At 41.9% G+C, this 109207-nt stretch overlaps 3 protein-coding genes across 4 annotated transcripts; all 3 read right to left on the reverse strand.

The window, feature by feature from the left end:
- Positions 1-12243: 12243 nt before the first annotated feature.
- LOC139953806 (transketolase-like) lies at positions 12244-35479 on the reverse strand. Of its 2 annotated transcripts, none has more exons than XM_071953375.1 (11): positions 35250-35479; positions 27185-27302; positions 23871-23984; positions 22821-22918; positions 21604-21795; positions 20891-21021; positions 20158-20354; positions 19026-19347; positions 15835-16049; positions 15269-15485; positions 12244-14109 (listed from the first exon to the last, which is right to left on the reverse strand). In XM_071953375.1, exons 1-11 carry the CDS (start codon positions 35366-35368, stop codon positions 13940-13942), a joined length of 1893 nt encoding a protein of 630 aa, XP_071809476.1. In that variant the 5' UTR covers positions 35369-35479; the 3' UTR covers positions 12244-13939. The 2 variants fall into 2 exon arrangements, with proteins under 2 accessions (XP_071809476.1, XP_071809483.1); XM_071953382.1 differs by lacking the exon at positions 35250-35479 and adding an exon at positions 29873-30086.
- A 1108-nt stretch (positions 35480-36587) lies between these two features.
- LOC139953821 (uncharacterized) lies at positions 36588-41960 on the reverse strand. The gene is made up of 4 exons (XM_071953394.1): positions 41852-41960; positions 41110-41167; positions 39577-39777; positions 36588-39047 (listed from the first exon to the last, which is right to left on the reverse strand). The coding sequence occupies exons 2-4, from the start codon at positions 41165-41167 to the stop codon at positions 37906-37908; spliced, it is 1401 nt and encodes a 466-aa protein (XP_071809495.1). The 5' UTR covers positions 41852-41960; the 3' UTR covers positions 36588-37905.
- A 4127-nt stretch (positions 41961-46087) lies between these two features.
- Positions 46088-101704, reverse strand: LOC139950038 (uncharacterized). Its single transcript, XM_071948672.1, has 5 exons — positions 101623-101704; positions 98997-99643; positions 83246-83513; positions 48614-50158; positions 46088-47385 (listed from the first exon to the last, which is right to left on the reverse strand). The coding sequence occupies exons 1-5, from the start codon at positions 101702-101704 to the stop codon at positions 47201-47203; spliced, it is 2727 nt and encodes a 908-aa protein (XP_071804773.1). The 3' UTR covers positions 46088-47200.
- Positions 101705-109207: the final 7503 nt, after the last annotated feature.

Below are 109207 nucleotides of genomic sequence, written 5' to 3' on the forward strand. Positions count from 1 at the left end.
TTGTGCACAAATGCAGAGCTGTTTCGTCAAAAAAAAATTCAAATTTCTCAACTGAGTTTTAAATTTGTTGGGTATTCAAAGCAATTTTGCCCAATGTGGCATAAATAAAAAATAATTTGGATTATACCATATTCAGATAGCAATTTATGTGTTAAAGGTGCAAAAATTGAAAAAATTATAAAAAATCATGTGATGATGTCATCATGACGTCCTTTAATATTTCATAAGAACTTGTCAATATCCAACAACCTACCAAGTTTCAACATGATCGCATAATTACTTAGGGAGTTATATTAGTTCAAAAAGTGCACCTTTAAGGCCGCGTCACGTGACCCCCGATGACGTCATTGATCTGAAACTTCACACATATGATGGCTGCCTGACAGTTAACGTGTGTGTAAAATTTGAAGTGATTACAAAAAACTTCATCACACACATCTTCAAAAAGTCCATTTTGACGAGTTTTCAACCTGCCGCTAGAGGGCGCTGTTGCATTTTGAGACGTCATTTGTATTTTTTTTGAACTGCCCACCCTTGCCACGCACTAACATCGTTAAAAGCAACTTCATATCTTTTTCCAATTTTGAATTAGAGGGCCACTTCCGGTTTCGACCGGAAGTAGAGGTCATGTGAGGTCACGCACACGAAACAAAATGAAGACCTTATTTATCCCTCCCCAATCCCGCAAACAGAAACCTACGGTCTCTTGTGGCTGATTTGTTATAAATTTTCAAACATTTAAAATACAACACCTTTAAGATGACGTCACGTGACTTCTGATTATGTCATAATGACATCCTTGTTTCGCAATGATCATTGCACCAATACCTTTCATCCCTGAAAATTTCATTGCAATTGCTCTTTGGGAACATTGCAAATCAGCACTTATATGAAATTTTTCTGAAGATGACAAATAAAAAAAAAAATAATAATAATAATAACTAGAGCTAAATTGCATTTGTGCACAAATGCAGAGCTGTTTCGTCAACAAAAATTTCAAATTTCTCAACTGAGTTTTAAATTTGTTGGGTATTCAAAGCAATTTTACCCAATGTGGCATAAATAAAAAATAATTTGGATTATACCATATTCAGATAGCAATTTATGTGTTAAAGGTGCAAAAATTGAAAAAATCATAAAAAATCATGTGATGACGTCATCATGACGTCCTTTAATATTTCATAAGAACTTGTCAATATCCAACAACCTACCAAGTTTCAACATGATCGCATAATTACTTAGGGAGTTATATTAGTTCAAAAAGTGCACCTTTAAGGCCGCGTCACGTGACCCCCGATGACGTCATTGATCTGAAACTTCACACATATGATGGCTGCCTGACAGTCAACTTGTGTGTAAAATTTAAAGTGATTACAAAAAACTTCACCACAGACATCTTCAAAAAGTCCATTTTGAAGAGTTTTCATCCTGCCGCTAGAGGGCGCCGTTGCAATTTGTGACGTCATTGGTATTTTTTTTGAACTGCCCACCCTTGCCACGCACTAACATCGTTAAAAGCAACTTCATATCTTTTTCCAATTTTGAATTAGAGGGCCACTTCCGGTTTCGACCGGAAGTAGAGGTCATGTGAGGTCACGCACACGAAACAAAATGAAGACCTTATTTATTCCTCCCCAATCCCGCAAACAGAAACCTACGGTCTCTTGTGGCTGATTTGTTATAAATTTTCAAACATTTAAAATACAACACCTTTAAGATGACGTCACGTGACTTCTGATTATGTCATAATGACATACTTGTTTCGCAATGATCATTGCACCAATACCTTTCATCCCTGAAAATTTCATTGCAATTGCTCTTTGGGAACATTGCAAATCAGCACTTATATGAAATTTTTCTGAAGATGACAAATAAAAAAAAAAATAATAATAATAAAAAAAACTTTAACAAAAACAAGAGCTGTTTCGCTGCGCTTCGCTACGAAACAGCTAATAATAATAATAATAATAAAAAAAACTTTAACAAAAACAAGAGCTGTTTCGCTGCGCTTCGCTACGAAACAGCTAATAATAATAATAATAACTAGACATGATTGCATTTGTGCACAAATGCAGAGCTGTTTCGTTAATAACAATTTAAATTTTGTCAACTGAATTTGAAATGTATTCTTTTTTTAAAGCAGTTATGACTAATCCAGGCTATTAAAAAAAAAAAAATTTGGATTATACCATGTTCGGATAGCAATTTATTCGTTAAAGGTGCAAAAATTGAAAAAATCATAAAATATCGTGTGATGACGTCACTATGACGTCATTTCACAATTCACGAGAGCTTGCCAATATCTAACAACCTACCAAGTTTCAACATAATCGCATAATTACTTAGAGAGTTATATTAGTTCAAAAAGTGCACCTTTAAGGCCGCGTCACGTGACCCCCAATGACGTCATTGATCTGAAACTTCACACATATGATGGCTGCCTGACAGTTAACATGTGTGTAAAATTTGAAGTGATTACAAAAAACTTCACCACACACATCTTCAAAAAGTCCATTTTGACGATAAAAAATCATGTGATGACGTCATCATGACGTCCTTTAATATTTCATAAGAACTTGTCAATATCCAACAACCTACCAAGTTTCAACATGATCGCATAATTACTTAGGGAGTTATATTAGTTCAAAAAGTGCACCTTTAAGGCCGCGTCACGTGACCCCCGATGACGTCATTGATCTGAAACTTCACACATATGATGGCTGCCTGACAGTTAACGTGTGTGTAAAATTTGAAGTGATTACAAAAAACTTCACCACACACATCTTCAAAAAGTCCATTTTGACGAGTTTTCAACCTGCCGCTAGAGGGCGCTGTTGCATTTTGAGACGTCATTGGTATTTTTTTTGAACTGCCCACCCTTGCCACGCACTAACATCGTTAAAAGCAACTTCATATCTTTTTCCAATTTTGAATTAGAGGGCCACTTCCGGTTTCGACCGGAAGTAGAGGTCATGTGAGGTCACGCACACGAAACAAAATGAAGACCTTATTTATCCCTCCCCAATCCCGCAAACAGAAACCTACGGTCTCTTGTGGCTGATTTGTTATAAATTTTCAAACATTTAAAATACAACACCTTTAAGATGACGTCACGTGACTTCTGATTATGTCATAATGACATCCTTGTTTCGCAATGATCATTGCACCAATACCTTTCATCCCTGAAAATTTCATTGCAATTGCTCTTTGGGAACATTGCAAATCAGCACTTATATGAAATTTTTCTGAAGATGACAAATAAAAAAAAAAATAATAACTAGAGCTAAATTGCATTTGTGCACAAATGCAGAGCTGTTTCGTCAACAAAAATTTCAAATTTCTCAACTGAGTTTTAAATTTGTTGGGTATTCAAAGCAATTTTACCCAATGTGGCATAAATAAAAAATAATTTGGATTATACCATATTCAGATAGCAATTTATGTGTTAAAGGTGCAAAAATTGAAAAAATCATAAAAAATCATGTGATGACGTCATCATGACGTCCTTTAATATTTGATAAGAACTTGTCAATATCCAACAACCTACCAAGTTTCAACATGATCGCATAATTACTTAGGGAGTTATATTAGTTCAAAAAGTGCACCTTTAAGGCCGCGTCACGTGACCCCCGATGACGTCATTGATCTGAAACTTCACACATATGATGGCTGCCTGACAGTTAACTTGTGTGTAAAATTTAAAGTGATTACAAAAAACTTCACCACAGACATCTTCAAAAAGTCCATTTTGAAGAGTTTTCATCCTGCCGCTAGAGGGCGCCGTTGCAATTTGTGACGTCATTGGTATTTTTTTTGAACTGCCCACCCTTGCCACGCACTAACATCGTTAAAAGCAACTTCATATCTTTTTCCAATTTTGAATTAGAGGGCCACTTCCGGTTTCGACCGGAAGTAGAGGTCATGTGAGGTCACGCACACGAAACAAAATGAAGACCTTATTTATTCCTCCCCAATCCCGCAAACAGAAACCTACGGTCTCTTGTGGCTGATTTGTTATAAATTTTCAAACATTTAAAATACAACACCTTTAAGATGACGTCACGTGACTTCTGATTATGTCATAATGACATCCTTGTTTCGCAATGATCATTGCACCAATACCTTTCATCCCTGAAAATTTCATTGCAATTGCTCTTTGGGAACATTGCAAATCAGCACTTATATGAAATTTTTCTGAAGATGACAAATAAAAAAAAAAAAAATAATAATAACTAGAGCTAAATTGCATTTGTGCACAAATGCAGAGCTGTTTCGTCAACAAAAATTTCAAATTTCTCAACTGAGTTTTAAATTTGTTGGGTATTCAAAGCAATTTTACCCAATGTGGCATAAATAAAAAATAATTTGGATTATACCATATTCAGATAGCAATTTATGTGTTAAAGGTGCAAAAATTGAAAAAATCATAAAAAATCATGTGATGACGTCATCATGACGTCCTTTAATATTTCATAAGAACTTGTCAATATCCAACAACCTACCAAGTTTCAACATGATCGCATAATTACTTAGGGAGTTATATTACTTCAAAAAGTGCACCTTTAAGGCCGCGTCACGTGACCCCCGATGACGTCATTGATCTGAAACTTCACACATATGATGGCTGCCTGACAGTTAACTTGTGTGTCAAATTTAAAGTGATTACAAAAAACTTCACCACAGACATCTTCAAAAAGTCCATTTTGAAGAGTTTTCATCCTGCCGCTAGAGGGCGCCGTTGCAATTTGTGACGTCATTGGTATTTTTTTTTAACTGCCCACCCTTGCCACGCACTAACATCGTTAAAAGCAACTTCATATCTTTTTCCAATTTTGAATTAGAGGGCCACTTCCGGTTTCGACCGGAAGTAGAGGTCATGTGAGGTCACGCACACGAAACAAAATGAAGACCTTATTTATTCCTCCCCAATCCCGCAAACAGAAACCTACGGTCTCTTGTGGCTGATTTGTTATAAATTTTCAAACATTTAAAATACAACACCTTTAAGATGACGTCACGTGACTTCTGATTATGTCATAATGACATCCTTGTTTCGCAATGATCATTGCACCAATACCTTTCATCCCTGAAAATTTCATTGCAATTGCTCTTTGGGAACATTGCAAATCAGCACTTATATGAAATTTTTCTGAAGATGACAAATAAAAAAAAAAATAATAATAATAAAAAAAACTTTAACAAAAACAAGAGCTGTTTCGCTGCGCTTCGCTACGAAACAGCTAATAATAACTAGAGCTAAATTGCATTTGTGCACAAATGCAGAGCTGTTTCGTCAACAAAAATTTCAAATTTCTCAACTGAGTTTTAAATTTGTTGGGTATTCAAAGCAATTTTACCCAATGTGGCATAAATAAAAAATAATTTGGATTATACCATATTCAGATAGCAATTTATGTGTTAAAGGTGCAAAAATTGAAAAAATCATAAAAAATCATGTGATGACGTCATCATGACGTCCTTTAATATTTCATAAGAACTTGTCAATATCCAACAACCTACCAAGTTTCAACATGATCGCATAATTACTTAGGGAGTTATATTAGTTCAAAAAGTGCACCTTTAAGGCCGCGTCACGTGACCCCCGATGACGTCATTGTTCTGAAACTTCACACATATGATGGCTGCCTGACAGTTAACTTGTGTGTAAAATTTAAAGTGATTACAAAAAACTTCACCACAGACATCTTCAAAAAGTCCATTTTGAAGAGTTTTCATCCTGCCGCTAGAGGGCGCCGTTGCAATTTGTGACGTCATTGGTATTTTTTTTGAACTGCCCACCCTTGCCACGCACTAACATCGTTAAAAGCAACTTCATATCTTTTTCCAATTTTGAATTAGAGGGCCACTTCCGGTTTCGACCGGAAGTAGAGGTCATGTGAGGTCACGCACACGAAACAAAATGAAGACCTTATTTATTCCTCCCCAATCCCGCAAACAGAAACCTACGGTCTCTTGTGGCTGATTTGTTATAAATTTTCAAACATTTAAAATACAACACCTTTAAGATGACGTCACGTGACTTCTGATTATGTCGTAATGACATCCTTGTTTCGCAATGATCATTGCACCAATACCTTTAATCCCTGAAAATTTCATTGCAATCGCTCTTTGGGAACATTGCAAATCAGCACTTATATGAAATTTTTCTGAAGATGACAAATAAAAAAAAAAAAAATAATAATAATAATAAAAAAAACTTTAACAAAAACAAGAGCTGTTTCGCTGCGCTTCGCTACGAAACAGCTAATAACTAGAGCTAAATTGCATTTGTGCACAAATGCAGAGCTGTTTCGTCAAAAAAAAATTCAAATTTCTCAACTGAGTTTTAAATTTGTTGGGTATTCAAAGCAATTTTGCCCAATGTGGCATAAATAAAAAATAATTTGGATTATACCATATTCAGATAGCAATTTATGTGTTAAAGGTGCAAAAATTGAAAAAATTATAAAAAATCATGTGATGACGTCATCATGACGTCCTTTAATATTTCATAAGAACTTGTCAATATCCAACAACCTACCAAGTTTCAACATGATCGCATAATTACTTAGGGAGTTATATTAGTTCAAAAAGTGCACCTTTAAGGCCGCGTCACGTGACCCCCGATGACGTCATTGATCTGAAACTTCACACATATGATGGCTGCCTGACAGTTAACGTGTGTGTAAAATTTGAAGTGATTACAAAAAACTTCACCACACACATCTTCAAAAAGTCCATTTTTACGAGTTTTCAACCTGCCGCTAGAGGGCGCTGTTGCATTTTGAGACGTCATTGGTATTTTTTTTGAACTGCCCACCCTTGCCACGCACTAACATCGTTAAAAGCAACTTCATATCTTTTTCCAATTTTGAATTAGAGGGCCACTTCCGGTTTCGACCGGAAGTAGAGGTCATGTGAGGTCACGCACACGAAACAAAATGAAGACCTTATTTATCCCTCCCCAATCCCGCAAACAGAAACCTACGGTCTCTTGTGGCTGATTTGTTATAAATTTTCAAACATTTAAAATACAACACCTTTAAGATGACGTCACGTGACTTCTGATTATGTCATAATGACATCCTTGTTTCGCAATGATCATTGCACCAATACCTTTCATCCCTGAAAATTTCATTGCAATTGCTCTTTGGGAACATTGCAAATCAGCACTTATATGAAATTTTTCTGAAGATGACAAATAAAAAAAAAAATAATAACTAGAGCTAAATTGCATTTGTGCACAAATGCAGAGCTGTTTCGTCAACAAAAATTTCAAATTTCTCAACTGAGTTTTAAATTTGTTGGGTATTCAAAGCAATTTTACCCAATGTGGCATAAATAAAAAATAATTTGGATTATACCATATTCAGATAGCAATTTATGTGTTAAAGGTGCAAAAATTGAAAAAATCATAAAAAATCATGTGATGACGTCATCATGACGTCCTTTAATATTTCATAAGAACTTGTCAATATCCAACAACCTACCAAGTTTCAACATGATCGCATAATTACTTAGGGAGTTATATTAGTTCAAAAAGTGCACCTTTAAGGCCGCGTCACGTGACCCCCGATGACGTCATTGATCTGAAACTTCACACATATGATGGCTGCCTGACATTCAACTTGTGTGTAAAATTTAAAGTGATTACAAAAAACTTCACCACAGACATCTTCAAAAAGTCCATTTTGAAGAGTTTTCATCCTGCCGCTAGAGGGCGCCGTTGCAATTTGTGACGTCATTGGTATTTTTTTTGAACTGCCCACCCTTGCCACGCACTAACATCGTTAAAAGCAACTTCATATCTTTTTCCAATTTTGAATTAGAGGGCCACTTCCGGTTTCGACCGGAAGTAGAGGTCATGTGAGGTCACGCACACGAAACAAAATGAAGACCTTATTTATTCCTCCCCAATCCCGCAAACAGAAACCTACGGTCTCTTGTGGCTGATTTGTTATAAATTTTCAAACATTTAAAATACAACACCTTTAAGATGACGTCACGTGACTTCTGATTATGTCATAATGACATACTTGTTTCGCAATGATCATTGCACCAATACCTTTCATCCCTGAAAATTTCATTGCAATTGCTCTTTGGGAACATTGCAAATCAGCACTTATATGAAATTTTTCTGAAGATGACAAATAAAAAAAAAAATAATAATAATAAAAAAAACTTTAACAAAAACAAGAGCTGTTTCGCTGCGCTTCGCTACGAAACAGCTAATAATAATAATAAAAAAAACTTTAACAAAAACAAGAGCTGTTTCGCTGCGCTTCGCTACGAAACAGCTAATAAAAAAAACTTTAACAAAAACAAGAGCTGTTTCGCTGCGCTGCGCTACGAAACAGCTAATAATAAAAAAAACTTTAACAAAAACAAGAGCTGTTTCGCTGCGCTGCGCTACGAAACAGCTAATTAACTTTTTAAAAATCTAAAACAGGAAAAAATTGCAAAACTAAGCTCAACAACAGAACACAAGGAAAATGAAGATTGAATGGGGTTGAGACACAGTTCAGAGACAGTCCTTTTATCTGGCATTGTAAATCACAGTGGCAAAGCTTAAGGTTCTTGGCACACCAAATTTGACGATGGACAGTAAAACCTTGACGAGCAATCACTTTGAAATAAACCCCTTTTTTCTGAACAGTTGATGTTATTATTATTATTATTATTTATTTGACCTCAACAGTACAAGTACAGAAAATACAAACAAGGCAACAATGAAAGGGAAAAAACCCATACAGAAACGACAACGCTAAAAAACATTAAGAGTAAACAAAAAAAGACAAACAAGTGAAAAATAAATAAATAAGTTAATTAATTAATCAAACAAGCAGTCAATCAATAAATAATTAAAAAAATAATTAAGTGAATAAATAAACAATAAAACAAGTAAGTAAACAAACAAGCAAAAAATAAAAAGTGTAATAAGATGTGTTAAAATTAAGTTGTGTGAGGCTCTCATCTTGCAATGGAGTCATCATGAAAACCTAATCATATTTTTTTTTATAACGCTGCATTTCATCTGAGTTTACTCACTGGATAGGTGAGGCAGCACAGTGCAGTAATAGGCCTATAGTTCAATTGGATAAAACTATTGCCACAAAAATGTGGACATTTTTTCAAAAACATGTTTTTGTTTATTCAGAAAAGTACAAAGAAAAAAGAAAAGAAAAAATTGAATCACTGGCAAGTCCCGCACTTTTTTAGACTTGTGGACAAGTCGTTAAATCGGCCCCACGCGCTGAGATAGTGCTCTCGCGAGATCACTGCTCGCGCGTGTACTGGTGGCTCCCCGATTTTGTCACGCGAACTGGTGGCTCCCCGATTTCGACGAAATCGAGGAGCCACCAGTTCGCGGGAGAGCAATGATCTCGCGTTAGCACTATATCAGCGCGTGGGGCCGATTTAACGACTTGACCACAAGTCTAGCACTTTTTAGGCTTTTACACAGCACCTTCACAACATTGGTATTGAATGGAATGCTTGTAACATCAGCAGTTCAATAAAAATTGTTGATGTCGATGTCGTAGCTTAATTTTTCGAAGTGACTTTTTAAGGGGAAGGGGGTTGTCTGACATTTTTTTTTCTCCAAAATGTATGTTTGCAAAAACATGCAACTTGCTGGGACAAGAAACTTTACCACATTTCAATTACTGAACAAAACAAGTATGGATTTCATTAGTGGAGTTCTATTTAGCTTCATATCACTATTTTAGAAAACTAATAATTTTATGTCAAAACATAAACAAAACGTGATTTTACCTTTGATCCCTCAACAATCTCCAGATCTCCACTCAGCATCATCTTTCAGGAGCTGATAAGAGTAGACATTGTCACCTTCGTCAATAAACCTGTCTGGGTACCGGCTGTCAGGAACCCAATAATTTTGGAAGAAAAGTACACACGCTATTAGTTAACTATTCAATTCAGTTAAAAAACATTTTGTCCATAATGCAAATAAACAACTATTTGGTAAGAAACTGCTCCATAATTTCGAGGTCTTGGGTTTGAATCCCAGGATGCCTACGATTTTTTTCACAGAGCTTGGGAAAGTACTGAGTATACAATACTAACACACATTGGCGTGTATAGTGGGTTAAACCAAAATTAATATTCTTTATCCCATTTCCAAATTTCTTTCTAGCAAATAAACAAATGCAATAATACAAGAGTATGAAGCTGAATTTACAACAGAAAGGGCATATTATGTAGATAGTGTCCTAGCGGTCAAGTGCGCTATGGTGTTTCTGATCAGCAGAGTGTGTGTGTTCTTATAATAATAATGATAAAGCAGCAATAATTATAAGCAATAATTATAAGCAAGACACTTGACCATTATTGCTTTATCCTTTGGACGGAACATAAAGTCGGAACATAAGCAATAATTATAAGCAATAATTATAAGCAAGACACTTGACCATTATTGCTTTATCCTTTGGACGGAACATAAAGTCGTAGGTCTTAAGTCTTGTGTTGTGTAATGAGTAAATATTAAAGATCCCAGTTACACTTACCACTGGGAGATAGGGGTTTGCCCATCAATTCTGGCACTGGCTGCTGAGAGTAAAAGCGCAGTTGTAAACCATATAGAAGGTGCTTTAATAAAATGGGTTTCATAAATCAAAAACAAAGCTCTGCTTATCCTATTGTCAGTGTCGAAAAAGAAATAAATGACAGCTTTATTGATACAACCTCAGAGGTGTGTTAATAAAGCACTAAGAACCCATTGTTAAATTAAGTCTACACAAATCCCCTTTCTTTTAATAGTCTGTTCACACTAAAGAGCACTTACTATGAAAAATTTTGTTTGACCTTCCCAAAACCAAAAGCTATATATGCATCGTGGCAACTCCAATTACGGTGTGCAGACTGCAGTAGTACAAACTAGGGCTCGATTCAAAATTAACGCTTTTTACCACTATTTCAGCCTTGACTTGACAGGACAAAATAATGCAGAGAAAAAAGGAGGTTTGTATGTGGACTCCCAAGTTTTTAGGCACATGAACTCTAATAAAAACAAACTGTGCGACACACACGTACTCACCCCATAATGTTGGCTGCCTTTCATTTGACATGTGTTTGATTGAGTGTATACTCTTTGCAGTTTGTAAACAAAATCAATGGAAAAGCTCGCAAAAGACGTTGTTGTGCGCATTCTGGGTGCTTGAGCAGTATGATATGATCAATGTCAGAATCAGATTATAATAAATCCGATTTTGATACTTTCTAAAAGGCATTTTAAAAACACTATGTCGCAATGTCAACTACATACATTATAAAAGAGTACCTACCTTTTACAAAGGTGTACTTGTCGGAACAAATTGGGTTCACATTAAGTGATTTTAAGGCCCTTTTTTCAACCAGATGGGCTATGCTAGCTGCTGAAGAGTTAACCTGGAGCTTGCATGACACTGAGGGCGCTTTTTGCTGCTGCGGCATTTAAATTACAAGGGAGGTGTGGCTTTCGAAATAATTATTCTGATTGCCATTGATATACTATTTATTGCATAAGTCCTTTCCTCAATTAATATAATCAAATGTTTTTATCACAAGTATTTATTTTATAAGAAAGTTCCCATGGGCGCAGTAAAACAAATTACGGAAAATTAAATTATAAGTGTTTGATGATGGGGGGGGGGGGGGGGGGGGGGATGCCTCAGAGGTCATTACAATGTGGCAAGGATCTCCTCCAGAGTCGGTGTTTTAGCCATAGCACTCAAAGCAGTCAGTATTCCATCGCCTCGTTTTGAGTTGAGCATTGTGACGTACCTCATGCATAAATATTAAGAGAGGCGTATTGCCAACTCATTGACATTTGCCTATGCCGACCCTAGTAAGAGTGCTTTGTGACCCCAGTGAGGGCGCTTTTTTAGCCTGTGACGCAGAGGTCATGCTGCCTCCATCTTGGTCATATTCCTCGCATCAAATAAAAATAATGATGCATATCAGTTAAATATTTCGTTACTCTGTTGACATTTAAAAAAAAAAGTTTCACGAACATCATATTATTGGGGGAAAACTCTTTTCATATTGGTTTTTTAGTCAGTTTTGTTCAGGGTTAGATTTCTGTTTTTTTTTTTTAATCTGCGATGAATGTATTTGTATGACAAAACATCAAACTTGGGGTTTAAATGTGTAAGTCTTTTGGAACTCTGCGGTGCGGTAAAGGTTTAGAGAGAGGGTCACCTTAACCTCCTAGTTGATAAGAAAATATACAATAAATATTTCAAGTTTTCTTCCAAAAAGTATTTTAATCAACATATGCAAGTCAAGTACATAATGTGGAGAGGAAGTACATAGCATTCAGGTGGATACAATGTTAAACCATGTCTTTATCTGCTAAGGAGATCAATCAAATGTTCTAAACATCCAAAACAAAGTGACTTTGCTAATCATTGCAAGTGATTCCATTAAAGCCAAGGGAAAAAGTCGAACTAGCTCAATAGCCCATGTCCCAATTCGCATGATCTGGGCGCAAAGGATTCTGGGTTATATCAGTCCGAGCAACACCAGCAACCATCAATCATGGCGCACTGATTTGGAGGCAATGCGGTACACACATCAAAACCTGGCCCCCATGCACATGCCCCATTTGTACACAGCACAGCCTGCTGCCTATACGAATGGCATATTGAATGTAAAAACAATTGTTATTAAAAAAAAATTAAAAACAAAAAGAAATTGCCACAAAAAAGAAAAGAAAGTTATACAAATTTATGTGTAAAACAAGTAATTGTTATTTCTGTATCTCATCAGTAAGGTCTTCCAGATAGTACAAAATAATTTTGTAATACATAGCGATTGTCTTAAATGTGAACTTTCCAATTGAATTTTTTTTTTATTGTATGAGTTAAACCAACTAAATCTATAGGAAGAGTACATGTTTAAAGACAAAACTTCCATTACCAAAAAAATATCTCATCTGACATTATTCACCACTCCAACTCAATTCACGTTAACAAAATATATCTAAACTATGTTTAGTGCACCAACTGATTGGTAAATTCTCTCAAAATATTCAAAATATTCCTTCGTTTATAACTGTCAGTACTTTTTACTTTGTCTTCTTTCTAATCTATAAGCTGCAAGGTCAAGTACAAAAATAATAATTATTTTTCCACAAATCCAACAGAAGTGAAATAAGATCCTAAAATAGAGTAACTGTTTTGGTGATACTCTTTTTTCAGAACTACCCAATGAAAAGTTCATATTCAAAGCATCAGAAAGAACACTGAAATCAACACAGATTCTCACTTTAACACTTTTCCTACTGGTGTACAACGTTCATAGCTATATAAAATAACCAATAGTACTTTAAAACGGGTAATTTGATTTGGGACAAGCACATTGCCTAGAGCTCTAAATCTTGATTTTTCATACCTATATATTTTATGCCTCCTGGGTGGCGACATGTGTGATTTTTGTGATGCGGTTTCCATTACATTCACAACAGTACGCACATATCCAGATTGAGCACGTTCAACCTATAGATGTTTAAACACAGAAAAGAATGACAGCCGTGACATGCAAATGATTGCTCCAAATGTCATGCTTTTAAGTAGGTTTGTACACAAAACATAGGGTAGGTTAGTTTTCTAGTCACTGGGCACGTAAGTACTGTAGTTGCATGTAAATGTATAAAGCTCTACCGAGCTGCCAAAAAATGCATCTTGCAATTTTTTACAACAATGAAGATATTTAGAATTACATTCAACATAATAGTGAAACATTTCCACAGCCAGGAAGAATTTTTAATTTGTTCATAGAACATGGAAAGCCTGGTTTATTTTCAGGGAACATTCTGCACAATCAGGGAAAGTTTGAAGCTCTGTCTCTAAGAAAGAGAACATCTTTGGGAAGATGGGAATTAACTTTTGACTGATTTCAATCTTCGGGAAATCTGTGTACTGCGATTGACCAACACAACCTAAGCAAGCACTTCCTTGACTGCCTCCTTGATCTGTTTAGCGCTGATGCCAAAGTGGTCCAGGAGGAAGTCTTTAGTTCCACTGCGAGGAACCTCTCGTACAGCAAGTTGCTTGATGGTGATGCCTGCATTGCCAGCAAGGGCCCCAGCAACTGCCTCACCAATACCACCTGAAGAGGGTAGATACATTTGTTTTTAATTAGTTGGGTCAAGTTTTAATAATAATGAACACTTGTAAAGTGCTGGTATCCATCAAGCACTACTCCCATGGCGCTTTAAACAAACAACAATTTGAACAGAAAAACAAACATGGAACAAATGAGTTTTGAGTGAAGATTTTTACTCATCACTTCAGAGTGGAAGCAAATAAAATTTTGGGCCATTTTAGACACAATTCTTTACCAAAAACCTGAAAAATTTGAAACTTAATACCAACACTTTTAAACTTAAAGACACTAGACACTATTGGTAAAAGACCAGTCTTTTAACTTAGTGTATCTCAACATTTGCAAAAAATAAAAAACCTGTGAAAATTTGACTTAATTGGTTGTTGAAGTTGCGAGATAACTATGAAAGAAAAAAACATCCTTGCCACAGAAAAGTGTGTGCTTTCAGTTGCTTGATTTCGAGACCTCAAATTCTAAATCTGAGGTCTTGAAATCAAATTCGTGGAAAAATACTTCTTTCTCAAAAACGACGTCATTTCAGAGGGAGCCCTTTCTCACAGTGTTTTATACTATCAACAGCTCCCCATTACTCACTACCAAGTAAGGTTTTATGCTAATACTTACTTTGAGTAATTACCAACTACCTTTAATACAAATAACTGTTAGTTTGACAATCCAATGTCAACTCCATTATGGACCCTTCTCCAACGATGTCATTGTTTGTCCTTTTGGAGTACTGACATGCGCATGACATGCGCATGACATGCACACAGGTTACTAGAACTACATGAAAACTTGCAAAAAAGCTATGCTGGATAGCCCTACAACAAAGTTTAAGTCAGGGTTTCGGAAAAAGTTATTCAAAATTGGCCGAAAATCTAAAAACTAAGTGTCCAAATTGTTTCCCTTGACCATGTGCATGCATTGTGAACAACTTTCAGCAAATGATAGGTGACCTTATCGCAAGTACTCAGATGCGCGCGTTTGGGGTGGAATTGAGTCCATTCTGGGATAGCTAGGCATCAAATTTGATCGTAGCTATCCCATAATGCAACTCAATCAACAGCTGCGCTTGCGCAATGGGTATTTGCGAAAAGGTCTATTGACCTCACTGTTTGTGTCCCATGACATCATATGTTAAGGGTCTATAAGCAATAAATACCTTGTGGGTAGTGATCTTCCACAGTTACTATCTTGCCCCCTGTAGCCTTAGCCGCAGCCAGAATAGTCTCCTTATCCAAAGGCTTGATGGTGAAGGGATCAATCACACGGACATTAATGCCTTCCTTTGCTAGCTCGTCGTATGCCTTGACTGCCTCTTCCATAGTGATACCAGCACCAATGAGGGTTACCTTATCAGTGGCACTCTGGCGGACCACCTGTAAATTATACAAATTTTTAATATACCAATGAAAGTGTACTCAACAAATACTAATGAAAAAGGTACAAGCACCTTGTCAGTCGTGTGCGATAAGTTGTTCTATCAACAGTTTGCACAAAAACTTACTTGCTTCATTTTTTTTCGTTTACCTATAAGTTGGTTCGTGGGGGGACTGATGACTTATATCATCAGGAGATGAAATACTGAACATGTAATTATGTCACAGAGGTATACAGACCCTCTGACCCATTTCTGCTTGACAAAATCTGTATTTTTTTTTTTTTTTTTTTTAAAAGCTTATGGTGTCGTGTTTCACCAACACCTTAAAGAAAGAATATGAAATATACCTTGGCTTTTCCAACAGCGAATTCCTCGGTTCCGCTGTACAGCACAGGAGTGGCGGGGCGGCTGGTACGAATGAAACAGACTCCCTTAGTGTTGGCCGCTAACTCTACTGCCCTCTCACAGGAGACAGCATCACTGGGGTAGAAGACTGTAGACCCTGGGATGGCGCGGAACATAGCGATGTCCTCTAGGGCCATCTGGGATGCACCATCCTCACCTACAGGGAACAAAATCGGCAGTTACATTAAAGGCGTGTAGTGGTCGAGCAAATAAGACCAGCGAACTCGAGCTCTGGTGTTTCCGATCAGCAGAGTGTTGGTTCGAGTCCCGGTTCTGACACTTGTGTCCTTAAGGAAGACACTTTATTGCTTTGCCCTTTGCAGGCCTGTGAGCGGGTCATGAAAAAAAAAAACGGAAAATTGTTGTCCAGATTTTGGGCCAAAATTACGAACGTACTCAAGGCTTTAATTAAAAACTGAAGCGTAGACAACACATTTACAGAAACAGTAGGGCACAATTCTTACATGTAACAATGTGTTGTGCATCCTCATTTTCAATATATTTTTGTAGCATTCCTTTAGAAATAAATCCACAAGCGCGATGAGTCCTCGTCGTCGACTGCCATTATGCATTACTTGTCACAAAAAAAATACACTGTACACACAACGTACGGACGTCGCATGGGTAAAACCATGTGTGCCTAATCTTGTCTCAAGGTGTTGGCTTTTTAGTAAAGCGCCCTCTGTTGGTGCAATTGAATAATGACATTGAAGTACATGTAAAATAGACATCGCGCTGAACGAAAAAACTAACAACAACGGCTCCAATGAAAGACCAAGACGGAGCATTTTACTGGGTCTAGCCCCCGACTCATGTCAAAATCAAATCAAATCGCAATTAAAGTGCTTCCTGATTCCAGGTACGTGCTGTTTGACGATCTATTTCGGATGTAAAAAAGAAGATAAAAACGGAACGGGAAAAAGCGGAGCTCACAAGAAAAACAAGGAACGGAAAAAAAGCGGAAAACACGAAAACAAGGTTGTAGCTAGGGCAAATTGGATGCCGGCTAATTTTGTCGAGAGCATGGTCGAGAGGGTGGGTGTACATGTAGGGGCAGCGTAGCGCCTCACAACCCGGTGGGACCAACAGGGGCAGCGTCTTTGGAAGCTGAAGATTTTAAGGTTTTGTTTAAGCTTTGATGGGTTCCCCAGGCTCTTTCTTGCCTATTTGTGCCTTGACATAGCCATTGTCAAAGGAAAAAACATGTCCAGGGAGCCATAGAAAATAAATACTTATTAAGTTTTAAAGCAAAATGTTAGGGTAAAATAAATAAAATTAATATTCTGTTTACGATTTAAATCCCATCTCAAAATAGGGTAGGTAGACTACTAGGCAGAATTTTTGAGTGTTGAATTTATCAATTGAAAAGCTTGCAGTTGCATATATTCATCAGAAGGCAATGCAGAGTGGAGAGACAAGTTCAGAAACACAGGATGACGGGACACATGTCCGATCACTGCCGCAAAATCTAGACTATTCCATTTCAAAAAGGAGCACATTAGTAAAATAGAAAAGCCATGTTTCACTGAGTTGTATTCATTGACAGTGTCTCAACGAAGTGCATTCAATAAACTCAAAAATTGATTCTTGTCATTTCATTTTTTTTCCCAACAAGTATTAACAGACAGGAAAATCATCTAAATTAAATTCTAAATAAAAATTTAATGCAACTTCGACGACTCCACCAACATTGTCCGCCCATCAGAATAACTTTGTTTTCAACCGCCCTCCGGGCGAGTCAACCAAAATTCTTGATCACAGTCAACCAAAATTCTTGATCGTCCGCAGGTTTTTTCACTAGCCTGCTGCATGTATGGTACAAACAAAAAATTGAAACTAAAAAAGAATATTTACAAAAACACGGAAGTGAAGTCCCTAAAATTGGACGACTTTATCTCTTAATTTATGCCCTAAATTATCAACAACCATTTGAATGAACTTGTTGTTTGAGAATTGTTTGTTTTGAACATGTTCTGACCTCCGTTTGCAACAAAATCTTCTTGAATCAACGATCGGTTAACAACACACATTGAGAAATAATTCAATGAACTTTGGCCCGCATTGCCCGCTGTTGGCAGAAGTTGTCCATGTTACTAGAATTCCTCCAAGTATGTGCATTGTGCATACAGTCTGCAGGCTTGATGCACAACGTTCGCCAATTCTTTACTCCGTTGGTGAGCGTGTGTTGTGAAGAAGGCTAGCCAAGAAGATCAGGAATATGGATTTATTAACAGCCATCAATGGCCAATCACAGCGTGCGGAATCTTGGTTAAGATGGACTTCGGACTGTGAGTGTTATGCGCTGTGCATGCTGCATGAACCAGTGGGTGACTGTGTGAGTATTACCATGTGGTTTTGTGCATCATGGATACTACACGCACGCCAGAGATTGTGCATGCTTTTTTTAGTACTCCATGAACTCGCAGCATTCAAGCGGTTTATTTTTAAGCAACAACCATGGAGAAGATCGCGGTTTTGGAGAGAAAATTGTTTTGATTGTTTTTACAGAAATAAAATACACATCTAGTTAGGAGTTTTACAAGATTGTTTTCTTTATTTTTCACTTATTTCAGTGGCATTTAAAACAGTTTTACATAAATTTATGCCGGTCGGAGTTTGATATTTTTTGTTGGATCCCAGTCGGCAAAAGCTGGGGCCGGTGATAGCCGACCGGCTCCGACCGTGGTAGCTACAACTTTTTTGTGACGAAAAATGCGGACTGGGAAAATTAAAGAGAGCGGAAATCCGCTTTAAAGCGGAGATTTCACAGGCCTGCCTTTGAATGGGATGCAAAGCTGTGCTGGGAATGCTATAAAAAGAGCCCTGCCCACTTATCGATAAGAGAAGGAGTTCGCCCCGGTATTCCTGGGTTGATTGGCTGCATATTGCACCACAGCACCTTGTTAACCATAGTACAACTGAACATGAGCGAGAACTCTGCCTCCGTTAGTCCCGATTCTTGCTTACAGTTGAGCTAAGTCATGAAACTGAACACAAATCAGCTGCAGAAACGAAAAAGCGATGAATACACAAGTTCAAGTTTGCACCTCCCCCACCCCTTCCCCCATCCCCTCTTAACACTTCTCCCCATGATTATAACCTAAAGGCAATTCAAACAAGTATACTAACTCACCGATAGAGATACCAGCATGAGATCCACAGAAGTTGACATTGGTCTCAGAAATGGCTCCCATCCTGATTTGATCATATGCACGACTCAAGAAGCAAGCGAAGGCACTGGCAAAGGCCACATTCCTGTTTCGAGTGGCACAGCCGATGGCAACACCCACCATGTTCTGCTCGGCAATGAAGCACTCTATGAAGCGGTCAGGGAAGGCCTTGCGGAAAGTATCTGCATAGGTGGAGTTCTTGGTGTCACCGTCTAGGGCAATCACGTGCTGACTGTTCTCGCCGATCTTCTTCAGACCAGTTCCATAAGCCACACGAGTAGCCATCTACAATTACAAGAAGCAACATCCAGTAAAAAAAAATATTCTTCAAAACGCACTATGATTAATAAGTAAAGTTTGAAATGAGCAACACTTAACAGATACCCATCCAGAAGCTTAACACAACTAGATATTAAGTGCTTATTAAAAGGACGACAGAGAGGTTTTCGGCTGGTGAAACAAAAGATATATATTTAGATAGATAATTGTAAACCCTAAAAGAATTATTTGAATTTGCTGTTGGGACTGAAAGAAAAGGTCGAAGTAGGTTATGTGTTTTAATAAAACGCTGACTGTGTCACCGCCATTTGCTAAGATTTAAATTTTAAACTATAACTTACTATGTCTGCCATGGTTTAATTTCAGCTGATAATACTGATCCTAAGATACTTTTGAATAACTTACATTTGGCAAGCGACCATGGTTCAGGAAGCATAAAGCCTGGTTCACACTTCCTACGAAAGTGCATGCGATACAAATTTTAAAGTCACAAATTCCTTAAGAATAAATTCACATCCTTCGAACACTGCTCAACTCCTGCGAAATATTTGCTGCAACACAGGGCTGTGATGTTCAAATTCACTTCGCATTTGCATCTGCAGGAAGTATGAACCAGGCTCTTGGCAGTAGACCTTCATCATAATGCAGCAATCTTGAATTTCTCTTTTGATATAAATGTTACCAAACCGAGGCTGCAAGAACAAACTAGTCTGGTTCCTAATGGCAAGATGATTATTAGCATGTATAATTGTTATTCGTTGGAGGCTGCATGTTTAAGGTCTGGTCCCTACACAAACATCTGGTGTTGAAACTGACCTTAGAGCCGATGGGATAGTCTGGGTTTGATGACAGCTTGATGTTGGAGATGTCATGGACAGGTAGCTTCGTGGATGGGGGCGATGGCTTCAATGAGTGGGGGCCAGGGTTCTTGAGCTGAGCGGTGATGGCAGCAATTGCATCATCTGCTTTTACTCCTAGGGGTTTCCCGTGCCAGTTCAGCTCATTCTCAATACCTGTATAAACATTTCAAAATCAACAAACCTTGTCATAAGGGAGACTTTCTGGATTCTGTATTCAACAAAATAAATGGAACAATGCTACCTTTTTTTAATGTACTGATATTACACACGGTAAACTGACTGCAACATCAATGGAAAAAGGGTCTAGTAAAAGTCTTGCTGCAATCAGGAAAGAAATTTCGGTAAAAAAAAATGCCAAACTAGCACCCAAAAAACTTTACATGACTGAGGCTCAAACATGTTTCCAGTTCGGTAAAGACAATAAGCCCCACAATAAATGCGTGGAACAAGAAAAGTGAACGATCACGGAAATCCCGGAGCCAAATCATTAAAAGAAACCAGCAAAATTACCACAAGCAGGGGATAGCATTGATGTGTCTACAATATTTTATAAAAGAAGGTGTGTGGATGGGGGGGGGGAGGGGGGAGGGTGGGGGTGTTAAACATAACAATAATGCTATTTTTGTTCAAAAGAACCATCTCTGCCCTCACAGGTACCCTTTTACCCCTTGATGGAGTGGGGCACATACCTGGAATGCCCTTTCCTTTCAGTGTCTTGGCCACAATGGCTGTGGGTTTGCCCTTGACCTGAGTAGCTTCATGGAATGCTTTGCACAAATCCTCAACGCTGTGACCGTCTTCAAGAACACACACATGCCATCTACACACACAAAAATTAGAAAATTTGAATTAGCTATATATATATAGTGTTACTAAGTTGTTGATAATCTAAACTAATTGGAAAACCTTCTCAGGGTTCTCACACTTTCTACCTAAAAAAGCTATTACCAGACATGGTTGAACAAAGAAAACCCAAACTGAATAAAAATGTATTCAGTCAGTTTCCCTTGCGGTTCATCTCTTGATACTTTAATTTTAATGGCTTCTGACTGGCACCCCCCCCCCCAAAAAAAAAGGAAGAAGAGGGAAACCGCCAAAATAGGGCTAAAATAAATTAACTCAGTTGGTAGAGTGACGGCATGTGAATGCGGAGGTCGCAGGTTCAAATGCTGTTCTAGTCATTGTGTTTTTATTTGACCCAAAATTTATTAGATATTCACCCAGTCAGTTTCCCTTGTGGCTTATTACTTTACTTAAAAAAATGTATTTAGTACAAGGAGGGCTTACCTACATATTGTAGAGGTTTTACAGATTATATCAGTACAATTTGAACAAATCAGATGTTTTTTAGGGTATTAACAAATACTTCATCAGATTAATACAGTAACTTAATAATACTTACCCAAATCCATCCAATCTACGCCTGTAGACCTCCAGCTCGTGTTGAAGTGGAGCCTCTTGACTCTGACCAAGTCGATTGACATCAAAAATGGCAACTAGATTGTCTAGTTTGTAGTAGCTTGCGAAGGCACATGCCTCCCACACACTACCCTCTGAGCTTTCACCGTCTCCGATCAGGCAGAAGGTTCGGTAGCTGGTAAAAGGTAATTCATGATAGTCACAATTACATTCAAACAAACAATAGATGAAAGGATCGTTACAGAATTGGTAAGAAGCAAAAAGAAGATCACAGATTTACATCAAACTTTCACGGTCTCATGATGATGATAGTAGAAATTTCTGTCTGAAACTTCATATATGATGAGAAATAAATAATCTAATTTCGCGTTTGGGTTTATTGCTCAGTGAGCGTTTTATTCTTTTTTGTTTTGGCATTGATGCAATGCAAAATTTGTAATTGTTTTTTCAATATTCTCTCGTGACCCAGATGGCTGATCGATCTCGGTTTATGTATATGGTGAATTACATAAAGTGCTTGCACTGCCAGCAACTTTTTTGATAGCAAAACCAATGTTCCTTTAACATCTAAAGGTTTTATAAAACAAATAAATTTAGGGGCCATTCTGAGTAGTCATTGTTAATTGTGGGTAAGTCAAGGGTTTTCTTCAGAATACATTGAAAAGTGGGTGTGGCGGAGAGGGGGCGTATAGACTAGTTTTAAAGTTTTTGTTTATAATGGCAATAAACAACCATGTGACCCTCCCCAAACAAAGTTGAAGGATTGCAGAGTAAGGACTGTAGCCATAAAATACAGGCTTCCAATTTCCTTTGAGAGGGTGAGGCCAAGGGAACATCAAGTGGAAACTCTTTAAGACAATGGAAAACTTCTGAAAGGGCAGTCATATCAACCACACCCAAGTCCAAACAGGACCGTCCAAACATGCTGATGTGAAGTAACATAACAGTAGCTGATAGTGAAGGATTAAGGTTACCCATCTGTGGGCAAGTGGGGAGTATTGTTTTCAAATGGATCTTAAAACTTTGAAAGAAAACGATTCTGTGCTAGCTATTTTTGTTCCAAAATCTCACGAAATGTCTTCCATTCTTCTTGTGAATGCGCTAACTTGTGTTTTCAGAGAACCCTGATGGATCATCAAAAGGTCACATGGAACAACTGGGGAGGATTTAACCTTCATCTCCCCCAGGGAGTATACTCACTCAGCCTTCTCGAAGTACATGGCATTGTAGGCCATACCACAGGAAATGCTCAGGCCTTGGCCAAGGGATCCAGTACCCACATCTATGAAATTCAGTCTCTGTTTTAAGAAATCAGGTTAACACAGATTAGTCACTAAGTAAGGAGGGGCTCGAGGTCAAATTCAGGTTGTGATGCGCCCATTTTCTGATACATGGAGCCCTTTTGAAAGTGGGAAAGATATTACAAGTCTGTTACCTCATGTAAAAACAGTGTGAAATGCATGTAATTGTGTTTGGTACCCATCTAGTCTTGACATCCAAAACATCTGTTTTTACTTCATTCCTAAGGTTTCCATTGCACACAAAGTTGAATTTGACCATTTGACTAATGAAACATTCTTGTGAGTAATTCAAGGACCCATTTATTGTTTCAAATTTCACTCTTTCAAAACTTTCAATAAAGAAACTCATCCAATAAACGATTAGTGCATCTCCAAACTAAAATCTGCCTTTGACCTCTTTCATGAACACGTTGGACTTGAGTTTCAAAACAATCTCCTTTTGAGCGCTGTAAGGTTGGACGACATCGAATACCCATTGTGAATACTACAAGTACTTATTACACATCAGCGTCTTGAAATGAAGTAATTTCTAGTTCTTGTTATCATGCAATACCTGTTTTTCATCACTTTTCTAAAGCTTCTGCCATCGATTTCACAAAGAGGTAGGACTCGTCTTATCTCGAGTTAGGATGAGTAACTCGTCCTAACTTAGGATTAATCTTAAGGTCTGCATGCTACAGAGCAGGGTTGGGACTCGTCTTTAGTCCTAAGATTAGTCTCAAGTTAGGAAGGTTTTGTGAAATCGACGGCTGGTAAAATATACAAACTATGAATGAAACTACTTTTAACTATCTGTAAAATGGTAGCTATGAGTTATTATAATAATTATGTATAAAATAAAGCTCTACCAGGTAGAAGTTGACAAACAAGCATAGAATATTTCATGCAAACAACATATTCCACCCGCATGTAGTAAATATTATCTGGACAAGACCGTTAAGGCACTTACTGGGGTGGGGTGGCCCTCCAAGATGGATGTATTCTTACGGAGGGTAAGGAGATCGGTCACTGGGAAGAGACCTGCCTCTGCCCAGGCAGCGTAAAGGATTGGTGCTGCATGACCCTAAACCAGGGAAGAAAAAAACAGTAAATGAACATCAATTGTAAACAAATTTTGTGGTAAAGGTGTACATGAGGTTTTAGTCAACACACTGACAAGGGATTTCCTTTTTGACCTGATACACAGGATATTGTGGCAGGTAAGCATGTTTTTAGTTGTGCTTAGCTACTTTTGTGCTTCACCAGCTATATGAAAGTGGAGTCAATGGACCCAGGTATGAAAGGAAACAAAGCACAGAATATTGGGCCCTTTATTAGTCAGCCAGAGTATCAGGCATGTACATGTTAAAAATATGATTATTCTCACTGTCCCACTGCTCCCAAATTTTCAAGGCCAGCTTAGAGCACTTTTGACACACTTTTACTTTTGCTAGATTCAGACAAAGGGAAGATCTGCAAAACCTTGCTTCGTGCATCAGTATTAGGCCTGGGCAAATTATTCGAATATCCGGTTAATGGCGAATAGGTTTTCCTATCCGTAACCGCAAATGCCTTTTTTTTCTTAACCGGGTATCCGCATAGGGCGCGAATACCTATTTATAAACCGGATAGTTCTGTAATTACAACCAAGTAACCGGATATTCTTTTAATATCCGAATATCCGCGGACGCCGGCCACAACTAATAGGAATGTTTTGTCTGAATCCTCATGAAACTTCTATTAAGACAGCATAAATTAAGTATTTAACTATGCTCACCTCCATGAAGACTTAAAACAATGACATTTCTGACGTAATTTCTGAAAAACCACACTTGGACCATTTGAACTAATGTGTGAAACTCTCCTATTATTTGAGATACTAGTTTGTGGATTGATATCTGCCAAAGCATACCTACGCATCAACCACATTGTAGCTACATCTTTGCAATTCAGCTTCTGAGCTGTGATTAATGATGATTAGCATTTCAATTAATAAACACAAAAACAAGCAAAACATAGAAAATGTTTGGTTTTATATTCTGAGGGGATGGACTTGGCAACTTCTCAGGGATGTACCTGGTACACACATATAACTGCATCTTTGACACAGTTTGAAGATTATGATAGTAGAAAGCTTCCCTTGAAATTTTACTTATTGAAGTGCTGTAGTTTTTAAGAAATGAGTATATTCAAATAATTTTCGTCTGAGTTTTAGCATGTAAAAGCGTATCAACCAGTTATGCTATGGTTTTGGTATAATATCGTTACTGGTTGATGGGATTTTACATGCTAAAATAATTTCCGTCGAAAATTATTTTGTGACATGTTTTACTCATTTCTCAAAAACTACATTTATAACCTCAGTTAGTAACATTTGAAGGGAAGCTTTCCACTATCATTATCTTCAAACCCTGTAAGTTAAATGTAAATCTGTAGACATTTTGAAAAAGTGCCTGAATCCTTTAAGCAAACTTTGACATTAAAAGCAAGCACAAAAGACATTTTACGGCTGAGTGAATTTTAAGTAAGTTTACAATTAGTCAAGTCATGGTGCACAGTACAGTATTACTGTGTACAACAAGTATCTGTACAGTGTAGTCATCCACTGAACACTTCAACCGAATCCTGCTCTCATCCTAAACCTACTCATACACTACACTTGTGTGCACAGGGATACATGTAGCTTAAAGTAAATACTGCACTCTAAACATGTATTGAACAACAGGAAATGGTACAGAGTGTTACAGCGAATGAAACATTGTACACAAGTAGTGGCCTGGGGCAAGTTTTTTTAAATTCATTTGGCAGTGTGGCAGATCAAAGTGATGGGTAGGGCAGTCTGTGCAGACCCTTACCTATCCCTGACCAACCATCCCTGAGTGTGAATTATTATTCCCATGCCTATGTGCATTTACACAGCACCAAACGCTAACCCCCCTCACCCCCGGAAAATTACTCACTCCCTTTTGAATTCTTGTCAAATCTTTTCTGATCATGAACTGACCATTTTTTAAGAGAGAAGAAAAAATAGTATCAATTTTTTTGTTTACTGTGAGAGACACAACACCACGCTCATGCAGTCATACGATGCAACTACTTATCAATTAAGCTCACATCTAATATTTGCTCAGTTTTAGAAAACCAAATGGTGGTTGATAAAGCTTGATTAAGATGTCTGTAACGTGTTCTGGTTTGCGAACATTGGGACCTGTTAGTGTGTTACATGTACCTGCCTTTCCTTCACGCATTAAAGCAATGTATGTCCTAGGACCAAAGTGGTCCCAAAAATCTTTGAATATGTGTACACGGGAGACCTACCCGGTCTGCTTATTAAATTTCAAACTAACCTTTAATAAGAACTGGGTAGGATGAGCTGGGAATAGCACAGTTTGAATAGCTTGACTAACATCAACATGCGTTTAAATAATTCATCATTGATCCTAGGCAATTAAATCAAGCCTCTTTCTAGATTTCTTTACATTAAATTGAACCCAAATGAAATGGAGAAAGACGTCAAATTTAATTGAATAATCATTGATAGCCTCATTGTTAGCTTTACTAAAACCAATTTAATTGTCATTGCTTTTATTTTCTTGCAAAAACACTTTGTTGATAAATGTGAAATCAATACGACCGGCTAACAAAAAAACTGAAGTTGAACCATCTGGGCATGCATATAAACCACAGGTCTTGCAGCTCAATCTAGTTTATAACTTCCTGATCCCAGGGAAGTCAGATTATAGTTGAAGGGACCTGGGATTAAATAAGAGGTTGCTGTAGGCAAAGTCATTCAGATCATTATTTGTTTTCCTATTTCACACCCGACGGGCACACAACAACTTAACACATGCAGAAAGATTGGAAGATAGTGCTCGGTCGCCAATAAATGTACGTGGTTGGGTTTTTTTCTTAAATGAAATTATACAGTTAGAACAATAAGTACTGTACACATCATACATAAAACCATGGTCGTCTTTTAATAGACCGATCCAGTAGGCTCCACCCACGACGCTCATGTGAGCAAGGACACGTGGAGCTCTCCAATGCCTCTCTGCACAACTCTGCCGCACGCGCCAAGATACGTGCACCTATGTCGGACCTTATTTGTCGGACCTTCGTTGCATTGTGATTGGTCAATATGCAATGGGGCGGAGCTTAATGGATCGGTCTATTTTCATGTGAACTTTAGCAGTTCCCCCCCCCCCCCTATAAAAATGGAATTTTTTTACTACAAACTCTGTTGATCCCAGTGGCTTGACTGCAGGGATCTGCTCATCTGTTTACCTTAGACATGATGAAACGATCGCTGGCGGGATCCTTTGGTTCGTCTACTCTGTACTTCATTATGTTGAAGAATAACACCGACATGATCTCTGCAGCGCTGCAGCATGATGTTGGATGTCTGCAATTACACAAGAAATCACAGTGCCATTTATTTATTTATTGCTTTAAAACAGTGGCTACAGGAAGTTCTCAATATTTTAACTACCTTTTTATGGTCAAATAGACATCGTAGATACAGGTTAAAAAACATCTACGCTTAATATTTGCTTAAGTAATAAATAATTCAAGTAAAAAATGCAACTCTCTGCTTTTTCAGCAGAGAGCCAAAACCTGCTTAAAATCTATGATAATGGTTAATGATACAATGACGTCATCAGCAGCTAAAAACTACCGAGGGTCAAACACACTGAAAGTACACACACACTCAAGCGAATCAGTCTGCAACTATTGTTGCAAAAAGTTTAACTCATTTTAATCCAGAGTGTTCTTTGGCTATGACAGGGTCGTCCTTGAATATGTTGAATAAAAACCTATATTGACAGCATTTGTTTGGTCTTAAAAGCACTTCAAACACTTCTAAACCATCCGTGTGAGTGTGTTGTGTGTGCGCTTGTGTGTGAGGTTTTTTTTTTTAACTGAAGACCAATTTTAAACTGTTTTGCATAAAAAATATTTGCTCCACATTCTTTCATTATAATATTGTGCCTGCTATTCTAAATGACACTTTGAAAAGTGCATGCGAAATTCTGTATTATTATTATTATTATTATTTTTAATCTGTCAGATGAAATGTGTGCCCTAAACTAAAAACCCGTTCATAAATTTATTAGTAACACAGCATTAGACTACAAATTACAAGGTACCAAGGTGATAATTACTGGATAGATAGATAGATAAAAATACATCTCTGATACAAAATACTTCCTGCTTCCTGGTTAAGATGAACTCTTTATCTATTTAGTTAACAATAATTCAACCCTGTCAACAGTTTTACTTCCCATCCCACCCACCACCTTCAGTACCAAATTGTATGCAGGATGTTAGGTTAATCAAAAATACACACTTGTCATTTTCAGGGCTGATGGGCTGTGGAAAATTTGAACAGCTCACATAAATAAAAATACAGTTCATATTAGTAGCTTGTACTATCCTTGTACACTCCCAAGCCTACAAATTAAACTGTGACAGGGCAAGAACATCATTTTACAAAGGGAACTTCCATTGGAAAATCTTAATGTCTGAAAACTGTTAAAGCACCACAGCCAAGACCAGGGGCAACAGAGTCCATGACCTTGGTGTAATTCCTGGCTTGTTGTAGTTAAGTATGAGATTTTACACTGACATGACTGAGTAAATTAAAACCTGACACACCAATACAGGTGAAGTTTTGTGTTCATACACATCTCCTTAGGCGGATTTCACAAAGTGCTACGAAGATTGATCTTAAATGTGTATGAGTCTGAATTGAAAAGCAAAGTGTGACGCTACAATATAAATCAATATTGCAATAATAACAACTCATCGAGGGGTGTGGTTCTCTTTTCACAAACTGTCTGCAATTTCAACACTCACGACAGCTTAGGACACAGAGGATGGCTCCCCTCCCCCTAATGTATGTAACAGTCATCGGGCTTAAACTTCACTGTTTGTCAAAAAAAGAGATTCGCCTGGCAAAGCAAGACTTCAAAATGATTATGAAGAAATTTTCAATGGCACATCTAAGAAATTAAGAAAATGAGGGCATAAGCCGACAAGTGCATGCATGATGTACACACGTGGTAAACCACCCAACTGAGCTTAAAAGCTTATAAAATGTACCTGCACTATTACACAGCGCTTTATAGCTCAAAATACGGGTACCAGTAAAAATGTTAAACTGAATTGATAACAAAAAATTCATGGTTCACTTCTCTTAAATGACTCGGCAGTCTACATGTAGTTGAATACAAAAATAAACCATTGAAACTCTAACAGATTCAGAACAAACTTCCTTCCTGATCCGGTGTGGTGAGCAAACAAATGCTTGGTCATTGTAAACTTTTTTTGGAGCGAGAAAACAATTTTGACTTGAGGCAAAGGTAACTAACGTGAAAACTGCAAAATTCATACATTTTATTATTGAAAAGAAAATTCCTTAGTTGTTCAGTGTATAGTAAATGAGCATTTAAAACATAAAATTTTATCTTGCTTTCCCTAAGAATTTGTTCAACTGTCATGTCAGTTTCTGATGTAATTTCTGTTTATCCTTGTCACAAAGGCATCAAGGCAAGTGTTTGGAAATAGGTGTGAATAAATAATTTCCTCGTAAAAAATTAAAAAAAGTGTTTGGAAATAAGCAAAGTTCCATAATATCTTGCTCCAACCCATTCTTTGAAAATCCACAATTATTGTAGTCAATAGCACAGAGTGTCATAAAGTAAGTCATTAATAATTAATTACATACAAGCTTCACTTCCTTATTTCTTGGTGTAGACATGATCCAAAAATTACAAAACACTTACATAAAAACCTTGCTTCCTTAATAAGTTGCACAATGCATTGGAAGAGATAGTATACTCTAGTAAGTGAAAAGAATGCAGATAAACCCCAGTTCCTTTTCCCTCATCTCAAAATCTTTTATTTTTAAGTAGTATGTTGCTTGCCTTTTGAAGGAATAACAGTGTACATTTTGGCAGTGTCTTATCTTACCCTGATCCACCAGCGTTTGTAGCATTGATGCTATCAATCCTAAGCTTATTAGCAATATCTTTCAGTTCCTGAATTTGAGCAGCATCAGCCATCTTGAAGAAACACGATCCACAATCACCCAAGAGAGAAAAAAAGAACACACCTCTACCAGGAAACGCCTACCCTCACAATGCAGCAGGTTCTCACCTGACAAGTTTCAATCACTGAATAAACCCATAGTGTGTGCATAGTGTACATATGGCCAAGGGCTCATCAATGCACTGCAGGTATTTCCTGCATCCCCGATTGGCTTCCTATAGAAAGCGCTGATGCATATAACCAGTGCTCATTTGAATGAGGAAATGGATTCCTTAACCTTTAGCTATCAACAACACTTATTGGATGCCCAGGGATTGGAAGGGCATTCAAGTGTGGCTCAAACCATAGAGCATGGTCCTTTACTCTATGCTCAAACCATGGTCAAACTACAGAGCCAGAGCAGACAACACTTCAGAAATTAGTACACATTAATACCAATTAAATTTACTATCATCCCATTACTTGGCAGGCTTGCATACAAAATTGTTGCTTTTTCACCCAGCTCCATTAATTTCATATAGATTATCCTACTGACAAACTGTCCATAAATTTTAAAATCATTGCAGTTGTAAAAAAACATACGGCAGGAAGTTTGGGGGGGGGGGGGTTGAGTTCAAACTTTTAAAGGGTATTCAGAGTTGGCCGAAACTGATCAGATGATTGTCCAACTCATTCATAGGCCAGTTTAAACTATGAAAATCTCTGTTTCTGGAAATAGGTCTATTATACAATTGACTGCCCTTCTCGCACTTCAACGATAGAGTTTTTGTTTTCGCAAATGTAGCTATAAAATGGAAGTTTTTAAAACGAGATTACGAATTTGATATCGTAAAGTCCAATGATGATAGTCAATTTTGTTATTTAAGATTCAAGGAAAATCAGAGAGACTTTCAAACAGGTAGACTCGTCGAGAAAACGTTTTACCTACAATAGAAAACTTTGATCCTCAAAATCTGGAAGTTCTCTTCCTCAAAATACTTTCATTTTATAGAGCAATATATATATAACACTGCTTTAGAATTAGAAGTAGATGTATGACTCAATTTGCATACAAATCCTAACAGTTTTAATTTCTGTTATTTTCACTTTCAAGTAAGTTTGGGCAATATCGATTTATTTTATTCACGATATATCGCCGACAATATATCACGATATTCGATATAATCGCGACTAATTAAATTTGACATCATCAGTCTTCAAACTCCAAGTGAAAGTTGTAGAAGAAACATTCATGGCATAAGAGGTGATCTAATGACCTATTCTTCTGGTTTTACTCCAAACCTATGGGGTGCAAGATGTCTCAGCTAGCAAATACATCGTGATATTGCGATACTTAATCGATATCGCGATATGCGATATATCGCGATATATCGATATTTCGATTAAAACCAAATCAAACCAATATCGAAATTGTTTCCAAATTAATATCGCGATATTCGATAATATCGTGATATCACACAAGCTTACTTTCAAGGATAAAATTTGAAAGTAAAAAGGTGCAGATCTAACACAATTTTTTTTAATGACCATACCTAAACAAAATTTAAATAGTCATATCTTTAGAATAGTTTTTTTAACATTCCCAGCTGTTTTACTTTGCATCTAAAGCACTACATAACACTCATAGTGGGAAAACCCAAGGCGAAGGCTCGGGCCAAGTTTTTATATAATTTTTCAGAAAACTAGAAAAACTTCGATAAAACTATCTCTTTTTTTTTAACAGTTTTTTTAGGCATTGAAAGGATGTGCCACCAAAACGAATTAGCAACCTCCCCATGCTCTGCCCTTAATGCACTTGTGATTTCTTTTTGCCAAAATTAGACTACTACATTTTCTTTGAACTCTCATTGACCTCGGAGTTGGTCCAGAAAATCCACTCCGCAAGCTTAAAAATTGTTAAAAATTAAATTCTCACCGTAATTCAGTCCCCATCTAGGAGTACCCCCATCTATTCCGTTTGACCACTACACTACTAATGCCGATTGACCCCGAACTGCCGAACACATCACAAAGTCACACCCTGGACAACCGTTCGCATATTATTTTTTTCCCAGGCCGAACGTTGAAAATTGTCTGCACACAGTAGTCCTGGACAGAAAAAATACCTGATCCTTGCTTTGTGTACAAAACATATGTCCACGCGTCTGGGAACCACGAAGCAGCTCGCACAGGGTACCAGTATGTGTACACTCTAGATCTAAATGGTTACCGACCCCGTGGACATGTTTTGTACACAAACACAGATCGGGTATTTTTTCTTTCCAGTACGAACATGTGCAGATGATTTTCCACATTCGTCCAGGGCCCAATTTCATAGAGCTGCTAAGCACAAAAATTTGCTTAGCATGACATTTCTTCCTTGATAAAAACAGAATTACCAACCAAATTTTCATTGGTTGCATAATCTGGTATTCAGCTGTTGTTTGCTTATTCTGAAAATCACATGGAAGTTTGGTTGGTAATCCTGTTTTTATCACGGAAGAAATTTCATGCTTGGAAGCAAATTTTTTTTGCTTAGCAGCTCTATGAAATTGGATCTTGGAAAAAAAACAATATGCACATGATCGTCACGTGTCGTGACTTCGTGATGCGTTCGGCAGTTCGGGGACAATCAGCATTTGTAGTGTAGTGGTAAAACCGAATAGATGGGGACTGAATTACGGTAAGAAATTAATTTTTAACAATCTTTGAGATTGCGGAGTGGATTTTCTGGACAAACTTCGAGGTCAATGAGAGTTCAAAGAACGCTTAGAGTCTAATTTTGGCGAAATTTGATTTTAAAAAAGAGAGATTTGACCTGATATCGAAATGCCCCAACCCCCCCCCCCCTTCGTTTGTGTTGTGAGACATGTCAACCTATGAGGTTCACGGACACGATAGCGGAACAAAACCGCACAGTTCTAGGAGTAGCAAACAGCCTGGTAGATTTTACACAATGGTCCAAATGAGTTGGAAACAAGGTTGTAGCTACCACGGTCGGAGCCGGTCGGCTATCACCGGCCCCAGCTTTTGCCGACCGGGATCCAACAAAAAATATCAAACTCCGACCGGCATAAATTTATGTCAAACTGTTTTAAATGCCATTGAAATAAGTGAAAAATAAAGAAAACAATCATGTAAATTTCCTAATTAGATGTGTATTTTATTTCTGTAAAAACAATCAAAACAATTTTCTCTCCAAAACCGCGATCTTCTCCGTGATTGTTGCTTAAAAATAAGCCGCTTGAATGCTGCGAGTTCATGGAGTACTAAAAAGGCATGCACAATCTCCGGCGTGTGTGTAGTATCCATGATGCACAAAACCACATGGTAATACTCACACGGTCACCCACTGGTTCATGCAGCATGCACAGCACATAACACACACAGTCCGAAGTCCATCTTAACCAAGATTCCGCACGCTGTGATTGGCCATTGATGGCTGTTAATAAATCCATATTCATGATCTTCTTGGCTAGCCTTCTTCACAACACACGCTCACGAACGGAGTAAAGAATTGGCGAACGTTGTGCATCACGCCTGCAGACTGTATGCACAATGCACAGCCTTGGAGGAATTCTAGTAACATGGACAACTTCTGCCAACAGAGGGCGTTGCGGGCCAAAGTTCATTGAATTATTTCTCAATGTGTGTTGTTGACCGACGTTGATTCACGAAGATTTTGTTGCAAACGGAGATCAGAACATGTTCAAAACAAACAATTCTCAAACAACAAGTTCATTCAAATGGTTGTTGATAATTTAGGGCATAAATTAAGAGATAAAGTCGTCCAATTTTAGGGACTTCACTTCCATGTTTTTATATATTTGTTTTTAGTTTCAATTTTTTTTTGTACCATACATGCAGCAGGCTAGTGAAAAAACCTGCGGGCGATCAAGAATTTTGGTTGACTCGCCCAGCGGGCGGTTGAAAACGAAGTTATTCTGATGGGCGGACAATGTTGGTGGAGTCGTCGAAGTTGCATTAAATTTTTATTTAGAAGTTTTTTTAGATGATTTTCCTGTCTATTAATACTTGTTGAAAAAAAAATGAAATGACAAGAATCAATTTTTGAGTTTATTGAATGCACTTCGTTGAGAAATTGTCAATGAATACAACTCAGTGAAACATGGCTTTTCTATTTTACGAATGTGCTCCTTTTTGAAATGGAATAGTCTAGATTTTGCGGCAGTGAATGGACATGTGTCCCGTCATCCTGTGTTTCTGAACTTGTCTCTCCACTCTGCATTGCCTTCTGATGAATATATGCAACTGCAAGCTTTTCAATTGATAAATTCAACACTCAAAAATTCTGCCTAGTAGTCTACCTACCCTATTTTGAGATGGGATTTAAATCGTAAACAGAATATTAATTTTATTTATTTTACCCTAACATTTTACTTTAAAACTTAATAAGTATTTATTTTCTATGGCTCCCTGGACATGTTTTTTCCTTTGACAATGGCTATGTCAAGGCACAAATAGGCAAGAGAGAGCCTGGGGAACCCATCAAAGCTTAAAAAAAACCTGAAAATCTTCAGCTTCCAAAGACGCTGCCCCTGTTGATCCCACCGGGTTGTGCGACGCTACGCTGCCCCTACCCCACCCTCTCGACCATGCTCTTGACAAAATTAGCCGGCATCCAATTTGCCCTAGCTACAACCTTGGTTGGAAAGGAAAAAAGGTATTATTAACGGCTAAACAGTGATCCTTTTTTTGTTTTTTTCTTTTTTTTTACTTTCGACTTTCTTTCAAGTTCTGACTTTTGTGCAAAAATCGAGGTGGAATTGAGAGAACTTGTGTGGCTTATTATATTTAAACTTAAAACAGAAGAGAATGGGTTGAACTTTGGCCACACTATTCATATTCATGATCACAGAATATAGTAAATAATATTAATAATTGGCCTAGGCTACCTAAATATAGTTCAGGACAGTGTCTATTTAGTCTATATAATAAATAAAAATAGGTTAAGCGAATGTGGATTTGCAAGGTAGATTGAAAGAAGACCCAACCAAGGGAAGGCCAGGGCCCTACAGACGACAGTCGACCACTGGAGAGTGGACAGTCAGTCAGTCATGTCACTTTGTGGTTCTCAACCAAGTCTAATCTGTTTACCCTTGTTTGTTAAATTTGGTCCAGCCCTGCACATAACGGTTAACAGTTATTTTATGTACTGTTTACTGCAAGATGTAAATTCACACGTGCTTTGTGAGACCAGACTATGTCTGCCTTGGCATTACATGCACACAATATAATACAGCGACAAAACCATGCTGTGCTGCGCATGAGACGGATTAAACAACGAAACTTTACTAACCCAGAATTCGCCGAGCTGGTTGAATGAATACTATGAATACGGAGCTTGTTGGCAATGTCACACAATTCCTGGACTGTCTTGCTGTCCGGCCGATGGTATCCTTCTCCCATTCCGTCCATTATTGTCCTATTCTGTTAAATTCTTTGGGGGATTTCAGAAGTTTTGTACCGGTCCGTGAATCGGGCTATGCAGCTTACAGCTTGTTCATGTGCACACAAAAACCACGCTGATGTTGTGCGCGCACGTTGTATAGAGGGCTAGGGGTCACCAGGGTCAGACAAATGCCACTATCCAACCTTGTACCCAAGCGCTGTGCCTGATACAACACTATTCCCTCGCTCTCCTGTTACAATGAATGGAGTTTGAAACCCGTTTGCGTTACCTACGGGACCTTAAACGTTTAAAGGGAAATTGAGATAGATAGAAAGAAAACGAAATTCATAATTACTTAATATACTGGACGCTGTTGGTAAATTACACATAATAATCACTAGCATAAAACCTTACTTGGTAACGAGTAGGCCTAACGGGGAGAGGTTGACTGATTATATAAAACATGTGAGAAACGGCTCCCTCTGAAGTGACCAGTAATTTTCAACGAATTTGATTTCGAAACCTCAAAATTAGATTTGAGGTCTCGAAATCCGCCGACATCTGAAAGCACACAACTTCGTGTGACACGGGTAGTTTTTTTTTCATTATAATGATCATCGCAATATCGACGACCAATTGAGCTCAAATTTTCACAGGTTTGCTATTTTATGCATAAAATTATATTAAGATACACCAAGTGAGAAGACTGGTCTTTGACAATTACCAATAATGTCTAGTGTCTTAAACAAAATCTATAATGACTTAGTACAAGTCCTGATTATGAATTATGCTTATTCATGATCACATAAGTGTAAGTTGTCACAATAATGTTAATTGTTAGCATAAAAACTCACGTACAAAGTTTACTTGCTTAGTATAATAACATTGTGCGGTTCCAAGGAACAGAGTTTTTGAGAAAGTGGTACTTCTCACTCAAATAATTAAAGACTCCACAACTTTTAGGATGCATCTGCTGAAAGCACACTAGGTGTAAAGTGCGACATGCGTCCGATCTCAGTAGTTTTCTTTCATTGACTCTCTTGCAGATTCGATGACAAATTGAGCCAAAATGTCACAGGTGTATTTTACACAAAGTGAGAACACTGGGTTTTGACAATGATCAACAAAATGTTCGCAGAGCCTTTAAGGCCTAACTAATATTACTATTTCCCACAATGTCCCTTTGAAACTTCCGTAGTAAACTCTTTGGTACATTACCAGCCCCCCCCCCCCCCCCCACAGCATTTGCGGAAATCGTCCTACATATTAAAAAAATATCTTCTTTTTCTTCTTCTTATTTCGTCAATTTGTTGTCTAAATTTCGTTTGTTTCAGGCTGAAACTGTACCCGTGGTATGGACGTATCAAGTCGGCCTGTAGTTCAAGTTCTATCCCTGAATAAAAACGTAAAATAATGTAGCAAAAACTTTATCCATTTTGAAAACGTTGAAGGGCATTTTACTGTTGGTATTGACTGTAAAAATTAATTACAACTGCTGTTGTGGAAAAAGATCACTTTTTATCCCCATAAATTTGAATAATGAGTTATATTCCATAAATGCAGATAGTTTACGTCTGCGGAGACAAACTGCTCCAGACTTTCGACACATTAAAAAATTCTACCACCTTCTGAAGTCAACAGTAGGATTGAAACAAAACAGTGCGTACCAATTACTAAACGTATAATTATACAATCGCTTTCATAATGGTGGTTGTTTGAATATATACAAAGATCGACACTGTTCGTAACTGTTAATTTTGCTGTTTTAATTTTTTTTTAATATTCAAAGAAAGTGTTACATGTGTATTCCCAATATCAATGGCTGCAAAATGTATAGATTAGCCCTACATGACTATAATGTTGACACTGTGGGGGTTCGAACATGGAACATGGGAGGACTTGTTTGTTGTTAAGATTTTTTTTTCTCTCTTTTTTTTAACGATTTGTACAACCAAATCCAAAGGCAATGGTCGCTTTATTAACAGTGTCATAAAAAACAAACAAAAATACACCGAAACAATTTTAGCTCGAGTCAAACTTGGACATCTGATGTAAGCACATTTTGCTTTAGACATTACGATCGGCTCATCTATCGTTTAGAGTAAACTTCAGTCTATAAATCTTTAGGGGAGTATATGGGTTTATATTTAAAGAGAGAATATTGTTAATTCAATTGTGTTTGTGTAGGAAACACATGTTTCCATGTACCTGTTTCCATCTCACGAAAAATAATAAGTCTATACATGAATTGAAGCGAACTAAAGGATGGATTGAACAGAACATTATGTAGGTAATTTAAGCCCGGTTGCAGTGTGCATCTATGAATTCGCTTCGAACTCCATTCTTCTGAATAATTAATGACATTCAAGCTTAATATGGTTTTTAATTATATAGTTTGCCAGGAAGGGGGTTATATTAAACGGCACCAAAATTCAGTGAAAGGAATAGTGAGGGTAAACCCATACAGGATGTAACACTCCTCAGTTCTAGCGTTCAGAAATAATTGTTGGAAATAGTTTTACTTGATATATTCGAATGTCCCTCTACAATATCCTTATAATGTTCAGTCATCATCCTCTTCGGATTCTGGTTCCTCGTACTCGGAATAATCAGATCCACCTTGAGAGCCTTGGTTCTGATTCCCAGGTCCATTCCAACTACCGGGTGCGTGTTGGGATCCGTTCTCGGATTCGTTCTCAGATTCGTTCTCGGATTCGTTATCGGATTCAGCATCAGAAGATTGGACTTGGCTAGCAACACCCCCGTTCTCAGATTCGTTCTCAGATTCGTTTTCTGATTCGTTCTCGGATTCGACCTCGGATTCGTTCTCAGATTCGGCCGGTTCAGCGTCAGAAGATTGAACTTGGCTAGCAGCACCCTCACCTCCTTCTGCCCCGGCCTCAGATTCAGCGGCCTCGGATTCAGGGGCCTCGGATGCCTCTGATTCGGCTACTTCCGACGATTCATCTGACTCTGTCTCTCCACCAGCAGGTCCTCCAGGTCCTCCAGGTCCTCCAGGTCCTCCAGGTCCTCCAGGTCCTCCAGGTCCGCCGCCGGTACCAGCACTCGACCCAGGGATGTCAGGGAAAAACTGCTCAGCAGGTGCAAGGAAGGAATTGGCATAAAAACCATCCCCTTTCTTTTCCTGCCTGAAGTTCCTGGCGTCTTGGTCTCGACCCTCATTTTGATCGCCACCTTCATTTTGCTCGCCAGCTTCAGATTGCTCGCCACCTTCATTTTGCTCGCCACCTTCATTTTGCTCGCCACCTTCGGATTGCTCGCTACCTTCGTTTTGCTCGCCACCATCAGACTGTTCGCGACCTTCATTTTGCTCGCCACCCTCTGACTGCTCGCGACCTTCATTTTGTTCACCAGCTTCAGATTGGTCACCACGTTCATTTTGCTCGCCACCTTCATTTTGCTCGCCACCTTCATTTTGTTCGCCACCTTCATTTTGCTCGCCACCTTCATTTTGTCCATTGCCCGCGAAGAAGTCTGTATTACCTACGCCTTGGTTTTGAGCCCCTTGGACGCAAGGCCAACGTGACACGACGTGTAGGTTTCGGTGCCGTCTGCTCTTGCAGCTCTTCTGCAAGACCATACACTCTGAGGCGTATTTCTTTCCATCGGAACCACACACTTGCACATGACGGGCATTTCTGCAGGTTCTTGGGCATGTTTGTTTGACGGTTTCAGGGTTTTGACCTGTATACAAATGAAATGATGAACAATGTGAGTCAATATGCAATGATGACACATTTAGGTTCGGGGTTGCCACAATACTAATAACGTTGAAACTATCCTTAAAGTTTTACTGGAAAATCCTGGTGTTGTAGAGCAAAATAAATCCCACAAACAAACAAACAAACAAACAAACAAACAAACAAACAGACAGACAGACAGACAGACAGACAGACAGACAGACAGACAGACAGACAGACAGACAGACAGACAGACAGACAGACAGACAGACAGACAGACAGACAGACAGACAGACAGACAGACAGACAGACAGACAGACAGACAGACAGACAGACAGACAGACAGACAGACAGACAGACAGACAGACAGACAGACAGACAGACAGACAGACAGACAGACAAACAAACAAACAAACAAACAAACAAACAAACAAACAAACAAACAAACAAACAATCAAACAAAGTCTAGAAATAAATACACATAAAGTTTTGTATATTTAAGCATAACGGTACGATGGATTGGCTTAACGAACCTTTTAGATTTAGGTTAGCGGGGCATCGTCCGGTGTGTTTTACGGTGGCCGAAGTCTGACCCTCACAGTTTTTGAGGGCCAGCTTGCATGCATTGATGTATGTGGTTCCGTCTGTACCACAGACCTTGCCTGTGTGTATTTCGCCCTCCTCCAACCTGTTCAAACACCTGCGAAAACTACTCTTGCAGCTGCGTCTTGGTGCTGTAAGGATTGATGAGAAGAAGTTGTATTTTGTTAGGTGGATAATAAACACTTATTTTGCTCAACTGGTTGTCTTGATGCGAAAACTGTTTATGACGCATCCGTCTAATTTGCATCCACTTTGATCTTTAATAAACCGAAGCTGGATGGGTAGTTGAACACTTTTGAAAATACACAAGCAAACTACTCATGTAGGATTCGAACCAACGTCTGTTGAATATAAGGCGGGGCCGTGGCTTCGAATCCCACCTGTGTAACACCGTATGCAAGTCAAGGAAAAGGGGTAAGCCTGTTTTAGCCCTAGGAGTAGGTGGCAACGGCCTCTGGAAAAATAATAATTGTAGCCCACACCTCGAAGTGGCCTCCAGGCCTTGTATGTCTGGCGACTTGCATTAAATAAAAATACAAAACACTACGCTATCTTTTTTGTTGTAGGAAACTATTTTTTCAGAACAGAGAGTTTTTACGTCCCATCAGTAACTCTGGAAGGACACTTGAAAGAGCATTTCTCAAGAAATAAGTAAATTTAATAATCACGCGTGTGTAAATGCTGACACTCACTGGGCCCAATTTCGTAGAGCTGCTTAAAGACACTGGACACCTTGGGTAATTGTCAAATACCAGTCTTCTTACTTGGTGTATCTCAACTGATGCACAGAATAACAAACCTTTGAAAATTTGAACGCAATTGGTCGTCGAAATTGTGAGATAATATAAATGAAAGAAAAAAAACCCTTATCACAAGAAGTTGTGTGCTTTCAGATTTTCGAGACCTCCAAATCTGATTCTGAGGTCTCGAAATCAAATTCAAATATTTAAGTGGAAAACTACTTCTTTCTACGTTTCTTCAGAGGGAGCCGTCTCCCACAACTTTGTATACTATCGACGGCTCTCCATTGCTTGTTACCAAGTAAGTTTTTATGCCTACAGTTATTTTGAGTAAATACCAACAGTGTCCAGTCCGTTTAAAGTGCATGGTCTGTGGGATGGGGCAGAAAGGACAAATACTTTGGGAAATTGTGTCTTTAACGATACAAGCATGGACATTAATTTGTAATCGCCAGAGTATGCCATGAGAAAAATGTTTGGTTATTGGAAAATATTGCATTAAAGTCACACACACTACGAAACAGTATAACCGTGCCGCCATTTTAGATACGTGAGACACCAAAAATGGCGAAAACTGAGGTTGTTGAACTGGTGACGTCGTATCAATTGGATCAATAGCATGTTTTAAGGGCAGAGAGTGGAACTTTAATTAAGCATTTCAATTAAGCTTTCAAGTTTATTTTTAGTTTATTTTTATGATAATAGATTTTGTTTTCAACTCACCCGACTCGGCAATTGACGCGAAGGCAATCACACACAGTACTCCTATTAAAAACTTCATCTGTGGGAAATAAAACATCAAAACTAAACATACTATTGTAATTAAATCGATCAATACGCTTGTTGCAACAACAGTAAATCGATCATAGAAAACACCCCTTCGCCAATAAAAATGGCCTAATATTAATAAACTGTTTTGCATATGCCATAATGTTGTAACCGAAGTGCCCAATCGGGCAATCCCTGATGGAAGATTGACTGTAGGTCTGCAATGTTTTCCTATAGAGCCTTGTAGGAAACGGAAAAAAACAATCGTAAAATAATGAAACAAAATCACCTTTCTACATAGCCCAAACTTTTGTATCCATGACAAATCTCATATTCTATTATTGGAATGAGAGCAAGACATAATTGCTGTATCCGCTGGACTAGCTTCAGACTAAGGATTTAGGTTTTTTTTCACGGCCCAAAGTCAAGTCCTTTAACCAAACTTGACTATGGTACTACTTCGTTCTTTGAATGTTTCAAAACTATCCCTCGTACAAAATCGACCGTTGCCTAAGATCAATAAACATCCATCAGAACCCTAAGTTTAAGTTGACTGTCATCAGCATAATTAATTCACCACAGACTAATTGTATGATCTGTTTGGAAATTCAGTTAATTTCAACGAACAGTTAAAAAGCGAGCAACTGCCTGAAAAGGGGTACCTTGTTTTTGTTTCAAGATCGAAAAAAAATCTTACCTTGCTTGAGATGGAACAATCTCCTCACAAAATGTCTAAAGAAAGTCTTGTCCTGCGTGGACGAGAAACAATCACGAATGAACTTTTCCGAAGTTGGGATTCTCTTTTTATAGACCAAGCCACATCGGTTGATTTCGGGCGGTGACTAATACGTGTCTCTCACTTGGGACCTCACCATGCTTTTAGCGCCCTTGTCGTGGAGTTCAGGGAGGTATCCTTGATGGGAATGAGTCTGCCATAAATCTGTTCAACGATTTCAATTAACAAGAAATAAAGGGCTGTGACATTTTTTTTTAAAGGGAAGGTATACGTTTGGTAAACACACTTAAGGTTGACGGGTAATTACAACTTTTGGTTAGTAGCCTACCACTACCAGCTTGTTAACACTTTTCACTTCGATGGTATGTGGCTTTATTAAATGTTAAAGGGTAACAGTTTTTATGCCCCGAAATTTGAATGAGAAGCGCTATTTGACAGAACTTTTCTCAGGTGTGTTCCTATTGGGGGTTGTTCTTTCTGCCGTTGACTTACAGCCATAGGACACTTTCGGTACAGAAACAAAATTAAAAGTTCACAGATTTACCAATAACTTACAGGGCTTACAGAAAGTAATGGTGAACGACATCTCTTGAAATATTATTCCATGAAACGCTTTACTTTTTGAGAAAACGATAAAACTTCCCGTTATTTTCTCCCGACTCCGATGACCGATTGAGTCTAAATTTTCACAGGTTTGTTATTTTATATAGAAGTTGTAATACACGAAGTGTGGGCCTTGGACATTACTGTTGACCGAAAGTGTCCAATGGCTTTAACTGGATGGAAATTTTGTCGATATTTAAAAAACGCGACCACCTTTTGAAATGGAATCGTCACATAAAGTTGTATTGCAACCATTTACATGGTAAGTATAATTAAAACAAAAGAACGGTTAACATAATTAAAGGTTAGTTTTGAGATAACTTGATAACTTACTTAGTGTCGGAATAAATGGAAATTCATTGATAACTGTGAGCAACACTATGTGCAACTTCTAGCAAAATGTTAACACAGATTGTATGAAAAGGGCAGGCGCTTGAGAACGGGAAATAGTTTGCATACACTTGTTGTTGTGTTTCTGGAATTTCTATTTATTGGGAATTATTCTATTATTTAACAGTTTCATTTCATAGTGACAAAGAAATCAATTTGACACAGTTTATTTCATACTTTAGTGTTAGTGTGGTGCGCCAAGATCGCAAATGATCATACCTCTCTACCTCAATCCCAAAACAAGCAGCGACTAATACAAGTCGATTCCAACTGCTTTTGCATGATGGCAGTGGGTGACTGTATCAGTCATCATCCGGTATGTTATAAGCTGACACCGGCCGGAATCTCATATCGAAACTAAAATTTGACACAAAATATGTGTATTAAAGTGAAAACAGAAAGAAAGCTTCCCGACAAAAATGTCAAGAGGCGGACATAGCTGTGAATGTGATGGTGACTTTTAAACTTCATAGATCATGTTACGCATCATTAAACAATGAAACCATATTGCTATAAAGTGCGAACAAAATGTAAGCCAGTAGAATTTTTATTTTTCAGGTAAAGGCCAATAAAAATAAAAATGCCATGACGATAATTTAAAAAGAGGAATTTGTAGATTGAATATCTAAAAAAAACACGTACAGTCTGACGAACATTGTGCATGGTGATCGGTGACTTCTAAATAAGTTCTTTTTAAACAAAAAAGAACAATTGGAACAACTTCTTGCATAAATTAATAACCACATATTATGTTGGTAAATAATGCGCTAAAACTGAAAGACTTGGGTAAAAGTACTTTGGGCATCTGTGATAGTTTTTGTTTCAATCACAAAACCTTGACTGGTAACGAAACTGATATTTATGTACGAGTCCGCTGAGCAAGGTTAAAGGAACACGTTGCCTTGGATCGGACGAGTTGGTAACCGTTTGTTATAAAATGCACATGGTTGGAAAGATAGTTTAAAAGTAGAATACAATGTACAATGATCCACACAAGTTTGCCTCGAATTTGCGTGGTTTTCCTTTTACTGTGCGAACTAACACGGTCGGCCATTTATGGGAGTCAAAAATTTTACTCCCATAAATGGCCGACCGTGTTAGCCGACGAGGTATTAAAGGAAAACCGTGCAATTTCGAGGCATGTTTGTGTGGATTATTGTATTCTACTTTTACAGCATCTTTCTACCCATATGCATATTATAACAAACGCTTTTCAAAGACTAAATCGACCGATCCAAGGCAACGTGTTCCTTTAAAAGGTGGGCGGATGTTTGTGAGGGTCCTCTCCGGGGTTCAGTACAGCTGAAGCGGTGAGAACGCATCCCCCTTTCTAATAAAATTCTGTCTTGTTCTTTTGCCATGGCGGGGTGGGGAGGGGGGATGCAAACAAAAGGGGGAGTCAAGTAAAATAACTTTACTTGAATATGAGTTCATTTTAACACGCAGCATGAGGAATAGGCCCTACCGCGAAAAATGGGACCATATTTATTTCAGGGCCTATCCAAAACACCTGAAGTACACTCGAACAGACAACTTTAAAAAAATTATCATAGGCCTATAGCTTTGAAACTCTTCATGGCGAGTTATGAACACAAAAGTTTCTGCACAGTATAGTGATTTGTGTGTCTCACAGGCCTGACTAATTCCTGAGTCCCTGACCATGGTTACTGACCATGATTATAGCTTCCGGAGTTCAAGAGAAGGTTTATTCCCACAGGACAGCTTCAAGAGTCTAGGCTCAGTTGTTTTGCTTTTGATGAGTATAGGGTCATTCTTTGGTGAATTGGTGTTTTTTTCTGAAAGTATAAATGTTTCATTGGTAGGTAATCATCTAGCGAAATTATTGAATTTATTTTCCCCTCCATTGATCTGAATATATAGTTCGTAAAAAATGCGGGTGCTACAAAGACGCCTTTTGGAGATTCAAATTTAAGTCCGTTTATAAATGCTGTGGCCAAAGAGGCGGTCGACCACTGTGCACTTGCTGGCTTGAAACGTGAGTTGATTTAAAGTTCCTGATGAAAAATAGTAGACACTTAAAATTTGATTTAAATTCTGGTGACTTTGATGGCATATTAAGTGACAATTTCAAGATTGATGCCCAGACTCCGTTAAGAAAACTATAGGTTACAATGGTACACTAGGGGGGTCTTTGTTACGAGGTAGAATAACGCGACGGGACCTGGGCCTCACCATATCAAATCGAGCACACTAAAAGAACTCTCCGTTTTTTTTCGTGGATTCTTGTTATAAATTACACCTGATATATTTTATTGGCACTAGCAGGGAACGGGTCGGCAACGGTACGATTAAATCGAAGTGGGAATCTTAAAGGGAACCAAACAATTATATTGATTTAAATTGTTGCTTTAAGGCTTGCAGCGTTCAAGATCGTGGCTTAGTCTATTATGATGCATTCCCATGGCAACATTTCCTGACCTAAGAAATCCCCCTCACGGATCCCGGGGTAAACACAAGGGATCCAAAAGGAAAACCAGGTCACTGACATAGCGATAAGGATGACTCAGATGTTCTTTACCCTAGCACACTAATTTATGGAGCTAAACAAATGAGCAGCACTAGCACTCATTTATGGAGCTAAAGAAATGAGCAGGATATACATGTGTACAAACAAGTCATAGATTGTTCATGAGGCAATGTATTTTGACTGGTTATCATAAGCATAATCAGCGACGAGACTAGGCTATTATGTTATACTTTTAATAGGGGGTACAAGGGGTGCACCATTATTCCAATACTGTGTGCGTGTATTAAATGGAAACAAAGGAGTTTTTCAAAACAACGTGAGGGGTGGGGGCCCCCTTGGCAGTTGGGGTGGGGGTCGGAGATCAACTTGGGTGGATGGGGTATCGTGGAGGGTGCCCCCTCGACCCCAGTAGATACGTACGCCATTCATGGTGCCGCTTTTCTTGTTGTGCTCCCCCAGCTCGATGGGAGGATGGGAGTAACGGTTATCTTGACACATGTCTGCTATTGAAAACGAAAGTTTTTCCGTCTCATTTCAAATTGAATTTCCAGCAAATGGCAGGAATCAAGAGCCTCAAGTGACACATCAGGTCCTTCGAATAGTACAATTCGACGGGCGCCGCCTACGGCAGGTTTGACATTAATATTTCACTACTGCTGTTCTATTTTAAAGGTTGTTTCCAATAATAATTGTACATAAAGACATTCAGAATTATTAAACCTAGTAGCCTTTATTTGTCTTTAATATTTATACAACAAAATGTTATACAGGGCAGGCAGTGGCACTTAAAGAAGTGTAGTAATAATATTAACATGCATCATACAAAAAAACATGAGGGTCACTTAGTACTAAAAACACAATAAAAACACAAGTGTGCAATTTAAAAGAATATGGCATATCTGCTATGTATAGAAAGTACAAAGTGTTTTCCGATGACGATTTATCAGATGTTTAAAATATGAGAAGTATACAAGCATGGGAGGGTTGCTGAAGCCCTCTGACCTGAATCAAAATAGTTATCAAATAAACAAATATCGGCAATTTCTATCGGCAAGTCTTCAGCACTATCACATTGACTAGACTAAGAAAATGAACGAACAGTTTTGGTTTTCATTATAACATCAAATTGATAATTAAACATCAGCAAAAAATACAATGTACTCTCTCATTGTAAGATTAGTTTCAGATTAGATTATTTTAGTACTGATAACAAATTCATCATAAGACATGCAACTGAACTATACTACAATGAGATAATTGAACCAAATTTAAAGGTATTACACATCATTGATAGAGCTGACTATTTAGTTGCAGACAGTCTTCATGTGGTGAGTTGTAAAACATTGACATAATCTCTTGTGCGAGTCACCAGAAAATGGTGAAATAACCAGACACAATTTTCAGCGAGTAAAAAACTAAACACTGTCCTTAATTTAGGTTATCAGAAATGAAATCAGCTTTAAAAAAGTGTTTTCAAGATACAGTTTTTTCTTAAATGACTTCCCTTCAGAGAGAAACATAACACATGGAAATTGTATCAATTCTTGATCTTTACCAATCATGTTCATTACCTTTAAATATGTTAAGAATTCAAATCTATCTTTGTGACAGTATTCAACAATAATTTTTTATATCCAACTACACAAACAGCGATTATTGAGGTAGTTAATATTTCCTTAGCATGAACTGATTGGAATTTATTGCCAGAAAATAAGATTAAAAGATACTTTGTGAACTTTCGATCGTTACAAAGTTATGGTAAAAACATGATTTCTATTAAAACATTAAACACTATATAACATGAACAAAAACAATTCCCTGAGGCAAGTTTAAACACAGGATCCAAGATGGCGCACTGCCAGGTTCTTGTGCGGCAAGAGGCACGACAATAGGTCAAGAACACACTTGAATGGGTAGGTTGTGGAGTCGGTGCCACAGACCGGACCAGGGTCTGTTGCCACACTGCAGACAATACGGCATATTCCAACTGAGCTTGCAGGAGTTGTGTTAGCAGCTGAAAAGCATAGATAAACAAAAGGATATCATAAATTTGGGTTATCAAACAACTGATGAATCTTGTTGACCACATTACAGCCTTACTAAAATTGGTATGATTAGGAGAAAATGGTTTGAAATGTAAAATTTGACATGGCACGCTTACTGGTTTCCTTCACGAAAGTTGGAATATTCTTATTAAAGAATATTGTTGGTTATACAAAAACATGTAATGATGGATATTTCAAATGTTATATCCCATCAACCCCAATAATAAAAAAATTAAATTGAACAAAAAAAAAACACCAGGAAACCTAAGTAACAAGAAGTTTCAAGCCATTCAAGTGTTATTAACAAAAACAAGAAATATAATCATATTTTGTGTGAAGAATGGAAAAAAATAATTTTTAAATCAATTTTTTTATTTTCTTAGGCAAAGGGGAGCAGAAAACATAAGCTGGTGAATATTGTGGAAATTAGACTAATATGATTTAAAAAGTGAAAATTGTAGTGCATTGCCTGCCATTGGAAGTGTCATGGCCGAGTGGTTGAGAGCACCAAATTAAAACTCTGGTTGTTCTGATCAGCGGAGTGTGGGTTTGAATCCCCAGCCGTGACACTTGTGTCCAAAAGCAGGACACTTAACCATTGCTATGTCCTTCAGATGGATCATTAAGCCGTTGGTCCCATGTGTTGTGTAAACCCATGTGAAAGAACCTGGGGCCGATTTCACTAACGTCTATGTTTGCGATCATCGCTAACACACTTGCGATGAGATCGCAAACCTCAAGTCCATCGCAATTGCGATGTCGCTAATTCTGCGTTTCACTTAAGTCATCGCAATTGCGATGACACTAAAAGGGAAATAAAGTTTTTGTACGAGGCTAAAAGTAGTGACCTTTGACATCCAGCAACAAAATCGTCGGTCGTCGCTCGAAATGAATTGGCATTGTGCAGTTTAAATGTAAATCGTTGTCATGTTGGTGCACACGAACTATTGAGGAGGATGTTTAGGCACTCATTTACACCATGGTGTTCCTGGCTGATTTGGCATCATTATGCGCCACAGCACCTTGTCAACCTACATGGTGCTAAGGATTAGACCTCATATCTCAACTTGGGCCACTCCTAGCAGTATAACACCTGGCGCTTTGTATCATTTGGCAAAAGGAGCATTATAAATACAGTTTATATGAATATTGACTTGGAATGTCACTTTTTCTGTACAAAATCTAGATGATCCTTACCCTTTGAAGTAAGCAGGGGCTTTGTTGTTGCGACTGGAGCAACCGTAGCAACAGCTGGTGTCTCGGTTGTTACAACTGGAGCATCAGTAGCAACAGCTGGCTTCATGGTTGTTACAACTGGGGCATCAGTAGCAACAGCTGGCTTCTCGGTAGTTTTAATTGGAGCATCAGTAGCAACAGCTGGCTTCTCGGTAGTTATAATTGGAGCATCAGTAGCAACAGCTGGCTTCTCGGTAGTTATAACTGTAGCATCAGTAGCAACAGCTGGCTTCTCTGTTGTTACGACTGGAGCATCAGTAGCAACAGCTGGCTTCTCTGTTGTTACAATTGGAGCATCAGTAGCAACAGCTGGCTTCTCTGTTGTTACAATAGGAGCATCAGTAGCAACAGCTGGCTTCATGGTTGTTACAACTGGAGCATCAGTAACAACAGATGGCTTCTTGGTTGTTACAACTGGAGCATCAGTAGCAATGGCTGGCTTAATGGTTGTTACAAGTGGAGCATCAGTAGCAACAGCTGGCTTCTCGGTAGTTTTAATTGGAGCATCAGTAGCAACAGCTGGCTTCTTGGTTATTACAACTGGAGCATCAGTAGCAATGGCTGGCTTCATGGTTGTTACAACTGGAGCATCAGTAGCAACAGCTGGCTTCATGGTTGTTACAACTGGAGCATCAGTTGCAACAGCTGGCTTCTTGGTAGTTATAATTGGAGCATCAGTAGCAACAGCTGGCTTCTCGGTAGTTATAATTGGAGCATCAGTAGCAACAGCTGCCTTCTTGGTTGTTACAACTGGAGCATCAGTAGCAACAGCTGGCTTCATGGTTGTTACAACTGGAGCATCAGTAGCAACAGCTGGCTTCTCGGTTGTTACAACTGGAGCATCAGTAGCAACAGCTGGCTTCTCTGTTGTTACAACTGGAGCATCGGTAGCAACAGCTAGCTTCTTGGTTGTTACAAGTGGAGCATCAGTAGCAACAGCTGGCTTAATGGTTGTTACAACTGGAGCATCAGTAGCAACAGCTGGCTTCTCGGTTGTTATAACTGGAGCATCAGTAGCAACAGCTGGCTTCTTGGTTGTTACAACTGGAGCATCAGTAGCAACAGCTGGCTTTTCTGTTGTTACAACTGGCGCATCAGTAGCAACAACAGGCTTCTCTGTTGTTACAACTGGAGCATCTGTAGCAACAGCTGGCTTCTTGGTTGTTATAACTGGAGCATCAGTAGCAACAGCTGGCTTTTCTGTTGTTACAATTGGAGCATCAGTAGGAACAGCTGGCATCTTGGTTGTTACAACTGGAGCATCAGTAGCAATGGCTGGCTTCATGGTTGTTACAACTGGAGCATCAGTAGCAACAGCTGGCTTCATGGTCGTTACAACTGGAGCATCAGTAGCAACAGCTGGCTTCATGGTTGTTACAACTGGAGCATCAGTAGCAACAGCTGGCTTCTCTGTTGTTACAACTGGAGCATCAGTAGCAACAGCTGGCTTCTCTGTTGTTACAACTGGAGCATCGGTAGCAACAGCTAGCTTCTTGGTTGTTACAACTGGAGCATCAGTAGCAACAGCTGGCTTCTCTGTTGTTACAACTGGAGCATCAGTAGCAATAGCTGGCTTCATGGTTGTTACAACTGGAGCATCAGTAGCAACAGCTGGCTTCTCTGTTGTTACAAAAGGAGCATCAGTAGCAATAGCTGGCTTCATGGTTGTTACAACTGGAGCATCAGTAGCAACAGCTGGCTTCATGGTTGTTACAACTGGAGCATCAGTAGCAACAGCTGGCTTCATGGTTGTTAAAACTGGGGCATCAGTAGCAACAGCTGGCTTCTCGGTAGTTATAATTGGAGCATCAGTAGCAACAGCTGGCTTCTCGGTAGTTATAACTGGAGCATCAGTAGCAACATCTGGCTTCATGGTTGTTACAACTGCAGCATCAATAGCAACAGCTGGCTTCATGGTTGTTAGAATTGGAGAATCAGTAGCAACAGCTGGCTTCTTGGTAGTTATAATTGGAGCATCAGTAGCAACAGCTGGCTTCTCAGTAGTTATAATTGGAGCATCAGTAGCATTATCTGGCTTCATGGTTGTTACAACTGGAGCATCAGTAGCAACAGCTGGCTTCATGGTTGTTACAACTGGAGCATCAGTAGCAACAGCTGGCTTCTCGGTTGTTACAACTGGAGAATCAGTAGCAACAGCTGGCTTCAAGGTTGTTACAAGTGGAGCATCAGTAGCAACAGCTGGCTTAATGGTTGTTACAACTGGAGCATCAGTAGCAACAGCTGGCTTCTCGGTAGTTATAACTGGAGCATCAGTAGCAACAGCTGGCTTCTTGGTTGTTACAATTGGAGCATCAGTAGCAACAGCTGGCTTCATGGTTGTTACAATTGGAGCATCAGTAGCAACAGCTGGCTTCTCGGTAGTTTTAATTGGAGCATCAGTAGCAACAGCTGGCTTCTTGGTTATTACAACTGGAGCATCAGTAGCAATGGCTGGCTTCATGGTTGTTACAACTGGAGCATCAGTAGCAACAGCTGGCTTCATGGTTGTTACAACTGGAGCATCAGTTGCAACAGCTGGCTTCTTGGTAGTTATAATTGGAGCATCAGTAGCAACAGCTGGCTTCTCGGTAGTTACAACTGGAGCATCAGTAGCAACAGCTGGCTTCTCGGTTGTTACAACTGGAGCATCAGTAGCAACAGCTGGCTTCAAGGTTGTTACAAGTGGAGCATTAGTAGCAACAGCTGGCTTAATGGTTGTTACAACTGGAGCATCAGTAGCAACAGCTGGCTTCTCGGTAGTTATAACTGGAGCATCAGTAGCAACAGCTGGCTTCTTGGTTGTTACAACTGGAGCATCAGTAGCAACATCTGGCTTCTCTGTTGTTACAACTGGCGCATCAGTAGCAACAACAGGCTTCTCTGTTGTTACAACTGGAGCATCTGTAGCAACAGCTGGCTTCTTGGTTGTTATAACTGGAGCATCAGTAGCAACAGCTGGCTTATCGGTAGTTATAATTGGAGCATCAGTAGCAACAGCTGCCTTCTTGGTTGTTATAATTGGAGCATCAGTAGCAACAGCTGCCTTCTTGGTTGTTACAACTGGAGCATTAGTAGCAACAGCTGGCTTTTCTGTTGTTAAAACTGGAGCATCAGTAGCAACAACAGGCTTCTCTGTTGTTACAACTGGAGCATCAGTAGCAACAGCTGGCTTCTTGGTTGTTACAACTGGAGCATCAGTAGCAACAGCTGGCTTCATGGTTGTTACAACTGGAGCATCAGTAGCAACAGCTGGCTTCTCGGTTGTTACAATTGGAGCATCAGTAGCAACAGCTGGCTTCTCGGTTGTTACAACTGGAGCATCAGTAGCAACAGCTGGCTTCATGGTTGTTACAACTGGAGCATCAGTAGCAACAGCTGGCTTCTCGGTTGTTACAATTGGAGCATCAGTAGCAACAGCTGGCTTCTCGGTTGTTACAACTGGAGCATCAGTAGCAACAGCCAGCTTAATGGTTGTTACAACTGGAGCATCAGTAGCAACAGCTGGCTTCTCGGTAGTTATAATTGGAGCATCAGTAGCAACAGCTGGCTTCTTGGTTGTTACAACTGGAGCATCAGTAGCAATGGCTGGCTTCATAGTTGTTACAACTGGAGCATCAGTAGCAACAGCTGGCTTCATGGTTGTTACAACTGGAGCATCAGTAGCAACAGCTGGCTTCATGGTTGTTACAACTGGAGCATCAGTAGCAACAGCTGGCTTCTCTGTTGTTACAACTGGAGCATCAGTAGCAACAGCTGGCTTCATGGTTGTTACAACTGAAGCATCAGTAGCAACAGCTGGCTTAATTGTTGTTACAACTGGAGCATCAGTAGCAACAGCTGGCTTCTCGGTAGTTATAACTGGAGCATCAGTAGCAACAGCAGGCTTCTTGGTTGTTACAACTGGAGCATCAGTAGCAACAGCTGGCTTCTCTGTTGTTACAACTGGAGCATCAGTAGCAACAACAGGCTTCTCTGTTGTTACAACTGGAGCATCAGTAGCAACAGCTGGCTTCATGGTTGTTACAAAGGAAGCATCAGTAGCAACAGCTGGCTTCTCTGTTGTTACAACTGGAGCATCAGTAGCAACAGCTGGCTTCATGGTTGTTACAACTGGAGCATCAGTAGCAACAGCTGGCTTCATGGTTGTTACAACTGGAGCATCAGTAGCAACAGCTGGCTTCTCTGTTGTTAGAATAGGAGCATCAGTAGCAACAGCTGGCTTCATGGTGGTTACAACTGGAGCATCAGTAGCAACAGATGGCTTCACGGTTGTTACAACTGGAGCATCAGTAGCAACAGCTGGCTTCTCGGTAGTTATAATTGGAGCATCTGTAGCAACAGCTGGCTTCTCAGTAGTTATAATTGGAGCATCAGTAGCAACAGCTGGTGTCTTGGTTGTTACAACTGGAGCATCAGTAGCAATGGCTGGCTTTATGGTTGTTACAACTGGAGCATCAGTAGCAACAGCTGGCTTAATGGTTGTTACAACAGGAGAATCAGTAGCACCAGCTGGCTTCTTGGTAGTTATGACTGGAGCATCAGTAGCACCAGCTGGCTTCTCTGTTGTTACAACTGGAGCATCAGTAGCAACAGCTGGCTTCTCTGTTGTTACAACTGGAGCATCAGTAGCAACAGCTGGCTTCATGGTTGTTACAACTGGAGAATCAGTAGCAACAGCTGGCTTAATTGTTGTTACAACTGGAGCATCAGTAGCAACAGCTGGCTTCTCGGTAGTTATAACTGGAGCATCAGTAGCAACAGCTGGCTTCTTGGTTGTTACAACTGGAGCATCAGTAGCAACAGCTGCCTTCTCTGTTGTTACAACTGGAGCATCAGTAGCAATGGCTGGCTTCATGGTTGTTACAACTGGAGCTTCAGTAGCAACAGCTGGCTTCTCGGTAGTTATAACTGTAGCATCAGTAGCAACAGCTGGCTTCATGGTTGTTACAATTGGAGCATCAGTAGCAACAGCTGGCTTCTTGGTAGTTACAATTGGAGCATTAGTAGCAACAGCTGGCTTCTCGGTAGTTATAATTGGGGCATCAGTAGCAACAGCTGGCTTCATGGTTGTTACAACTACAGCATCAGTAGCAACAGCTGGCTTCATGGTTGTTACAATTGGAGCATCAGTAGCAACAACTGGCTTCTCTGTTGTTAAAATAGGAGCCTCAGTAGCAACAGCTGGCTTCTTGGTTGTTACAAATGGAGCATCGGTAGCAATAGCTGATTGCATGGTTGAAACAACTGGAGCATCAGTAACTTCAGATGACTCTGTCTTTATTTTCAAATCCTGTGGTAAGTCAGTTGGTGCTGTCAGCTTCTCCGTTTGTGAAAAGGGATCAATTGTAGATACAATTGAAATAGGTGTCTCAGTAGATACATCTGGAGCATCAGTAGAAACAGCTGGCTTCATGGTTGTTACAACTGAAGCATCAGTAGCAACAGCTGGCTTCTTGGTTGTTAAAACTGGAGCATCAGTAGCAATGGCTGGCTTCATGGTTGTTACAACTGGAGCATCAGTAGCAACAGCTGGCTTCATGGTTGTTACAACTGGAGCATCAGTAGCAACAGCTGGCTTCTCGGTAGTTATAATTGGAGCATCTGTAGCAACAGCTGGCTTCTCAGTAGTTATAATTGGAGCATCAGTAGCAACAGCTGGCGTCTTGGTTGTTACAACTGGATCATCAGTAGCAACAGATGGCTTCACGGTTGTTACAACTGGAGCATCAGTAGCAACAGCTGGCTTCTCGGTAGTTATAATTGGAGCATCTGTAGCAACAGCTGGCTTCTCAGTAGCTAGAATTGGAGCATCAGTAGCAACAGCTGGCGTCTTGGTTGTTACAACTGGAGCTTCAGTAGCAACAGCTGGCTTCTCGGTAGTTATAACTGTAGCATCAGTAGCAACAGCTGGCTTCATGGTTGTTACAATTGGAGCATCAGTAGCAACAGCTGGCTTCTTGGTAGTTACAATTGGAGCATTAGTAGCAACAGCTGGCTTCTCGGTAGTTATAATTGGGGCATCAGTAGCAACAGCTGGCTTCATGGTTGTTACAACTACAGCATCAGTAGCAACAGCTGGCTTCATGGTTGTTACAAGTGGAGCATCAGTAGCAACAGCTGGCTTTGTTGTTAAAATAGGAGCCTCAGTAGCAACAGCTGGCTTCTTGGTTGTTACAAATGGAGCATCAGTAGCAATAGCTGATTGCATGGTTGAAACAACTGGAGCATCAGTAACTTCAGATGACTCTGTCTTTATTTTCAAATCCTGTGGTAAGTCAGTTGGTGCTGTCAGCTTCTCCGTTTGTGAAAAGGGATCAATTGTAGATACAATTGAAATAGGTGTCTCAGTAGATACATCTGGAGCATCAGTAGAAACAGCTGGCTTCATGGTTGTTACAACTGAAGCATCAGTAGCAACAGCTGGCTTCTTGGTTGTTAAAACTGGAGCATCAGTAGCAATGGCTGGCTTCATGGTTGTTACAACTGGAGCATCAGTAGCAACAGCTGGCTTCATGGTTGTTACAACTGGAGCATCAGTAGCAACAGCTGGCTTCTCGGTAGTTATAATTGGAGCATCTGTAGCAACAGCTGGCTTCTCAGTAGTTATAATTGGAGCATCAGTAGCAACAGCTGGCGTCTTGGTTGTTACAACTGGAGCATCAGTAGCAACAGATGGCTTCACGGTTGTTACAACTGGAGCATCAGTAGCAACAGCTGGCTTCTCGGTAGTTATAATTGGAGCATCTGTAGCAACAGCTGGCTTCTCAGTAGTTAGAATTGGAGCATCAGTAGCAACAGCTGGCGTCTTGGTTGTTACAACTGGAGCATCAGTAGCAATGGCTGGCTTCATGGTTGTTACAACTGGAGCATCAGTAGCAACAGCTGGCTTAATGGTTGTTACAACAGGAGAATCAGTAGCAACAGCTGGCTTCTTGGTAGTTATAAGTGGAGCATCAGTAGCAACAGCTGGCTTCTTGGTTGTTACAACTGGAGCATCAGTAGCAACAGCTGGCTTCTCTGTTGTTACAACTGGAGCATCAGTAGCAACAGCTGGCTTCATGGTTGTTACAATTGGAGCATCAGTAGCAACAGCTGGCTTAATTGTTGTTACAACTGGAGCATCAGTAGCAACAGCTGGCTTCTTGGTAGTTATAACTGGAGCATCAGTAGCAACAGCTGGCTTCTTGGTTGTTACAACTGGAGCATCAGTAGCAACAGCTGCCTTCTCTGTTGTTACAACTGGAGCATCAGTAGCAACAACAGGCTTCTCTGTTGTTACAACTGGAGCATCGGTAGCAACAGCTAGCTTCTTGGTTGTTACAACTGGAGCATCAGTAGCAACAGCTGGCTTCTCTGTAGTTATAATTGGAGCTTCAGTAGCAACAGCTGGCTTCTCGGTAGTTATAACTGTAGCATCAGTAGCAACAGCTGGCTTCATGGTTGTTACAATTGGAGCATCAGTAGCAACAGCTGGCTTCTTGGTAGTTACAATTGGAGCATTAGTAGCAACAGCTGGCTTCTCGGTAGTTATAATTGGGGCATCAGTAGCAACAGCTGGCTTCATGGTTGTTACAACTACAGCATCAGTAGCAACAGCTGGCTTCATGGTTGTTACAATTGGAGCATCAGTAGCAACAACTGGCTTCTCTGTTGTTAAAATAGGAGCCTCAGTAGCAACAGCTGGCTTCTTGGTTGTTACAAATGGAGCATCGGTAGCAATAGCTGATTGCATGGTTGAAACAACTGGAGCATCAGTAACTTCAGATGACTCTGTCTTTATTTTCAAATCCTGTGGTAAGTCAGTTGGTGCTGTCAGCTTCTCCGTTTGTGAAAAGGGATCAATTGTAGATACAATTGAAATAGGTGTCTCAGTAGATACATCTGGAGCATCAGTAGAAACAGCTGGCTTCATGGTTGTTACAACTGAAGCATCAGTAGCAACAGCTGGCTTCTTGGTTGTTAAAACTGGAGCATCAGTAGCAATGGCTGGCTTCATGGTTGTTACAACTGGAGCATCAGTAGCAACAGCTGGCTTCATGGTTGTTACAACTGGAGCATCAGTAGCAACAGCTGGCTTCTCGGTAGTTATAATTGGAGCATCTGTAGCAACAGCTGGCTTCTCAGTAGTTATAATTGGAGCATCAGTAGCAACAGCTGGCGTCTTGGTTGTTACAACTGGATCATCAGTAGCAACAGATGGCTTCACGGTTGTTACAACTGGAGCATCAGTAGCAACAGCTGGCTTCTCGGTAGTTATAATTGGAGCATCTGTAGCAACAGCTGCCTTCTCAGTAGCTAGAATTGGAGCATCAGTAGCAACAGCTGGCGTCTTGGTTGTTACAACTGGAGCTTCAGTAGCAACAGCTGGCTTCTCGGTAGTTATAACTGTAGCATCAGTAGCAACAGCTGGCTTCATGGTTGTTACAATTGGAGCATCAGTAGCAACAGCTGGCTTCTTGGTAGTTACAATTGGAGCATTAGTAGCAACAGCTGGCTTCTCGGTAGTTATAATTGGGGCATCAGTAGCAACAGCTGGCTTCATGGTTGTTACAACTACAGCATCAGTAGCAACAGCTGGCTTCATGGTTGTTACAAGTGGAGCATCAGTAGCAACAGCTGGCTTTGTTGTTAAAATAGGAGCCTCAGTAGCAACAGCTGGCTTCTTGGTTGTTACAAATGGAGCATCAGTAGCAATAGCTGATTGCATGGTTGAAACAACTGGAGCATCAGTAACTTCAGATGACTCTGTCTTTATTTTCAAATCCTGTGGTAAGTCAGTTGGTGCTGTCAGCTTCTCCGTTTGTGAAAAGGGATCAATTGTAGATACAATTGAAATAGGTGTCTCAGTAGATACATCTGGAGCATCAGTAGAAACAGCTGGCTTCATGGTTGTTACAACTGAAGCATCAGTAGCAACAGCTGGCTTCTTGGTTGTTAAAACTGGAGCATCAGTAGCAATGGCTGGCTTCATGGTTGTTACAACTGGAGCATCAGTAGCAACAGCTGGCTTCATGGTTGTTACAACTGGAGCATCAGTAGCAACAGCTGGCTTCTCGGTAGTTATAATTGGAGCATCTGTAGCAACAGCTGGCTTCTCAGTAGTTATAATTGGAGCATCAGTAGCAACAGCTGGCGTCTTGGTTGTTACAACTGGAGCATCAGTAGCAACAGATGGCTTCACGGTTGTTACAACTGGAGCATCAGTAGCAACAGCTGGCTTCTCGGTAGTTATAATTGGAGCATCTGTAGCAACAGCTGGCTTCTCAGTAGTTAGAATTGGAGCATCAGTAGCAACAGCTGGCGTCTTGGTTGTTACAACTGGAGCATCAGTAGCAATGGCTGGCTTCATGGTTGTTACAACTGGAGCATCAGTAGCAACAGCTGGCTTAATGGTTGTTACAACAGGAGAATCAGTAGCAACAGCTGGCTTCTTGGTAGTTATAAGTGGAGCATCAGTAGCAACAGCTGGCTTCTTGGTTGTTACAACTGGAGCATCAGTAGCAACAGCTGGCTTCTCTGTTGTTACAACTGGAGCATCAGTAGCAACAGCTGGCTTCATGGTTGTTACAATTGGAGCATCAGTAGCAACAGCTGGCTTAATTGTTGTTACAACTGGAGCATCAGTAGCAACAGCTGGCTTCTTGGTAGTTATAACTGGAGCATCAGTAGCAACAGCTGGCTTCTTGGTTGTTACAACTGGAGCATCAGTAGCAACAGCTGCCTTCTCTGTTGTTACAACTGGAGCATCAGTAGCAACAACAGGCTTCTCTGTTGTTACAACTGGAGCATCGGTAGCAACAGCTAGCTTCTTGGTTGTTACAACTGGAGCATCAGTAGCAACAGCTGGCTTCATGGTTGTTACAACTGGAGCATCAGTAGCAACAGCTGGCTTCATGGTTGTTACAACTGGAGCATCAGTAGCAATGGCTGGCTTCATGGTTGTTACAACTGGAGCATCAGTAGCAACAGCTGGCTTCATGGTTGTTACAACTGGAGCATCAGTAGCAACAGCTGGCTTCTCTGTAGTTATAATTGGAGCTTCAGTAGCAACAGCTGGCTTCTCGGTAGTTATAACTGTAGCATCAGTAGCAACAGCTGGCTTCATGGTTGTTACAATTGGAGCATCAGTAGCAACAGCTGGCTTCTTGGTAGTTACAATTGGAGCATTAGTAGCAACAGCTGGCTTTTCGGTAGTTATAATTGGGGCATCAGTAGCAACAGCTGGCTTCATGGTTGTTACAACTACAGCATCAGTAGCAACAGCTGGCTTCATGGTTGTTACAATTGGAGCATCAGTAGCAACAGCTGGCTTCTCTGTTGTTAAAATAGGAGCCTCAGTAGCAACAGCTGGCTTCTTGGTTGTTACAAATGGAGCATCAGTAGCAATAGCTGGTTGCATGGTTGAAACAACTGGAGCATCAGTAACTTCAGATGACTCTGTCTTTATTTTCAAATCCTGTGGTAAGTCAGTTGGTGCTGTCAGCTTCTCCGTTTGTGAAAAGGGATCAATTGTAGATACAATTGAAATAGGTGTCTCAGTAGATACATCCGGAGCATCAGTAGAAACAGCTGGCTTCATGGTTGTTACAACTGGAGCATCAGTAGCAACAGCTGGCTTCTTGGTTGTTACAACTGGAGCATCAGTAGCAATGGCTGGCTTCATGGTTGTTACAACTGGAGCATCAGTAGCAACAGCTGGCATCATGGTTGTTACAACTGGAGCATCAGTAGCAACAGCTGGCTTCTCGGTAGTTATAATTGGAGCATCTGTAGCAACAGCTGGCTTCTCAGTAGTTATAATTGGAGCATCAGTAGCAACAGCTGGCGTCTTGGTTGTTACAACTGGAGCATCAGTAGCAATGGCTGGATTCATGGTTGTTACAACTGGAGCATCAGTAGCAACAGCTGGCTTAATGGTTGTTACAACAGGAGAATCAGTAGCAACAGCTGGCTTCTTGGTAGTTATAACTGGAGCATCAGTAGCAACAGCTGGCTTCTTGGTTGTTACAACTGGAGCATCAGTAGCAACAGCTGGCTTCATGGTTGTTACAACTGGAGCATCAGTAGCAACAGCTGGCTTAATTGTTGTTACAACTGGAGCATCAGTAGCAACAGCTGGCTTCATGGTTGTTACAACTGGAGCATCAGTAGCAACAGCTGGCTTAATTGTTGTTACAACTGGAGCATCAGTAGCAACAGCTGGCTTCTCGGTAGTTATAACTGGAGCATCAGTAGCAACAGCTGGCTTCTTGGTTGTTATAACTGGAGCATCAGTAGGAACAGCTGGCTTCATGGTTGTTACAATTGGAGCATCAGTAGCAACAGCTGGCTTCTTGGTAGTTATAATTGGAGCATCAGTAGCAACAGCTGGCTTTTCGGTAGTTATAATTGGGGCATCAGTAGCAACAGCTGGCTTCATGGTTGTTACAACTACAGCATCAGTAGCAACAGCTGGCTTCATGGTTGTTACAACTGGAGCATCAGTAGCAACAGCTGGCTTCTTGGTTGTTACAACTGGAGCATCAGTAGCAATGGCTGGCTTCATGGTTGTTACAACTGGAGCATCAGTAGCAACAGCTGGCTTCATGGTTGTTACAACTGGAGCATCAGTTGCAACAGCTGGCTTCTTGGTAGTTAAAATTGGAGCATCAGTAGCAACAGCTGGCTTCTCGGTAGTTATAATTGGAGCATCAGTAGCAACAGCTGCCTTCTTGGTTGTTACAACTGGAGCATCAGTAGCAACAGCTGGCTTCATGGTTGTTACAACTGGAGCATCAGTAGCAACAGCTGGCTTCTCGGTTGTTACAACTGGAGCATCAGTAGCAACAGCTGGTTTGAAGGTTGTTACAAGTGGAGCATCAGTAGCAACAGCTGGCTTAATGGTTGTTACAACTGGAGCATCAGTAGCAACAGCTGGCTTCATGGTTGTTACAACTGGAGCATCAGTAGCAACAGCTGGCTTCTTTGTTGTTACAATTGGAGCATCAGTAGCAACAGCTGGCTTCTCGGTAGTTAAAACTGGAGCATCAGTAGCAACAGGTGGCTTCATGGTTGTTACAACTGGAGCATCAGTAGCAACAGCTGGCTTCTCTGTTGTTACAATAGGAGCATCAGTAGCAATAGCTGGCTTCATGGTTGTTACAACTGGAGCATCAGTAGCAACAGCTGGCTTCATGGTTGTTACAACTGGAGCATCAGTAGCAACAGCTGGCTTCATGGTTGTTACAATAGGAGCATCAGTAGCAATAGCTGGCTTCATGGTTGTTACAACTGGAGCATCAGTAGCAACAGCTGGCTTCATGGTTGTTACAACTGGAGCATCAGTAGCAACAGCTGGCTTCATGGTTGTTACAGCTGGAGCATCAGTAGCAACAGCTGGCTTCTCGGTAGTTATAATTGGAGCATCAGTAGCAACAGCTGGCTTCTCGGTAGTTATAATTGGAGCATCAGTAGCAACAGCTGCCTTCTTGGTTGTTACAACTGGAGCATCAGTAGCAATGGTTGGCGTAATGGTTGTTACAACTGGAGCATCAGTAGCAACAGCTGGCTTCATGGTTGTTACAACTGGAGCATCAGTAGCAACAGCTGGCTTCATGGTTGTTACAACTGGAGCATCAGTAGCAACAGCTGGCTTCTCGGTAGTTATAATTGGAGCATCAGTAGCAACAGCTGCCTTCTTGGTTGTTACAACTGGAGCATCAGTAGCAATGGCTGGCGTAATGGTTGTTACAACTGGAGCATCAGTAGCAACAGCTGGCTTCATGGTTGTTACAACTGGAGCATCAGTAGCAACAGCTGGCTTCTTGGTTGTTATAATTGGAGCATCAGTAGCAACAGCTGGCTTCTCGGTAGTTATAATTGGAGCATCAGTAGCAACAGCTGCCTTCTTGGTTGTTACAACTGGAGCATCAGTAGCAACAGCTGGCTTCATGGTTGTTACAACTGGAGCATCAGTAGCAACAGCTGGCTTCTCGGTAGTTATAATTGGAGCATCAGTAGCAACAGCTGCCTTCTTGGTTGTTACAACTGGAGCATCAGTAGCAACAGCTGGCTTCATGGTTGTTACAACTGGAGTATCAGTAGCAACAGCTGGCTTCATGGTTGTTACAACTGGAGCATCAGTAGCAACAGCTGGCTTCATGGTTGTTACAACTGGAGCATCAGTAGCAACAGCTGGCTTCTCGGTAGTTAAAATTGGAGCATCAGTAGCAACAGCTGGCTTCATGGTTGTTACAATTGGAGCATCAGTAGCAACAGCTGGCTTCTCGGTAGTTTTAATTGGAGCATCAGTAGCAACAGCTGGCTTCTTGGTTGTTACAACTGGAGCATCAGTAGCAATGGCTGGCGTAATGGTTGTTACAACTGGAGCATCAGTAGCAACAGCTGGCTTCATGGTTGTTACAACTGGAGCATCAGTAGCAACAGCTGGCTTCTTGGTTGTTATAATTGGAGCATCAGTAGCAACAGCTGCCTTCTCGGTAGTTATAATTGGAGCATCAGTAGCAACAGCTGCCTTCTTGGTTGTTACAACTGGAGCATCAGTAGCAACAGCTGGCTTCATGGTTGTTACAACTGGAGCATCAGTAGCAACAGCTGGCTTCTCGGTAGTTATAATTGGAGCATCAGTAGCAACAGCTGCCTTCTTGGTTGTTACAACTGGAGCATCAGTAGCAACAGCTGGCTTCATGGTTGTTACAACTGGAGTATCAGTAGCAACAGCTGGCTTCATGGTTGTTACAACTGGAGCATCAGTAGCAACAGCTGGCTTCATGGTTGTTACAACTGGAGCATCAGTAGCAACAGCTGGCTTCTCGGTAGTTAAAATTGGAGCATCAGTAGCAACAGCTGGCTTCATGGTTGTTACAATTGGAGCATCAGTAGCAACAGCTGGCTTCTCGGTAGTTTTAATTGGAGCATCAGTAGCAACAGCTGGCTTCTTAGTTATTACAACTGGAGCATCAGTAGCAATGGCTGGCTTCATGGTTGTTACAACTGGAGCATCAGTAGCAACAGCTGGCTTCATGGTTGTTACAACTGAAGCATCAGTTGCAACAGCTGGCTTCTTGGTAGTTATAATTGGAGCATCAGTAGCAACAGCTGGCTTCTCGGTAGTTATAATTGGAGCATCAGTAGCAACAGCTGCCTTCTTGGTTGTTACAACTGGAGCATCAGTAGCAACAGCTGGCTTCATGGTTGTTACAACTGGAGCATCAGTAGCAACAGCTGGCTTCTCGGTAGTTATAATTGGAGCATCAGTAGCAACAGCTGCCTTCTTGGTTGTTACAACTGGAGCATCAGTAGCAACAGCTGGCTTCATGGTTGTTACAACTGGAGCATCAGTAGCAACAGCTGGCTTCATGGTTGTTACAACTGGAGCATCAGTAGCAACAGCTGGCTTCATGGTTGTTACAACTGGAGCATCAGTAGCAACAGCTGGCTTCTCTGTTGTTACAAGAGGAGCATCAGTAGCAATAGATGGCTTCATGGTTGTTACAACTGGAGAATCAGTAGCAACAGCTGGCTTCATGGTTGTTACAACTGGAGCATCAGTAGCAATGGCTGGCTTCATAGTTGTTACAACTGGAGCATCAGTAGCAACAGCTGGCTTCATGGTTGTTACAACTGGAGCATCAGTAGCAACAGCTGGCTTCTTTGTTGTTACAACTGGAGCATCAGTAGCAACAGCTGGCTTCTCGGTAGTTAAAATTGGAGCATCAGTAGCAACAGCTGGCTTCATGGTTGTTACAACTGGAGCATCAGTAGCAACAGCTGGCTTCTCTGTTGTTACAATAGGAGCATCAGTAGCAACAGCTGGCTTCTCGGTAGTTAAAATTGGAGCATCAGTAGCAACAGCTGGCTTCATGGTTGTTACAACTGGAGCATCAGTAGCAACAGCTGGCTTCTCTGTTGTTACAATAGGAGCATCAGTAGCAATAGCTGGCTTCATGGTTGTTACAACTGGAGCATCAGTAGCAACAGCTGGCTTTATGGTTGTTACAACTGGAGCATCAGTAGCAACAGCTGGCTTCTCTGTTGTTACAAGAGGAGCATCAGTAGCAATAGCTGGCTTCATGGTTGTTACAACTGGAGCATCAGTAGCAACAGCTGGCTTCATGGTTGTTACAACTGGAGCATCAGTAGCAACAGCTGGCTTCATGGTTGTTACAGCTGGAGCATCAGTAGCAACAGCTGGCTTCTCGGTAGTTATAATTGGAGCATCAGTAGCAACAGCTGGCTTCTCGGTAGTTATAATTGGAGTATCAGTAGCAACAGCTGCCTTCTTGGTTGTTACAACTGGAGCATCAGTAGCGATGGCTGGCTTCATAGTTGTTACAACTGGAGCATCAGTAGCAACAGCTGGCTTCATGGTTGTTACAACTGGAGCATCAGTAGCAACAGCTGGCTTCTCTGTTGTTACAACTGGAGCATCAGTAGCAACAGCTGGCTTCTCTGTTGTTACAACTGGAGCATCAGTAGCAACAGCTGGCTTCATGGTTGTTACAACTGAAGCATCAGTAGCAACAGCTGGCTTAATTGTTGTTACAACTGGAGCATCAGTAGCAACAGCTGGCTTCTCAGTAGTTATAACTGGAGCATCAGTAGCAACAGCAGGCTTCTTGGTTGTTACAACTGGAGCATCAGTAGCAACAGCTGGCTTCTCTGTTGTTACAACTGGAGCATCAGTAGCAATGGCTGGCTTCTCGGTAGTTAAAACTGGAGCATCAGTAGCAACAGCTGGCTTCTTCGTTGTTACAACTGGAGCATCAGTAGCAATGGCTGGCTTCATGGTTGTTACAACTGGAGCATCAGTAGCAACAGCTGGCTTCATGGTTGTTACAATTGGAGCATCAGTAGCAACAGCTGGCTTCTCGGTAGTTTTAATTGGAGCATCAGTAGCAACAGCTGGCTTCTTAGTTATTACAACTGGAGCATCAGTAGCAATGGCTGGCTTCATGGTTGTTACAACTGGAGCATCAGTAGCAACAGCTGGCTTCATGGTTGTTACAACTTGAGCATCAGTTGCAACAGCTGGCTTCTTGGTAGTTATAATTGGAGCATCAGTAGCAACAGCTGGCTTCTCGGTAGTTATAATTGGAGCATCAGTAGCAACAGCAGCCTTCTTGGTTGTTACAACTGGAGCATCAGTAGCAACAGCTGGCTTCATGGTTGTTACAACTGGAGCATCAGTAGCAACAGCTGGCTTCTCGGTTGTTACAACTGGAGCATCAGTAGCAACAGCTGGCTTCAAGGTTGTTACAAGTGGAGCATCAGTAGCAACAGCTGGCTTAATGGTTGTTACAACTGGAGCATCAGTAGCAACAGCTGGCTTCTCGGTAGTTATAACTGGAGCATCAGTAGCAACAGCTGGCTTCTTGGTTGTTACAACTGGAGCATCAGTAGCAACATCTGGCTTCTCTGTTGTTACAACTGGCGCATCAGTAGCAACAACAGGCTTCTCTGTTGTTACAATTGGAGCATCGGTAGCAACAGCTGGCTTCTTGGTTGTTATAACTGGAGCATCAGTAGCCACAGCTGGCTTTTCTGTTGTTACAATTGGAGCATCAGTAGGAACAGCTGGCTTCTTGGTTGTTACAACTGGAGCATCAGTAGCAATGGCTGGCTTCATGGTTGTTACAACTGGAGCATCAGTAGCAACAGCTGGCGTCATGGTTGTTACAATTGGAGCATCAGTAGCAACAGCTGGCTTCATGGTTATTACAACTGGAGCATCAGTAGCAACAGCTGGCTTCTCTGTTGTTAGAATAGGAGCATCAGTAGCAATAGCTGGCTTCATGGTTGTTACAACTGGAGCATCAGTAGCAACAGCTGGCTTCTTTGTTGTTACAATTGGAGCATCAGTAGCAACAGCTGGCTTCTCGGTAGTTAAAATTGGAGCATCAGTAGCAACAGCTGGCTTCATGGTTGTTACAACTGGAGCATCAGTAGCAACAGCTGGCTTCTCTGTTGTTACAATAGGAGCATCAGTAGCAATAGCTGGCTTCATGGTTGTTACAACTGGAGCATCAGTAGCAACAGCTGGCTTCATGGTTGTTACAACTGGAGCATCAGTAGCAACAGCTGGCTTCATGGTTGTTACAATAGGAGCATCAGTAGCAATAGCTGGCTTCATGGTTGTTACAACTGGAGCATCAGTAGCAACAGCTGGCTTCATGGTTGTTACAACTGGAGCATCAGTAGCAACAGCTGGCTTCATGGTTGTTACAGCTGGAGCATCAGTAGCAACAGCTGGCTTCTCGGTAGTTATAATTGGAGCATCAGTAGCAACAGCTGGCTTCTCGGTAGTTATAATTGGAGCATCAGTAGCAACAGCTGCCTTCTTGGTTGTTACAACTGGAGCATCAGTAGCAATGGCTGGCTTAATGGTTGTTACAACTGGAGCATCAGTAGCAACAGCTGGCTTCATGGTTGTTACAACTGGAGCATCAGTAGCAACAGCTGGCTTCATGGTTGTTACAACTGGAGCATCAGTAGCAACAGCTTCCTTCTCTGTTGTTACAACTGGAGCATCAGTAGCAACAGCTGGCTTCATGGTTGTTACAACTGGAGCATCAGTAGCAACAGCTGGCTTCTCGGTAGTTATAATTGGAGCATCAGTAGCAACAGCTGGCGTCTTGGTTGTTACAACTGGATCATCAGTAGCAATGGTTGGCGTAATGGTTGTTACAACTGGAGCATCAGTAGCAACAGCTGGCTTCATGGTTGTTACAACTGGAGCATCAGTAGCAACAGCTGGCTTCATGGTTGTTACAACTGGAGCATCAGTAGCAACAGCTGGCTTCTCGGTAGTTATAATTGGAGCATCAGTAGCAACAGCTGCCTTCTTGGTTGTTACAACTGGAGCATCAGTAGCAATGGCTGGCGTAATGGTTGTTACAACTGGAGCATCAGTAGCAACAGCTGGCTTCATGGTTGTTACAACTGGAGCATCAGTAGCAACAGCTGGCTTCTTGGTTGTTACAACTGGAGCATCAGTAGCAACAGCTGGCTTCTCTGTTGTTACAACTGGAGCATCAGTAGCAACAACAGGCTTCTCTGTTGTTACAACTGGAGCATCAGTAGCAACAGCTGGCTTCATGGTTGTTACAACTGGAGCATCAGTAGCAACAGCTGGCTTCTTTGTTGTTGCAATTGGAGCATCAGTAGCAACAGCTGGCTTCTCGGTAGTTAAAATTGGAGCATCAGTAGCAACAGCTGGCGTCTTGGTTGTTACAACTGGAGCATCAGTAGCAATGGCTGGCTTCATGGTTGTTACAACTGGAGCATCAGTAGCAACAGCTGGCTTAATGGTTGTTACAACTGGAGCATCAGTAGCAACAGCTGGCTTCTCGGTAGTTATAACTGGAGCATCAGTAGCAACAGCTGGCTTCTTGGTTGTTACAACTGGAGCATCAGTAGCAACAGCTGGCTTCTCTGTTGTTACAACTGGAGCATCAGTAACAACAGCTGGCTTCATGGTTGTTACAACTGGAGCATCAGTAGCAACAGCTGGCTTAATTGTTGTTACAACTGGAGCATCAGTAGCAACAGCTGGCTTCTCGGTAGTTATAACTGGAGCATCAGTAGCAACAGCTGGCTTCTTGGTTGTTACAACTGGAGCATCAGTAGCAACAGCTGGCTTCTCTGTTGTTACAACTGGAGCATCAGTAGCAACAACAGGCTTCTCTGTTGTTACAACTGGAGCATCGGTAGTAACAGCTAGCTTCTTGGTTGTTACAACTGGAGCATCAGTAGCAACAGCTGGCATCTTGGTTGTTAAAACTGGAGCATCAGTAGAAATGGCTGGCTTCATGGTTGTTACAACTGGAGCATCAGTAGCAACAGCTGGCTTCTCGGTAGTTATAATTGGAGCATCAGTAGCAACAGCTGGCTTCTCGGTAGTTATAATTGTAGCATCAGTAGCAACAGCTGGCTTCATGGTTGTTACAATTGGAGCATCAGTAGCAACAGCTGGCTTCTTGGTTGTTACAACTGGAGCATCAGTAGCAATGGCTGGCTTCATGGTTGTTACAACTGGAGCATCAGTAGCAACAGCTGGCTTCATGGTTGTTACAATTAGAGCATCAGTAGCAACAGCTGGCTTCTCGGTAGTTATAATTGGAGCATCAGTAGCAATGGCTGGCTTCATGGTTGTTACAAGTGGAGCATCAGTAGCAACAGCTGGCTTCTCTGTTGTTAAAATAGGAGCCTCAGTAGCAACACCTGGCTTCTTGGTTGCTACAACTGGAGCATCAGTAGCAATGGCTGGCTTCATGGTTGTTATAACAGGAGCATAAGTAACAATAGCTGGTTGCATGGTTGAAACAACTGGAGCATCAGTAGCAACTGCTGGCTTCTTGGTTGTTACAACTGGAGCATCAGTAGCAACAGCTGGCTTCTCTGTTGTTACAACTGGAGCATCAGTAGCAACAGCTGGCTTCTCGGTAGTTATAACTGGAGCATCAGTAGCAACAGCTGGCTTCTTGGTTGTTACAACTGGAGCATCAGTAGCAACATCTGGCTTCTCTGTTGTTACAACTGGCGCATCAGTAGCAACAACAGGCTTCTCTGTTGTTACAATTGGAGCATCGGTAGCAACAGCTGGCTTCTTGGTTGTTATAACTGGAGCATCAGTAGCCACAGCTGGCTTTTCTGTTGTTACAATTGGAGCATCAGTAGGAACAGCTGGCTTCTTGGTTGTTACAACTGGAGCATCAGTAGCAATGGCTGGCTTCATGGTTGTTACAACTGGAGCATCAGTAGCAACAGCTGGCGTCATGGTTGTTACAATTGGAGCATCAGTAGCAACAGCTGGCTTCATGGTTATTACAACTGGAGCATCAGTAGCAACAGCTGGCTTCTCTGTTGTTAGAATAGGAGCATCAGTAGCAATGGCTGGCTTCATGGTTGTTACAACTGGAGCATCAGTAGCAACAGCTGGCTTCATGGTTGTTACAACTGGAGCATCAGTTGCAACAGCTGGCTTCTTGGTAGTTATAATTGGAGCATCAGTAGCAACAGCTGGCTTCTCGGTAGTTATAATTGGAGCATCAGTAGCAACAGCAGCCTTCTTGGTTGTTACAACTGGAGCATCAGTAGCAACAGCTGGCTTCATGGTTGTTACAACTGGAGCATCAGTAGCAACAGCTGGCTTCTCGGTTGTTACAACTGGAGCATCAGTAGCAACAGCTGGCTTCTCGGTAGTTATAACTGGAGCATCAGTAGCAACAGCTGGCTTCTTGGTTGTTACAACTGGAGCATCAGTAGCAACATCTGGCTTCTCTGTTGTTACAACTGGCGCATCAGTAGCAACAACAGGCTTCTCTGTTGTTACAATTGGAGCATCGGTAGCAACAGCTGGCTTCTTGGTTGTTATAACTGGAGCATCAGTAGCCACAGCTGGCTTTTCTGTTGTTACAATTGGAGCATCAGTAGGAACAGCTGGCTTCTTGGTTGTTACAACTGGAGCATCAGTAGCAATGGCTGGCTTCATGGTTGTTACAACTGGAGCATCAGTAGCAACAGCTGGCTTCATGGTTGTTACAACTGGAGCATCAGTAGCAACAGCTGGCTTCATGGTTGTTACAACTGGAGCATCAGTAGCAACAGCTGGCTTCTCTGTTGTTAGAATAGGAGCATCAGTAGCAATAGCTGGCTTCATGGTTGTTACAACTGGAGCATCAGTAGCAACAGCTGGCTTCATGGTTGTTACAACTGGAGCATCAGTAGCAACAGCTGGCTTCATGGTTGTTACAACTGGAGCATCAGTAGCAACAGCTGGCTTCTTTGTTGTTACAATTGGAGCATCAGTAGCAACAGCTGGCTTCTCGGTAGTTAAAATTGGAGCATCAGTAGCAACAGCTGGCTTCATGGTTGTTACAACTGGAGCATCAGTAGCAACAGCTGGCTTCTCTGTTGTTACAATAGGAGCATCAGTAGCAATAGCTGGCTTCAAGGTTGTTACAACTGGAGCATCAGTAGCAACAGCTGGCTTCATGGTTGTTACAACTGGAGCATTAGTAGCAACAGCTGGCTTCATGGTTGTTACAATAGGAGCATCAGTAGCAATAGCTGGCTTCATGGTTGTTACAACTGGAGCATCAGTAGCAACAGCTGGCTTCATGGTTGTTACAACTGGAGCATCAGTAGCAACAGCTGGCTTCATGGTTGTTACAATAGGAGCATCAGTAGCAATAGCTGGCTTCATGGTTGTTACAACTGGAGCATCAGTAGCAACAGCTGGCTTCATGGTTGTTACAACTGGAGCATCAGTAGCAACAGCTGGCTTCATGGTTGTTACAGCTGGAGCATCAGTAGCAACAGCTGGCTTCTCGGTAGTTATAATTGGAGCATCAGTAGCAACAGCTGGCTTCTCGGTAGTTATAATTGGAGCATCAGTAGCAACAGCTGCCTTCTTGGTTGTTACAACTGGAGCATCAGTAGCAATGGCTGGCTTAATGGTTGTTACAACTGGAGCATCAGTAGCAACAGCTGGCTTCATGGTTGTTACAACTGGAGCATCAGTAGCAACAGCTGGCTTCATGGTTGTTACAACTGGAGCATCAGTAGCAACAGCTTCCTTCTCTGTTGTTACAACTGGAGCATCAGTAGCAACAGCTGGCTTCATGGTTGTTACAACTGGAGCATCAGTAGCAACAGCTGGCTTCTCGGTAGTTATAATTGGAGCATCAGTAGCAACAGCTGCCTTCTTGGTTGTTACAACTGGAGCATCAGTAGCAATGGTTGGCGTAATGGTTGTTACAACTGGAGCATCAGTAGCAACAGCTGGCTTCATGGTTGTTACAACTGGAGCATCAGTAGCAACAGCTGGCTTCATGGTTGTTACAACTGGAGCATCAGTAGCAACAGCTGGCTTCTCGGTAGTTATAATTGGAGCATCAGTAGCAACAGCTGCCTTCTTGGTTGTTACAACTGGAGCATCAGTAGCAATGGCTGGCGTAATGGTTGTTACAACTGGAGCATCAGTAGCAACAGCTGGCTTCATGGTTGTTACAACTGGAGCATCAGTAGCAACAGCTGGCTTCTTGGTTGTTACAACTGGAGCATCAGTAGCAACAGCTGGCTTCTCTGTTGTTACAACTGGAGCATCAGTAGCAACAACAGGCTTCTCTGTTGTTACAACTGGAGCATCAGTAGCAACAGCTGGCTTCATGGTTGTTACAACTGGAGCATCAGTAGCAACAGCTGGCTTCTTTGTTGTTGCAAATGGAGCATCAGTAGCAACAGCTGGCTTCTCGGTAGTTAAAATTGGAGCATCAGTAGCAACAGCTGGCGTCTTGGTTGTTACAACTGGAGCATCAGTAGCAATGGCTGGCTTCATGGTTGTTACAACTGGAGCATCAGTAGCAACAGCTGGCTTAATGGTTGTTACAACTGGAGCATCAGTAGCAACAGCTGGCTTCTCGGTAGTTATAACTGGAGCATCAGTAGCAACAGCTGGCTTCTTGGTTGTTACAACTGGAGCATCAGTAGCAACAGCTGGCTTCTCTGTTGTTACAACTGGAGCATCAGTAACAACAGCTGGCTTCATGGTTGTTACAACTGGAGCATCAGTAGCAACAGCTGGCTTAATTGTTGTTACAACTGGAGCATCAGTAGCAACAGCTGGCCTCTCGGTAGTTATAACTGGAGCATCAGTAGCAACAGCTGGCTTCTTGGTTGTTACAACTGGAGCATCAGTAGCAACAGCTGGCTTCTCTGTTGTTACAACTGGAGCATCAGTAGCAACAACAGGCTTCTCTGTTGTTACAACTGGAGCATCGGTAGTAACAGCTAACTTCTTGGTTGTTACAACTGGAGCATCAGTAGCAACAGCTGGCATCTTGGTTGTTAAAACTGGAGCATCAGTAGAAATGGCTGGCTTCATGGTTGTTACAACTGGAGCATCAGTAGCAACAGCTGGCTTCTCGGTAGTTATAATTGGAGCATCAGTAGCAACAGCTGGCTTCTCGGTAGTTATAATTGTAGCATCAGTAGCAACAGCTGGCTTCATGGTTGTTACAATTGGAGCATCAGTAGCAACAGCTGGCTTCTTGGTTGTTACAACTGGAGCATCAGTAGCAATGGCTGGCTTCATGGTTGTTACAACTGGAGCATCAGTAGCAACAGCTGGCTTCATGGTTGTTACAATTAGAGCATCAGTAGCAACAGCTGGCTTCTCGGTAGTTATAATTGGAGCATCAGTAGCAATGGCTGGCTTCATGGTTGTTACAAGTGGAGCATCAGTAGCAACAGCTGGCTTCTCTGTTGTTAAAATAGGAGCCTCAGTAGCAACACCTGGCTTCTTGGTTGCTACAACTGGAGCATCAGTAGCAATGGCTGGCTTCATGGTTGTTATAACAGGAGCATAAGTAACAATAGCTGGTTGCATGGTTGAAACAACTGGAGCATCAGTAGCAACTGCTGGCTTCTTGGTTGTTACAACTGGAGCATCAGTAGCAACAGCTGGCTTCTCTGTTGTTACAACTGGAGCATCAGTAGCAACAGCTGGCTTCTCTGTTGTTACAACTGGAGCATCAGTAGCAACAGCTGGCTTCATGGTTGTTACAACTGAAGCATCAGTAGCAACAGCTGGCTTAATTGTTGTTACAACTGGAGCATCAGTAGCAACAGCTGGCTTCTCAGTAGTTATAACTGGAGCATCAGTAGCAACAGCAGGCTTCTTGGTTGTTACAACTGGAGCATCAGTAGCAACAGCTGGCTTCTCTGTTGTTACAACTGGAGCATCAGTAGCAATGGCTGGTTTCTCGGTAGTTAAAACTGGAGCATCAGTAGCAACAGCTGCCTTCTTCGTTGTTACAACTGGAGCATCAGTAGCAATGGCTGGCGTCATGGTTGTTACAACTGGAGCATCAGTAGCAACAGCTGGCTTCATGGTTGTTACAATTGCAGCATCAGTAGCAACAGCTGGCTTCTCGGTAGTTTTAATTGGAGCATCAGTAGCAACAGCTGGCTTCTTAGTTATTACAACTGGAGCATCAGTAGCAATGGCTGGCTTCATGGTTGTTAAAACTGGAGCATCAGTAGCAACAGCTGGCTTCATGGTTGTTACAACTGGAGCATCAGTTGCAACAGCTGGCTTCTTGGTAGTTATAATTGGAGCATCAGTAGCAACAGCTGGCTTCTCGGTAGTTATAATTGGAGCATCAGTAGCAACAGCAGCCTTCTTGGTTGTTACAACTGGAGCATCAGTAGCAACAGCTGGCTTCATGGTTGTTACAACTGGAGCATCAGTAGCAACAGCTGGCTTCTCGGTTGTTACAACTGGAGCATCAGTAGCAACAGCTGGCTTCAAGGTTGTTACAAGTGGAGCATCAGTAGCAACAGCTGGCTTAATGGTTGTTACAACTGGAGCATCAGTAGCAACAGCTGGCTTCTCGGTAGTTATAACTGGAGCATCAGTAGCAACAGCTGGCTTCTTGGTTGTTACAACTGGAGCATCAGTAGCAACATCTGGCTTCTCTGTTGTTACAACTGGCGCATCAGTAGCAACAAAAGGCTTCTCTGTTGTTACACTTGGAGCATCGGTAGCAACAGCTGGCTTCTTGGTTGTTATAACTGGAGCATCAGTAGCCACAGCTGGCTTTTCTGTTGTTACAATTGGAGCATCAGTAGGAACAGCTGGCTTCTTGGTTGTTACAATTGGAGCATCAGTAGGAACAGCTGGCTTCTTGGTTGTTACAACTGGAGCATCAGTAGCAATGGCTGGCTTCATGGTTGTTACAACTGGAGCATCAGTAGCAACAGCTGGCTTCATGGTTGTTACAACTGGAGCATCAGTAGCAACAGCTGGCTTCTCAGTAGTTATAACTGGAGCATCAGTAGCAACAGCAGGCTTCTTGGTTGTTACAACTGGAGCATCAGTAGCAACAGCTGGCTTCTCTGTTGTTACAACTGGAGCATCAGTAGCAATGGCTGGTTTCTCGGTAGTTAAAACTGGAGCATCAGTAGCAACAGCTGCCTTCTTCGTTGTTACAACTGGAGCATCAGTAGCAATGGCTGGCGTCATGGTTGTTACAACTGGAGCATCAGTAGCAACAGCTGGCTTCATGGTTGTTACAATTGCAGCATCAGTAGCAACAGCTGGCTTCTCGGTAGTTTTAATTGGAGCATCAGTAGCAACAGCTGGCTTCTTAGTTATTACAACTGGAGCATCAGTAGCAATGGCTGGCTTCATGGTTGTTAAAACTGGAGCATCAGTAGCAACAGCTGGCTTCATGGTTGTTACAACTGGAGCATCAGTTGCAACAGCTGGCTTCTTGGTAGTTATAATTGGAGCATCAGTAGCAACAGCTGGCTTCTCGGTAGTTATAATTGGAGCATCAGTAGCAACAGCAGCCTTCTTGGTTGTTACAACTGGAGCATCAGTAGCAACAGCTGGCTTCATGGTTGTTACAACTGGAGCATCAGTAGCAACAGCTGGCTTCTCGGTTGTTACAACTGGAGCATCAGTAGCAACAGCTGGCTTCAAGGTTGTTACAAGTGGAGCATCAGTAGCAACAGCTGGCTTAATGGTTGTTACAACTGGAGCATCAGTAGCAACAGCTGGCTTCTCGGTAGTTATAACTGGAGCATCAGTAGCAACAGCTGGCTTCTTGGTTGTTACAACTGGAGCATCAGTAGCAACATCTGGCTTCTCTGTTGTTACAACTGGCGCATCAGTAGCAACAAAAGGCTTCTCTGTTGTTACACTTGGAGCATCGGTAGCAACAGCTGGCTTCTTGGTTGTTATAACTGGAGCATCAGTAGCCACAGCTGGCTTTTCTGTTGTTACAATTGGAGCATCAGTAGGAACAGCTGGCTTCTTGGTTGTTACAACTGGAGCATCAGTAGCAATGGCTGGCTTCATGGTTGTTACAACTGGAGCATCAGTAGCAACAGCTGGCTTCATGGTTGTTACAACTGGAGCATCAGTAGCAACAGCTGGCTTCATGGTTGTTACAACTGGAGCATCAGTAGCAACAGCTGGCTTCTCTGTTGTTAGAATAGGAGCATCAGTAGCAATAGCTGGCTTCATGGTTGTTACAACTGGAGCATCAGTAGCAACAGCTGGCTTCATGGTTGTTACAACTGGAGCATCAGTAGCAACAGCTGGCTTCATGGTTGTTACAACTGGAGCATCAGTAGCAACAGCTGGCTTCTTTGTTGTTACAATTGGAGCATCAGTAGCAACAGCTGGCTTCTCGGTAGTTAAAATTGGAGCATCAGTAGCAACAGCTGGCTTCATGGTTGTTACAACTGGAGCATCAGTAGCAACAGCTGGCTTCTCTGTTGTTACAATAGGAGCATCAGTAGCAATAGCTGGCTTCATGGTTGTTACAACTGGAGCATCAGTAGCAACAGCTGGCTTCATGGTTGTTACAACTGGAGCATTAGTAGCAACAGCTGGCTTCATGGTTGTTACAACTGGAGCATCAGTAGCAACAGCTGGCTTCATGGTTGTTACAACTGGAGCATCAGTAGCAACAGCTGGCTTCATGGTTGTTACAGCTGGAGCATCAGTAGCAACAGCTGGCTTCTCGGTAGTTATAATTGGAGCATCAGTAGCAACAGCTGGCTTCTCGGTAGTTATAATTGGAGCATCAGTAGCAACAGCTGCCTTCTTGGTTGTTACAACTGGAGCATCAGTAGCAATGGCTGGCTTAATGGTTGTTACAACTGGAGCATCAGTAGCAACAGCTGGCTTCATGGTTGTTACAACTGGAGCATCAGTAGCAACAGCTGGCTTCATGGTTGTTACAACTGGAGCATCAGTAGCAACAGCTTCCTTCTCTGTTGTTACAACTGGAGCATCAGTAGCAACAGCTGGCTTCATGGTTGTTACAACTGGAGCATCAGTAGCAACAGCTGGCTTCTCGGTAGTTATAATTGGAGCATCAGTAGCAACAGCTGCCTTCTTGGTTGTTACAACTGGAGCATCAGTAGCAATGGTTGGCGTAATGGTTGTTACAACTGGAGCATCAGTAGCAACAGCTGGCTTCATGGTTGTTACAACTGGAGCATCAGTAGCAACAGCTGGCTTCATGGTTGTTACAACTGGAGCATCAGTAGCAACAGCTGGCTTCTCGGTAGTTATAATTGGAGCATCAGTAGCAACAGCTGCCTTCTTGGTTGTTACAACTGGAGCATAAGTAGCAATGGCTGGCGTAATGGTTGTTACAACTGGAGCATCAGTAGCAACAGCTGGCTTCATGGTTGTTACAACTGGAGCATCAGTAGCAACAGCTGGCTTCTTGGTTGTTACAACTGGAACATCAGTAGCAACAGCTGGCTTCTCTGTTGTTACAACTGGAGCATCAGTAGCAACAACAGGCTTCTCTGTTGTTACAACTGGAGCATCAGTAGCAACAGCTGGCTTCATGGTTGTTACAACTGGAGCATCAGTAGCAACAGCTGGCTTCTTTGTTGTTACAATTGGAGCATCAGTAGCAACAGCTGGCTTCTCGGTAGTTAAAATTGGAGCATCAGTAGCAACAGCTGGCGTCTTGGTTGTTACAACTGGAGCATCAGTAGCAATGGCTGGCGTAATGGTTGTTACAACTGGAGCATCAGTAGCAACAGCTGGCTTAATGGTTGTTACAACTGGAGCATCAGTAGCAACAGCTGGCTTCTCGGTAGTTATAACTGGAGCATCAGTAGCAACAGCTGGCTTCTTGGTTGTTACAACTGGAGCATCAGTAGCAACAGCTGGCTTCTCTGTTGTTACAACTGGAGCATCAGTAACAACAGCTGGCTTCATGGTTGTTACAACTGGAGCATCAGGAGCAACAGCTGGCTTAATTGTTGTTACAACTGGAGCATCAGTAGCAACAGCTGGCTTCTCGGTAGTTATAACTGGAGCATCAGTAGCAGCAGCTGGCTTCTTGGTTGTTACAACTGGAGCATCAGTAGCAACAGCTGCCTTCTCTGTTGTTACAACTGGAGCATCAGTAGCAACAACAGGCTTCTCTGTTGTTACAACTGGAGCATCGGTAGCAACAGCTAGCTTCTTGGTTGTTACAACTGGAGCATCAGTAGCAACAGCTGGCATCTTGGTTGTTAAAACTGGAGCATCAGTAGAAATGGCTGGCTTCATGGTTGTTACAACTGGAGCATCAGTAGCAACAGCTGGCTGCATGGTTGTTACAACTGCAGCATCAGTAGCAACAGCTGGCTTCTCGGTAGTTATAATTGGAGCATCAGTAGCAACAGCTGGCTTCTCGGTAGTTATAATTGTAGCATCAGTAGCAACAGCTGGCTTCATGGTTGTTACAATTGGAGCATCAGTAGCAACAGCTGGCTTCTTGGTTGTTACAACTGGAGCATCAGTAGCAATGGCTGGCTTCATGGTTGTTACAACTGGAGCATCAGTAGCAACAGCTGGCTTCATGGTTGTTACAACTGGAGCATCAGTAGCAACAGCTGGCTTCATGGTTGTTACAGCTGGAGCATCAGTAGCAACAGCTGGCTTCTCGATAGTTATAATTGGAGCATCAGTAGCAACAGCTGGCTTCTCGGTAGTTATAATTGGAGCATCAGTAGCAACAGCTGCCTTCTTGGTTGTTACAACTGGAGCATCAGTAGCAATGGCTGGCTTAATGGTTGTTACAACTGGAGCATCAGTAGCAACAGCTGGCTTCATGGTTGTTACAACTGGAGCATCAGTAGCAACAGCTGGCTTCATGGTTGTTACAACTGGAGCATCAGTAGCAACAGCTTCCTTCTCTGTTGTTACAACTGGAGCATCAGTAGCAACAGCTGGCTTCATGGTTGTTACAACTGGAGCATCAGTAGCAACAGCTGGCTTCTCGGTAGTTATAATTGGAGCATCAGTAGCAACAGCTGCCTTCTTGGTTGTTACAACTGGAGCATCAGTAGCAATGGTTGGCGTAATGGTTGTTACAACTGGAGCATCAGTAGCAACAGCTGGCTTCATGGTTGTTACAACTGGAGCATCAGTAGCAACAGCTGGCTTCATGGTTGTTACAACTGGAGCATCAGTAGCAACAGCTGGCTTCTCGGTAGTTATAATTGGAGCATCAGTAGCAACAGCTGCCTTCTTGGTTGTTACAACTGGAGCATCAGTAGCAATGGCTGGCGTAATGGTTGTTACAACTGGAGCATCAGTAGCAACAGCTGGCTTCATGGTTGTTACAACTGGAGCATCAGTAGCAACAGCTGGCTTCTTGGTTGTTACAACTGGAGCATCAGTAGCAACAGCTGGCTTCTCGGTAGTTATAATTGGAGCATCAGTAGCAACAGCTGCCTTCTTGGTTGTTACAACTGGAGCATCAGTAGCAATGGCTGGCGTAATGGTTGTTACAACTGGAGCATCAGTAGCAACAGCTGGCTTCATGGTTGTTACAACTGGAGCATCAGTAGCAACAGCTGGCTTCTTGGTTGTTACAACTGGAGCATCAGTAGCAACAGCTGGCTTCTCTGTTGTTACAACTGGAGCATCAGTAGCAACAACAGGCTTCTCTGTTGTTACAACTGGAGCATCAGTAGCAACAGCTGGCTTCATGGTTGTTACAACTGGAGCATCAGTAGCAACAGCTGGCTTCTTTGTTGTTGCAATTGGAGCATCAGTAGCAACAGCTGGCTTCTCGGTAGTTAAAATTGGAGCATCAGTAGCAACAGCTGGCGTCTTGGTTGTTACAACTGGAGCATCAGTAGCAATGGCTGGCTTCATGGTTGTTACAACTGGAGCATCAGTAGCAACAGCTGGCTTCTCGGTAGTTATAACTGGAGCATCAGTAGCAACAGCTGGCTTCTTGGTTGTTACAACTGGAGCATCAGTAGCAACAGCTGGCTTCTCTGTTGTTACAACTGGAGCATCAGTAACAACAGCTGGCTTTATGGTTGTTACAACTGGAGCATCAGTAGCAACAGCTGGCTTAATTGTTGTTACAACTGGAGCATCAGTAGCAACAGCTGGCTTCTCGGTAGTTATAACTGCAGCATCAGTAGCAACAGCTGGCTTCTTGGTTGTTACAACTGGAGCATCAGTAGCAACAGCTGGCTTCTCTGTTGTTACAACTGGAGCATCAGTAGCAACAACAGGCTTCTCTGTTGTTACAACTGGAGCATCGGTAGTAACAGCTAGCTTCTTGGTTGTTACAACTGGAGCATCAGTAGCAACAGCTGGCATCTTGGTTGTTAAAACTGGAGCATCAGTAGAAATGGCTGGCTTCATGGTTGTTACAACTGGAGCATCAGTAGCAACAGCTGGCTTCTCGGTAGTTATAATTGGAGCATCAGTAGCAACAGCTGGCTTCTCGGTAGTTATAATTGTAGCATCAGTAGCAACAGCTGGCTTCATGGTTGTTACAATTGGAGCATCAGTAGCAACAGCTGGCTTCTTGGTTGTTACAACTGGAGCATCAGTAGCAATGGCTGGCTTCATGGTTGTTACAACTGGAGCATCAGTAGCAACAGCTGGCTTCATGGTTGTTACAATTAGAGCATCAGTAGCAACAGCTGGCTTCTCGGTAGTTATAATTGGAGCATCAGTAGCAATGGCTGGCTTCATGGTTGTTACAAGTGGAGCATCAGTAGCAACAGCTGGCTTCTCTGTTGTTAAAATAGGAGCCTCAGTAGCAACACCTGGCTTCTTGGTTGCTACAACTGGAGCATCAGTAGCAATGGCTGGCTTCATGGTTGTTATAACAGGAGCATAAGTAACAATAGCTGGTTGCATGGTTGAAACAACTGGAGCATCAGTAGCAACTGCTGGCTTCTTGGTTGTTACAACTGGAGCATCAGTAGCAACAGCTGGCTTCTCTGTTGTTACAACTGGAGCATCAGTAGCAACAGCTGGCTTCTCTGTTGTTACAACTGGAGCATCAGTAGCAACAGCTGGCTTCATGGTTGTTACAACTGAAGCATCAGTAGCAACAGCTGGCTTAATTGTTGTTACAACTGGAGCATCAGTAGCAACAGCTGGCTTCTCAGTAGTTATAACTGGAGCATCAGTAGCAACAGCAGGCTTCTTGGTTGTTACAACTGGAGCATCAGTAGCAACAGCTGGCTTCTCTGTTGTTACAACTGGAGCATCAGTAGCAATGGCTGGCTTCTCGGTAGTTAAAACTGGAGCATCAGTAGCAACAGCTGCCTTCTTCGTTGTTACAACTGGAGCATCAGTAGCAATGGCTGGCGTCATGGTTGTTACAACTGGAGCATCAGTAGCAACAGCTGGCTTCTTAGTTATTACAACTGGAGCATCAGTAGCAATGGCTGGCTTCATGGTTGTTACAACTGGAGCATCAGTAGCAACAGCTGGCTTCATGGTTGTTACAACTGGAGCATCAGTTGCAACAGCTGGCTTCTTGGTAGTTATAATTGGAGCATCAGTAGCAACAGCTGGCTTCTCGGTAGTTATAATTGGAGCATCAGTAGCAACAGCAGCCTTCTTGGTTGTTACAACTGGAGCATCAGTAGCAACAGCTGGCTTCATGGTTGTTACAACTGGAGCATCAGTAGCAACAGCTGGCTTCTCGGTTGTTACAACTGGAGCATCAGTAGCAACAGCTGGCTTCAAGGTTGTTACAAGTGGAGCATCAGTAGCAACAGCTGGCTTAATGGTTGTTACAACTGGAGCATCAGTAGCAACAGCTGGCTTCTCGGTAGTTATAACTGGAGCATCAGTAGCAACAGCTGGCTTCTTGGTTGTTACAACTGGAGCATCAGTAGCAACATCTGGCTTCTCTGTTGTTACAACTGGCGCATCAGTAGCAACAACAGGCTTCTCTGTTGTTACAATTGGAGCATCGGTAGCAACAGCTGGCTTCTTGGTTGTTATAACTGGAGCATCAGTAGCCACAGCTGGCTTTTCTGTTGTTACAATTGGAGCATCAGTAGGAACAGCTGGCTTCTTGGTTGTTACAACTGGAGCATCAGTAGCAATGGCTGGCTTCATGGTTGTTACAACTGGAGCATCAGTAGCAACAGCTGGCTTCATGGTTGTTACAACTGGAGCATCAGTAGCAACAGCTGGCTTCATGGTTGTTACAACTGGAGCATCAGTAGCAACAGCTGGCTTCTCTGTTGTTAGAATAGGAGCATCAGTAGCAATAGCTGGCTTCATGGTTGTTACAACTGGAGCATCAGTAGCAACAGCTGGCTTCATGGTTGTTACAACTGGAGCATCAGTAGCAACAGCTGGCTTCATGGTTGTTACAACTGGAGCATCAGTAGCAACAGCTGGCTTCTTTGTTGTTACAATTGGAGCATCAGTAGCAACAGCTGGCTTCTCGGTAGTTAAAATTGGAGCATCAGTAGCAACAGCTGGCTTCATGGTTGTTACAACTGGAGCATCAGTAGCAACAGCTTGCTTCTCTGTTGTTACAATAGGAGCATCAGTAGCAATAGCTGGCTTCATGGTTGTTACAACTGGAGCATCAGTAGCAACAGCTGGCTTCATGGTTGTTACAACTGGAGCATTAGTAGCAACAGCTGGCTTCATGGTTGTTACAATAGGAGCATCAGTAGCAATAGCTGGCTTCATGGTTGTTACAACTGGAGCATCAGTAGCAACAGCTGGCTTCATGGTTGTTACAACTGGAGCATCAGTAGCAACAGCTGGCTTCATGGTTGTTACAGCTGGAGCATCAGTAGCAACAGCTGGCTTCTCGGTAGTTATAATTGGAGCATCAGTAGCAACAGCTGCCTTCTTGGTTGTTACAACTGGAGCATCAGTAGCAATGGCTGGCTTAATGGTTGTTACAACTGGAGCATCAGTAGCAACAGCTGGCTTCATGGTTGTTACAACTGGAGCATCAGTAGCAACAGCTGGCTTCATGGTTGTTACAACTGGAGCATCAGTAGCAACAGCTTCCTTCTCTGTTGTTACAACTGGAGCATCAGTAGCAACAGCTGGCTTCATGGTTGTTACAACTGGAGCATCAGTAGCAACAGCTGGCTTCTCGGTAGTTATAATTGGAGCATCAGTAGCAACAGCTGCCTTCTTGGTTGTTACAACTGGAGCATCAGTAGCAATGGTTGGCGTAATGGTTGTTACAACTGGAGCATCAGTAGCAACAGCTGGCTTCATGGTTGTTACAACTGGAGCATCAGTAGCAACAGCTGGCTTCATGGTTGTTACAACTGGAGCATCAGTAGCAACAGCTGGCTTCTCGGTAGTTATAATTGGAGCATCAGTAGCAACAGCTGCCTTCTTGGTTGTTACAACTGGAGCATCAGTAGCAATGGCTGGCGTAATGGTTGTTACAACTGGAGCATCAGTAGCAACAGCTGGCTTCATGGTTGTTACAACTGGAGCATCAGTAGCAACAGCTGGCTTCTTGGTTGTTACAACTGGAACATCAGTAGCAACAGCTGGCTTCTCTGTTGTTACAACTGGAGCATCAGTAGCAACAACAGGCTTCTCTGTTGTTACAAGTGGAGCATCAGTAGCAACAGCTGGCTTCATGGTTGTTACAACTGGAGCATCAGTAGCAACAGCTGGCTTCTTTGTTGTTACAATTGGAGCATCAGTAGCAACAGCTGGCTTCTCGGTAGTTAAAATTGGAGCATCAGTAGCAACAGCTGGCGTCTTGGTTGTTACAACTGGAGCATCAGTAGCAATGGCTGGCGTAATGGTTGTTACAACTGGAGCATCAGTAGCAACAGCTGGCTTAATGGTTGTTACAACTGGAGCATCAGTAGCAACAGCTGGCTTCTCGGTAGTTATAACTGGAGCATCAGTAGCAACAGCTGGCTTCTTGGTTGTTACAACTGGAGCATCAGTAGCAACAGCTGGCTTCTCTGTTGTTACAACTGGAGCATCAGTAACAACAGCTGGCTTCATGGTTGTTACAACTGGAGCATCAGTAGCAACAGCTGGCTTAATTGTTGTTACAACTGGAGCATCAGTAGCAACAGCTGGCTTCTCGGTAGTTATAACTGGAGCATCAGTAGCAACAGCTGGCTTCTTGGTTGTTACAACTGGAGCATCAGTAGCAACAGCTGCCTTCTCTGTTGTTACAACTGGAGCATCAGTAGCAACAACAGGCTTCTCTGTTGTTACAACTGGAGCATCGGTAGCAACAGCTAGCTTCTTGGTTGTTACAACTGGAGCATCAGTAGCAACAGCTGGCATCTTGGTTGTTAAAACTGGAGCATCAGTAGAAATGGCTGGCTTCATGGTTGTTACAACTGGAGCATCAGTAGCAACAGCTGGCTGCATGGTTGTTACAACTGCAGCATCAGTAGCAACAGCTGGCTTCTCGGTAGTTATAATTGGAGCATCAGTAGCAACAGCTGGCTTCTCGGTAGTTATAATTGTAGCATCAGTAGCAACAGCTGGCTTCATGGTTGTTACAATTGGAGCATCAGTAGCAACAGCTGGCTTCTTGGTTGTTACAACTGGAGCATCAGTAGCAATGGCTGGCTTCATGGTTGTTACAACTGGAGCATCAGTAGCAACAGCTGGCTTCATGGTTGTTACAATTGGAGCATCAGTAGCAACAGCTGGCTTCTCGGTAGTTATAATTGAAGCATCAGTAGCAATGGCTGGCTTCATGGTTGTTACAAGTGGAGCATCAGTAGCAACAGCTGGCTTCTCTGTTGTTAAAATAGGAGCCTCAGTAGCAACACCTGGCTTCTTGGTTGCTACAACTGGAGCATCAGTAGCAATGGCTGGCTTCATGGTTGTTATAACAGGAGCATCAGTAACAATAGCTGGTTGCATGGTTGAAACAACTGGAGCATCAGTAACTTCAGATGACTCTGTCTTTATTTTCAAATCCTGTGGTAAGTCAGTTGGTGCTGTCAGCTTCTCTGTTTGTGAGAAGGGATCAATTGTTGAAACAATTGTAATAGGTGTCTCAGTAGATACATCTGGAGCATCAGTATCAACAGCTAGCTTCATGGTTGTTACAACTGGAGCATCAGTAGCAACAGCTGGCTTCTTGGTTGTTAAAACTGGAGTGTCAGTAGAAATGGCTGGCTTCATGGTTGTTACAACTGGAGCATCAGTAGCAACAGCTGGCTTCATGGTTGTTACAACTGGAGCATCAGTAGCAACAGCTGGCTTCTCGGTAGTTATAATTGGAGCATCAGTAGCAACAGCTGGCTTTTCGGTAGTTATAATTGGAGCATCAGTAGCAACAGCTGGCCGCATGGTTGTTACAATTGGAGCATCAGTAGCAACAGCTGGCTTCTTGGTTGTTACAACTGGAGCAGCTGGCTTCATGGTTGTTACAACTGGAGCATCAGTAGCAACAGCTGGCTTCATGGTTGTTACAACTGGAGCATCAGTAGCAACAGCTGGCTTCATGGTTGTTACAACTGGAGCATCAGTAGCAACAGCTGGCTTCTCGGTAGTTATAATTGGAGCATCAGTAGCAACAGCTGGCTTAATGGTTGTTACAAGTGGACCATCAGTAGCAACAGCTGGCTTCATGGTTGTTACAATTGGAGCATCAGTAGCAACAGCTGGCTTCCTGGTTGTTACAACTGGAGCATCAGTAGCAATGCCTGGCTTCATGGTTGTTACAACTGGAGCATCAGTAGCAACAGCTGGCTTCATGGTTGTTACAAATGGAGCATCAGTAGCAACAGCTGGCTTCTTGGTAGTTATAATTGGAGCATCAGTAGCAACAGCTGGCTTCTTGGTTGTTACAACTGGAGCATCAGTAGCAACAGATGGCTTCATGGTTGTTACAAGTGGAGCATCAGTAGCAACAGCTGGCTTAATGGTTGTTACAACTGCAGCATCAGTAGCAACAGCTGGCTTCTCGGTAGTTATAGTTGGAGCATCAGTAGCAACAGCTGGCTTCATGGTTGTTACAACTGGAGCATCGGTAGCAACAGCTGGCTTCTCTGTTGTTACAGCTGGAGCATCAGTAGCAACAACTGGCTTCTCTGTTGTTACAATTGGAGCATCAGTAGCAACAGCTGGCTTCTCGGTAGTTATAATTGGAGCATCAGTAGCAATGGCTGGCTTCATGGTTGTTACAACTGGAGCATCAGTAGCAACAGCTGGCTTTATGGTTGTTACAACTGGAGCATCAGTAGCAACAGCTGGCTTGATGGTTGTTACAACTGGAGCATCAGTAGCAACAGCTGGCTTGATGGTTGTTACAACTGGAGCATCAGTAGCAACAGCTGGCTTCTCTGTTGTTACAACTGGAGCATCAGTAGCAACAGCTGGCTTCATGGTTGTTCCAAGTGGAGCATCAGTAGCAACAGCTGGCTTAATTGTTGTTACAACTGGAGCATCAGTAGCAACAGCTGGCTTCTCAGTAGTTATAACTGGAGCATCAGTAGCAACAGCTGGCTTCTTGGTTGTTACAACTGGAGCATCAGTAGCAACAGCTGGCTTCTCTGTTGTTACAACTGGAGCATCAGTAGCAACAACTGGCTTCTCTGTTGTTACAACTGGAGCATCGGTAGCAACAGCTAGCTTCTTGGTTGTTACAACTGGAGCATCAGTAGCAACAGCTGGCTTCTTGGTTGTTAAAACTGGAGCATCAGTAGAAATGGCTGGCTTCATGGTTGTGACAACTGGAGCATCAGTAGCAACAGCTGGCTTCATGGTTGTAACAACTGGAGCATCAGTAGCAAGAGCTAGCTTCTCGGTAGTTATAATTGGAGCATCAGTAGCAACAGCTGGCTTCTCGGTAGTTATAATTGGAGCATCAGTAGCAACAGCTGGCTTCATGGTTGTTACAATTGGAGCATCAGTAGCAACAGCTGGCTTCTTGGTTGTTAGAACTGGAGCATCAGTAGCAATGGCTGGCTTCATGGTTGTTACAACTGGAGCATCAGTAGCAACGGCTGGCTTCATGGTTGTTACAACTGGAGCATCAGTAGCAACAGCTGGCTTGATGGTTGTTACAACTGGAGCATCAGTAGCAACAGCTGGCTTCTCGGTAGTTATAATTGGAGCATCAGTAGCAACAGCTGGCTTAATGGTTGTTACAATTGGAGCATCAGTAGCAACAGCTGGCTTCTCTGTTGTTACAGCTGGAGCATCAGTAGCAACAACTGGCTTCTCTGTTGTTACAATTGGAGCATCAGTAGCAACAGCTGGCTTCATGGTTGTCACAATTGGAGCATCAGTAGCAACAGCTGGCTTCTTGGTTGTTAGAACTGGAGCATCAGTAGCAATGGCTGGCTTCATGGTTGTTACAACTGGAGCATCAGTAGCAACAGCTGGCTTCATGGTTGTTACAACTGGAGCATCAGTAGCAACAGCTGGCTTAATGGTTGTTACAACTGGAGCATCAGTAGCAACAGCTGGCTTCTCGGTAGTTATAATGGGAGCATCAGTAGCAACAGCTGGGGTCTCTGTTGTTACAACTGGAGCATCAGTAGCAACAGCTGGCTTCTTGGTTGTTACAACTGGAGCATCAGTTGCAACAGCTGGCTTCATGGTTGTTACATCTGGAGCATCAGTAGCAACAGCTGGCTTCTCGGTAGTTTTAATTGGAGCATCAGTAGCAACAGCTGGCTTCTCTGTTGTTACAATTGGAGCATCAGTAGCAACAGCTGGCTTCATGGTTGTTACAACTGGAGCATCAGTAGCAACAGCTGGCTTCACGGTTGTTACAACTGGAGCATCAGTAGCAACAGCTGGCTTCATGGTTGTTACAGCTGGAGCATCAGTAGCAACAGCTGGCTTCACGGTAGTGATAATTGGAGCATCAGTAGCAACAGCTGGCTTATCGGTAGTTATAATTGGAGCATCAGTAGCAACAGCTGCCTTCTCGGTTGTTACAACTGGAGCATCAGTAGCAATGGCTGGCTTCATGGTTGTTACAGCTGGAGCATCAGTAGCAACAGCTGGCTTCATGGTTGTTACAACTGGAGCATCAGTAGCAACAGCTGGCTTCTCTGTTGTTACAAGTGGAGCATCAGTAGCAACAGCTGGCTTAATGGTTGTTACAACTGCAGCATCAGTAGCAACAGCTGGCTTCTCGGTAGTTATAATTGGAGCATCAGTAGCAACAGCTGGCTTCATGGTTGTTACAACTGGAGCATCGGTAGCAACAGCTGGCTTCTCTGTTGTTACAGCTGGAGCATCAGTAGCAACAACTGGCTTCTCTGTTGTTACAATTGGAGCATCAGTAGCAACAGCTGGCTTCTCGGTAGTTATAATTGGAGCATCAGTAGCAATGGCTGGCTTCATGGGTGTTACAACTGGAGCATCAGTAGCAACAGCTGGCTTTATGGTTGTTACAACTGGAGCATCAGTAGCAACAGCTGGCTTCTCGGTAGTTATAATTGGAGCATCAGTAGCCACAGCTGGCTCCTCGGTAGTTATAATTGGAGCATCAGTAGCAACAGCTGTCTTCTTGGTTGTTAAAATTGGAGCATCACTAGCAATGGCTGGCTTCATGGTTGTTACAACTGGAGCATCAGTAGCAACAGCTGGCTTCATGGTTGTTACAACTGGAGCATCAGTAGCAACAGTTGGCTTCATGGTTGTTACAACTGGAGCATCAGTAGCAACAGCTGGCTTCTCTGTTGTAACCACTGGAGCATCAGTAGCAACAGCTGGCTTCATGGTTGTTACAAGTGGAGCATCAGTAGCAATCACTGGCTTCTCTGTTGTTACAATTGGAGCATCAGTAGCAACAGCTGGCTTCTCGGTAGTTATAATTTGAGCATCAGTAGCAACAGCTGGCTTCTTGGTTGTTACAACTGGAGCATCAGTAGCAACAGCTGGCTTCCCTGTTGTTACAATTGGAGCATCAGTAGCAACAGCTGGCTTCTCAGTAGTTATAATTGGAGCATCAGTAGCAACAGCTGGCGTCTTGGTTGTTACAACTGGAGCATCAGTAGCAATGGCTGGCTTCTTGGTTGTTATAACTGGAGCATCAGTAGCAACAGCTGGCTTCATGGTTGTTACAACTGGAGCATCAGTAGCAACAGCTGGCTTCTTGGTTGTTACAACTGGAGCATCAGTAGCAACAGCTGGCTTCATGGTTGTTACAAGTGGAGCATCAGTAGCAACAGCTGGCTTAATGGTTGTTACAACTGCAGCATCAGTAGCAACAGCTGGCTTCTCGGTAGTTATAATGGGAGCATCAGTAGCAACAGCTGGGTTCTCTGTTGTTACAACTGGAGCATCAGTAGCAACAGCTGGCTTCTCTGTTGTTACAATTGGAGCATCAGTAGCAACAGCTGGCTTAATGGTTGTTACAACTGGAGCATCAGTAGCAACAGCTGGCTTCTTGGTTGTTACAACTGGAGCATCAGTAGCAACAGCTGGCTTCATGGTTGTTACAAGTGGAGCATCAGTAGCAACAGCTGGCTTAATGGTTGTTACAACTGGAGCATCAGTAGCAACAGCTGGCTTCTCGGTAGTTATAATGGGAGCATCAGTAGCAACAGCTGGGTTCTCTGTTGTTACAACTGGAGCATCAGTAGCAACAGCTGGCTTCTTGGTTGTTACAACTGGAGCATCAGTTGCAACAGCTGGCTTCATGGTTGTTACATCTGGAGCATCAGTAGCAACAGCTGGCTTCTCGGTAGTTTTAATTGGAGCATCAGTAGCTACAGCTGGCTTCTCGGTAGTTATAATTGGAGCATCAGTAGCAACAGCTGGCTTCTTGGTTGTTACAACTGGAGCATCAGTAGCAACAGCTGGCTTCATGGTTGTTACATCTGGAGCATCAGTAGCAACAGCTGGCTTCTCGGTAGTTATAATTGGAGCATCAGTAGCAACAGCTGGCTTCTCGGTAGTTCTAATTGGAGCATCAGTAGCAACAGCTGCCTTCTTGGTTGTTACAACTGGAGCATCAGTAGCAATGGCTGGCTTCATGGTTGTTACAGCTGGAGCATCAGTAGCAACAGCTGGCTTCATGGTTGTTACAACTGGAGCATCAGTAGCAACAGCTGGCTTCTCTGTTGTTACAATTGGAGCATCAGTAGCAACAGCTGGCTTCTCGGTTGTTACAACTGGAGCATCAGTAGCAACAGCTGGCTTCATGGTTGTTACAACTGGAGCATCAGTAGCAACAGCTGGCTTCTCTGTTGTTACAATTGGAGCATCAGTAGCAACAGCTGGCTTCTCGGTTGTTACAACTGGAGCATCAGTAGCAACAGCTGGCTTCTTGGTTGTTACAACTGGAGCATCAGTCGCAACAGCTGGCTTCTCTGTTGTTACAATTGGAGCATCAGTAGCAACAGCTGGCTTCTCGGTTGTTACAACTGGAGCATCAGTAGCAACAGCTGGCTTCTTGGTTGTTACAACTGGAGCATCAGTAGAAACAGCTGGCTTCATGGTTGTTACATCTGGAGCATCAGTAGCAACAGCTGGCTTCTCGGTAGTTATAATTGGAGCATCAGTAGCAACAGCTGGCTTCTCTGTTGTTACAACTGGAGCATCAGTAGCAACAACAGGCTTCGTTGTTGTTACAACTGGAGCATCAGTAGCAATGGCTGGCTTCATGGTTGTTACAGCTGGAGCATCAGTAGCAATAGCTGGCTTCATGGTTGTTACAACTGGAGCATCAGTAGCAACAGCTGGCTTCACTGTTGTTACAATTGGAGCATTAGTAGCAACAGCTGGCTTCTCGGTTGTTACAACTGGAGCATCAGTAGCAACAGCTGGCTTCATGGTTGTTACAACTGGAGCATCAGTAGCAACAGCTGGCTTCTCTGTTGTTACAATTGGAGCATCAGTAGCAATAGCTGGCTTCTCGGTTTTTACAACTGGAGCATCAGTAGCAACAGCTGGCTTGATGGTTGTTACAACTGGAGCATCAGTAGCAACAGCTGGCTTCTCTGTTGTTACAACTGGAGCATCAGTAGCAACAGCTGGCTTCATGGTTGTTCCAAGTGGGGCATCAGTAGCAACAGCTGGCTTAATTGTTGTTACAACTGGAGCATCAGTAGCAACAGCTGGCTTCTCAGTAGCTATAACTGGAGCATCAGTAGCAACAGCTGGCTTCTTGGTTGTTACAACTGGAGCATCAGTAGCAACAGCTGGCTTCTCTGTTGTTACAACTGGAGCATCAGTAGCAACAACTGGCTTCTCTGTTGTTACAACTGGAGCATCGGTAGCAACAGCTAGCTTCTTGGTTGTTACAACTGGAGCATCAGTAGCAACAGCTGGCTTCTTGGTTGTTAAAACTGGAGCATCAGTAGAAATGGCTGGCTTCATGGTTGTGACAACTGGAGCATCAGTAGCAACAGCTGGCTTAATGGTTGTTACAACTGGAGCATCAGTAGCAACAGCTGGCTTCTCGGTAGTTATAATGGGAGCATCAGTAGCAACAGCTGGGTTCTCTGTTGTTACAACTGGAGCATCAGTAGCAACAGCTGGCTTCTCTGTTGTTACAATTGGAGCATCAGTAACAACAGCTGGCTTCTCTGTTGTTACAATTGGAGCATCAGTAGCAACAGCTGGCTTCTCGGTTGTTACAACTGGAGCATCAGTAGCAACAGCTGGCTTCTTGGTTGTTACAACTGGAGCATCAGTAGCAACAGCTGGCTTCATGGTTGTTACATCTGGAGCATCAGTAGCAACAGCTGGCTTCTCGGTAGTTATAATTGGAGCATCAGTAGCAACAGCTGGCTTCTCTGTTGTTACAACTGGAGCATCAGTAGCAACAACAGGCTTCGTTGTTGTTACAACTGGAGCATCAGTAGCAATGGCTGGCTTCATGGTTGTTACAGCTGGAGCATCAGTAGCAACAGCTGGCTTCATGGTTGTTACAACTGGAGCATCAGTAGCAACAGCTGGCTTCACTGTTGTTACAATTGGAGCATTAGTAGCAACAGCTGGCTCCTCGGTTGTTACAACTGGAGCATCAGTAGCAACAGCTGGCTTCATGGTTGTTACAAGTGGAGCATCAGTAGCAACAGCTGGCTTCTCTGTTGTTACAATTGGAGCATCAGTAGCAACAGCTGGCTTCTCGGTTTTTACAACTGGAGCATCAGTAGCCATGGCTGGCTTCATGGTTGTTACAGCTGGAGCATCAGTAGCAACAGCTGGCTTCATGGTTGTTACAACTGGAGCATCAGTAGCAACAGCTGGCTTCACTGTTGTTACAATTGGAGCATTAGTAGCAACAGCTGGCTCCTCGGTTGTTACAACTGGAGCATCAGTAGCAACAGCTGGCTTCATGGTTGTTACAAGTGGAGCATCAGTAGCAACAGCTGGCTTCTCTGTTGTTACAATTGGAGCATCAGTAGCAACAGCTGGCTTCTCGGTTTTTACAACTGGAGCATCAGTAGCAACAGCTGGCTTGATGGTTGTTACAACTGGAGCATCAGTAGCAACAGCTGGCTTCATGGTTGTTACAAGTGGAGCATCAGTAGCAACAGCTGGCTTCTCTGTTGTTACAATTGGAGCATCAGTAGCAACAGCTGGCTTCTCGGTTTTTACAACTGGAGCATCAGTAGCAACAGCTGGCTTGATGGTTGTTACAACTGGAGCATCAGTAGCAACAGCTGGCTTCTCTGTTGTTACAACTGGAGCATCAGTAGCAACAGCTGGCTTCATGGTTGTTCCAAGTGGAGCATCAGTAGCAACAGCTGGCTTCTCAGTAGTTATAACTGGAGCATCAGTAGCAACAGCTGGCTTCTTGGTTGTTACAACTGGAGCATCAGTAGCAACAGCTGGCTTCTCTGTTGTTACAACTGGAGCATCAGTAGCAACAACTGGCTTCTCTGTTGTTACAACTGGAGCATCGGTAGCAACAGCTAGCTTCTTGTTTGTTACAACTGGAGCATCAGTAGCAACAGCTGGCTTCTTGGTTGTTAAAACTGGAGCATCAGTAGAAATGGCTGGCTTCAATGTTGTGACAACTGGAGCATCAGTAGCAACAGCTGGCTTAATGGTTGTTACAACTGGAGCATCAGTAGCAACAGCTGGCTTCTCGGTAGTTATAATTGGAGCATCAGTAGCAACAGCTGGCTTCTCGGTAGTTATAATTGTAGCATCAGTAGCAACAGCTGGCTTCATGGTTGTTACAATTGGAGCATCAGTAGCAACAGCTGGCTTCTTGGTTGTTACAACTGGAGCATCAGTAGCAATGGCTGGCTTCTTGGTTGTTACAACTGGAGCATCAGTAGCAACAGCTGGCTTCTCTGTTGTTACAACTGGAGCATCGGTAGCAACAGCTAGCTTCTTGTTTGTTACAACTGGAGCATCAGTAGCAACAGCTGGCTTCTTGGTTGTTAAAACTGGAGCATCAGTAGAAATGGCTGGCTTCAATGTTGTGACAACTGGAGCATCAGTAGCAACAGCTGGCTTAATGGTTGTTACAACTGGAGCATCAGTAGCAACAGCTGGCTTCTCGGTAGTTATAATGGGAGCATCAGTAGCAACAGCTGGGTTCTCTGTTGTTACAACTGGAGCATCAGTAGCAACAGCTGGCTTCTCTGTTGTTACAATTGGAGCATCAGTAGCAACAGCTGGCTTAATGGTTGTTACAACTGGAGCATCTGTAGCAACAGCTGGCTTCTTGGTTGTTACAACTGGAGCATCAGTAGCAATGGTTGGCGTAATGGTTGTTACAACTGGAGCATCAGTAGCAACAGCTGGCTTCATGGTTGTTACAACTGGAGCATCAGTAGCAACAGCTGGCTTCATGGTTGTTACAACTGGAGCATCAGTAGCAACAGCTGGCTTCTCGGTAGTTATAATTGGAGCATCAGTAGCAACAGCTGCCTTCTTGGTTGTTACAACTGGAGCATCAGTAGCAATGGCTGGCGTAATGGTTGTTACAACTGGAGCATCAGTAGCAACAGCTGGCTTCATGGTTGTTACAACTGGAGCATCAGTAGCAACAGCTGGCTTCTTGGTTGTTACAACTGGAACATCAGTAGCAACAGCTGGCTTCTCTGTTGTTACAACTGGAGCATCAGTAGCAACAACAGGCTTCTCTGTTGTTACAACTGGAGCATCAGTAGCAACAGCTGGCTTCTTGGTTGTTACAACTGGAGCATCAGTAGCAATGGCTGGCTTCATGGTTGTTACAACTGGAGCATCAGTAGCAACAGCTGGTTTCTCTGTTGTTACAGTTGGAGCATCAGTAGCAACAGCTGGCTTCTCGGTAGTTATAATTGGAGCATCAGTAGCAACAGCTGGCTTGATGGTTGTTACAACTGGAGCATCAGTAGCAACAGCTGGCTTCTCTGTTGTTACAACTGGAGCATCAGTAGCAACAGCTGGCTTCATGGTTGTTCCAAGTGGAGCATCAGTAGCAACAGCTGGCTTCTCAGTAGTTATAACTGGAGCATCAGTAGCAACAGCTGGCTTCTTGGTTGTTACAACTGGAGCATCAGTAGCAACAGCTGGCTTCTCTGTTGTTACAACTGGAGCATCAGTAGCAACAACTGGCTTCTCTGTTGTTACAACTGGAGCATCGGTAGCAACAGCTAGCTTCTTGTTTGTTACAACTGGAGCATCAGTAGCAACAGCTGGCTTCTTGGTTGTTAAAACTGGAGCATCAGTAGAAATGGCTGGCTTCAATGTTGTGACAACTGGAGCATCAGTAGCAACAGCTGGCTTAATGGTTGTTACAACTGGAGCATCAGTAGCAACAGCTGGCTTCTCGGTAGTTATAATTGGAGCATCAGTAGCAACAGCTGGCTTCTCGGTAGTTATAATTGTAGCATCAGTAGCAACAGCTGGCTTCATGGTTGTTACAATTGGAGCATCAGTAGCAACAGCTGGCTTCTTGGTTGTTACAACTGGAGCATCAGTAGCAATGGCTGGCTTCTTGGTTGTTACAACTGGAGCATCAGTAGCAACAGCTGGCTTCTCTGTTGTTACAACTGGAGCATCAGTAGCAACAACTGGCTTCTCTGTTGTTACAACTGGAGCATCGGTAGCAACAGCTAGCTTCTTGTTTGTTACAACTGGAGCATCAGTAGCAACAGCTGGCTTCTTGGTTGTTAAAACTGGAGCATCAGTAGAAATGGCTGGCTTCAATGTTGTGACAACTGGAGCATCAGTAGCAACAGCTGGCTTAATGGTTGTTACAACTGGAGCATCAGTAGCAACAGCTGGCTTCTCGGTAGTTATAATGGGAGCATCAGTAGCAACAGCTGGGTTCTCTGTTGTTACAACTGGAGCATCAGTAGCAACAACTGGCTTCTCTGTTGTTACAACTGGAGCATCGGTAGCAACAGCTAGCTTCTTGTTTGTTACAACTGGAGCATCAGTAGCAACAGCTGGCTTCTTGGTTGTTAAAACTGGAGCATCAGTAGAAATGGCTGGCTTCAATGTTGTGACAACTGGAGCATCAGTAGCAACAGCTGGCTTAATGGTTGTTACAACTGGAGCATCAGTAGCAACAGCTGGCTTCTCGGTAGTTATAATGGGAGCATCAGTAGCAACAGCTGGGTTCTCTGTTGTTACAACTGGAGCATCAGTAGCAACAGCTGGCTTCTCTGTTGTTACAATTGGAGCATCAGTAGCAACAGCTGGCTTAATGGTTGTTACAACTGGAGCATCTGTAGCAACAGCTGGCTTCTTGGTTGTTACAACTGGAGCATCAGTAGCAATGGTTGGCGTAATGGTTGTTACAACTGGAGCATCAGTAGCAACAGCTGGCTTCATGGTTGTTACAACTGGAGCATCAGTAGCAACAGCTGGCTTCATGGTTGTTACAACTGGAGCATCAGTAGCAACAGCTGGCTTCTCGGTAGTTATAATTGGAGCATCAGTAGCAACAGCTGCCTTCTTGGTTGTTACAACTGGAGCATCAGTAGCAATGGCTGGCGTAATGGTTGTTACAACTGGAGCATCAGTAGCAACAGCTGGCTTCATGGTTGTTACAACTGGAGCATCAGTAGCAACAGCTGGCTTCTTGGTTGTTACAACTGGAACATCAGTAGCAACAGCTGGCTTCTCTGTTGTTACAACTGGAGCATCAGTAGCAACAACAGGCTTCTCTGTTGTTACAACTGGAGCATCAGTAGCAACAGCTGGCTTCTTGGTTGTTACAACTGGAGCATCAGTAGCAATGGCTGGCTTCATGGTTGTTACAACTGGAGCATCAGTAGCAACAGCTGGTTTCTCTGTTGTTACAGTTGGAGCATCAGTAGCAACAGCTGGCTTCTCGGTAGTTATAATTGGAGCATCAGTAGCAACAGCTGGCTTCTTGGTTGTTACAACTGGAGCATCAGTAGCAACAGCTGGCTTAATGGTTGTTACAACTGGAGCATCAGTAGCAACAGCTGGCTTCTCGGTAGTTATAATGGGAGCATCAGTAGCAAGAGCTGGCGTCTTGGTTGTTACAAGTGGAGCATCAGTAGCAACAGCTGGCTTCTCTGTTGTTAAAATAGGAGCCTCAGTAGCAACAGCTGGCTTCTTGGTTGTTACAACTGGAGCATCAGTAGCAATGGCTGGCTTCATGGTTGTTATAACAGGAGCATCAGTAACAATAGCTGGTTGCATGGTTGAAACAACTGGAGCATCAGTTATTTCAGATGACTCTGTCTTTATTTTCAAATCCTGTGGTAAGTCAGTTGGTGCTGTCAGCTTCTCCGTTTGTGAAAAGGGATCAATTGTTGAAACAATTGAAATAGGTGTCTCAGTAGATACATCTGGAGCATCAGTAGCAACAGCTGGCTTCATGGTTGTTACAACTGGAGCATCAGTAGCAACAGCTGGCTTCTCGGTAGTTATAATTGGAGCATCAGTAGCAATGGCTGGCTTCATGGTTGTTACAACTGGAGCATCAGTAGCAACAGCTGGCTTCTCTGTTGTTACAACTGGAGCATCAGTACGAACAGCTGGCTTCTCTGTTGTTACAACTGGAGCATCAGTAGCAACAGCTGGTTTCTCTGTTGTTACAGTTGGAGCATCAGTAGCAACAGCTGGCTTCTCGGTAGTTATAATTGGAGCATCAGTAGCAACAGCTGGCTTCTTGGTTGTTACAACTGGAGCATCAGTAGCAATGGCTGGCTTCATGGTTGTTACAACTGGAGCATCAGTAGCAATGGCTGGTTTCTCTGTTGTTACAGTTGGAGCATCAGTAGCAACAGCTGGCTTCTCGGTAGTTATAATTGGAGCATCAGTAGCAACAGCTGGCTTCTTGGTTGTTACAACTGGAGCATCAGTAGCAATGGCTGGCTTCATGGTTGTTACAACTGGAGCATCAGTAGCAACAGCTGGTTTCTCTGTTGTTACAGTTGGAGCATCAGTAACAACAGCTGGCTTCTCGGTAGTTATAATTGGCGCATCAGTAGCAACAGCTGGCTTCATGGTTGTTACAACTGGAGCATCAGTAGCAACAGCTGGCTTAATGGTTGTTACAACTGGAGCATCAGTAGCAACAGCTGGCTTCTCGGTAGTTATAATGGGAGCATCAGTAGCAACAGCTGGCTTCTCTGTAGTTATAATTGGAGCATCAGTAGCAACAGCTGGCGTCTTGGTTGTTACAACTGGAGCATCAGTAGCAATGGCTGGCTTCATTGTTGTTACAACTGGAGCGTCAGTAGCAACAGCTGGCTTCTCAGTAGTTATAATTGGAGCATCAGTAGCAAGAGCTGGCTTCATGGTTGTTACAACTGGAGCATCAGTAGCAACAGCTGGCTTAATGGTTGTTACAACTGTAGCATCAGTAGCAACAGCTGGCTTCTCGGTAGTTATAATGGGAGCATCAGTAGCAACAGCTGGCATCTTGGTTGTTACAACTGGAGCATCAGTAGCAATGGCTGGCTTCATGGTTGTTACAACTGGAGCGTCAGTAGCAACAGCTGGCTTCTCAGTAGTTATAATTGGAGCATCAGTAGCAAGAGCTGGCTTCATGGTTGTTACAAGTGGAGCATCAGTAGCAACAGCTGGCTTCTCTGTTGTTAAAATAGGAGCCTCAGTAGCAACAGCTGGCTTCTTGGTTGTTACAACTGGAGCATCAGTAGCAATGGCTGGCTTTATGGTTGTTATAACAGGAGCATCAGTAACAATAGCTGGTTGCATAGTTGAAACAACTGGAGCATCAGTTATTTCAGATGACTCTGTCTTTATTTTCAAATCCTGTGGTAAGTCAGTTGGTGCTGTCAGCTTCTTCGTTTGTGAAAAGGGATCAATTGTTGAAACAATTGAAATAGGTGTCTCAGTAGATACATCTGGAGCATCAGTAGCAACAGCTGGCTTCATGGTTGTTACAACTGGAGCATCAGTAGCAACAGCTGGCTTCTCGGTAGTTATAATTGGAGCATCAGTAGCAAGAGCTGGCTTCATGGTTGTTACAACTGGAGAATCAGTAGCAATGGCTGGCTTCTCGGTAGTTATAATTGGAGCATCAGTAGCAATGGCTGGCTTCTTGGTTGTTACAACTGGAGCATCAGTTGCAACAGCTGGCTTCATGGTTGTTACAAGTGGAGCATCAGTAGCAACAGCTGGCTTCTCGGTAGTTATAATTGGAGCATCAGTAGCAACAGGTGGCTTAATGGTTGTTACAACTGGAGCATCAGTAGCCATGGCTGGCTTCATGGTTGTTACAATTGGAGCATCAGTAGCAACAGCTGGCTTCTCTGTTGTTACAATTGGAGCATCAGTAGCAACAGCTGGCTTCTTGGTTGTTACAACTGGAGCATCAGTAGCAACAGCTGGCTTCTTGGTTGTTACAATTGGAACATCAGTAGCAACAGCTGGCTTCTCGGTAGTTATAATTGGAGCATCAGTAGCAACAGCTGCCTTCTTGGTTGTTACAACTGGAGCATCAGTAGCAATGGCTGGCTTCATGGTTGTTACAACTGGAGCATCAGTAGCAACAGCTGGCTTCTCTGTTGTTACAATTGGAGCATCAGTAGCAACGACTGGCTTCATGATTGTTACAACTGGAGCATCAGTAGCAACAGCTGGCTTCTTGGTTGTTACAACTGGAGCATCAGTAGCAACAGCTGGCTTCTCTGTTGTTACAATTGGAGCATCAGAAGCAACAGCTGGCTTCTTGGTTGTTACAACTGGAGCATCAGTAGCAACAGCTGGATTCATGGTTGTTACAACTGGAGCATCAGTAGCAACAGCTGGCTTCTCTGTTGTTACAATTGGAGCATCAGTAGCAACAGCTGGCTTCTTGGTTGTTACAACTGGAGCATCAGTAGCAACAGCTGGATTCATGGTTGTTACAACTGGAGAATCAGTAGCAATGGCTGGCTTCTCGGTAGTTATAATTGGAGCATCAGTAGCAATGGCTGGCTTCTTGGTTGTTACAACTGGAGCATCAGTTGCAACAGCTGGCTTCATGGTTGTTACAAGTGGAGCATCAGTAGCAACAGCTGGCTTCTCGGTAGTTATAATTGGAGCATCAGTAGCAACAGGTGGCTTAATGGTTGTTACAACTGGAGCATCAGTAGCCATGGCTGGCTTCATGGTTGTTACAATTGGAGCATCAGTAGCAACAGCTGGCTTCTCTGTTGTTACAATTGGAGCATCAGTAGCAACAGCTGGCTTCTTGGTTGTTACAATTGGAACATCAGTAGCAACAGCTGGCTTCTCGGTAGTTATAATTGGAGCATCAGTAGCAACAGCTGCCTTCTTGGTTGTTACAACTGGAGCATCAGTAGCAATGGCTGGCTTCATGGTTGTTACAACTGGAGCATCAGTAGCAACAGCTGGCGTCTCTGTTTTTACAACTGGAGCATCAGTAGCAACAGCTGGCTTCTCTGTTGTTACAATTGGAGCATCAGAAGCAACAGCTGGCTTCTTGGTTGTTACAACTGGAGCATCAGTAGCAACAGCTGGATTCATGGTTATTACAACTGGAGCATCAGTAGCAACAGCTGGCTTCTCTGTTGTTACAATTGGAGCATCAGTAGCAACAGCTGGCTTCTTGGTTGTTACAACTGGAGCATCAGTAGCAACAGCTGGATTCATGGTTGTTACAACTGGAGCATCAGTAGCAACAGCTGGCTTCTCTGTTGTTACAATTGGAGCATCAGTAGCAATGGCTGGCTTCATGGGTGTTACAACTGGAGCATCAGTAGCAACAGCTGGCTTCTCTATTGTTACAACTGGAGCATCAGTAGCAACAGCTGGCTTCTCTGTTGTTACAATTGGAGCATCAGAAGCAACAGCTGGCTTCTTGGTTGTTACAACTGGAGCATCAGTAGCAACAGCTGGATTCATGGTTGTTACAACTGGAGTATCAGTAGCAACAGCTGGCTTCTCTGTTGTTACAATTGGAGCATCAGTAGCAACAGCTGGCTTCATGGTTGTTACAACTGGAGCATCAGTAGCAATGGCTGGCTTCATGGTTGTTACAACTGGAGCATCAGTGGCAACAGCTGGCTTCATGGTTGTTACAACTGGAGCATCAGTAGCAACAGCTCGCATCTCTGTTGTTACAATAGGAGCATCAGTGGCAACAGCTAGTTTTACGGTTGTGATAACTGGAGCTTCAGTAGCAACAGCTGGTATTTTGGTTGTTACAACTGGAGCATCAGTAGCAGGAACTGGCTTCTCGGTTGTTATAACTGGAGCATCAGTAGCATTAGCTGGTGTCTCGGTTGTTATAACTGGAGCATCAGTGGCAACGGCTGGTGTCTGGGTTTTTACGACTGGAGCATCAGTGGCAATAGCTGCTGTCTCGGTTGTGACAACTGGGGCATCAGTAGCAACAGCTGGTGTCTCGGTTGTTATAACTGGAGCATCAGTGGCAACAGCTGGTGTCTGGGTTTTTAAGACTTGAGCTTCAGTAGCAACAGCTGGTGTCTCGGTTGTGACAACTGGGGCATCAGTAGCAACACCTGGTTTCTCGGTAGTTATAATAGGAGCATAAGTAGCAACAGCTGGCTCATCGGAAGGTACAACTGGAGCATCAGTAGCAACAGCTGGTGTATGGGTTGTTATGACTGGAGCATCTGTAGCAGCAGCTGGTGTCTCGGTTGTGATAACTGGAGCATCGGTAGCAACAACTGGCTTCTCGGTTGTTATAACTGGAGCATCGGTAGCAACAGCTGGTGTCTGATCAATAGCAACAGTTGGTTTCTGGGTTGTTACAACCGGAGCATCAGTCGTTAGGTTTAATTCTGCTGGAAGTTCCGTAATGGACATCTGAGTTGTCACAAAATCATCATCTGAAAAAAAGAAAAGAAAAAAAAAACGTTTAATGAGATTACTATTTTAAAGTCTATATATTTGATATAAAGAGCAATGATCTGAACTGCAAATCACTCGTAGTTGCTTAATGAAGTGTTGTGTCACCATGGTGATACTGCAACTTGCCTCATGATGGATAGTAATTGCATTGTGAAATCGAGCCCAGGCCCTATACTTCATGGAGGCGTCAAAGGTGGTGCCCTTGAAACATCCAATAGAAAAAAATTCACAGGGTGCCCTTTACCAAGGAGAAAATGCGATGGTGCCCTTACGCTTTTAAAAACATCGCATACAAGCGTGGGCTCGATTTGAAGAAGACATAAATCCACTGTAAGTAAGCCTTATGGTGAGTTTCCACCATTTGTTTTTGGACATCACACATTACTAATAGCAACCACAATGATATGCGGTGAGATCCAACATGACTCTTTGTGAATCGGCCACTGATATGCAGTTATAGTATTGTTTTATAACCTCTCAGAGGATCTGCATGACTGACCTGTTTCCTCATGACTTTTTTTTCCAACTTTTTAACCTGGTAAAATGCAGCGCAATTAAGACGTTGTATTTTCTTACATGTCTTTCGCAATGCACGACTTTTAAAGATAAAAATAACCATCATTAATCGTTTGATAAAGTTTTGCAATGATCACAATATTTTTATTTTTATTTGAGGTCTTGAAATCAAGCATCTGGAAGCACACAACTTTGTGTGACAATGGTGTTTTTTCTTTCATTATTATCTCGCAACTTCGACGACCGATTGAGCTCAAATTTTCACAGGTTTGTTATTTTATGCATATAAGATAAACCAACTGTGAAGACTAATCTTTGACAATTACTAACTACTGTCTTTGAAGGATTCGGGTACTTTTTCAACTTGTCCATAGAATTTACATTAAACTTGCAGGGTTTGAAAATCATGATAGTGGAAAGCTTCCCTTCAAATATTACTTACTGAGGTGCTGTAATTGTAGAGAGATGAGTAAAACAATGTAATGAAAATACGTTTGTAAATGCTTAAAGATGCTATGTCAGATTTTTGGCCCCAAACATTAAAAAATATATTCTTTTGAGTGAATGGTATTTCAAAGAGTATCACCCGCTCAAACGAAAAAAAGTTTTAACTTTTACTTTTAATGGTCAGGAACCATAAAACACATAAGAATTGGTCACATGACAAAAATATTGTCAGAATCCCGAAAACCCCCCAATTTTGAGCCCTTTATTTCAATGCTACTAATAATTGGCACCTTTAACGAGCAATGGCTCAAATGAAAGCTTGTAACTTTCTCGACCCCCGTCAATACATTGCATTTTAAATCAAAATTTGGGTCAAATCGGCCAAAAATTTGACATAGCATCTTTAAAATAATTTTGGTCTCATGAGACGAAAATTATTTTCATGACATTGTTTAACTCATTACGAAAAAACTACAGCACCTCAGCACGTAATATTTTCAGGGAAGCTTTCTACTATCATTATCTTCAAACTGTGTAAGTTCAGTGTAAATCTGTGGACATTGTGTTTTTTGTCCTACAAAAAGTACATACAACCTTTAAAGACAGTGGACACTATTGCTTTCATAAGGATTCAGACAAAAAATGTCTATCAGTTGAGCCCTGATCGCGGATAATAGGAATATCCGGTTACTTGGTTCTCGCTCCTTGCAGATATCTGGTTAAGAAAAAAAAGGCATTCGCGGTTACGGATATTGAAATTATTACCCCAGGCCTATCAAGTGAGAGGACTGGGGTGGATTTCACAAAGGAAGTCCTAACTTAGGACTAGTCCTAAGCAATGCTAAGAGATAGGTATCTCTTAGCATTGCTTAGGACTAGTCCTAACTTAGGACTACCTTTGTGAAGTCGACCCCTGGTCTGTGAAATTTACCAATAGTGTCCAGTGTCTTTAAAGCTTGACGGTTTGAAAAGAAGTGGCTGAAAAAAATCTTACCTGTACAGTTACTCGACCGTTGACCTGGGCTGCGACAAAAGCCCTCATATGCGTAAGTGAGCTTGATCCGGCGTGCTGGCATACAAGCAGAGCTGACTTTCTTGAGATGACAAAGGTTTCTGAATGTTCGTTCTCTGCATCCGACTATACCACACACATATTGAAAACCCTCTCCTCTGCAGTGCGAAGGGCAGTCTGCGTCTGTAAATAATAAGAATTAAATCATTGAAATGCTTAGTAACATGTACGTAGATCATCTTCAGAAATACTTAACAAAAACAGTTGGGAGTGGTTGTAATTATCGAAATATTAAATAAAGAAAGTTGGGAGTGGTTAGTGATCATCAAATGTGGGAACGACTCCCAGGCATGACAACTGTATCCTTTAAAAGCAAGTCACTTAACCACGATGCTCCGTCCTTCGGATGGGACGTAAAGCAGTTGGTCCTGTGTATTGTGTACCACTCGTAAAAGAACCCAGTGCACTTATCAAAAAGAGAAGGGGATTGCCCTGGTGTTCCTGGTTTGAATGGCAGCATAAGTTCAGCAACAGCACCTGTTAAACATGCATGATGCTTTGTAAGGAGTAGATCTTCCTTGCAGAAAATAACGTTATTAAAAGCGTCTTGAGCGTCACTGAGTGAATAATATGCGTTAAAGGAGCCACTTTTGTTATTAACAAACCTAACACAATGCTATAAAACGTCACCACCACCCAAATGGTTCATTGTAGGCCTGGCCTATTGATTTGAATTTAAAGATCCTGCCACCACTTTATCAATCAGTTTTTACAAACAGAACTATTAAAATCATTAGTTAAAGGCAGTGGACACTATTAGTAATTACTCATAATAATTGTTATCATAAAACCTTTCTTGGTTAACGAGTAATGGGGAGAGGTTGATAGTATAAAACATTGTGGGAAACAGGCCCCTCTGAAGTGACGTAGTTTTTGAGAAAGAAGTAATTTTACACAAATTTGATTTCGAGACTCCAGATTTAGAATTTGAGGTCTTGAAATTAACCGTCTGAAAGCACACAACTAAGTGAGACCATGGTGCGACAAGGGAGTTTTTTTCTGTCATTAAAACCTCACAACTTCAACGACCGATTGAACTCGAATTTCCACAGGTTTGTTATTTTGGATACACCAACTGTTAAGACAGATTTTGACAAATTACAAACAGTGTCCAGTGTCTTTAAAGCCATTGGACACTTTCGGTAAATAGTATTGTCCAAACCTAAGAAAATTTTGGCTCAATCGGTCATCAGAGTCGGGAGAAAATAACGGGGAAACCCATCCCTGTTTCCACACGTTTTGCCGTGTCATGACATGTGTTTTAAAGAAATCCGTAATTCTCAATATCGAGAATTGACAATTGTTTTAATCATTGTTTTCTCAAAAAGTAAAGCATTTCATGAACTAACATTTCAAGAGAAGTCTTTCACAGCATTTCATGGAATAATATTTCAAGAAAAGTCTTTCACCAAATTCTGTAAACCCTGTAAGTTATTTGTAAATCTTTGAACTTTTATTTTTTGTTTCTGTCCCGAAAGTGTAAAATGGCTTTAAATTAGGCCTATATGATATCCCATTTTATCAAAACATATGAAAAGGGGTGGAAGGATACGGAAACTAAGCAGTTTGCCTTCACTCCTCAAATTAGACAACCTCTGAGAGGACTTTGGAGAGTTAAGTTTTGAAAGCTTTGTGGATTTATTCAACTTAAGACAGTGAGAGAGAGATGAAATAAACGTTTTGCCGCACCTGAACGAACCTACACAAGCTTCTCAGGCGTCTCAAGGACTGTATGCTCCATTTTGAAAAGGGATGGCACCAAGAGTCTTTTTCTCACCTTAAAGGAAAGTGTTAATTTCTACTTGAGCATTTTAAGGGCACCACAGCTGTTTTACCACTGCGACAAGAAAGCCTGTGTCTTTGATATGAAGCTTGTTAGAACTTGTTCGCTTCCTTCCTCACTCAATGATTCAGTTGGGCCCAAATGTTGATAAATTGTATAGTTTGGAAATTGGATACACCAAGTGAGAATTCTGTTGGACCGTGAGGGGGGCGGAGCTTCGGCTATTTGTGTTATTTGTGCACCAGGGCCCAATTTCATGGCTCTGCCAAACTCTGCGCTTACAATCGCAATTCCCCGCTTACGCGCAAGCGCCGAATTTCTGCGCTAGCCTTGTTAGAGTAGAATGCCTAGTAAAGTGGAGTACGCACGCGCAGAAGCCCAAGCTCGCCGCTAACCCGTGAAATACGCTTGCCGTAAGCACAGAATTCCCTGCTTCTGTAAGCGCCGATTCCGTGCTTACGGTAAGCAGAGCCATGAAATTGGGCCCAAATTGGACCAGATTGTCAGTTGCCGCTTGAACCGATCTCGTAACCCTCTGGCCTGGCTGCCGTCGGGAGGAGGGTTACGTTATCGCAACTAATAATCGTATTAGATAATTAAAAGTTTACATACCAGTGCATGGCCCGATGTGAGAGTAGTCAAACGTCTGATGGGTGTCACGCTGACAGACTTCACGAACAAGATCACATTTTGAGGGGAAAGTGATACTGTTGGTTCCACACACCTTCCCAGTGAAGATGAGGTCAAATGGGCAAACAGCCCTGACCTGCTTGCAAACATATTTATTTCCATCCACAACTCTCGTTCCTGTTGAAGAAAATGAGAAACAAAGTTTGAAGAAATTCCTGTTATTAATTTGGCTTGAAGATACTAACTAATAGCCATTATTATGAAGTCAATGAAAAAAGCCCATAACTTCACGACATTGGCAAAAAATCCTCAGTTGGATTCGGAACTTGATGCCATAACTTTAAAATGGCCGTAACATTCGACGAAAATGAAAACGAACCGAGATACTTACAACAAAGGCTGTTGAAAGATAGTGACACTATTATATATCGAACAGAAACATCTGGAAACGCTGACAAAGCTTAACAACACACTGAGAACATCGAAACACATTGCGAAAAATAAACAATATGTAGCATGGCATGCACAATACAAGATCGTATAGTGCGCCACTGACTGTGTGACATGCTTTTCAGCGTCAACTTCTCTCAGGGGGCGGAGCCTGGGATGCGAGCCTCCTTCTCAAGAATTTTTTTCTTAAATGTACAAAAGAAGAAAAACAAACCTTTTGCACTTTGCCCCTTCTTAAATCTTTTAAAAGAAAGCAAAAAACACAATTCCTTTTCCCTTTTCCGTTTTTCGTTTTTAAAATTTGTCAAAAAAACGAAAAAGCAAAAAGCAAACCCTTTAATATAAACCCAGCAGCGTTTTAGCAAAAATGATGACCGCAAAATCGATAGGGCGCCCTCTTGCTTCTTGGACGACGTGGTCACAACGCCCACACTTTGCTTGGTCCCAATGCATGCAAAGATCGCTGGGATGGGCTTATGAGCTTGACGCAACGCCCATACTTTCGCTTCATCCCAATGACTGCTTAGACCAGGGGCCAATTTCATAGAGCTGCTAAGCACAAACATTTGCTAAGCATGAAATTTTTCCCTTGATAAAAACAGGATTACTAACCAAATTTCCACGTGATTTTCAGGACAAGCAAACAACAGCTGAATACCAGTAACAAGCAACTTGCTGCAAATGGAAATTTGGTTGGTAATCCTGTTTTTATCAAGGAAGAAATTTCATATGCTAAACATTTTTCTGTGCTTAGCTTGGCAGCTCTATGAAATTTGGCGCAGATGTAGATATGCACTTTGTGAACACATGATTCGGTGCATGCAATGAGCACAATATTAACCACGAAAAATACTCAGACACGTCTCACAGCTTTTTTTCAGTAAAAAGATAATTATTCATTGAGTCCCAGTGGCCCGTCTAGTTCTTCACCCTCTACAAAAAATCTCCCTACAAATCGGTGGATTATCCAAATTAATGTCAATGCATCAATGTTGAAACAACAGTGTCCCTATACACTACACGGCTGGAAAATAAGATCATTTTTGTTTCAGGGCCAATGTCGTCCTATCAACCTGAAGTTGGAAATCCCAGGTCATAACTTGGGCAACATTTTCAGACTCATCCATTTCTTTGAGGTCTCAAATCTGTGAAGGAAATTATACTCTTCTGAGGGCCTACACAAAATTAATGAGGCCGATGGTCTATAAAGTGGAGTGCACCGGGATTCAAAACTTTCAATTGCTGTATATTTTCCTGTTGTAAAATGTTCACAATTATTTTGTTATGCGCCTCTGTGTACATTTAATGGAATGGGCGCAATATCAATGAAAAATTGTTTTTTTACTTATTTATTTTTATGTCAATAAAAACTATCTTTTTAAAGGCAGTGGACACTATTGGTAATTACTCAAAATAATTATTAGCATAAAACCTTACTTGGTGATGAGTAATGGGGAGAGGTTGATGGTATAAAACATTGTGAGAAACGGCTCCCTCTGGAGTGACATAGTTTTCGCGAAAGAAGTATTTTTCCAAGAATTTGATTTCGAGACCTCAGATTTAGAATTTGAGGTCTCGAAATCAACCATCTAAACGCACACAACTTCGTGTGACAAGTGTTTTTTTTCTTTCATTATTATCTCGCAACTTTGACGATCAATTGAGCTCAAATTTTCACAGGTTTGTTATTTTATGCATATGTTGAGATACACTAAGTGAGAAGACTGGTCTTTGACAATTACCAATAGTGTCCACTGTCTTTAAACCATCTTACAACTTAAGATTAGGCCACATAAACAAGATTGTTGATCGTCCCCGCCCGTCAGTTCAAAACCCCCCGACCCCAATTTTTTTTATCATAAAAAAAAACCTTTTCAAAATGTATTCTTTTTCAAAATGTACAGGTTTTAAAAGATGTTTAAAGAAGGTTTTTATTCATGTTGGCAAAGCAAGAACAATTCTTCAAATATTTACTTGGGCTACACTGTTGTTTAAAAAAATTTACAGAAAATGTCAACTAGGAGTTAAATTTGTTTGACAAAACTATTGGAAACATCAAAAACACACAAACCCTCTATTTTATAGTAATAACGATGATTTCTTTATTGTTGATTTCATATTTGGCCTGTCAAAAAACAAAAACAAAAAAACAACCCCATCCCTCCCCCATCCGCAAGAAAAAGGACGATCAACAATGTTTTTTATGTGGCCTTCGGTCGCGGCTGGGACCGAACGAACATCCACATGTGATGAAATAATATATGCACATACGCACCCCCGGACCCCCCCCCCCCCCCGCCCCAATCCTCCTGGTAACCTCTTCCTGCAGTCGTAGCAGTATGTAATTACTCAAATAAAATTATAATCATAATAATTTTGCAATTTTGGTCTAAAAGACTACAACAATTGTTTGCAATGATACTTACAGTTAAAAGGTTGTTTTTAATGAAGGAGTCAGTTACATAGATAAGCAACAGAAAGACAAGATAAGAAAAAGAAAGAAAAAGAAAAAATCAACTTACTTCCAGCTAAAGCTACCTTCTCTGCAATAAGCAGCAGGAGAAATGTTGCCACGGCAATCCTCATCCTATGGTGAAAAGAAAAGACACAAGTGTTTAGGAAGGCAACAGACTCTTTAAATAATAAGAAACGTTTTATTTTTACAAAATGTTTTTTCCCTGGTATATCGACCGGGGCTGATATAAGCAAGGGCCTGATATTGTTTTTGTAAAGAAAACGCAAGAATCGGGTTTTAGACTACAAGGCAAACTGAACATTGATAAAAACTCAAGCACAAATACTTGACAAATTCTTGAAAAAAAAGACGAAGAAAAAACAAACACTTTTGAGCAAAATTATGAAGGGGAAAAAAACGAAACAATAAACAAGGGCATCGATAGCAGCTTGTTTGTATGTAAAGGGTCTGCATATGTTCGGTATATAAACTTAACAATTAACGGCATTGCAAACTAACATGGTACCAAGTTATTTTTTTTAAAGTATATCAGTTTTGGACAGTTAATGCATTTTATGAAACACTTTAAATCGAAGTTCATGTTCTGCGTTTGTGGACAAAAATATCACTTGTTACCCCAACCCCACCAAAAAAGTCAGGAGGTTCCATCCTCTGTAGCAAAATGTACATTATTCAATCCCTGTAACAAACGAAGGAGTTTGTATTCCCCTGTTTATATAATTAGGCCCCAAAAAGTGCATGGAATACTGCACATTTAAAGACAAGCGCAAACTCATGCAATGGGTTTGTGTTTCAGCTTTACATTACACGCATTTTGGTAACATGTAGGTCGTCTGCCTGACCTTGCCCATGGCACTTGCCACGTGGCAGTTTCATTCCTTTGTTCTAACCTTGGAGGCCATGTTCCAACTTATGTAAGAATTGAGGTTACATAATAGTTTGCGGTTAGCTAGAAACGGCTCAGGGAGGTATATGTGGGTGGGTGGGGGCGGGGTCGCCTTGGGATTTCCTTCAGCAAGTGATCAATCATTTTTAACACTCACGAATAGATTTGGATGCACCGATCAATTGCCATGGAATTTTGTTCAAGTTTTATAGCAAGGTTAAAATCAGAAAGTTATAAACCCATCTTCAGAACACAGAAACCGGTTCAAGAACTTATCTTTAAAGGTGTTTCGTTTTATTTGACAACAAATTTTAAATACGACAAGAGTCCAACCATGGAGGCAGATAGTCCAATCCTTCATGGTACAACTATGCTCCGTGGTCAAACCATGGAGAAATTTATTCATGACAGGCTGGGCAAGTCTGATTTCAAGACGAATACATTACGAAACTAAGTTTGGCGCATCTGTTTGCCTCCAAGGGACCAATGAAGATTCTTCAAGGTCCAACATGGTCCAACCATGGTCCACCCGATGGAGCCATATGGTTTTGGTTCTTGAGGGGTGGGGGAGTTAGGTGGGGGGGGGGGGGGGTGTTGAGACTGCAACTTCCGTCAGCGTTGTTTATGGAACACTTAACACCTGTTCTTTCGGTGTACATGTAATTCTTCCATGCGACTTCTGTACCACAAACCACAACAAGCAGTTGGGTGAGATAAACCATTGATAACTCATGGATGAAGAACATTACATTTTCTTCCTCCATGGATATGACTATGGATAAACTATGGATTCGCGCGAGGCATTACATTCCATTCATTAATAGAATATTGTACTTTTGTGTAGTATGTTTCATCATGTACCGTTTCATAACCAATGCACATTTCACTTGTGCTTCTAAAGCACCAAACTATTGGTCAATACATAGACTGGTAAAAAAACACTGTCTAGTTGGCCCTTTTATACACCAAAAAATAAGCCAATTTCAATGAGAGGGTAGACTGACCGGTAAAAGAGAACTGGCTAGTGTTAAAAAAAACAAAAAAAAAACAACATTTCAACCCCAGCACTCAGGAATCTGAATATCCCTAGTATTTTGAATGGCTCAATACCACAGAATGAAGTATAATTTACAAACAGTTCCAGTTCAGTCCTCCAAAGAAAAAAAACCCGTTGTAACTACAATCGAAGTAAAATCAGTGTAAACCCGGTCAGATTAAATTGGTTAGGGAAATTACCTCTTTCTCTTAAACCACAATACTTCAGAGAAAGAGATACTTTTTT

Source organism: Asterias amurensis, chromosome 2 (assembly GCF_032118995.1).
Source record: "Asterias amurensis chromosome 2, ASM3211899v1".
In the NCBI taxonomy this organism is placed as follows: Eukaryota; Metazoa; Echinodermata; class Asteroidea; order Forcipulatida; family Asteriidae; genus Asterias; species Asterias amurensis.

Excerpts from the sequence above, each read along its gene's own strand:
- LOC139953806 (XM_071953375.1), bottom strand. The coding sequence starts at position 35,368 with ATGGACGGAATGGGAGAAGGATACCATCGGCCGGACAGCAAGACAGTC. Across the intron at positions 21,022-21,603 it reads CGTAGATTGGATGGATTTGG|ATGGCATGTGTGTGTTCTTG; the intron begins GTAAGTATTATT and ends TTGTGTGTGTAG. Across the intron at positions 20,355-20,890 it reads GAAAGGAAAGGGCATTCCAG|GTATTGAGAATGAGCTGAAC; the intron begins GTATGTGCCCCA and ends ATGTTTATACAG.
- LOC139953821 (XM_071953394.1), bottom strand. The coding sequence starts at position 41,167 with ATGAAGTTTTTAATAGGAGTACTGTGTGTGATTGCCTTCGCGTCAATT. Across the intron at positions 39,778-41,109 it reads CGCGTCAATTGCCGAGTCGG|CACCAAGACGCAGCTGCAAG; the intron begins GTGAGTTGAAAA and ends CAATCCTTACAG. Across the intron at positions 39,048-39,576 it reads CGCTAACCTAAATCTAAAAG|GTCAAAACCCTGAAACCGTC; the intron begins GTTCGTTAAGCC and ends ATTTGTATACAG.
- LOC139950038 (XM_071948672.1), bottom strand. The coding sequence starts at position 101,704 with ATGCCAGCACGCCGGATCAAGCTCACTTACGCATATGAGGGCTTTTGT. Across the intron at positions 99,644-101,622 it reads ACGGTCGAGTAACTGTACAG|ATGATGATTTTGTGACAACT; the intron begins GTAAGATTTTTT and ends TCTTTTTTTCAG. Across the intron at positions 83,514-98,996 it reads CTGCTACTGATGCTCCAGTT|CTAGCTGTTGATACTGATGC; the intron begins GTAACAACCAAA and ends ACAACCATGAAG.